The sequence below is a fragment of the Lethenteron reissneri genome, chromosome 42, assembly GCF_015708825.2.
Source record: "Lethenteron reissneri isolate LAM-NWPU_2019-01 chromosome 42, ASM1570882v1, whole genome shotgun sequence".
Lineage (NCBI taxonomy): Eukaryota > Metazoa > Chordata > Hyperoartia > Petromyzontiformes > Petromyzontidae > Lethenteron > Lethenteron reissneri.
This window is the reverse complement of record NC_083820.1, coordinates 12281769-12403664: the sequence shown is the minus strand read 5'-3', so window position 1 is coordinate 12403664 and position 121896 is coordinate 12281769. Positions and strand designations below refer to the sequence as shown.

The following is a 121896-nucleotide window of genomic DNA, read 5'->3' as shown; positions in this document are numbered from 1 at the left end:
GTCGCGAGAGCGCTGGTTTTTGTGTTCAGGTTTTGGGTCCCCTTTTCGTCAATTCTGCCAGTTTCTTTTTTGTTAACCATCTGATCTACCCCTTGACAACAAGTTTTCTTTTGCAAGTCAAAGTGTGGAATATTTTCCGGTGCTTGGCCCCAGACGACTCCAATTTAAATGAAGGCAAGCGTTAAGCCTTGTTCATACACTCACAATATAGTAAATGCACTATTACGTACGTTTTTTTCTATAACCGTACACTATATAAATGATAGATGTTTAGGTATCTTTATATAGGCGTCATTCCTTGTGTGTGGCAATGTCACTTCATACCCTTGTAAACGATATTTCCCATCTCAAGGGATTATCCAGGTGTAATGTTTAATAACAAAAATAGAATATTACATAACATGTATCACCCTCTGAGTGCATCTTCCCACCCGTCTCCCAGTCCCCTAGAGCGCAGTATCCAGATAAACAACACCACCACCACCACTCGATGTCCGACGTGCAGTAGGAATTACAACTCACGCGTGCTCGTCCCGCCCGTTACACACTAACGGGCGGTGCATCGTGGCTCTGGATTTCACAGATGGCATAGGCAGCAGTAGAAGCAGCAGCAGCAGCAACAGCAGCAGCAACACATCCACCCACCCCTCCCATATCCACACAGCACCGCAGATCGGCGAGAGCCAATGGCACGCGTGGGGGATAGGCAGGAGGAGGGGGGCTGGAGGGAGGAGGAGGAGGAAGCTTGCGCCGCCTCGATGTGCCCCCGAGAGATGCAAGCTCCTGTGCAATTGGAGCCGCCGAGAGAAGAGAAGAGGGCGCGGGAGCGCAGAGGAGCGAGGCAGGAATATCACCAGTGACACACATCATCACAACACGCGTAGCCGCCGAGCGTACGAGGGAGGAGGGTTGCGATTAGACGCGCCGTGTCAGTGGCGGCAGTAGTCGGACGTGCAAGAGACGACGCGACGTAGAACAGAGGTCGTCACGTCGGTTCGCTGCTGCCGCTGAGAGGGACGCGGCGCGCCGCTCGTTGCTTCTGCGCTAGCGGCAGGAGCAGCACGCAGCTGCACGGACGACGGCGCAGCACGGGCTGAGCGAGGTGAGCGCGTGTGGAGTCACGTCGATGGTGGTGGTGGTAGAGGTGGTGGTGGTGATGGTTGTTTTTTAGAGGGAGCAGCGAGGCGAGCGTGTTTCACGCGTCGCCAAACCTGATGACCACGGCAGCCTTCGTCGAGCGCTCACTGCGGCGGCTGTGGCTTCACACGCCCGTGATGCTGCAGCGGCTGCTGCTGCGGCTGATGATGCCGATGATTTTCGTGGTGGAGGGCTTATGCATGGACAGGTGATGGTTGGTGGTGGTGGTGCCGCCTATAGCTAAAAGTAGAAGCTCTGTGAATGGCGGTGATGCTGCATAGCTGGGGGGAAAGGGAGGATGTTGCCGCGTGTGTGTGTGTATTCAAATAAGTTCGTGTGTGTGTGTGCTGGGTGTAATGCGAAAATTGTGTTCAATGTGCGCGTGTGTGTGGTATATGTCTACATGCGTATGTTGAACGTATGTGTTCATGAATATGCGCGTTCGTGTTGATTGTATACGCATCGATGAGCGTGCGTATACGTGTTCAGGCTTATGCATCTATGACGGGTGTATGTACGGTGTGTGTGTGTTGAGTGAACACACAATGTGTGTGCATTCCTGTGTGTGTGTTGACAACCCATTCACCTTGGCGCCGTGTGGCTCGGCTCACTCTCGTAACGATCATCGCTGTAATTATTGATGCTTTCCGACAACGCCTTACACACGGCGTGCGGTACGGCACACGCTCACACTGACACGTTGCGTAATCACCAGACCGCCTACCCGCATCTCTGACGGTATTCCTTGTGCACGTTAGCTTGGCAGCCTTCCTGACGCCCTACGCTTGCCATCATTTAAATTTAATATAATCGCATGCTCATACCAAACATGAGCAAAAGGTGCAGCCCTGCAATTGCTCGTTCACGCCACTGCTGGTGCAAGGGGCCTCCACTAGAGGGAGCCCTCTAGAGCAGCCGCTCGTCTCTGTGGAGGGGCGGGGTGACCCACGCGGTCGCCTGGGACGAATTCACCCGCAAGGCGCCTCCTCTCGGGAGAAGAAGGTTCCTCGATTCTCGCAAACCAAGCAGGCGTTGCGCCTGGATCGTGCTTGGATTGGCGACCACTGTGCAGCAGCATACGACAGGCGCTATAGGCCGCTGGGAAGGGGTTGTGGTCGGCAGAGGGCTTTGCAGCAAAATCAATTGTTGTACTGTACTACTGTGTGCGCCCCATGCCTATTATGCTCCCCGCCTCCACAAACCCACACTGACCAGCCTGGTGAAGTATAGTCAAATAACCCCCGCGCATCCGCACAGCATGGTGAGGCCCTCATCTAGCAATGGATTGACAAGGAGTTGTACTTGTGCGTGTGTATACCACGTGTCTAAGACGTTGCTTATCGTGTCTAAGACGTGGCTTATCGATCCAGCGCTGGTCAAATGTTGGGTGTTTTTTAGCAGAGGAGAAGGAAGCGACGTTTTAGTCGACTGGCCTGATTCCGGGTAGATTTTTTTGAAAAAAATTGTTGATGGAATACAATGACCTGCGTTTCACTTCCTCCTCAACCATGGCCGGGAATGTAACTCATGTGTCTGGAATGAAACACGTTTTGATGCTGCTACTGCTGCTGTGTTAGCAGTGGTGCACAAGCGCTATTAATAATAACACCCTGACCTTAAAAGAAAATATATAAAAGGAGACATTTCAGCCCCTTTATTCGGCGCACATTCATAACAAATTGCCCGAAACCTCGCCTATTATATATATTTTATTTAAAAGGCAGTGTAATTGACGAAGATGCAAAATGTTCATGTCTCCGGATTCATGGTGCAGCTCCATGTATAAGCTCTGTTTATGCGTAATGATATTACTTCATGTATGTAAGAGCAATAATAATTATAATGCCCTTTATTTAGCCAGGAAAGCCTCACTGAGTCTCAAGGATTTTTTTCTTCAGGACGGTGCTGCTGTTGCATTGGGATGTTAGTCTAATTCCACCAATGAGAGTTTGGCTCCATATGGGAGGAAACTGTATAGCCCCGAGAAACCCAACACGTCTGCAAAGCAATAACGCGTAGCGTAGCACAGATAGACACAATAAGCCAGTTATGTACTAAAACATTCCTAGCCACCTCACATGAGATCTCGTGTGTTCTGTACTTTATGTATACCTGTGTGTGTATTTGCGGTAGTGCATTCGTAAGCGCACTTCGCTATGAACCCAGCTACCCGAGTTGGATTCCCGCTCGCGACCAATCACAGTAACAGTTCAAGTTTGAACTGCTCCTGGGTCTCCTCTTGGTCGACTCAGCCTTAAAACGAGTGAATGAGTGTAAACATTAGAATTGGGGAGACAAAGGCGGCCGAACATAGTTCCAGCCACTCATCACCTCGTGTGACGTTTCGGCGTTCATCGGTGCACGCAAAAAGATCTTTCCCCAACGGTCTGTTGGGGCTCTACAGGGGTCTTTCTGTATGCATTTGTGTACACCAGTCAATGTGAGAAGCGCTAGTAACAGTCGTTGGCGTATTATGCCCTCAATCTGTACCTGGGTGCAGTATGTAAACATCGCACTGGAGAGACAAAGGCGGAAGGGTGTGATGCACGGCACACCACATCCACATGCGCCGTGTCTACCTTAACAGGTGCTCGCTAACAGCACTTGCCTCACTCAACAGCCGCTGTACGCTGGAAGGGGGATCCTTGGTCGCGTCTAAATCTCTGTGGGAAACGGGGTCTTCATGGGGGACTTAATCCGTGACATTTCACGGGAATGTTTAGCTCTGCTAGAACATGTTTTCATGCACACTGCGGTACAGCCGTCGTTCATCTGACACCGCGTGCACTGCGCTGAGCAAAGCACATCAATCGCACTCGATAAGAGGACCGTACATGTTTAGCATATTGCACATGCTTTGCTAGGCAACACCTGTCATCATCATCAATTTCATCAGCCATGATTAATCTACTGCTGGATGAAGGCCAAAGCCATTGCCATGTCATGTTCCTGCGATGTAATAATCCACCTGGCTAGCGCCGGCGCACGAGTTGACTTAATCGCTCCGTCTCCGTGGTCTACGTCCCTCCCTGGGCTGCCACTCCGTTATTCCAGCATTGCTGACGCTGAGCCATCGCGCCTGCCAGCGACGTGTCCCCTCCACGCACCACCCCCCCCACGCACCACTCCCTCCCCACGCACCCCCCCCCACGCACCACTCCCTCCCCACGCACCACTCCCCCCCACGCACCACCCCCCCCCCCACGCACCGCTCCCCCCCCACGCACCACTCCCCCCCCCACGCACCACTCCCCCCCACGCACCACTCCCCCCCCACGCACCACTCCCCCCACGCACCACTCTCCCCCACGCACCACCCCCCCCCACGCACCACTCCCCCCCCCACGCACCACTCCCCCCCCCACGCACCACTCCCCCCCCCACGCACCACTCCCCCCCACGCACCACTCCCCCCCACGCACCACTCCCCCCCCCACGCACCACTCCCCCCCCACGCACCACTCCCCCCCCACGCACCACTCCCCCCCCACGCACCACTCCCCCCCACGCACCACTCCCCCCCACGCACCACTCCCCCCCACGCACCACTCCCCCCCCACGCACCACTCCCCCCACGCACCACTCCCCCCCACGCAACACCCCCCCCCCTACGCACCACTCCCCCCCACGCACCACTCCCCCCCACGCACCACTCCCCCCCACGCACCACTCCCCCCCCACGCACCACTCCCCCCACGCACCACCCCCCCACGCACCACTCCCCCCCCACGCACCACTCCCCCCCCCACGCACCACTCCCGCCCCCCACGCACCACTCCCCCCACGCACCACTCCCCCCCACGCACCACCCCCCCCACGCACCACTCCCCCCCCACGCACCACTCCCCCCACGCACCACTCCCCCCCACGCACCACTCCCCCCCCCACGCACCACTCCCCCCCCACGCACCACTCCCCCCACGCACCACTCCCCCCCCACGCACCACTCCCCCCCACGCACCACTCCCCCCACGCACCACTCCCCCCACGCACCACTCCCCCCCACGCACCACTCCCCCCCACGCACCACTCCCCCCCCCACGCACCACTCCCCCCCCCACGCACCACCCCCCCCACGCACCACTCCCCCCCCACGCACCACTCTCCCCCCACGCACCACTCCCCCCCCCCACGCACCACTCCCCCCACGCACCACTCCCCCCACGCACCACTCCCCCCCACGCACCACTCCCCCCCCACGCACCACTCCCCCCCACGCACCACTCCCCCCACGCACCACTCCCCCCTACGCACCACTCCCCCCACGCACCACTCCCCCCCACGCACCACTCCCCCCACGCACCACTCTCCCCCCCCCACGCACCACTCCCCCCCCACGCACCACTCCCCCCACGCACCACTCCCCCCCCACGCACCACTCCCCCCCATGCACCACTCCCCCCCCACGCACCACTCCCCCCACGCACCACTCCCCCCCCACGCACCACTCCCCCCCCACGCACCACTCCCCCCACGCACCACTCCCCCCCCCACGCACCACTCCCCCCCCACGCACCACTCCCCCCCCACGCACCACCCCCCCCCACGCACCACTCCCCCCACGCACCACTCCCCCCCACGCACCACTCCCCCCCACGCACCACTCCCCCCATGCACCACTCCCCCCCCACGCACCACTCCCCCCCCACGCACCACTCCCCCCCCACGCACCACTCCCGCCCCCCACGCACCACTCCCCCCCCACGCACCACTCCCGCCCCCCACGCACCACTCCCCCCCCCACGCACCACTCCCCCCCCACGCACCACTCCCCCCCACGCACCACTCCCCCCCCACGCACCACTCCCCCCCCACGCACCACTCCCGCCCCCCCACGCACCACTCCCCCCCCACGCACCACTCCCGCCCCCCACGCACCACTCCCCCCCACGCACCACTCCCCCTCCACGCACCACTCCCCCCACGCACCACTCCCCCCCACGCACCACTCCCCCCACGCACCACTCCCCCCCACGCACCACTCCCCCCACGCACCACTCCCCCCCCCACGCACCACTCCCCCCCATGCACCACTCCCCCCACGCACCACTCCCCCCCCCCACGCACCACTCCCCCCCCCACGCACCACTCCCCCCCACGCACCACTCCCCCCACGCACCACTCCCCCCACGCACCACTCCCCCCCATGCACCACTCCCCCCCCCACGCACCACTCCCCCCCCACGCACCACTCCCCCCCCACGCACCACTCCCCCCCCACGCACCACTCCCCCCCCACGCACCACTCCCCCCCCCCCCACGCACCACTCCCCCCCACGCACCACTCCCTCCCCACGCACCACTCCCTCCCCACGCACCACTCCCCCCCCCACGCACCACTCCCCCCCCACGCACCACTCCCCCCCCACGCACCACTCCCCCCCCACGCACCACTCCCCCCCACGCACCACTCCCTCCCCACGCACCACTCCCCCCCCCACGCACCACTCCCCCCCACGCACCACTCCCCCCCCCACGCACCACTCCCCCCCACGCACCACTCCCCCCCACGCACCACTCCCTCCCCACGCACCACTCCCCCCCCACGCACCACTCCCCCCCACGCACCACTCCCTCCCCACGCACCACTCCCCCCCACGCACCACTCCCCCCCCACGCACCACTCCCCCCCCACGCACCACTCCCCCCCCACGCACCACTCCCTCCCCACGCACCACTCCCCCCCCACGCACCACTCCCCCCCCCTCTCCTATAACCGTCTGAATGTTATTAATCTGCGTACGTTCTCTAATCTACACGTGCATGTTCCTGTATCTCACTTGTCTACTCATCTTACATTTATTCGCTTTATCTGCTCTATGTGGTATATGGAAGCAAGGCGAATTCTCGGTGTGTGAATTGGCATTGGACTCATTTAATCGTGACTTGTATATGAACATGCTGTTATCAGTAAAGGCAAGTATACATCTGCACATTTGCAAGTTTCTTGTGTTTTTATGGGGAATGACCTTTGCATGGCATTGCAGTGTTTGCTACAGCAGTGGTGATTGGAAACCTTGCAGACTATTTAGACACGTGGGGGGGGGGGGGAGTGTTTGCAAAGGTAAATGATTAACCTGCTTACCTGTTCAGTGCTTACCTGTTCAGCACCTCCCTGTCTCGCGTTCACCTGGTTAGCATCTGCATATTTAATGAGCATTTATACCTGTTTGTGATGCTGGCCAACGCAAGCTCACCCACCTTTGCCTCCACAGTGCAATTTGTTTACTCGTTGCACCAGCTGCTCATTTAAGGCTGAGCCAACCTAGGGGAAGCCAAGTATTGGTTCATATATGACTCACCTCTGATGTTAGCCATGGCCAGTATTTTAATCCACGTTGTTGGGTTCGTAAGTGCAGTGTGCCACCCCTGATGTGTTTGAGAATCTACCTACTGAGTGTGTGCCATATCCCTTGCTCGGTGTTCCCCAGTAAAGTGTCTGTGTCTGGTGCCCAATGGCGCAGCCTTTGAGTGTGCAGGTGGGGCAACTGCACTGGGGCCCACAGGCCAAATGGTCCCAGACGAAGAACGAAATTGGACATGGGGGGTGGCGGTGGGGAGGCAATGTCATTCCTTGCACGAGGCCTCATGCCGGCCGTGCTACGCCACTGCCCAGCGACTGCCAGTCGAGTGCACGCTGGTCCAGTTCATACTCTCCTCGTGCGTCTGTGTCTGGTCTCCACGTGCCTACCTGTCCTCTGTCTAGCACTTAACAAATGATGCCTGCCACATTATAGTGTCTACCTGTCGAGTGTGCACTGATGGCACATGACAGTAGTGGCTATGCTCTACACTAATTGAGAACAATTGCTCACACTGTGACAGTGTCCACCAGTCTCAAACCATGAACCACAGAGCAATGCCACTGCCCACTTCTGCCCACTTCAGTCATTCGCTGGCAGCGTTTCAGCTATTCACGAGGCTACCTCTGAAGCCATCCACTGGCTCGCTCACCAACCTCCAAACTAACATATAAAACTTTGCTCATCTCCACGCTCTACAAAATAGTGTTGATATGAGTCTTTGAGCCTCTTTTGAGTCTACGAGTGTGTATGTGAGTCTTTGGGTGTCTGCATGAGTATTTGGGTCTTTGTGGAAGGCTATTAACCTCAGCGTGAATCTATATCTCAAATCACATACTAAACAGTAACGCCACTGCCAACTTCAACCATTCGTTGGCAGCGTTCCAGACGGTCACCATGAGGATACCACTGAAGCTGTTCACTGTCTTGCTCACGAACCTCGACATGATCGTTAAGATGCTGCTGATCAACTCCCGTCCCCTTTTAGGATTATAGGAGAGCAGACCACATGGAGGAGATTATTACAGGGAGGGTCGCTCACCAAATAAAATTCAGCAGGCATGAAATATGCATTGCTTCCCTCGGCAGAACATGGCCAAAATGAAACGTGTAGTTTACACTCTGAGACATTCATTAATAAGGGAGATTGCCATTTATCCACGTTTTTTTGGTTGCAGCTGACACACTCATCCTGCGGCAGGCTCTTCCGCATTTTTCACAGAATGAGTGGCGTCTTATATTTTGCGCGTTTTGGCCAGTTCCCAACGGGGATGTGTGGGGCACGGAGATAACGCACGCACATCGCAGCCTTGAAGGCCGGGCGGCGGACGGCGGTCGAAAGTTTTTTTTGAGCGGTGAGACATCGCGCTGCGGCATGACGCTGCGGCACTTGCCCTGTGGCTGATGACAGCGAGACCATCCCACGGTGCTCAGAAACTCAGGTGCATGCGTGACAAGGCCCGGATATGGGAACACTTTTAAAACATGACGGTTAGGCTGTTGTGCACAAACAGGCTGCCGGGCACTAATAAAGCGACCACTGCCTTAAATATGGGAAGTGCGTGGCTGTGCTTTAGAGTCGGGCAGAACGTGTGAGTGGGATTACGGATACATGGCTGTGTGTGAAATAGGATGGATTTGTGGACATCTTAGATAAATGACGGCTGAAACGTGCACAGATACTGCAATAGATGTGGGCGGTTAATTGGTCAGGACGGATGTGAAGGTCGGATCTACGGCGTACTGTAATTATATAATAGTGCAATGCGAATACACAAAAATTCGGCTTGAAAACAATGGCCTCATTGTTTATGGGTTTTTGTTGTAATGCTGTATCTACGTTACTGTAATTCTAAAAATACTCCCGCTATTCAGAGTTTATGGAATTCCTCCGCGTCTTGCTCCCAAAGTGAACCTATGTTATCTTTACATATTCACTGTTCTAGGCGAGCAAAGGTGGCCGTGATTTATTTCTGCGTATGAGTGTAAGCATCCGGCCTCGTGGTGCTGTGGTTAGTGCACGTTACTCATAAGCTTAAGGTCGCAAGTTCAAATCCTGGTCATGGTACAAGTCAACCCATCTTGCCACCAGGTCATTCAAAGTATTACCGTTCTGTGGGACATCCGCAGTAGGCACCGTATGGACATACGACTAGTCCTGGATGTGTGTGTGCGCGCGCATGCACAGCCCTTTTGCTAATCCACTGCTGGATGAGGGCCTCCGCACACTACACAGTGTGGGTCATTGGAATTGTTTGACCATACATCGCCACGTAGGTAAGTGCCGGTCGGTTAAGGTGGGAAACAGATGTTAAGCAATGAAGAGCAGTACAACAATGAGTCCGAGTCCTCAACATTGGGAGGAGGCATTTAATTGGTGAATGTCATGGGAACAGTAACCATGGTAACAGCAATAGAAGAGTGAGAAGGATTCGACTGACCGCCAGTGAGCAAGGCACTCGAGTGACTCGGTGAGTGCTGGACCATCAATTAACCCGAAATCACGACAATGCTGTTAAGTAAGCATGCTCGCCACTCGGCCACGTTTGTATCGAGTGTGTGGCGACTCCAGCAGCTTCCTGATCATTTTGGCAGGCAACTACCAACGTCTGCTCCGTGTTGCGATGTGGATGTTACAGATGCTATTGCACTGTTTACAGGAGTAGCCGATTGTGTGACGGTGTCTTGCCCCGATGCCACATTTGAAAATCACACGTTCAAGCAAGGATACACATTGGTAATTAGCTCCTGCTATCACAGACCAAACTTTGCATGTGCAGGTGCTCGGCAAGCACAACGCAACCCCCGTGGACTCTGTGCCGTGGCCTAGATTTGACAACGCACTTCTCCTAAAATTGCCGGCAGTTTATAAATTGCTGGCCATTTACGAACAGTAAGAAGCCCCTCTTATTATCCGAGTGAGAAAATGCCAGAGACAAATAATCCGCATTCGCAGGAATTAACTGTGAAGCGGGAGACAAGTGTGCGATTCCAATTCATGCCAAGCGGTTCCAACAAGATCGGAGCACTGCACAGCCCCGCGTAATGCAGCCACCGCCGTTTCACACAATGTCAGCGCGTGCCCTCCGCCGGCTCCTTTGCTGTACGCCGCTCCACTGCTGCCGTGAATCGGAGGCCATCGCTGCTGCGTCGAAGGCGGCGACGGCAGCGGCCCCGTCGCGCCGCGTCTGCCCCGTGCAGCTGTGCACACTCACGGCCCCCCCCCCCTCCGGCCTGTGTACACTCTGACTGCAGCAGCAGCAGCGTGGCAGCAGGGCAGCTTTCCCCACTTGTTTTCCCTGCAAACATTATTTTTACTGCGACGCTTTCAAGCAACGGATATCGGTTTCCAGTTTCTGGCCGTTGAAGGTTGTAGCCACGGGCGTGGTTTTTTTTCCTCACGTTTTTGTTGTTTTTTTGCCACAGGCAGCAACAGCAATGGGCAGGAAGCTGAAACAAGGAAATCTCAAAACCCCTCGCGGTTGATGCAGTGCCTGTCACCTCGGTGACATTCCCGTGATCGATTTGTGGCCCTGGACTGCGCCGTGGAACTGTGGGCACATCCTAGTCCCCTGCTCTCTGTCACCGCCATACACTTCACACGTGGCCAAGAGTGGGCTCGATCACTCACTCACTCATTCACTCACTCACTTATTCACTCACTCACTCATTCACTCATTCGTTGCCTCTCCTGCTTGTCAAATTGATGCCTCATGCGGTTGGTGATCCATTCGCTTCGTAAGGCACAGGACACTAGGAACAATCGCACAGCTCGGCTTTTGAGGTTTGAGTCTATTTTGAATTAGTCCCTTTCATTTATTTTTATCCTTTTCTACAGTTTCAGTCATCACGCCACGAGACGACGAATCCGTTCGGATCTCTCACAGTGCAGTGCGACCCTTAATGTTAGAGGACGGCTCGCAGAAGTGGATGTCACAGAGCTATCCCTTCAGGTGACCTCTGGCCAATAGAGTGGAGGGCTGCACTCTCCCACCGCTCTGCTACTGAGAGTAACCCGATATATTTAATTATCTGAGCCCGTATTTACCCAAATTAAGTGCAGACACTAATTTCATGCCATGGTTTTTGTGTGCAGTCCTTCGTGACCGAGCTGAGACCCTCAACTCGCTACACTTGGTAACCCGGTTTAATCTCAGGCAACCGAAACACATTCAAGCCCAGGATCTCAGTCTTGCCAGCTCAGCGCACTGACCTCTGATCCACACAGCCACCTCTCAGCTTTTAAGGCCATTAGCTCTTCATACTCGCGCCGCCTTTCTTCATTGGTCGGGCAAGGTCTCCATCACCCTTGGCACTGAAGATCAGAAGGAATGCAAGAGGAAGGCAAATAAATAATCGGCACGCCTGTCGGCACGTCCGCCGGCCTGGGCTTTCACGGACACGAGGGATGAGTGCGGGGGGCGTTGACGATGATGGAGGTGTGTTGGGGGGGGGGGGCGCTCCTCGCTGTCGGATTTTGTGGAGGATCACGAGAGTGTGGCGCTGACCGACGGCCAGGTGACTGAGCCACTCCTCGGCCGTTGTGGCGACGGGGGCCCTGCGGTCCACTGCACTTGTTGCAGAGCGATAGCGCTGCTGCTGCTGCTGCTGTGGCGGCGGTGGCCTTCCCCCTCTCGGGCATGACGCTGCAGATTATTCCTCGAGCGCCTGCGACGGCACGCCGTAATTGTCATGCGTAAATGGTGCGTCGCCGTCGCGAAGCGCAGCAAATACAAAAAAAGATGGAACCGTTCCATCTAGGGGCCGTCTGTCGGCGGAAAAATTTGACGTGTTTCTCTTAGAGGCCGCGCGCGTTCCATCTCGCGCTCCAGCGACAGGGCCTGAATGGCGAGGGTCTTTCCTGCCCCTTCCTCGCTCGATGCAGTGGGAGGGATCGGGCGCTTTCATGCCGTCCTTGAAAAGAAAGGTCCGACTGTGACGGGGCACTTTTGAACCCGGCGGCAGTCATTTATGCGCTGCCCGTGGTCATAACGCTTTATAATTTTTCTCACCCAGACGCCGCGGCTGAGTCGTGATGCAGAAATAAACATTGCCCGCACACCCTCAGGTGGAGAGGCTGAACAAAGCAACGAAAGTCAAATTGGAACGGAATCCGTGGACACAACCAGAGCTGCCATAGAGGTTTGTGGTGACTCTGGTGGAATTGCACGTTGCACGTGAGGGGCGGGGCGGGGGGGGGGGCTGACTCACGAGTGACAAAAGCCAGGCCTGTTCTTGGGTCCTATTTATATGAGGAGAGGGGACAATTCCTCCTTTTGCCCTCCCCCACCACCTCTACCTCTGGGCATCCCTGCACATCCGTCATTATGCAGCCTTTCAAGTAGGAGGGTTCCACGTCGCCTGCGTATCGCTGCGTTGTCGCGGGGGGCGGAGGAGCGCCCACGAGCTCCCGCGGACTCGCCGCGGGAGGGCCGCACTGAGGCGGGCGTGCTCTGAGACGCAGGAGTCTAAATGCAGAGACACGGATGGGGGTGCGAACCCGTATGCGATTCGTCTGCGGACTTCCGTAGCAAATTAATGGGGATGGCGCGAGACGCGTAACGGCCTCGTGTTTTATTTACGCGGAGAAGACGGCGACATCGCTCCGCTAATAGTTTCCTCCGGTATTCCCTCGTTTGCCAATTAAAAGCCAAGATTAATGGCTAATTAGTTGAGGCATTTTCCAACTGTCATCAAATGCTATTTCAGCTTCTCCTGAACCCCTCTGCACATCTCGTCTCTTGTGCCACTCGGCGAGGTGATATGGCCAGCTGAGTTAGGCTTACGATAGCTCTCCTTCTGCTGGAGGCATCATCATCATCATAATTTAGCAGCCTTGCTGAATGAAGTCCTGTCCTTGTGTATGGTACTATATTTGAAAAGTTATTTGTTTGTGAATACATGATTTAAATCATTCTTAGTATGTACTTGTGTATAATATATATACATATCTGTCCATTATGTATACATATATTACTATACATTGAATAGTACATTCCAGACCATCTAAGTCCACTGCTGGATGAAGGCATCTCCATGCTGTGTTGGTCATGGGGTTTGTTTAACCATACTTCACCACGCTGGTCGGGGCCAGTTGGTGAAGCAGGCAGAGGTGGTGGGTGCAGGCCTAGTTGAGGCTGACTCACCGCTCATGTTGGCTATGGTTGGGAATGGAACTCAGGTCGCTGGGTTCAGACTACAATGTACGAACCGCCGCTCCACTGTTTCATTACGGATAATTATTTCATTATTTAAACAATGAAGAGGCTCTCAGCCAAACAGCCAAGGCTGTTCCTAGGCCCACGTTGCCAACATCACCAAGGGGGGACCTGTAGGTCGGCAGAGCAATGCCATTGCTCCGTTTGCATCGGGCATCTACATTGTGGGGTGGAGCAGTAGTTGCCGCACTTCGCCATTTACCCGGCGACCCGAGTTGGATTCCCTGCCACGTCTGACATCAGTGGCAAATGATGTCAGAACTGGTCCTGCCATCCACCCCAACGACCCGCACTGACCAATGTGGTGAAGTATGGTAAAGAAAACCACACCATGACCAACATGGCATGGGGGGGGGGGGGTATTGAGAATGGCTGTAAATGCGTTTGTGTTGTAGCGGTACTGCTCGTGATGGTTTTGGCAGATGTGGTAAACCTCGCGGGTGAAATCCGCCATACCACAGAGAGTCATCCTCGTCGCGTGATGGCCAAACCAATGTTTAATTCTCTGAGCTGGAGTTTAGCCAAATTGAGTCCATGACCAAACTTAATGTGACAGCTTTTTTTTTCCTGGGCTGTCGATTCGTGACCGGGGCTGTGACTACCAACTCTCTACACTTGAAAAACTTTGTTTAATCATGGGTGGTGGCTGAATCACAGAGTGGAACCTGGGATCTCAGCGGTGGCAGCTCAGGGTCCCTGACCTCTGGGCCGTCCGGGGCCACCTCCGCGTCAAACCACCGGTTGTGGAAATCCCTGCGATGGATGGCGAGCGGCCGCCCGACGATCGAAAGCGTCGAAGCGTGGCCACCGACACGGCGACACGGGAATTGAGGAGCGGGCCCGCGGCGCTCTCGCGACGATTACCGCCCCGCAAGTGGAATGAGGAAGTGCGGGCCGGTGGGGGGCGGCCGTGCCCTTTTGCCGCATCGCTGCGCTCGTGTGCGAGAGAGAGGAGGGGGGGTGTGTGCCGATGACTGGGTGTGCCGCCCCTCCACCGCCCGCCGCATGCCTCGGCAGCTGCACGTGGCCCGCCGACGGCCAACTTTGCAAACGAGCCGTAGAGACGCAGCCTCGCCCAGCCCCGCTTCCCATGTCGCTCCGACCTCGTCATTGTCGCGGTCAGCGGGGATGCTTCCGTGTGAAATTAGCAGAACGTTACATTGCATGCTCGGCAACTCTTGTGGGCTGTCACAATTTACCATCGGTAGGCGTGTGCCAATATTAAAATCCTCTGACCACGTGCGGATTTTCAAACCTTAATTATTGTGCACCGCTTTGTACAATGAAGAGAAAATGATTTGACTTGCTCTTTTACTTGGAAAATCGGTACACGGTAATTGTTTGAAGATAGGCAGCTGACTGCTTTAGTCAGCAGGGTTCGCAAGGGCGACGTTTGGCCATGTGGACTTTCTTCCTTTCTTTTGTTCATATCACTACTTGTTGTTGTGCATACGCACTGATTTAATGGACATTGTTATCTTGCAGAATAGTGGAGTGCATTGTAACTGTATAGCGTGAGAGAAGGATTGCGAGAGTGCGTCTTTAGTGTGCCCCGTGGCACTTATTTTGGCACAGCGTGATGTTCCTGACACCCAGTGGTGCTGCGATGCAGTTCACACCGAGGTGCAAGAGGTGGGGAGGGGGGACTTTGCTTCTCCGTAACGAGAACACGTGGCCACGGCACTCGGAAGGTCCTCGTGCTTATTAAAAACTCCCACAAGCCGCGTGTCTCGAGCCATTGACAAGGAGCATCGACTGAACTCTGAGCAACGCGTCACGGCCTTGCGTCTAATCCACGTCGTTGGCAGTTACAAACACGCTGTGTCTGAGCAGCAACATAAAACACGAGACTGATCAATGCCCAACTGCCGTCCGATCCCATCGTAAACTTCCACCGAAGAGGCACTTTCCAGACCACAGAGCACCCGCAGGTGGGCACTCGTGCGCACAGGCAACAACCACGGAGGCCGGTTCGCACCCCTACTTATCGGAACATGCGTGGTGCGAAAACAAAAGCAAAGGTTGCTCTCTCCGTGCGCGATTGCAATTAGAGCTCCCACCGGCAGCTGAGGCTCGTCACTAAAGCATCCCGGCGCCACCACGCCGGGATTTGTCTCTCCCTGCTTACGCAAAACGTTTCCGCGAATTGGACTGCGGGGACGGAGCGAGAACACCGTTCGTCTCCGCCGACGCTGTTGGGCCCTATAAAGACGCAGCGTGTCACGTGACGCACCGCGCTCTCCTCGCCATTACCCACGAGGTGGCCGAGGCGCGAAGCCGGCACCGCTGAGGTCCTGGGTTCGAACCCAGGTTTCGGCTGCCTGTGAGTGTAAACCAGGTGTAGCAAGTGGATGGTCACTGCCTGGTCATCAATAATAAAACACATTATTATACAGTATTTAATTAGGTTCTGAATTTACTCTGACTGACTGCCAGCGCTGAGAATGAAAAGTATCGGCTTGACTGTCATGTTCTGAGTGGCAGTGGGAGTGGGACAGTGCTACCCCCTGATGTGTGGCCACGGTCACTGGAAGAGATCTCGGAGGTTGGCCGTCGCAACGCTTCGCGTTGCGAGCATCGCCTCTTCTGGATCACATGGCTCCTGAGTCATTGCAAACGATCCCCATTTCCAGTGAGGGTCGTGTGCTATTTCTATAATAATAAAAAATGGCTCCTACGTGGAGACGCGAAGAGAGGCAAACCGCAGCGCTTGCACGTCTCGCTCGATACGGCTCGCTCTTTAGCCACAACCATTTCTCTTTCGTTCGACAAAGCGTCCCCGCGTCGTCTTAACCTGCGCGGTGCAGCGCGGTCAAATTGCCGCCGGGATCCACGCAGCGCGGGGAGGTCCTCATCCAGCAGTGGATTTGGCAGCGGGGCCACGTGCACGCGGCCATGTGCACGTGCCTGCGTGCACGTTTCGGCGTCGCGGCCCAACGCTAGTAAAGCAGCGGCGGCGGCGAGCGTTTCGTGTCGAAGCTCTGAGGAATTGGACGGAGGGAGGTGTTGGTCCATTAGAGGCCTCGGTAGGTCATACGCACACACACAAACATGCCAGTTAGACCACTTGAGTGGCCGTGAGCCGCCCAGCCATTTGTATTAGCAGATGTCGGCGTGCGCATTGCTTTAGGGAAATGGCAAGAGAGTCAACAGTGTGCGTGGTTGCTAGGCTACATGACTACATCGCCATACAGCCGCAGCGTAATAATGTCACAGCGTACAGCCTCTGCTCACTGTATGCACGGGGGAAGGGGGCCAGGACCCAGCGCTTGTGGAACACCGCCACTGCGGTGTGTGAAGCCTGCAGCGCGGTGTGTGAAGCCTGCAGCGCGGTGTGTGATGCCCGCGGTGTGTGATGCCTGCACGCTCAAGGGCGTGCAGACGCTGGGACTTGACCTCTAACGCCACGATTGGAGGTGTTTCTCGCAGCCTACACAATACCTCTTCTGAGATGTCTAGCCGGCGTGAAAGAGTCGGCCCAATATACCGTGTGGGGGTGCTCTCGAGCTCCCTCCCAGTGGAGGCATTTTCAGCGTGAGCGACCTGTTAGAGGGCTGTACGTCGATTGATTCCTACAATCTTATCAGAAAGGCTTGTAAGTGTGCAAACGTGCTGGACAGCATCGGGCACTAAATCACGTGTCCTGGGTTGGTGCGAAGGGCAGAACCTGCGTATGAAATGTGTCTGTATTGCCAAAGTTAAATATATAGCACGGTCCTTAAACATCTTGCTGCGTGCCAATTACTGATGTCAGTTATTTATTCAGAAGACTTTGTCAGGAGGGTCCTGGATCGGGACATTCGGCCAATTCCATGAATGAACGGAGGGAAGTGGAGGACCCGGAGAAAACCCACCCGCACGGGGCGGATAGCATACGGACATCGGGACTCCACAGACAGGCTCTATGCATTGAGTGGACCGAATCTATCTGTAGACCGCATCCTTGGCCGTGCTGCCCATTGACTGGGAGCTCGCAGCCCTGGCCAGCTTGTGATGCCACTGCGTGGGGTTTCACGGTTGTGCTGTGTAGCTTTTCGGTGTGTTGAATAAGCCACCAGCATGTGGAGCGAAACGTCGGGCATCGTGCCAGACAAGACGCGGTGCGGCCCGCTACCGCTTTGCAGAGCTGTCATTATATTACGCAATTAAACTTCTCCGCTCTCAAGCAATTTGCACTTCCAGAGGGGACTGGAATATTTAATTGAAAATCCATATTTTAATTCCATTTCAGGTGAAATAAAAATTATTATACTGTACAGCTTGGACCACTGTGGCGTGTAATCCCAGAGTACCATCACAGTACCATTATCATAGTACCCTCCATGAGCGGAAGCTTGAGAGGACCCTCTAGAGGGTGTTTTGGCATACTCCTCCACTCTAGAATACCCACACTTTACCCCACCATGCGCGACCTGATGATATACCTAACTGCAGTGAACCCATTTGTTTCACTGCTGCTGGGTGGACAGAGGGGATGGGGGGGGGGGGTTTGAGAAACCTGCACCATTGCTTCAACTGCCGTGCTGGGAGATGGAATCAAACCGACGACCTCTGGATTGCAAGTCCAGTGTAGCAAACGTTACACCACAGGAGCATCCCTTGATTGATGATCGGAGGGTTTTGCGACTACACTCCGTCATCCGCCGATACAGAAACAGCCGCAGTTCCATTCCGGCTCCACATGCTCCTGGCACGTCGAGCGAAACGTTGGACAAACAGCACATAGCGGAGCAACTCTGAGCACATCGAGAGCTGTGTACGGCTCAAACCGCCAAAATCCCGCACAATAGAAATGTCAGCAGTTTAGCATTTGTCACGGGGCATTTTACAGGTCCCCTCAAAGACCCCGCAGCCCGCTGATGATGAGAGGGCCCTTTGTCCGGGTCCCATTCTCGGGTGCCGCTCGCCAGACCGGTACCGGCACGCACGGAGTGCACGGAGCATCGCGTCCCCTTTATTCGAGCAGCCTCTCGCAGCGGGGTGAGCGGACCGTGTCCGGGCCTGGGCGTGCGCCACGCGCTCCGGGTTCATTGCTGCCGACATCAAACGCTGGCTGCAGCAGCAGCAACGATGACAGCAGAAGAGCATCAGCGATGGCAGCAGCAGCAGCATCAGCGATGGCAGCAGCTGTGTGAAGCTGGGCACCGGCGTCTCGGTTCCTTCCCCTGGGCGCCCGGAGAGGCGACGTGGAGGATGAGGGATCCGGCAACTCCTCACGTCCATGCTTCCTTCTTCCCCAAGGTCAACACTGCACAGCCAGGAGAAGTTGTTTCTATTCTGTTCATGCGAATGGTAAGAAATGCTGCGTTAAACAAAACGGTGAGATGCAGCGATGAGATTGGCTCGTGTGCCGATGCCAAGTGGATCGTTACATCACAGCACCCGGAGAGATGGCAGCGGCTTGGGTAGACCTCCACGCAGCAGTCGATTGGTCACAGCTGATTTTGATGATGATGAATACTTGCAAATACATATGTGACGTACAATTGCACTACAATTAGAAATACTTTTTAACAAATCCTTGTCAATCCACCTGCTGTATGAAGGCCTTCCCACTCCTGTCGTCCAATGGGGGTTGTTTGACCATACTTCGCCATACCAGTCAATGCGTGTTGGTGAAGGGGGGCATGGCCGGGGCTGCTTCACAGGCGATGCGCTGCTGTTCGACCCCACAAATTGCACAACTCCCTCTGCTACTGGGAGTGAGCATGCAGAGTGAATAATGTAGACGACAATGCAATTTTGCGTGCGGTTTGATATTAGTGTCTGGGGCTTAGCGTGGGGCTGGGGAAAACGTGCGTTTTGTTGTGTTGAACGTTTTTTTTACGCATCAAAGCGTTGCACGCTCAAAGAATTCGACGGGGCCCGATAGAACTGATCCACGCGCCCTGCGCCATGATGTCGGTGCGAGGCGCCGATGGCTTTGGAGGTCGCGGAGCGGAGCTAGGGGAGCGTGGGGATGAGGTCGCGACCCTTCGTCCCGCGCCGTAGCGGAGGAGCCGTCAATGCTAGAGGCCCGGTTATTTCGCCTAGAGGGCGTTCCGTAGCGGATAATTTAGTCGGCGTCGGCGCGACCCGCGGCGTTCGCCGGAGACTGCCGGGAGCTGCGGGGCGGAGCGCCGTGGCCGTGACGGTCAGAGCGTCGCCGTGGCTCTGAATTTTATGAAATCGTCTTCTGCCGTACTTCTGTTGCGCTGGAGTGGATCGGTGACGTTTATCCGTTCGTCGAGGCTGCTGAGCGAGCCGGCGGACGGCTTCAAGGTGGAGCCGCACGGTGAATTTCTGGAGATGTGAAACGACATTGTCAGGAAACGTTGGGTGCTAAAGCGTGCTGATTATGATTGATAAGCGTAGGATGACAGGCCAGTGATGCAGTGTCCTAGACGTAACGTAATTTAAAAATAATCAAACCTTTACTTCGAGATAATACGTGAATATGTACATTGACAGTCCCTTCCTTGAACGGCCTTCGCGCGCGGGAGAGATTGTATCTGTTTGTGTCCGTACAAGGTTAAGTAAATGTCGTTGCGTGCAGCTGATTCGGGGGGCTACGATGGTGACTCTCATTGCTCACTGTTAATAAAACAGGTGGCGTGCGTGTGATTTATTTGGTACGTGTCAGCTCCTCGCTCTCAACGATAATTACGGAGGCAAATTCTTTGCTGCTGACGATTCTTATGAGCGCGGGGTCGACCGTCTCAGCGGCGTCCACGAGCCCAGACGAGGGAGAGAGACCAAAGTGGTTGGGACTGGATGCATCGCGCAGTCGGAGGTGAACCGTCGGGAGCTGCGGGAGCTGATCTCTGCGGTCAAGTGCGGCTGCTATCGCAGTAACGTTGCCCATGTACATTGAACTTCTTTCGCACTGTACATACATAATCGACTAGCATACAGTAGCTACCGAGCGTGCAGGCAGTGCAACTGCGCCCATTGCTCGTGGGCCGAGCCGCCCAGCGAGCGCCACCCGGAGCGGCGGGATCCGGACGGAAGGCCCCCGCGACCCTCCGCTGGGTCGCCCGTGGAGCCAGCGGCACCGCCAACTGTGACCCCAACCCGGCAAGCTGCCCAACCGCGGCGAGTGGAAACTGTTGACTGTGGTGGTGGTTGTGGTGGCGTTTCGCTGCACATGCTGATTAGCACGGTCGGCTACGTACGGTGCGAAGGAAGTTGAACATCCGTACATTTGATACAGTAAACGAAATGGGCCGCCCCGTCCAATAGACCCCGTCTACGTAGCCCGGCGCCTCGGCCACTCCAGCACATGGGCCCCCGTGCAGTCGCACCCCCTGTACACTTCACACCTGTGCCGCTGTGTGGTTGGACGCATTGATAAACTCCCGCTGTAAGCTGCGGGAATTTGCCTGATGGTCCTGCACGGCGTGCTATCTCTGTTTGCAGTTTCTCTTTTGGGGTAGTAAGTTGATTTTATCGTTTACATCTGCACGTAATGGCTCCTCGCTAAGGCATCGGTGTGAATGAAATTAAAAATAAAATTAGGAATGAAATTATAAATTGGCTATGTCGAACCGCCCTGCGGATGTGTCGGTGGCAGCGTGGCACGGCACCCGCCTTATGTGCACCGCGCACGAGTGCCGCTTTCCATTTTTGTTCCGCGCGGCGTCGAAGGAGAGAATGAGTCGCCGCGTGCGCCGCTCCTCCGTGCCGCTGCTGGAGAGAGAGGCGGAAGCGGCTCCTCGCAGACTGCGCTGGAAGTGGGCGCTCGGAGATGCGACGAGACCAAAGGGGCACCACGGTGGCTAGGAGATGTTAACTCCCTCGCCTGGTACGCAGGAGGTCGTGGGTTCGATCCCGACCCTGATGCTGCTGTATATTTGGAGTTTGTGGTGTCTCTCTCTCATCATCATCACGGTGGCTATGAGATGTTAACTCCCTCGCCTGGTACGCAGGAGGTCGTGGGTTCGATCCCGACCCTGATGCTGCTGTATATTTGGAGTTTGTGGTGTCTCTCTCTCATCATCATCACGGTGGCTATGAGATGTTAACTCCCTCGCCTGGTACGCAGGAGGTCGTGGGTTCGATCTCGACCCCGACGCCGATTTATATATTTTGAGTTTGCGTGTCTCTCTGCCCGTGGCCACGTGGATTTTCCGCCAGGTCCTGCGGTTTTTCCCTCCACATTTAGAATCAACGTTCGTTTGTAGTATTTGGCTACTATAAATTTCCACATGATGATAAGCCACTTCGTTGAGCTATCATTTGTGGCCAGGTCACTTCTGAAAATAACTACATAGCTCAATGGGCCCTACCTGCTAAAATAAAAATAGTTTAGTCTCAAAGTTGCGACTCAATACGGCCGTCCTCCACGTTGAATAAAACTGCGTGTGCGCCTGTGAGCTCTGGTGCCAGTGAGGTTTATCCGCCTGCCGTGGCCCCGCATGCATTGTGGACACTGACCCGAAGGTTGTTTTGAAATTACAAAATTACCCTGAGCACGCCCGGTCTCGTGAGATGTCTGCCACTGAGTCGGGTTGAGCCTGGTTAGTACTGTCTGGCAGTGCCACGCGTTGTAGGTGTGCGCTGTGCAGTAGCCGAGATGTGGATTCTTTGTGAATCCCTGGGGCTTTGAGCACTATCCCTTCACGGTTTCTCTGGATGCTCCGGTTTCCTCCCACATTCCAAACGATGATTAATGGAATTGTGCAAACATCTCAACGTAGTGCTGATAATCAGCGAGGCGTTTGTTTCTGGATAAACCAAATAATAATAATGATTCTTGCAAGTCTAACAATGATTTAAACACTTACTTGCTATTAATTCATGTTTCTTTTTGACCATTTGCATACGAACTTGCGGTGTTTTGTTGTAAAAAATGTCAGCTGTGCACGAAATGGAAACCCTGCGAGACGCGTCCACTCATCAGACCTGCACGTGTCTTCACAGCCTCCCGAGTGCCGTGCGGGGGAGCGAGCGATTGGCGCGGGGCGAAGAAGGCGTGGAGACGGTGGAAACGTGCGTGGAACGTGGCCACGGGTAACCGCGTCGCATCGCTTGGGTCGCTCCGTATGTCGTGCGGAGATGCGCGCCAAGTTTCCTCCTCTGCTTCGGATTCGTCGGGAGTTGTGACATCGCACTCTGCAAGGAGGAGGAGGGGGTCCTCTTTTGTGATTCCGATAAGGTTTTCCTTCCCTTGGAAACAGCTCCGTTGTTGGGGACGTCCGGAATGAACTGCGTCCACCTAGGGACCCAAGTCGAGTCCCTGGTACAGGTCCCGTAGCGTGGGTCCTGCTGCAAGCGATGAAACGGGGCCCAAAACGTCCAATTCCCATCCGGCCCGTGTGCCCCGGTGCAGCTACACCGCCTGCACACTCGCTGGCTACAGAACCGGTAGCACAATGGTAGATGATTCGGCCATTCCAATAAAGCTTCTCATAGACTAAACGCGGTACTAATTGCACGTTTTATAAACTTGCACCATTAACGATTAGGGCCGGGTATTAGCAAGCTAAGCCGCAGCGGCTTGCCGCTGGATTATTTAATAGCGGCTCTGTCTGAGTCATCGCACAAGAGGCCGCTTGATGCATTCCTGTCCCATCGGCGCGCTTTAATGCATAATGAAGGCATCGCGCTCGCTGCGCACACACAACGCGGAGTGTTTGCAGCCTCGTGGGGAGGAGAGCGCGGGGGCGGTGCGGGGAAGCCAAAGCGACTGCCGCCCTCCCTGCTGCCGGCATCTTCCGTAGACGGTGGGACAGTCGCGTGCCACGCGGCGCACGGGGAACCTTCCTCACTGACATCTTGCAGGAGAATACAACATACAGAAACAAAACGATGGGACTAATAAAATGGTTTAGGCGAGTCGCCTTTGGGAAGGTCTAAATCCAGCAGTGTGTTGCTCAGGGCTGTTAATTAAATGGAGGTGGTTAGGGTTGCCACCACGACGGTGGAATATCGCTACAATGCGGGAAGAGGAACACACCGCCGCTCAGACGTCATGTTATTTGCACTCGGGCAAGACCGAATTAAAATAAAAAAAAATTACGTGATTAATTCTGGCATTAAAGATTCCTCTGCTTAGTAGGAGAGGGTTAAATCAGGCGGTGCAATTATAACTGTGATGTTAAATATCGTTCATGTTTAATTTGGTCGCTCGTTCACTTGTTGGAGGTCTTCCAAAAAAATTACGAGATGTGAAATGTGTTTTACACAATGTGCATTGTGTGCGTGAACATACATCACTTGCTCGTTGCGTTATTCTGTTGAGCTAAAAGTGCACTGCAAACGCTTTTAGCGGCAACGAGAGATGAAAAAATGGCAAAACATTTTACGTGGAGCCACTGCGATTGGCAACATCATTTTAAGCGCTGTAGGCAAGCAACATGTTGACGATTGTGTTCGAGGTTCCGCTGGAGACGGCACCCAGCCGCCCGGCACTCGCGAGCGCTGCGCTTGAGATTTAAACATTCCTCCTCTGGTTCGCTGAAAAACCAAATCAATCGCCATGTTTTACCCACGCGACAATTGTATTTGATTGGCGCTGTTGGGCGTCAGAGGGCAGAGATGAAGACCGGCATGAGACCTGCGCGGCGATCCATGCAAAGGGATCGTGAAATGTGAATCATGACTTTGGTCGTGAAAGCCTCTGCGTCAGCTTGAGAATTGGCGACTGCCTGTTCATGCAAACGACGTGCCCACACTACGTTGAGGCTCGTGGAGCGAAATAGATTTGACAAACGAGGCAGGCAACAATACAGAGGAGAAACTGTAGAAATTACTAAAAATTTATTGAATTGCAACCTCGCATCGTTGCAAATCTTTGGATCTCTAAGAGGTCAAATCGTTGAATGTTAATTGCTAGCAAGCGCATACCATTCTCTGTGCCATTAATGAGTCGGGCGGCAACAATACCGTCACACGAAGCCTGCGCAGCGCCACGCGTTCCGCCCCGTGGTTTAATTCCCTCCCGTCGTCTCTCTTCCCAGGTTCTTATCTTAGCCTTGCTCGATTCCACAAATATGTCACGCTCTTGCCTCTGACAATTCTCATAATACTGTTTAGAAACATGCGTTTAAGAGTATTAATCCTGCTGTACATTCCCACGTGATAAGCCACTTCGTTGAGCTATCATTTGGGGCCAGATCACTTCCAAAAAAGAGCTATATAGCTCAGTGGGCCTTACCTGTTTTTTAATGTTTGAATATTTTATAGTTTAATTAACTTGCCATTGCTGATCCTCAAGTGGAATGCCCGCTCGTCTCCACGATCCATCGCGAGCGAGTCGCCACTGTCCCCGTGTTATTTTTGTTTGCTGGGAAGTCGGGGCTCACGGAGCTGCACGACGCAGGAAACACCGCGGCTTGGATCTCCGCCTCAATAATTAATTAGGGACATTATCGGCCGTGATTTTCCCATGCTCATTAGGAGAGAGCTGGCGCCATCGTCACGCACGGTCATCGCCGTGAGACGGCTGTCCTGTCGAGGTGTTCACAACACTTGGTACCGAGACAGAGATAGCCCCCGTTTAGCGTTAGAGAAAGCGCTGTTAGGGAGCACTGGCTCGTTCCTGCTACAGGAATGTGGAATTCCCCAGCACTTGCTCAGGACGGTAACCGTGAGATGGCCACCGCCTCCATGGTCATAGAGCAGGAGATCGCTGTCTGGCTGTTGACTTTGACGATTCAAAACGTGCGCCGTTCGAGGCGATGAGCGGCTATCGCGTGGCGGAGGCATTGAATGCCACGCTGCAATCGGTATTGCGGTGCCCGGCTCGGTGGCGGATGGGGCCTCTGGGCCCCCGTGTCCCCTTGCTCTGCACGAGCGCGAGCAGCTGTCGCACGTTGACAGACCGGTGCGGCGCTCCCGTGGCCGACAAGCGGAGTAACCGTACACTGCGCGCTGCCACAGCGGTGTCGTGGTTAGCACGTCTGTGCTCGCGTCTGTGCTCGATTCGATCTCCCGGCGCGGCAGTTGTAACGAAGGTGCGAGCTTCTCAAATGTCCGCCTCCGTCTACCCGGCGGTATTGATCGATGCACCGCGGTTATCGCCAGGTCGCGTGCGGTGGGGTGTTTCAACCTCTTCCAAAACGCGGGGAAGAATCGGGGAAGAGATGCTCTTTAGAGGTCGCCCTGATGAATGCCCTTCTGCCAGCAGTGGCGTGAGAAAAGAATTGCAGGACTGGACCTTTGACGTGAGCTATCCTGGGGGGCGTGCGCACGTGACGGGGGCTGAGTGGTGCGTGGGAGGCCGGTAGCTGCAGCGGCGTCAGTTGTCTTTATAGTTCCCCTGCGCCTATCATCTCGCCGCACTACAAGTGAGTTACTTCATAAAATACTTTTATATATATATAAAGCATACATCATGGAGTGTGGTTTTTAATTGCGTGCTTACATTAGGGCCCACAAGCGAAATGACTGAGGCCATCTCATGGCTATGTTTTGGTAATGAAAGAACCTCCGTGAAGCTGCATGTGGTTATTGAGATTGTAAAAGGAAACGTCGTGAACATTTCTCAATTCCACCGCTGTGTGCTGCAATGTGCTGCAATGTGCGGCGGTGGGGGCGATTCTCGCCGCGCCCCGAATGCGCTTCCTCCCCGCCCCGCGTTGACATTTGCTCAAAAGACGCTAAACGCCGTGGCTCGTTTGAGCGACGAAGCGTGCGTGATGTGCGCCGACGCGGTTCATCTGGCGGCCCACCCCACGCGCTTCGGTGTTTCTGAAACCCCTCGGCGTCGTCTGTTGAGCGTAAACCTCCTCCTGTGAGCGGATGATCGAAATCGAGATGTGATCGTGGGGACCGCACCTCGCCAAGGCCTTCCACCCTCTGCGCAGTCGACACGCGCTCAGTCCCCCGCCGTTCACCCCGCGGTCTTCCCGCTGGGTCTCCGCACTCGTCAAGACGGATCTGATGCCCGTCCCACCAACCGGCCTTCCGCCATCCCCCGTACGCTCCGCCCAGCGCAACCGTCTCTTGCCCGATCCTGTCTGCACCGCTTTGTGGGGAAGTCGACGATGGTTGCCCTTTGGAGGGACTTGCCCCTGGTATAGGAATGTGGAATTTACACCACTGGCTCAGAACTGTAAACAGGAGATGAGCATCGCCTCAAGGCTCATTGGTGCCGGAGATCAGTTTGACTTTTATGTTTACAACACTTACCTGCCACATTCTCCCCCGGCCTTGCGCTTTGCTGAGTGGACGAGCGAGCCCGGGCCAAGTTTCGGGGACCCGGCCGTAGGGATGAGGGGGTGGGGGGAGGGGGCTAATTGCCTCTGCCCCGCAGCTTTGTGTCGACATGAATCGCTTTCCTATTCCGAGACCCTCCCAATCCCTCTGTCCTCGCCTGTTCCTCAAGCAGCCCCACGGATGTCTTGCAACAGCTGATTTGTAAGAATTGCTGATTACTCTCTTAGGAAGTTCCATATTGTTCTTATTGTTATCCCTTGTTTATCCATAAAAGCCTCACCGAGTTTTCACAGTAGGGGGCGATGTTGCAGTGCGTGATCCCAATTGAGTAAGTTTCAGGTAAAGTTTTAGCATTGGGATTTATGGCCAATACCCGTGACATTTTAGTGTCTTTTCGCTAAAGGAGGAAAACAGAGAAGCAGGAGGAAATCCATGGAGAACATTGGGAGTGATAGAACATACAAAGGCACCTGCATTGCGAATCAAACTCAGGCGATTCTAGCTGTGAGGCCACGAGTGTTACCACTGCGCCTGCTTGCCACCACCCAGACTTGGGACCGCTAGGAGGTTCTAAACGAGGTCTCTGTTCGTCTGAGGCAGGGCGTCGTGGCTTTGCTTCCTCTTTGTGTGCTCATGCCACGAGTGGGTGGCACGGACAGCGCTCCCATGATGCACGGCAGTTGCATCAAAATGTCCCCCGGTAATGATGCTGAGCCGGGTAAAAAATTTTCTGCGAGATATGGTAAAATAAAAATATGCTCAAACCTAGTTAAACAAAAGTGTTTTATTAATTATGATTCAATTATAATTGCTACATAAGTCACGTAAGTAAAAATAAAACGTTGAAAATTCACATGAGGCATTGACCTAAATCCAAATTTTTAATTAAAAAGGATAATTGCATGGGCAAGCCTTTACCTAGGAGTGGATGGACCATGGAGTACGATGTTGGAGATGATGGTGGTGGTGGTGGATAAAGCATGCCACATTGTGACACGAGCTTTGGTACAAATCCGGCACGAGACTCGGTCTGTGCCCGGCGCTAATCTGCCGGTAATGCTGTTGCCGCGATGAGGGGGATTTCCGGGCGCTGCGCAGGACAGATTTTTTGGTCTCCCCTTCACTCCGGCTCTGGCCACGGCCGGCCACGTGTCACCACCTACTCGGGTCTCCCAGCCACCCGGAAAATATTTGGTGAGAAATTGAGCCTCGGGTGAGGGCGCGTGAACGTCACCGTTCCCTTCCTCGGTGCCCCGGGCTCACTCGCCACTTCCACTGCCGTCTCGTGGGGGCGGGGGGGGCGTGGTGACGCAGGGGGAAGATGAAGCCACAGGACCGCCCCCCGCAATCAATAGGCAGCACGTAACGATGCGGGCGCGGTGGATGGAGCACCGACCTCTGAACCCGGCGACCTCGGTTTGACTCCCGGCCGTAGCTAACGTCGGCAGCGAGCGATGTCTGAACGGGTTCTGGAATATCCCCGCGTTCACCAACCCGCATTGGCCAGCATGGCGCGGTATGGTCAAGCAATCCACGTGGCCGGCATGGTGTGCGGAGGGGCAGTCTCCATGCAGCGGTGGGGTGATGGAGAGCTGCGACGTATCCATCTGATGTAGCAATGCATCGATTCCATGAGCGACATCGATCCTTATGCCCTTGATGCATGCGTCGGATTTGATGGTTAAGAGTCGATCATTCGCCGTCGCTGAACTTCGATACGAAAATTATTTCGCTGATGTTACATTTTGGCTAAATGGGTCAAACAAAGACTGAAAATGAGACATTTGATTCTTGAATCTCGAATCGAATGGCGACCTTGGATCGTGAGAATTAAATCACTGTGGGGTGGGGGTGCGTTGGGGGGGGGTGACATGCCTAATGAATAGCTTCCACGGGAAGTTACTAATTAGGGCTGCTTCTTGCCCTTCGAGCTTCAAACCTATTGCCATGAATATTAATGTAAGTATTTATGTGTGTGTGGATGTGTGATTATGTGTGTGTACAGTATGTGTGATTATGTGTGTGTGTATGTGGGGAGCGGTGGTGTAGCGGTTAGCGCGCTGCCCGACGTACCTGGCCACCTGGGTTCGATTCCTACTCACGGCCAACACCTGTGACGATTATTTGAATCGGTCCTGGGCCTCCCCTAGGTCGACTCGGCCTCAAATGAGTACCTGGTGCGATGTGTAAACATCGCCACTTGGGAGACAAAGGCCGCCGGCGTGGTGTTGGCCACCCACCCCCTCGTGAGCTGTGCCGGCCTTCATAGGTGCCGGCTAACAGCACTTGCCCCAACAGTCTGTTTAGGCTATACGGGGGTTCTTTGTCTTTTTTGCGTATTTATGTGTGACTGTCATGTGTGAGTGTGTGGGGAGCGGTTAGCACGCTGCCCTGTGAACCCTATGACCCGAATTTGATTCCCGCTCACGACCAACACCAGTGAAATTTGTTTGAACCGGTACTGGGCCTTCCCTACGTCGACTCAGCCTCAAATGAGTACCTGATGCGGTGTGGAAACATCATCACCAACCCCCTCGTTTCATGTGCCGGCCTTCATAGGTGCTCGTTAACAGCACTTACCCCAACAGTCTGTTAAGGCCATACGGGGGATCTTTGTTGTTGTGCACTGCATGGGAGTGTGTGTGTGTTAATGTCTGAATGTAGGTATGTATACGAGTGCGTGTGTGGTGTGTGTATTGATTTTGCATCATTGCATTGACCTTTAGCGAGAGCTGTGGTGCTGGGCACGCAGTCTGCACTGCACCCGGGCCTAGCGTGGGAGATGAAAGGTGCAAGTTCTGCACACTCTGCTATCTGCGAGTCTCCGCGGAGGGCAGTCGATCGCCGCCGGCTGAGCGGGACTGTGGCCCTTCCGTGTGAGCCGCGGGGGTGGAGGGTGGCTTTGCAAGCTCCTTTCATGAAGCCCCAAGTCGTGCTCACCGTTGTCTCGAACAAATCCATCCGGATTTCCGGAACGATTCACATTCCTGCACGCGGGAGCAGAGAACGCGAACCGAGTGATCTCCTGCGCAAATGAGCATTCAGGCCACCGGCGCTCATCTCCTGTGCCCAGCCAGCTCCTGAGGCCACGGTGGAAATTTCACGTGGCGTGGAAATTAAAGTTTATCCAAAGGACAACCGCTGTTGATTTTACCGCAAATAGGCGGCGCTACCTTAGTCGACCCCGGACGGATGATGAGCCGAGTAAAATCCCCCCCCCCCAACCGGGGTATGAACTGGCGACCTTCCGATGGCGAGCTCTACGGCCAAGCCACCTGGCCGGTAGCCGCCCTCTCATGAACGCACGCAGCCTCCCGACTCTTGAGCGAGGCAGCGCCGCCTGGCCCGGAGGTCTCCATGGCTCGGGTTGCGTTGAGGCCGGCGAGCGGCGGCGATCGCTGTCGGACTTCGCGGGGGCACGCGGTGCCGGTCGTGTGCTCGGCGAGAGACGAGGAAGCACGTGCTCCCTTCACAAACCCGCGCCCGCACCGACCAGCGCGGTGACGTACTGCGGTGGTGTCGGTGATGTTTACCGACTAGCGTGTAGCCCTTGACGAAGAGAGGGTTCTCTTAACGGCAGCGAATGCAGCAAGCGCTGCTCGGTGTTCGTTGAAAAAATCCTATCGGGCGTCACGCGCACATGCGCACATCGGCACATGCGCTCGCATGCGCGACCGCAAGCGGCGCGACGGGTGTTCAGGAAATCGAGCAATCTCGCGGCTTCCATGTCAGCTCGTGGACTTGGCGCCCATGTGACCCTGCCGACCGCCTGCGTGTGCCCTCGTCTCAGACGACAAGTGCTGCTTGCTGGGTGTGGCAGCCGTCGCCTTGCCAGCGGTCAGTCGCCTCCCTATCACTCTTCTATGGCTGCACTGCCGTGGTTACTCTTCGCGTGAACAGCGCTGATTGGTTCATCCACCCGTGTTGAGGACTCGGTCTACCGACCAGGCAGGGCGCTTCGTCTCATCTGCACTGTTCAGCCACCGCACTGCAGGTCACACCAACGCACGCACTCATTCACTCGCCCGCTCATTCAAACACCCACTCACCCACACTGCTGGTCACAGGCTTCTCTCTCCACTTCTTATCTCGCACGGCTCCACTCTGTAATTCCCTCCCATCGTCTCTTTCATAGCTCTCGTAATAACATTTGGTCAATTGAAGAAACACGTTGACTCCTTATCTGTTACATCTCTGATAACGCTGTTTATTGCTGACCGCTTGATGTGTTTGGCCTTTGGGCCCTGTGCTCTGCCACTGTGATTAATAAAAGAAAGAGAGATGACATCTAACGTCGCTCTGGTTGGTCTCAGGGTCGTCACTCTCCGCCTTGCGTGAGATCTCAGTTTTACGTGCAAGACCCCGTGACAGGTGCACGTCCACGGCACCTCGGAGGTGAGGTCACGAGGTCGGAGAGCGGTCGGCGCCCGGAATCATTTCAGCGGTGACGGTGTGGTGAAGCGCCTGACCTGCTGGGTGTCGCGGTTGTTTTTGGGGATTTTTGCCGGGATTTGTGTTGATAGGAGGCTTCGGTTGGGCCTGAAATCGGTCACGCAGAGCGCCGCCGGTGCAACGTGCGAAGGAGTGAAGCTCTCTCGGTGAGCTGTGGAGGAATGTGAGCTGGGCGGGAGCGAGCAAACGTGGTTAAGATGCAAACATTCCTTGAAATCTTATCTGTCTGTGAAGGTGTTCCGAAACGGAACAAACGTTTAGGTACGTGAAGTTGTACAGAACGCACGAACAATGTTTTTCTTTTGACAGGGCTCCATCACTGATATGGAGTGCACGTGTCAATAGCATTTGCTAAATAAGCCTGACCTGGTCCAGAGCGTGATTTGCGTAAACGGACACCGCTGGGCAAAAATTGTCTGTAAAGAGTCAATAGGTTGATGGATGTGAATGTGGCCCCGTATAATGTAGATCTGCTGGTATACGCCACGATGTGGCATGCGCTTAGTTTGAAATAACAAAACCACACCTGCCCATTTTTTGTTTAAATGAAGCTGAGCATCTAAAAGTATGTTGTTGTCAACGGCTACGTTTCTGCAATACTTCCGAACTGGACACACATTTTTTTTATTCCCGCCATTTCGTGTGGAGGGCCGGCCCTGAACGGCAACTTGGGAAATGTTGCTGCCCTAATCTTGGTCGATCGAGAGGGCTGTATCATGAGGAAGCAGACAGCCGCACACACAAACATGTGCGCTGCGGTTAGACTTTCCTCTTAACGTCAATTACAGCCACTCTCAATACACCATTGGATGAAGGCCTCCCCACACCATGCAAGTAATGGGGATTTTTTTTTACCATACTTCACCACGCTGGTCAGTGTGAGGTTGGTGAAGGGGGTTAGAGGGCTTGGGACTGGTTCTGATATCACTCTGTACCCTTCGTATGCGTGCTGCCTGTCATAAACAAACATTTTATGTTTTAGTCAAATTTATTTGGAATTCTATTTGATCTCGTGTGACAAGATGACATGCCGGTCACAATGAACCACTGGAAGTGGGATGAGTAGGGATGTGCTGATCCACTCCAGGCAAGACAGGTTTAGCAGACGCAGAATCTACAGCGCCAAGAGTCCGGATAATTTGTTGTGATTTGAATAATTTATTGTAACTTCTGCATGTTCAGCCAAGACAGGAAACGTGTAGGAGAGAGTACGGCCGTAGTGGAGATGGATCGATGAAACCGTGCAGGGTTGCCGTTGCATTCTCGGCAGACGGCCGCAGCACACCCGGCGTGTTGCGGCGCGCGTTGGAATGCGCTCCGTCCACTTCGGGGTGCTGCGAGCGGCCCGCACCCACAGTCCCCTCTCACTGTGTGTGCATTCACGTGTGAGTGCGTGCGTGTGTATTGCGAGGAGTGGTCTTTTGCGCGCTGCGCCATGAAACTGGCGACCCCAGTTCCATTCCCGCTCATGGCCAACAACAATTCCCGCTCATGGCACCTCTGATTAGCACGATTGGCTACGTGTACGGTGTGAAATAAGTTCAACATACATACTTCTGAACCGGGTCTGGGCCTCCCCTAGGTCGACTCGGCCTCAAATAAGTAGCTGGTGCAGTGTGTAAACATTGCTACTCGGGAGAGAAAGGCGGCCGGGCGTGATGCTGGCAATCCATGCTCTCGTGTGCCGTGCCGGCCTTTATAAGGTGCCTGTTAACAGCACTTGCCCCCAAAAGTCGATCAAGGATATAGTAAAAGGGATCTTTATCTTTTGTGGGGAGTAGTGGAGCGGTTCGTGTGCTGCACTCACTCCGAGCCCGGCGACCCGAGTTCAGTTCCCAGTGACGAATATCTGAACCGGTCCTGGGCCTCCTCTAGGTAGACCTCTTCACTAGGGATACAAAGGCGGCAAGGCGTGGCGTTTGCCACACTCCGCCCACTTGTAAGGCCTTTCTAGGCTTGATTGATGCTCGCTAACAGCAGATGCCCTGCAGCAGCGCTGTGTGTGTATGTGTTGAAGGATGTATGTATGTTGAACTTCTTTTGCAGTGTGATTGTTCCCCACCACCACCACGGCGCATTTGAATGTGGCAGTGTCTGCGTGCGCTCGTGAATGCGCGTGCCGCGGGGTGTGGGCGTGAGCGTGTGCCCGTCGTCCTTCATACCTGGCCCCTCCACCACACTCCTGTAATTAAAGCCGCCTTTATTCTGCATTATTCACAGGTGTTTTCTTGCCTGCCTTTGTTTGTCATTGTGCCGGTTGCACCAGCCATTTAGCCTGCGGCGATGTGGGACTTGGGCATTGTCATCAGCGCCTCAAGCCGAACGCCTGTGCCCATGCTAAACCAGTTTTGTCGCTACATTGCGGCATGGCACTTGGATGAAATTGTTCTCACCACGCTGGGTTATAATGTCAGTGCGAGACATTTCACTCTTTTGTGTCTGCCCCCTTCATTCCAGGGGCAGCGATCCTAACTGGACAACCGGCGTAGCTTGTCCACAGCTGCTTTTCTTAATCAACTCCCCATACTTCACCGAGCTGGTCACTGAAACCTTTGTCGGAGGTCACCGTGGATCTCGGTGCGGCTTCGCTCTCGCGTGCGCTCCCCCCCCCGATGCCCTCTCCACGCCGTTCCGCTCGCCCCGTGGCCTGCCCTCACCTCCACCCCCCACGTCGCATCTCCCGGTCCGCGGTCACGATCCCGCCAGGGTTGTCGCGTCGCCCGCAAGCGTTGGTATCGACCCGGCGAGGGACGTCCGTTGTTTCCCAACCGCTTATCGTGCGCTGCCTCCGTCGTGTTGTAACTCTCCGCGCCACGGGGCGGTGAGTTTACACTCCGCGCGTCCACACGGCACGCGGGGTGCCCGGCCAGCGAGCTCGCCGACGGTTTGGGCATTACGCGCGTGTGGTCGGCTTGGCGATGAGTCGGTCTTTGATGATGTTACGAAATGGAGGCATTGCCAACGTAGAGCGTGATGCCAGCGAGCGGCTTAAGGTTCCTCTTTTGATTGTTATTCACCCCTACCCTCCGCCCCCCACGTGCCGCCGGCCTCACGTCGCGAGATGAAGCGTGCGCGCGGTAAACCTCGCTGAGTGGCGTAACCGTTCACGTCGGAAAACGGCCTGTGGAAGTGGATCTTGCAGAGCTACCTCTGAGACCGCTGCCAGTGGTGCGCACACCGTGGAGGGCATCGCTGTCCCACCCGCCCTGCGCATGAGAGTGATGTTCGACGCACGGCAGCCAAGCCGGCTTCTTAATTCTCAGAGCAGGAATTTAGCCAAATCTAATGCAGAAGCAATGTAAATACAATGTTTTGATCACCAACCCCACGTCACGAGATACCCCAGAATCACGTCACGTGACAGCGAGAGTGCACAATTGATAGAACCGGCGGGGAGAGGCCAGGAGCAATGGAAGTCTGCGCTGTCGTGCCGCAGCGCCGGCGTTGACGAGAATCGTGGTGGGGGGCGGGGGGGCGGGGGGGGGGTAGGCGGGCGTTCGCTTCTCCGCTGTGGCGCGGCACCAGCAAGGTGGCTTTGAAGTGGCGGTGCGCGATGTCGCGACGTCCCCGAGCTGTGCTAAATCAACGCGCATCATTATCCCGCGTTAATATTTTAACGGCCGCCGCGAGACCTGCTGTCCCTGAGATTGATGGGGACTGCGGGGGCGGCCCACTCAAGGTTTTACGGGGGGCACCTCTGCCGCCTGCTAGCGAGACCTCGCGTGCTTTTCAATTGGCGGCGCTCTCCTCACCCCCCCCCCCCCAGAGGTTTCTCTCTCTCGCGGAGCGCAAAGCGTACATGGGGTGGTGGGCGCTGCCCCACGAGGTCGCCACGGGCCCGCCTGCCGCCCCCTGCGTCGCCTCCTCCGTGGAGCCTACGCCATCTGGTGGAGTTACTGATATCCTGTGGAGTTGTCCACATCTGGTGGAGTTGCCCACATCTGGCGGAGTTGCCCACATCTGGTGGAGTTGCCCACATCTGGTGGAGTTGCCCACCTCTGGTGGAGTTGCCCACATCTGGCGGAGTTGCCCACATCTGGTGGAATTGCCCACATCTGGTGGAGTTGCCCACCTCTGGTGGAGTTGCCCACATCTGACGGAGTTGCCCACATCTGACGGAGTTGCCCACATCTGGTGGAATTGCCCACATCTGGTGGAGTTGCCCACCTCTGGTGGAGTTGCCCACATCTGGTGGAGTTGCCCACATCTGACGGAGTTGCCCACATCTGGTGGAATTGCCCACATCTGGTGGAGTTGCCCACATCTGACGGAGTTGCCCACATCTGACGGAGTTGCCCACATCTGGTGGAATTGCCCACATCTGGTGGAGTTGCCCACCTCTGGTGGAGTTGCCCACATCTGGTGGAGTTGCCCACATCTGACGGAGTTGCCCACATCTGACGGAGTTGCCCACATCTGGTGGAATTGCCCACATCTGGTGGAGTTGCCCACATCTGACGGAGTTGCCCACATCTGGTGGAGTTGCCCACATCTGGTGGAGTTGCCCACATCTGGTGGAGTTGCCCACATCTGGTGGAGTTGCCCACATCTGGTGGAATTGCCCACATCTGGTGGAGTTGCCCACATCTGGTGGAATTGCCCACATCTGGTGGAGTTGCCCACATCTGACGGAGTTGCCCACATCTGGTGGAGTTGCCCACATCTGGTGGAATTGCCCACATCTGGTGGAGTTGCCCACATCTGACGGAGTTGCCCACATCTGGTGGAGTTGCCCACATCTGACGGAGTTGTCCAGAGGGCGGTCGCAAGGAACACGATCGGCGTCAGAGGTGTCTCCATTTAACCGACCCCCGTACTGAGTACAAAAAAACGAGGACATATCATGGAAAGAAGAATATCTCACAGCACCAGCAGAGGAGAGAGCTGCATTCTCTAGTGGAAGTGCATTATTAGACAACGTACAAAAAACTGGGACTTTTAATGCCCTGGGAAGACTTACAGATTTCCCTTGACAGAGGTTAACACCACCAGGAGGTTGTCGTGGGAAATCTCTCCCGAGCGGCAAACCTTGCATCACGGCGTTCAGGCTGGACACAGGTGGAACCGCCACTCTGCATGAGCAGAACCCCATTCTGTGTCTGCACGTGAACACAAATATCTTAGTCATTCTGCCAATTGTCTTTTTGAACCAATATTGTCCAGCAGCATTTGTTTAATTGAGCAAACTTTGACCCAGTTTCGGCCTTCTGTGTCTTGGCTTCAGAATAAAGCAAATGCTGCGGGGTTAATTATAAAGATTTGTCTTTGATCAAGCGCCCCCCGCTACACTGGGGCGTATCGGATCACTTTACGTCGCATCTCATCTCAACACATTTGAAAGGGCACCCCCAGTGGCAGCTGTCCCAGTGGGCGCATGGTTTGTTATTTGCACCGATGCTCCATCTACACAAAGGGGCCCATTTCACCGCAACATCGCAGGCGGTCTACATTACTGCTGTGCAGGATTTTGCGGTTGTGCCGTACAGCTCTCCGACGCGTGTCCAGGTTCTACTGTAGCTGTTCGGCGCGACGTTCGACGTTTCGCTCAAGCGGCTCCCGGCACGTGGAGCGAAATATTGGACGTCGTGTCGGAAAACGCGTCGTGCGACTGGAGTTTGTTCGAGGGAAAGAACGCACGCCAGAGACCCCCACTCCGCCGCCATCACGGGGGCCGCGCCGCCGAGCATGGCCAGGAATGACACGGACACGCCACGCGGGAGGAGACTCGCGCCCATCGGTGTGTCGGCGCGTTACAAAGCGGAGGTGCACGGTCACGCACTCTTACGGCATCGCGTGCACCGGAGTTTATTCCGTGGCTTCGGGAATTAAACTGCGCCGGCTTAATCCGAGTCCCGCAAAACAGAAGGTCAGCGTTACCACAGAAAGGTCCCACGCGGGCAGTGCCGATGACGAGGGCTCGCTCCGGGTTGTCGCTGCCTGATGGCGCGCCGCGTGTATTGTGTCCGGTGCGCAGGAGTGGCGAGCGCGTGTGGAGGCAGTGCCACGCTGTCACGCCGCACGCCCCGCTAGTGCTGCCCGCACACCCCGGGGTGACCCTCCGCTTCCCTCCGTTCACCTCCGCCCTTTCCGCCGCTTGCGATTCGCCGCTCGCGACTCCTCTTTCAAATCTACAAAACGAGCGCTTATCGCATCGCCTTCTCTTGCTGAAGAACGACCGTTTTCTAAGACGTTATTTTTCTTAAAAAAAAACACCCCTAAGTGCAGTTTATAGAAGTGCGCTCGCGATCCCGTGCCTGGTGACGCTGCACGTCCACAATGCGCTCTGTGGGTGCCTCTGGGTGACGTTAAGTAACGGACGAACTCGGCTGGCGGGCCTTTGGGAAGGGCGGGCGGGCAGGCGGCGGTGACCCCACCGAGGTCACGCGGCTTCACCGCTCACCCTCTCCCATGTAATTTTACGGTGAATAATATTGGTCGTGAAAGCTCACATGTTAAACTGCAGCAGACTTGTCACCAGTGTCATCTTGCAGTCGCGCTACTGTGCGGCTCTCCGTGGCGTTCTCGGGTCACGCCGCGTGTCGTTCGGCGCGATGTCCGACGCTTCGCTTCTCGAAGCCCCCAAACACGTGGAGAAAACGTTGGACTTTGTGCGGAACGACTCGTGACAAAAACCCGCGAACGCGTCCGAAGGCCTATCGCCTCATGTTGGCTGTCGTGCGGTTGACCCCGTTATAATTAAATTTCGCTTACTTTACCATAAATGGACAAGCGGTCGAAGCTGCGCCACAAACCGTGAATGGAAAGTGCCGACTGGGAGAGCGTTTGTTGTAGCCCAGCGTGCGAAGACGTGCCCGGGTCGCTGTGCTCACGGCGCACAGGGGAAGGGAACAGCCCCGAGTGCGAGCGGCCAGTTTCAACCGGCTGCCAGGGATGGAACCAAAACACGCTAAGAGCTGGGAATGAGCACGCGAGGGTTTTTGTCGACTTGATTTCCCCCCTCTTGCCACTGCGCGTTTGTCCTCCTCGTGGGAGTTTAATTAGCGACGGTAGCGGCAGCGCTCGTGCCGGGCGCGCAGGAAGCTGCACGGCGCTCGAATAACGGCGGATCTGCCGGAGAGGGCGCGGGAATCTCTTTGATCAACGTGGCCGGTTATCTCTCGAGCGAGTCCCTGGAGTTGTGATCATCCTGATGAGGGTTATCGTGCCTCCCCCTGACAAACAGAGTTCTTGCATCCACGCTTTCAACCTTAGTTGGAAGGCGTTTACATATTTTTTTTATATGTTTTAATTTGTTTCCTTCCCGCCTCCTGCATGTTTGACATTGCAAGTGCAGTATGAAGGATCAGGATTTGCATGGCGTTATTCAGCATTTGGACAACGTGGCGCCTCGGGGTGCCGTGCGCGTTGCCCCATCCATTCCGAGCGCAGGCTTCTGACCGGTGCGCTTATAACAGCTTGGCGCTGGGTTCAATGCATTTGGCGGTCAGGCGGCAGTAAAGGTCGGAGTGGCAAACTCGCAATCACAATGTTGCGAGTTTAAGGTCAACTTGGGCCAGAGTTTCTGTAGAGTAGATAACATCCATACTGCTTAGTGGAAAGCGAATATCGGTCGTTCCACATAAGCAGCTTTAAATGAAGGATTTTAAGCAGTAGCTGCGCATCACCACAGAGAAAGCATTCCTCAACGCTTGGGCACGCGGACTGGTTGACGTTGACCAGTACAGAGGTGCGTTTGCTTACTGAGGATTTACAAACGCCTTTGGCTAGACCACACGCTGTTAACACGCTCGCCCCACAGCCTCTTGTGTTCACTGCAGTGGCAGAGGTGGCGACGCTCAAGTTAGAAACACGCGGTGGCTGTCAAGTCGAACTTATTCCCCTCTAGCACCCTATCAGTGCGCCTTTGACGCTCGCGGTGACCGATACGGACTGGTCGTCGCGCGGACCGTGGAGACGCGGCAGACGTCGTCTGACCACGCGCCCTGCGAAACGAAGCCACGGGCTTGGCGCTACCCACGGGCCGGGGGATGCCCACGCCTGGCTCGGTGGTAACCGAGTCGCGGGCAGCGCGTGCGACGGTGCTTCGTGGCTTCCCCGGCTGCGGTGGTTTGTAGCGGGGAGCGCTGTGCGACGCAGCGCGGGAAGCGGCACGGCCGCTCCGCTCCACACGCGCGCGCCATGCCGTACGCCGCTTGATTCTTACGTGAAAAGCATTTTCTGATTTGAAAGGGAACAAGACGGGGCGAGCGCGGTCGTCTTGTGCCGTTTGCGTCGCGCTGCCTCGGTTGAACGACGCGCGATGTTGTGTTGAATGACGCACCGTGACTTGCTCTAACCCCCCGCCGAATTGCGCTAATCGGTGAATGTTTTCTTTTGCATAGGTTGTTGTGGAATGGGTAATCTGCTAAAGGTCCTATCCAAGGATATTGAAAATATTCCACGCTTTTTCTTGGATTTTGAAAGTAAGTTTTTTTTTGCGCCCGGAAACGAGAGAACGATCGCGCGGGGGGGGGGGGGGGGGATTGTGCGTCGCGTGCGCAGAGGACGGTGCCGGTCGAGTAAAGAGGGGGCCCATGCCAGGGCCCGATGTGCACGACGCGAGACCACCGGGGTGTCGGCAAATTTACAGATTGAGCAGAACCACTGAAATTTACGAGCGCTTGAGAGTCATTCACTGGCACGGTAAAACCACACGCAGGGCAAACCACACGCAGGTCAAACCACACGCCAAACCAAGGCAGGTCTCTTGCACTGCATCAATTCTACTGCGTGCCGGTCGTGCGGCCGATGAATTAGCGACGAGTGGACGGTGGAGAGACGGCACTTGCGGGCCCCCGTGCGTTGTTTTAGCGGCACTGCCTAACTTAATGACGAGCGGCCGCATTGGTCTGCGTTCCTCCAGCGCCCGATATCATGGCGTAACGCTCGCGTCGCCAAGAGGTTCAGGTGCAGGCCTGCGCTTGTTTGCTGACGGCACTGCAGGTGGAAGGGCCCCCCCCCCTACTCAGGGGATCTCTGGAAGGTGCGCCCCCCCCCCTCTTATACAACACAAAATAAAATTAATGGCAGCCACTCTCGATGTCAGTCATGGATGTTTTTCCCCACTCTCCTTCACCACGCTGGGCAGTGCGGGCTGGTGAAGGGGGGGGGGAGGGCAGGATCAGTTTTGAATATCACGTGCCACTGATATTAACCGCGGCCCGGAATCAAACTCGGGTCGCTAGTTTGACAGCGCAGCGCTCTAACAGCCCGTGGCCGCACACGGTGCGTCCAACACCGCATTCACAGGGACCGTAGATTTTGCGACGGGGCATCCGGCTAACGATCACGCAATCAGGTTTTGCTCTCTCTGGGATTAGCAGCACCTTGAGCGGTGCAGGCCTCGGCGCCTGCAGTGGGTCCCGGGCTCGGGGTTGTGCGATCGGCAACGAGCCGATCGGCCAGAGCGGCCGAGCCGTCCTCTCCGCCGCGCGTCACGCCTGCGCCGGTTTGCACAGCGGCCACGCGGATTGCGCCTCCTGCAGCAGCGGCCTCCGCCGACGGCGCGCCCTTGATGTCAATCGCTCGCATTTAAAAAATTCAGCTAGCGTCCCTGATTCGGAAGCGGCCGCGCGTGCGCTTTCGCCGCGCGGTTAAAAACGCTTTCAGGAATTCGGCGCGCGACGCAGCAGATAAATGGTAAAGGTGCAGCCCTGCACTTTCCCGTTCACGCCACTGCTGGCAGAAGCGCCTCCGCTAGGGGGAGCTCTAGAGGTCCCCTCTAGGGTGGTATTTGGCCTACTCTTCTGCACACAATGCAGCAGATGTCCTTATAAACGACAAAATAAGCTGCTGCTTTGGACGTCATCCAGTTGCCTTTGTGCCGTACGTAGCAATGTCCGGCGTCGCGAGCTCGCGGCCCTTGTGGCCCCCTCCTTGGCACCGCTTCCGTCGTCTGCCGGGGGTGGGCGGAGATTGTCAACATGGACCCCGTGAACCGCGGCGTTTCCCCAACAATCCCCAGAGAGCATGCGAGCGAGATCGCCACAGTTGAGTGGCTTGGCTGGCATCTCCCCCCATGCCCCCCGTGCCCCCCACGCCCCCTCGCCGCCGTTCCTCGGGCCCAAGGTTGAGAATCAACGCTGCCGTGTCTCGCTTTGCCGGACTGCACTAAACGCGCCGCTGTGTCTGCTCTCTGCGCCCCTCTCTGTCCCCCCCCTCTCTTCCTCTTCTCCCTCTCCTGGTTTCTCTCTCTCGCCCTCTCGCTATCTGTGCTGGTCTCCCTCCTCCTCCTCTCTCTCTGTGCCTACAGGTGCCTGATATGGGGAACCTGTTAAAAGTGCTCACTTGCACAGACCTTGAACAGGGGCCAAACTTTTTCCTTGACTTTGAAAGTGAGAGCCGTCGTCGTCGGTGTGACGCGTTTGCTTGTTCTGTCCGCTCCATGATGTCCTCCACTCGGTTTCTCTGTGCTTGCCGTGCGACGTTGTCCATAGGCCTGGCGCCATCCAGCAGTGCTCGGAAAGGAAACGTGCACTGCATCCCTTTGTTATCGTCCTGACAAATGCATTTTGCCAAAATAAACCAATTGTATAAGACTGCAAATATAAAATCGGAGCCAGCCTATGTACAATGTTACTTCTGCAGTGTTGTCGAATGCCGTCGTGCGTGTCGCTGTTCCGAGTTTTACTTTTGTTTTTGGTCGTCCGGTTGTCACGCATGCCGATCATCGCACACACACGCAGAAGCGCATGCACTCACGCACGAGAACCGCCTGCACGTTCATCCATTTGTGGATCAAAGTGAGATTCCCCGAAGGTGGGGGCTGCTCGCAGCACGGCGGAGCATCGCATGGCGCTCTGCAAAGATCCGTTGTCATCATCGTCGTCATAATCGTCATCGTCGTCATCGTCGTCATCATCGTCATCATCGGCATCATCATCACCGTTATCGTTGTCATCATCGTCATTTTCATCATCAACATTGTCGTCGTCGTCATAAGTCAGTTACGTTAAATTGTTTTATAAATTTCAGACTGAGGCTGTGTTTGCGTGCAGTGTCGCCCGAGGTCAGCATTCCTCATTCGCTAAACGCCACGAGGAAACATGCATGGGAGCCGTGCACGGCAGCGTCCATCTCCACAACAACACATTTATCAAGCGCATTTCCTTTCCTGTGGCATGGCTGTGGTGGCTGGTGGTGGCTGGTGGTGTCTGGTGGTGGTGGTTGATGATCGTGGCGGTGGTTGTCGGGCCGGTGCCGGTCGATGGTAATTGGCGTTGGTGGTTTCGGCGCGTACCCCAAGATGCGCAGCCCACCGAGGCGGAGCGGGACTCGTGGCAGCAGGTGAACGGCGTGCTGCAGCAGAGCGAGGGCATCCTCACCGAGCTGCAGGCCTACCGCGGGGCCGGCCAGGAGATCCGAGAGGTACGCTCACCGCTCACCGCTCGCCACTCACCACTCACCGCTCACCACTCACCGCTCACCACTCACCACTCACCACTCACCGCTCACTACTCACCACTCGCCGCTCGCCACTCACCACTCACCACTCACCGCTCACTACTCACCACTCACCGCTCGCCACTCACCACTCACCGCTCACCACTCACCGCTCACCACTCACCACTCACCACTCACCACTCACCGCTCACTACTCACCACTCACCACTCGCCGCTCGCCGCTCACCGCTCACCACTCACCGCTCACCACTCACCACTCACCACTCACCACTCACCGCTCACCGCTCACTACTCACCACTCGCCGCTCGCCACTCACCACTCACCGCTCGCCGCTCGCCACTCGCCGCTCGCCGCTTGCCGCCCGGCCCACGGCGGCAGCGGAGGCCTGGCCGGCCGTGTTGAGCCTGCAGGGCTCCTCGCACGGGGGGCACGGGGACACGTGGGGGGCACGGGGCGGGTGGAGGGGGGAGCACGTGGGATGGGGGGGGCACGGGGGTCACATGGAGCCACACGCGGGGGGGGGGGGTTCGGGGGACACGGTGTCACACGGGAGCAGCGGGGGGCATCAGGGATGCGGGGGACACGTTCTCGTCTGTCTGTCTATGCGCGGTCGATCTCTGCCTTCTCCACTCTGAGGAACCGTCGCCCAAATGCTGTTGCATGTTTTTCATTACAGTCAGCGTCAGAGCAAACCTGACGAGTTTGTAATGACCGTTGGTGCATGCACGCATGCGCACGCACGTGCGCACGCACGTGCGCATGCACACGCAAACATGCGCGCACACACATGCACACGCGCACACACGCACGCAAGCTGCACTCCCAGGACCGGCCTAGAGTGGGGGAGATGCACGGGATAATCGGCACTCGCGGTTGCAGTCATGCGCATAGCACGCGACATACACAGCGTTCCCACACACACACACAGGTGTGTGCGCGATTCGAATGGCAGGTGGCAGCAGTCACTCCGCGGTGCAACCGGGCACGTTTTTTACGGCGTTTATGCCACGCGACGTGGTGGTTCAGTGGAGCCGACAACGCTCGTGACATCTAAAACAATTTCTTTTTTGTTGTGCGTGGTGGTTGTGGTGGCGGCGGTGATGCCGGGCCGCAGGCGATCTCCAACTCCAACGACGTCGAGCTGCAGGAGAAGGCGTGGAAGGCCGTGTGTCCACTCGTGGCCAAGCTCAAGCGCTATTATGAGTTCTCCCTCTGCCTGGGTAAGAGGCCAGCCTCCGACTCTCCCAGCGGTGACATTTATACCTCGCAGCAGCAGCAAGGACCTGATGATGATGATGAAGATGATGTTGATGGTGACGATGGTGATGACGATGATATTGATGACGATGGTGACGATGATGATGGTGACGATGATATTGATAACGATGGTGACGATGGTAGCGTTGGTGATGGTGGTGACGATGATGGTGGTGATGACGATGGTGACGATGACGGTGGCGGTGATGGTGGTGACGGTGACGATGGTGATGGTGACGATGACGGTGGCGGTGGCGGTGACGGTGGCGGTGACGGTGGCGGTGACGGTGGCGGTGACGGTGGCGGTGACGGTGACGGTGGCTGTGGTGGTGGTGGTGGTGGTGGTGACGGTGACGGTGGCTGTGGTGGTGGTGGTGATGGTGGTGGTGATGGTGGTGGTGACTGTGGCTGTGATGGTGGCGGTGGCGGTGACGATGGTGGTGACGGTGACGGTGGTGGTGACGGTGGTGGTGACGGTGGCGGTGACAGTGACGGTGGCTGTGGTGGTGGCGGTGACGGTGGTGGTGACGGTGGTGGTGATGGTGGCGGTGACTGTGGCTGTGACGGTGGCGGTGGCGGTGACGGTGGTGGTGATGGTGGCAGTGACGGTGGTGGTGACGGTGGCTGTGGTGGTGGTGGTGACGGTGGTGGTGACGGTGGTGGTGACGGTGGTGGTGACGGTGGTGGTGACGGTGGTGGTGACGGTGACAGTGGTGGTGACAGTGGCGGTGACAGTGACGGTGGCTGTGGCGGTGGTGGTGACGGTGGTGGTGACGGTGTGTGCGGGGCCCGTGCAGCGGAGGCGCTGCGCAGCCTGCTCACGGCGCTCACGTGCCCGCCCTGCACGCCCACGCAGCACCTGGAGCGAGAGCAGGCGCTCGCCAAGCAGTTCGCCGAGATCCTCCACTTCACGCTGCGCTTCGACGAGCTCAAGGTGCCCGCCGCCGGGACACGGGGGGCGGGGGGAGGGGGGCGGGGGGCGGGGGGAGGGGGGCGTGACGACGACTCCAGCGATGAATCGCACGCGAGGAACGGTCCTCGACGATCGCCCGCTGAGCGTCTATGGGACCCTCCACGCACTCTCCTGCCTCTCTCCTCTCATTTCACTCTACTCCCCTCCACGCACTCTCCTACCTCTCCCCTCTCATCTCACTCTACTCCCCTCCACGTTCTCTCCTACCTCTCCCCTCTCATCTCACTCCACTCCCCTCCACGCACTCTTCTGCCTCTCCCCTCTCATCTCACTCCACTCCCCTCCATGCACTCTCCTACCTCTCCCCTCTCATCTCACTCTACTCCCCTCCACGCACTCCCCTACCTCTCCCCTCTCATCTCACTCCACTCCCCTCCATGCACTCCCCATCCTCTCCCCTCTCATCTCATTCGACTCCCCTCCACGCACTCTCCCGCCTCTCCCCTCTCATTTCACTCTACTCCCCTCCACGCACTCTCCTACCTCTCCCCTCTCATCTCACTCCACTCCCCTCCACGCACTCCCCTACCTCTCCCCTCCCATCTCACTCCACTCCCCTCCACGCACTCTCCTACCTCCCCCCTCTCATCTCACTCCACTCCCCTCCACGCACGAGGGGGCGATGTTGCTTGGCGATGTTGCTTTGTGTTTCCCAATGAAGTAATTTGCAGGAAACTTTTAAAATTAGGTAAAATTGGATCGTGACACCAGCTCGCAATAGCCTACTGTTTTCTAATGTCCGCTATGAAACAGACAGTGCGTATTGTTCATAATCAACGTTTTTGGTTAACAAGGGCAACCTGCCGGATTCTAACTGCAAGCCTCTGCAACAAGCCAATCACACACACACCATCTGATATCATCATCATCACCGTCGGTGTGCATTATCAGCAATATGATATCTCTGCTTTTATATGTGGTTCATCGTCGTCGTCGTCATCGTACGTAACCTGCACGCCATGCGACAGTCCTGGTCCACGGTGGTTCGTGAATGTCGTGAAATCGTGCCGAGTGTGTCGTACGCCGCCACGCGCGCTCGCTCCAGCAGACGAGTTTCTGTCTCTCTCCATCTCCCACCCGAGAGCGTTTGCCTGATGACGCCATTGCTGCTGCCGCTCTGTGTGCAGATGACGAACCCAGCGATTCAGAACGACTTCAGCTACTACAGACGCACGCTCAGCCGCAACAGGATAAACAACACCTACGTGCGTGTCACACACACGGCCCCCCCCCCGCCCCCTCCCCATCAGCACGACCCGAATCGCAAACACGCGCGGCTCGTTAGGTACGGCGATCGCGGGACGCCTCCGCCGTTTATAGTTCGCGAGGTGGAAAAATCGCCCCGCGTTGATAACCCTCGAGTAAACGGCAAGAGCGTGCTGCGGCAAGAGCGTGCTGCGGCAAGAGCGTGCTGCGGCAAGAGCATGCTGCGGCAAGCGGTTTGGGGTTCGCACGGAGTCGCGACCCCTCTGCGCTGATGCCGCGGATGTGCGTGGCTCGAGCTTTCTGAGGAGCGTAATAATCTCGCCAAGCCGTAAAAAAAAACTTTTCATTTTGAAAGACAACTTTTAATCTCGCCACACACACGAGACGAGCGTCTTTACTCGAGGCCATTCAATTGGGGGGCTCTACTGCGGCTGGCTCTTGGCGAGCCACGTTGTATTATTGTACCTGCTCTTGCATCTCATTTCCTCTGACCTTTGGGGACAATGTGACCGGCGCGTGCTGCGTCTCGTAAACACACTCCCGAGTTACGGCTTCGCCGCGAGAGCGGGCGGTAATGCACGCACGTAAAGAGACGCGCGTGGCGACGCGTCTCGCTCCGCGCGTGTTTGTGTGAATGCGCCGGTGTCGTGGCGGGCAGCGTGCTGCACTGGCAGCCCAGAGGTCGCCGGTTCGATTTGGTCTCTTGGAGGGCACGGCAGTGGACGCAACGCGGAAGGTTTCCCCGCCTTTGTCCACCCGGCAGCGTGATTGGATTTCCCGCAGTTAGCCAATCGACAGGTCCCCCCGTGGTGGGGTAAAGTGTGGGTACTCGACCTTGTAAAAAGAGGCGATGTCCACGTGCCACGAAGGGTCTGCATTCATCTGCTGGTTAAATAAAGAGACACTCTTCCCAGACGCTTCGCCAGCGTGGACGAGTTGGTTACAACGCCGTCCGTATGCCCCTCTAGGGAGCCCCTTCCTCGAATAGTGGCACGAGCAAGCAATTGCAGGGCTGCGCCTTTAACCTTTACTGGACGATCCACAGCAAATCGCGGAGAACGAAGTCAACAACGAGATGGCGAACCGGATGTCCTTGTTCTACGCCGAGGCCACCCCGATGCTCAAGACCCTCAGCGACGTCACCACGAAGTTCGTCTCTGAAGTAGGTCGCCACACCCCCCCACCTCCCGCCCCGAGAATGGCAGCCGGCAGAGTGAGCGTGGCCCTGGTGCCGTGACGCGGTGCTACTACCGCGCCACGGTCGCAAACGTCGGCCGAGGTCACCGTAATTAGTGCGAGTTTTGCCCGCCGCAATTAATCGTTCGGCGAAGCGCCGCTGACCTTCGGCGTGCCGCTAGACCCGCTCGCGGCGGAGCGCCGATGGGACGGACGGCGGGTGATGGCTCTCGGGCTTCCCTCCCGACGGCGCCGTTACTGGCCGCCGAGCGACGTTCATGCGACGTGCCGCGTTGCCGTTCAACGGGAGTGACGGCGGAGAGAGAATTGCGCCGTTCCGTCGCCTTGGAAGCCGCTCGGTAATGGCACCTGGGTTCACCTCGCGCCTTGTGTTACTTTTACACGATGCCATTCCGGCACCGATCGGCACTCGTTGCCGTCGTGGCGACGTGAAGACGTCACGCGGCAGCGCGTGGCGGGCGCGAGCGCGCTCGTGGCTTGCGTGCCTGCTTGGGCAGAACACGCATCTGAGACATGGCACTGACGATTAGGAGACACGGGCCTGGGAAGGAAGTGCCGCTCGACTGGACGACGACAGACGGGACTCACGGGCGCTGGCGTCTCGGCGAAGACTGCGCGACGTGAAGGAGCCAGACTTGTCCTCTCAACGCGTGCTTCCGCGCTGTGTGTGTCTCCTTGTGCAGAACAAGACGCTCCCCATCGAGAACACCACCGACTGCCTCAGCACCATGGCCAGTGTCTGCAAGGTCATGCTGGAGACTCCGTGAGTGGCCCCTTCTCTCTCTCTGCTGCCACGCACCGCCTGTGGAGCAAAGCTGCCATGCCTGTCGACATCAGGCATTGAGACTATTAATCCAGATTCGTTGCCTTATCCCGTAGTCTGATTGGATGTTACCTGCACTGTAACGGCTGCAATTTTTAAAGCCGGCTTTTGTCGTAATTCTTAATTCTATCTCGATTGGGAATGTCGTCATTGTTGTTGTTGTGGTTATCGGCTTTTACTGGATTTCGATTGGACTGATCTATACTTTTGAAGTGTAGCTTTTTTGACAGTAATGCACTTTGAGATATTTCGATATGAAAGGTCCGTGATGAAATAAAGTGCATTATTATGTATCATGAATAGCAGTGGTTCTAATTGCTTCTGTTGCGTATCGATGTTAGAATATTTTCCGGTTCGTTGGCCGAGTTGGTGGCACGTGACGAGCGGCGTGTGCGTGGCATTCGTGGCCACGCGGCGCCGGCGGCGATGGTGGAGAGGCTCGGTGTTTGCGCGGCGCTAACGGCGGCACTGGTGGTGGCGGTGTGCGCAGGGAGTACCGGAGTCGGTTCACCAACGAGGAGACGGTGTCCTTCTGCCTGCGGGTCATGGTGGGCGTCATCATCCTTTACGACCACGTGCACCCGGTGGGCGCGTTCGCTCGCAGCTCCAAGATCGACGTGAGCTCGCCACCGACATTCGGACACCCACGCCCTCGACGGGACATCGCCATGCCGCCCGGTGGCCGCGCATCAACGCCGTCGGTCGTTTATCCCCAAATCGAATCCCGAGTGTGCGATTAAGAATCGTCAGATGAAGAATCCGCTCCGATATATGGTGCAGCCATCTTAGAGATCGGCCCACGGAAGTGGATATCGCAGAGCTACCTCTGAGATCGCTACACGTGACCTCCGTACCACACGGTAGGGAGCAGCGTTTTTACTCTCCAACTATGTTAGCCACTAAATTTCGATTTAAAGCTTTCGTGACTGCAGGGATTCATCTTCTTGGTTCTTTCGGTAAAGTCGCGACAGCTGTCGCCTCGACAGACCTGGTTTTCACCTGAAGACGGCTGCTTGCGTTGTGGCCGAAACGTCGTGAGAATTATTTTATTATGTTTTATTTTTATTATTTTATTACTTCCCTTCTACGTGACTTTATCGAAAGAACCAAGAAAATGTTAGCCACGGTCAGAATTGAATTTCGGTGTCGCGGTTGGTAGCGCGCTGCGCTAACGGCTTCAACGCCGCTGCCCTCCGGAGTCTGCTCAGGGAACTGAAACTGAGAGGTAACCAGACTTTGTTCATCCTCTGAGTTGGAAGGCTCTGTGCACCGGGTTTGAATGCAGCATTCGCGAGCGTGGATTAACCCGTGATGTCACGATCACCGCGCGGATCTGTGTGGGTTTCTTGCAGATGAAAGGTTGTATAAAGGTGCTCAAAGAACAGCCTCCGAACAGCGTGGAAGGTCTGCTAAACGCACTCAGGTACAGAGGACGCACGCCACATGGACACTTATATTGACCGGGAGGGAAATGCAATTGTGTGATTGCTCCAAGGTATTGTCATGATTAATTACAAGTCATCATCAGCGATGATAAATCCCCTGGTGGATTAAGGCCTCCCCAATCCACCGCCATCGTGAACATATTTCAGCGCTCCATCTCTGCATGGATGCGTCCCATCCCTTGGCTGCCACTCCACCATTGTCATTGCCAGCTATGTTCCCTGGTGGGCTGAGTACTCGACCAAAAAGCGGTACGCGAACTGAATACTTCTTGAGCTGTGAACTCGGTGACCTGAGTTCGATTCCTGGCCACGGCTAACATCAGCGGCAAGAGCAATCGGAACCAGTCCCGATGTATCCCCCTTCACCAACATGCAACCGACCAGTGGTCAAGTACGGTAAATAAATCCCCATGAACAAAATGGTACGGGGAAGCCTTCATCTATTGGTCGCTTGAGAATGGCTGGGATTTTTTAAAGCAATTGAATCCTTCCCTCGCATCGCTCCGTGAGGACCACTCATAACAACATCGCCCCCTCCCCAAAAAGGTTCCTGCGACGTGGAAAGCCTCTCCCGGGCGAGCGAGCGTGAGTCGTCAATCGTGAACCCCTCCCTCCTCGCACCGCAGGTACACGACGCGACACCTGAACGACGAGAACACGTCCAAGCAGGTGAAGAGCATGCTCCAGTAGGGGGGCAGGGGGGGGCGGGGGGGCGTGCACGGACGAACGCCGCTCCGCCCGGACGGCGCGACCATCGGTGGCGGTGAGGGCGGCGCGTCGTCCACGTCGTCCGCGTCATACCGTCCCTGCAGAGGCCTCACCGGACCGGGCGGCCCGGTCGTGGTGCCGCACGTACAACGCTGCCACCACCGCCGCCTCCGAGATGCTGAGCCCCGTTGCATGGCCGCGTAAATATTCATGTTTCCCCGTGACAGCCTCCGCCCCCTTGTACGAGTAACGGAACACGATCGGATGGCGGAGGGAAGGCAGTTTTAATTGGTCGGTGTAAATATTGGCGTGGAGGGCCCAATTAGTGAATGCACTATCTCGCTCCGTCGCTCTGTCGCTGGGTGCACGCGTGCCCCATTAATTGTCGCTCATCCCTCCGAACCAGCGCTCCCCAGAAGTAGAGGATTCGGCAGTTTCCCCTGGGCCGAGCGACCAGGACGCAGCGTAACCCTCCAGTCGTGCCAACGGGGCCGGATTTAGGAAACCATTCGGGGACATTTTTTTCAGGGTCCAAAACTCCAGGGGACCCCATCGGAGGGGAGGGGGGGTAATATTTGTTTGAATCGAGCAAAGTCAGACTGTTCTGATACGAGAATGATATTAGTCAATAAACCTGCCCTTGCTAAGAGCTTTCCAGTTCGGTTTTGATGTCATCAGTGTCCCCAAACCTGCCGTGTCACGCGCAGCCCCCTCTCCCCCCATAGTGGGGGTTGTGGATTTTGTCCCTGTGTGTGTGTCTATGTCTATGTGTGTGTATGTGTCTTTGCCTCTGTATGTGTGTCTTTGAGTGTGTGTGTCTTTGTGTATGTATGTGTGTGTCTTTGTGTGTTTGTATGTCTCTGTGTGCATGTATGTGTCTTTGTCTTTTTGTCTGTGTGTGTGTCTTTATCTACGTGTATATGTGTGTGTTTTTGTAGGAGTGTGCGTGCCTTTCTCTGTGTGTGTTTGTCTATGTGTGTATGTATGTGTGTATAGGTGTCTTTGCATGTGTGTGTGTGCATGTGTCTGTATGTGTGCGTCTAGGTGTGATTGTCGTACATGAGTGTGTGGAGAGCGGTAGTGTAGCGGTTAGCTCTACGCTGCGCTATGAACCCGGCGACCCGAGTTCAATTCCTGCTCATGGCCAACACCAGTGATAATTATCTGAACCGGTCCTGGGTCTCCCCTAGGTCGACTCGGCCTCAAATCAGTGTCTGTTGTGTGTGTAAACTATAGAGGCAAAGGCGGCTTGCTAACAGCTCGCTCACAGAACCTGCCCCAAAAGCCTGCGAAGGCGATGAGGTGGATCTTTGCTGTGCAGTATTCCCTCGTTATTCGCGAGGGATACATGCTCATGGGTAGTGACATGGGCCTGGTAAAACCTACCATTTTATTGAATTACCTTAAATAAATACATACATACGCTATTGAATGTGTAAATTATAATAATATATCTCGTCATTTTCTTTCTCTCTCTCTCGATGTAGTCGTGTAGAGTTCCAAATACGATTCTTAGCCAAAATCATGAATAACAAGTTTATGAATAATGACGGAATGCTGTATGTACATGTTTAGATGTGTGTGTGCATGTGTATGTGCATATCTATGTATGTGCGTATGTGTGTGCATGTTTACGTATGTGTGTATGTGTGTGTGTATGTATGTGTGTGTCAGTGACGTGCGGTGAGGTCAATGGCTGGGGAGGCACTGGCTCGTGTCAGAGCCAGATTCACACACTGAGGGAGGCGTGGCCTCACGGAGGGGGGCGTGTTAGACGCGTCACCCTCGGTGAGGCAGATGTGATGCTGCCTCCCTTGGTGCTTTTTCATTGCAGTTTCATGACGAAACCAGCGAGCCTAAATATATTTATACACATACGTGAAATGAGTTACCTGGAGTATGGAAGGCGAGGACATGAAACGAAGGGGTCTACAAACATCACATTGGTGACACAGAGATAGTAACAGGCACGCGCTTATTTCCCGCGCTCCATCCAGTTACTGAGGGGTTGCGCAATCAGAGGGGAGGCTGAGCTCGTCGCTGCCTCACCTCTCGTCTCTTCCTGTATTTGCAGCGGAGCTCTGCAAATTTGGCGATTTTGACTTTAAAAATTATTGGAATCGTACAGAAATTACATTTATATCACAGATCAGTGGAAAAATCTTAATATTTCTTTCATTTTATTATTTATTTTTTTTACTTTTCGTAACAGCTATTTTCATTAGAGCATGACAGGTGAGGCTCTGCCTCCCCTGCCTCCCCTGACCGTACGTCCCTGGTGTGTGTGTGTATATGTGTGTGTGTCTATGTGTGTGTGTCTATGTGTGTGTGTCTATGTTTTTTATGCCCAGCCACCGCATGCCTAAACAGCTTTTGTTCGGCCGGATCGAGGGGGCTAGACGGGCGCGGCACGGGCTGGAGAAGAGATGGAGTGATGTGGTACAGGAGGACGTGGAGCTGAGTGGACTTGCCGATGACTGGTACCAGCGGTGTCAAGATCGGCCTCAGTGGAGGAGGCTCGTGAAGGACGCTACTGGGCAGTTGGAGGCAGTCGCCCTCCAACAACAACGGAGGGCGGAGGAGCGACGCTCACAACAACGAGCGGAGCGCCGGGTGGCTAAAGCACAGCAAGTTGGCACAGTAGGGGGCACAGGTGGTGCATCAGCCAGTCATCTCGGTCATCTCGGTCAGTCGACCAGTGGCACCTGGGTCTGCCCCGTGACCTCCTGCCAGCGGGCTTTCGACACTTCACGTGGCCTCAAGGTGCACTTGGCCTGGCACAAGCATCGTGGTGACGTCACCGCCACTTAGTGGCGAATGGCGGTTGTTGTTGTTGTTGTTGTGTCTATGTGTGTGTGTGTCTATGTGTGTGTGTGTCTATGTGTGTGTGTGTCTATGTGTGTGTGTGTATGTGTGTGTGTCTATGTGTGTGTGTCTATGTGTGTGTGTCTATGTGAGGAGGGGGGGTGCTCTTTTTTGCTCGTGTCCTGGGGGGCACAGGTCCCTAAACCCGGCCCTGCCTAAGAAGGCATCGTTGAATCTAAACATTAAAATTGATGCATTTCCGACACAACAAACAGTCCTGCATCATTAATATTACAGTAGTTTATTTACAAAAAAAATCTAATCGAGACAATACCTTGGCTTTTACTTGTGCATTCATTAATTTGTACCTTTTATTAATTCTGCCCCCTGCGATCTTCGGGGAGGGCGTCGCGAGCGGTGTGATTGCACGCGAGCCCTCTGCTTGTTCCACCGCTGCTGCTGCTGTTGCTGGCTGAATGTCTCTGGGCTAGATCGGAGTGTGCGTGCGATGTATCCCGAATTGCACCGACGACTTGCTTGGGATTACGGTCGGCAGAGATTGGGGGGGGGGGGTGTTTGAGGAGGGTGTTCACAACGCAAGCCGGCCGCTGCGTCCCAGCGGACGTGTCGCGCTGCCACCGGCAGGCGTGCCGCGGATGTGCGGCGCCCGTCTCCGGAAAGTCCGGCCGCCACAATTAATTGAGCCGAGCCGCGGCAGTATTTGTAGTGAAACGTGCGGCAGCCCCGAGAGAGACCAAACACACGAGAGCGGGAGCCCCGGCGGTGTCCGAGTGCGTCCTGCGAGTGTCTTCGTGCGTGGGACACACGAAGACACTCGTGGCTCACGTGACCCACGTGAGTCACGTGGCTCACGTGACCCACGTGAGTCACGTGGGTCACGTGGGTCACGTGAGTCACGAATGTCACGTGGGACACACGAAGACACTCGTGGCCCACGTGACTCACGGCCACCAACGGTGGGGGAAGCCAAGCGCTGTGCACGTTGAGGCTGCGTGCGGCGCTGCCCTCACCGTGGCGGGTCGGCACGTGGTGCCCGCCGGCTCGATCGCCGGATCCGTCGGCGAACGATTTGCGGTTTCCTACATCGGTCGATTGTGGTTGATGATGGTGGTGGTGGTGGTGGCGGTGGTCGTGTGGTTCGTCGTGATTATCGGGCAGTGAACGTTTGCATGTTGTGTCGACGCGCTTCAGTATTTTGTGTTCAGAGTGTTGTGAGCTCCGGTCCCAGTGGCAGGGGAGGGTGGTGGATGTGAAACTTGACTGTGTTTGTTTTCGCGGCTGTGGCTGTGCATCTCCCCGATGCGTTTTTGGTCGTGCCGTGTGCCATTTGGCGCGACGTCCGACGTTTCGCTCCACATGCTTGAAACTTCTCCAGGAACTGAAGCGAGCAGCTCACGTTCTCGCTGGTTTATATTCCGCTGCCGGCCGCTGCTGGGGCGTGTGGGCCCGGTCGACGTTGTTCACCGAGCCCTCCAAGTTTGGTGCGCGTGGTGCCGCCCGACGCCGCCGCCACGCGCGAGAGGAGAGAGACGTGATCATGGGAGTGTGAAACGTCGCCGTCGCGCCAACCGCGCAGCGCCACGGCCGCTGAATTTTCTGGGCTCACCGACTCTCGGCGGCGGGTGTCCCCACTCCCCCTGAGGCTCCCCACTCCCCCTGAGGTTCCCCACTCCCCCTGGTTGTGCTTGTGATGGACGTCTTCTCCTCGGGCTTGTCGACCCCGTGCTGGCGCACCAGCCGACTCATTGGCGGTAAAAGAGGTCAAGTTCAACTGCCCTATTGTCGTGGGGCGCAATGGTAACCACATCGAACTGGTAACCCAGAGGCCACCGGTTCGATTCGATCTCCGGGCGTGGCAGTTGAAACAGTGGTGCAAGTTTCTCGAATCACTTTTCCCCTCTGCCCCCCGGCCCACCACTGCCTCTGTCTACAACGCAGTCGATTGGCGGACCCTTGTGGTGGGACAAAGTGTCGGTACTCCGACCTCACCCAAGACACCTAGCCAAGTTAACCTCTGGAGGGGAGTCTCCAGAGCTCACCTCGAGCGGAGGCTCTGTGCCAGCAGTGGCGTTGAGCGAGGAAATTGCAGCGCTGCCCCTTGACCTCTCATTGATCCGGCCCCGGCTTCGCCTGCTGCCTCCGGGCGGTGTGGGGGCCGCCGCTCGCACCCTGCACCTGGTCCGCAAGTCCAGAGAGGTGACGCGGCTCATCCGGACGTTTGCCGTGAGAGTTGAATCCCAGCACAGGGTGCTACTGAGGTTACTGAAGTAGCAGCAAGCATGTCCTCTGAATGTATTCTCGAGTCAACCCCACAGTGTACCAGTTGCTGAGGTCAAAGTGTTTTGACCTCTTGAGACCCATAGGGCCGCTGTGGGGGCTTGTGACTGTTGGTCACTACTGACCCACCTTGCCCCAGTTTTCAATTGTCACCAAGAGTTTGGTGACCGCATTTGTCGGCAACGCACCTTGCCAAGGTTTTGTGGCGGGGGCCTGATATCTCAAGTGTTCGGCGTTCGGCCGCACCTGATGGAAGGCCTCAGAGTAGATGGTGGTGGGAGGCCGTCAGGGCGAGTCGCTGCGTGTCGGCTGCAGCAGCAGCAGCAGCAGCAGCAGCGGCGGCGGGATTCTGGCGGAGGGGAGACCGCGTTGGCGTGGTGCGGTGGCGTCGACGGCTTTGGCCACGGTGGCCTCTCGAGTGATGAACTTTTGGTCTCTGCGGCGTGCTTAGCAGAGGCATCTAAAACAACGGCGAGTCCAGCGTCCCCCTCGTGCCGCGATCGCGGGGTGGGGGAGCGACGTTGGCACCGCGCTCGCCCTCGACCCTGCCGACTCGCGGCTCTGGCGAGAGGCGCCGCGTGCCGGCTGCTCTCGCGCTTGGCGCTTGGCCACCCCTCGTCGAATCGTCGTCGTCGTCACCGCCGCCGTCACCGCGCTCCGTCCTTGTACTTCTCGTCGTGTCCATCGCCGAGGTGTATATTTTTTTTTTATCAACCAGCAAAAAAAAACAAAGTGGTAGTTTCATTCCCTGTTTTGTACTCTTTAAATTGTGTGGCGGCATGCGGCCCCTCGAGTCGATGTGCAGTGGAGTCGCCGTGACCGCAAAACAAGTTTTGTTACGGTGAGCAAACAATTTAAACTTTACATAATCCCTTTTTAAACGAATAAAAAAAATACCGTGAATGTGCATATTACCTTTTTTTTGTAAATGTGTGTTGTAAAGCTGCATCAAACTAACTTCTTCTGGAAGCACAAAATAACTGGATGTACCCGTGCGTACGTGTTGGTTGTGAATATTTCAAGCGGCGTGTGCTGTGTGCTCCGTGCACGGAGATTAGTTTCCGTTTTAAAGCCCCTGAATGTGCCAGTGACGGAGGGTTTTCTTGTTTCTTTTTGTAAATCTGATTAACCATTTTCTTTCTACCAACAAATAAATCCTTAGTCCTTGATAATGACACGGGCTACTTTTTTTTTTAAACCCCACCCTGCAATGTGAACCGTGGAAGTGTGCTGAACGTATTATTGACCTTTCTAAAATAAATGTTGGCCGTTGTAACCCACATTTTAACCTCTGTCGGATGCCACTCTTTTTGCAAATGCTCTGTCCCTGCGAGGCCCAATTGCGGCGTGCCGTGTCGGTGGGGTCGCGCCGAGCACCACACCGCCCCGGCGATGGAGGTCGCTGTGGTCTCTTGCATCGCCCGGCGCGGCACTTGAAACAGTGGTGGACGCGGCAAATCGGGGCGACCACCCTGGGCCCAGCGCTTTGGGGGGCCCAATGAGCTGTTTCGGCTTTTAATTCGATGAGCACCTCCGATTAGCACATTTGGCTTATTTATGTATTGAGCGAAAGAAGTTCAACATATCTACACACATTTCGTGGGCGTGCTGGGACGGTACAACAGATGCTAGTTTTTGACTGGTCGGTGTGGAAGAGTAGGCCAAAGCACCATCTAGAGGGGCGCTCTCTGGTGGAGACCTTTCCGCCAGCAGTGACGTGAGCCGGATATTGCACGACTGCACCCTGTGGGACGGGTGATGTGAGTACTCCTCCCACCACCAAGGACACACTGACCAGCGTGGTGAAGTATGGCCAATATATCCCTCGCGGTCCACACGGCCTCGGAGGCCCTCATCCAGCAGGGGGTTATGAACACACGCGGGCGGGCGGGCGGTGTGCGCGGTGGCTTCTCCGTTGTTTCGATCGGCAAGTCGTCAGGCTGCAATCGCTTCACCCGCTCGTCGCCACGCGGGGGCGCTGCTGCCATTGCGAGGACTCGTGCGACACGGAGAGGCGTTACCCCTCCCGGCAACAATTACAGGAGGTGTTAAGATGTACAAACACCAAATAGACACATATTGCAAGGCGTCAAGCGGACGTTAACTACACATGCTTTGCGGCAAAAACATGCAAATAAATATGCTTTGGTACTGTTCGCATTGCCTTTGAAACGGATTCGCCTAAACCAGAGACAACCTTGTCTCACCACCAGTGTCTCACCACCACCACCAGTGTCTCACCACCACCAGTGTCTCACCACCACCAGTGTCTCACTACCACCAGTGTCTCACTACCACCAGTGTCTCACCACCACCAGTGTCTCACTACCACCACTGTCTCACCACCACCAGTGTCTCACTACCACCAGTGTCTCACTACCACCACTGTCTCACCACCACCAGTGTCTCACTACCACCAGTGTCTCACTACCACCACTGTCTCACCACCACCAGTATCTCACTACCACCAGTGTCTCACTACCACCAGTGTCTCACTACCACCAATGTCTCACCACCAGTGTCTCACCACCACCAGTGTCTCACCACCACCAGTGTCTCACTACCACCAGTGTCTCACCACCACCAGTGTCTCACTACAACCAGTGTCTCACTACCACCAGTGTCTCACTACCACCAGTGTCTCACTACCACCAGTGTCTCACCACCACCAGTGTCTCACTACCACCAGTGTCTCACTACCACCAGTGTCTCACTACCACCAGTGTCTCACCACCACCAGTGTCTCACTACCAGTGTCTCACCACCACCAGTGTCTCACCACCACCAGTGTCTCACTACCACCAGTGTCTCACCACCACCAGTGTCTCACTACCACCAGTGTCTCACCACCACCAGTGTCTCACCACCACCAGTGTCTCACTACCACCAGTGTCACACTACCACCAGTGTCTCACTACCACCAGTGTCTCACCACCACGAGTGTCTCACCACCACCAGTGTCTCACTACCACCAGTGTCTCACTACCACCACCAGTGTCTCACTACCACCACCAGTGTCTCACCACCACCAGTGTCTCACTACCACCAGTGTCTCACCACCACCACTGTCTCACCACCACCAGTGTCTCACCACCAGTGTCTCACCACCACCAGTGTCTCACTACCACCACCAGTGTCTCACCACCACCAGTGTCTCACTACCACCAGTGTCTCACTACCACCAGTGTCTCACCACCACCAGTGTCTCACCACCACCAGTGTCTCACTACCATCAGTGTCTCACTACCACCAGTGTCTCACCACCACCAGTGTCTCACTACCATCAGTGTCTCACCACCACCAGTGTCTCACCACCACCAGTGTCTCACTACCATCAGTGTCTCACTACCACCAGTGTCTCACTACCACCACCAGTGTCTCACTACCACCACCAGTGTCTCACCACCACCAGTGTCTCACCACCACCAGTGTCTCACTACCACCAGTGTCTCACCACCACCAGTGTCTCACCACCACCAGTGTCTCACCACCACCAGTGTCTCACCACCACCAGTGTCTCACTACCACCAGTGTCTCACCACCACCAGTGTCTCACTACCACCAGTGTCTCACCACCACCAGTGTCTCACCACCACCAGTGTCTCACCACCACCAGTGTCTCACTACCACCACCAGTGTCTCACCACCACCAGTGTCTCACCACCACCACTGTCTCACCACCACCAGTGTCTCACTACCACCAGTGTCTCACCACCACCAGTGTCTCACTACCATCAGTGTCTCACTACCACCAGTGTCTCACTACCACCACCAGTGTCTCACTACCACCACCAGTGTCTCACCACCACCAGTGTCTCACCACCACCAGTGTCTCACTACCACCAGTGTCTCACCACCACCAGTGTCTCACTACCATCAGTGTCTCACTACCACCACCAGTGTCTCACTACCATCAGTGTCTCACTACCACCACCAGTGTCTCACCACCACCAGTGTCTCACCACCACCAGTGTCTCACTACCACCAGTGTCTCACCACCACCAGTGTCTCACTACCATCAGTGTCTCACTACCACCAGTGTCTCACTACCACCACCAGTGTCTCACCACCACCAGTGTCTCACCACCACCAGTGTCTCACCACCACCACTGTCTCACCACCACCAGTGTCTCACCACCACCAGTGTCTCACTACCATCAGTGTCTCACCACCACCAGTGTCTCACCACCACCAGTGTCTCACTACCATCAGTGTCTCACCACCACCAGTGTCTCACTACCACCACCAGTGTCTCACTACCACCAGTGTCTCACCACCACCAGTGTCTCACCACCACCAGTGTCTCACTACCACCAGTGTCTCACCACCACCACTGTCTCACCACCACCAGTGTCTCACCACCACCAGTGTCTCACTACCATCAGTGTCTCACCACCACCAGTGTCTCACTACCAGTGTCTCACTACCACCAGTGTCTCACCACCACCAGTGTCTCACCACCACCAGTGTCTCACCACCACCAGTGTCTCACTACCAGTGTCTCACTACCACCAGTGTCTCACCACCACCAGTGTCTCACTACCACCAGTGTCTCATCACCACCAGTGTCTCACCACCACCAGTGTCTCACTACCAGTGTCTCACTACTACCAGTGTCTCATCACCACCAGTGTCTCACCACCACCAGTGTCTCACCACCACCAGTGTCTCACCACCACCAGTGTCTCACCACCACCAGTGTCTCACTACCACCAGTGTCTCATCACCACCAGTGTCTCACCACCACCAGTGTCTCACTACCACCACTAGTGTCTCACCACCACCAGTGTCTCATCACCACCAGTGTCTCACTACCACCAGTGTCTCACCACCACCAGTGTCTCACCACCACCAGTGTCTCACTACCACCAGTGTCTCATCACCACCAGTGTCTCACCACCACCAGTGTCTCACCACCACCAGTGTCTCACTACCACCAGTGTCTCACCACCACCAGTGTCTCACTACCACCACTGTCTCACCACCACCAGTGTCTCACTACCACCAGTGTCTCACTACCACCACTGTCTCACCACCACCAGTGTCTCACTACCACCAGTGTCTCACTACCACCACTGTCTCACCACCACCAGTATCTCACTACCACCAGTGTCTCACTACCACCAGTGTCTCACCACCACCAGTGTCTCACTACCAGTGTCTCACCACCACCAGTGTCTCACCACCACCAGTGTCTCACCACCACCAGTGTCTCACCACCACCAGTGTCTCACCACCACCAGTGTCTCACCACCACCAGTGTCTCACCACCACCAGTGTCTCACTACCACTAGTGTCTCACCACCACCAGTGTCTCACCACCACCAGTGTCTCACCACCACCAGTGTCTCACCACCAGTGTCTCACTACCACCAGTGTCTCACCACCAGTGTCTCACTACCACCAGTGTCTCACCACCAGTGTCTCACTACCACCAGTGTCTCACCACCAGTGTCTCACTACCACCAGTGTCTCACCACCAGTGTCTCACCACCACCAGTGTCTCACCACCACCAGTGTCTCACCACCACCAGTGTCTCACCACCACCAGTGTCTCACTACCACCAGTGTCTCACCACCACCAGTGTCTCACCACCACCAGTGTCTCACTACCACCAGTGTCTCACTACCACCAGTGTCTCACTACCACCAGTGTCTCACCACCACCAGTGTCTCACCACCACCAGTGTCTCACTACCACCAGTGTCTCACCACCACCAGTGTCTCACTACCACCAGTGTCTCACCACCACCAGTGTCTCACTACCAGTGTCTCACCACTAGAGCAGTGTATTGCAGAGTTGCGTTTTAGATTGTCTGTGCTGTACGCGATGAACTCAGTAGTTGAAAAATTGAGTGAACGGGGACAAGTGTGCTTTGCTGATGAAGGCCCGTCACCTGAAACGTCACCTGTAGAGCATATCGCCGAGGTTGGTTAGGCAGCATATTTACTCGAAGATGAACTGTGCGCGTGATTCGTCGTTCATGAGACGGTGGTTGGTGGATGGCGTAGCGATGTATCCATCGCTACGAGAGTGCAGCGTGTGGGCCCGTGAGCCCCTCCGTGCACGCCCTGGAGCACACCACTGCCAGTGGGGTAGACTTGGCACACAATACAATGTGGAGGGGCTCTCTGGAAATCCCTTCGCAGAGGCCCTTCTATCAGCAGTGGCGTCAATGAGCAATTGCAGGGCTGCACTTTTGCATTTTTATGACTGGACAATTGATATCAGCCTTTGACGAGGCCTCGTGAATCCCGATGAGGCTGTTGAAGGGGGCTGAGGCGCAGATTGCGCTCCCTAAGACGGCGGCGTCACCCCTGCGTCGTGTCCACAGTTTACAGGAGTTCACTCTGCGTGGTTGCGCACATCCCCGCTGCGTGTACACGCGAGCATTGCATCCGCGCGACAAGACAAGAGTGGAAAGCACATTGGGTACGTAATCACCTGCCAGCAGCAATCCACTGCTGGATGAAGGGCTCCCCAAGGCCAGTATCAGCCGAGAGATAACAATAATAACCTCTCCTTTCATATTGAAGTATCTCAAAGCGCTGTAACATTCAGGATTGTATTTCCGCGTTTTGTTTGCCCTTTGCACTATTTTTATTGCGTATATTTGACTGAAAGAGAGTTTACGGTAGGGCCACTGTGTAGGGATATACGAATATTTACATGTCCTACACATGGCGCAATTGACGGGCAGGCGACGTGGCCGCATCAGAGACGCAGACCGCCGCTCCGACGTGCCCGTGGCTCGAGCAGCCGTCGTGACGAGCCGCACGTGACCCCGCCCGTCAGCGGTGCGGGTCGCTGCACGGGCTCACGGCTCCTTCTCCGCGTCGTCTCGAGCTCGTCACCGCGTCGCCATCCACCAACGACAAGCCGCCTCCTCCTACAGCAGCAGCAGCAGCGGCAGCATGACTCGCTTCGTCGGTGTCAACGTCGCCAGCACTTTTATTTTCATCGCTTGAGTCAAAGCCTTAATGTGGTTGACCTGCGGAGGTTTATTCGAGTCCGAGTCTGTGGATTGTCAAGCAGTTATTCTCTTCGTCTCGTCCACCAATGCAGTGCACATTATAGAGGAGTTGACTTTATAGACATTGTAGTCCACGCCTTTGTTAAAATTGCGTGTGAGTGGCACGCGAAATTTTGTACCACACCCATCCAATAAAATATGTTCGGCCCGTTAGCTCAGGGAATCTCTTCATAGAAATGTGCACGTCCAGCCAATTCTCAGGTCCAGCCAATTCTCAGGTCCGGTCTCCCTGGGTGCACTGCGGTCTCGAATGACGCGACTCGAGTTTGGCGGTGCGCGTCTTCGTTCAGACTCGGTCACCTCGTCACGGTCACCTCGTCGTCACGGCCACCTCGTCACGGCCACCTCGTCACGGCCACCTCGTCACGGTCACCTCGTCACGGCCACCTCGTCACGGTCACCTCGTCACGGTCACCTCGTCACGGTCACGCTGCTCGGCTCTCTGTAGCCATCGTCGTCGATCCATACCCAAACAAATTAAAAGGCTTCGTGATTCGTCACGAATTTGGATAACAAACGTAACAATCACCGCGGCTTTTACCTCAAACAGCCGCATTTCATTGAAAGTTAATGCATTTGTTTCTACTTGCAGTTTAACAAATGCGTGCACTTTGTCCAAGGCCCTCAAATTGAGCACGCATCTCATTTTATTATGCAAAGGGAAGCGTGTTTACATGTGTGTGGGGAGGGGGTGGAGGTGGTGGTGGCGCCCCGCGGGCTCGAGAGGAGCGGCATTGTCCAAGGGCCACGGCTCTTTTCCCTGACAAACGGCGTGGCTCGTGAATATCGTCGCGAACGGCTGAGACGCAGCAGCAGCAGCACTGGGAGCTGCGTTGGCGTTGGTGCGGCACAAGCTCGGCAATGATACAAATAACTCGACACGTTCGTTCGTTGCACTGGGGTCTTCAAAGAGCAATACATATATAGACACAAATTCTATATTTTATAACGAATATTATACATCCTATATTTGTTTAGATTTATTTCATTTTCGGCCGCAATGTTACTCACAGATGTGTTGGGTTTTTGTTTAATAGTCGATTGCGAACACGTTGGGCTGCTCATTGTTAACCTGCGCTCCGCATTTTAATTTCAAATTAAATCCCTCAATAAAGTGGCAACCACGGCGCAGACATCAAAGCCAGTGGGGCAATTATACCGAGGGTAGCCACCACCAGGCACAGCTCGTGTCGAGCACGCGGATTAGGAAGCGTTCTGAGTAAACGGCGACTATGTAACACGATCTTTGTTCCTGGGTAGTAAGTGTTATTTACTAATTGCTTATGCCCAAAACGAATAGAAAATGGTTATTATTATTCCCCACAAACGTTTCTTTTGTGACCAGGACTTTATGTGAAGGAAAGACACATGCACACCACGTTTTCTCATTGAAAATAGTTACATTCAAAATGTCTCTGTCCTGATCACAAAAGCAAAGTTTGTGGGGAATAACAATAAACATTTCAGTACTTCTGAGACATAAGCAATTAGAAAATAACATTTACTACACAGTGTAACAAAAACATGTTTTTGTTACACTGTAATAGATCCATGATAATACACTAAATTAAAAAACCTGTATTATGGATGATATTGGTCGCGAAAGCCTCCGACGTGCTACACTTCGTGAACCTCCTTACAGCGGCGCGTGTTCATCGGAGGCGCGGCATCATCGTGATGTGACGTCAGGTTTAAAAGGCGCGTGGTGCGCCGCCTGCTGCTGCTGCTGCTGCGCTGGCAGGGTGCATACGCATGATTAACAAAGACAACCTCCACACATTATGCAATCACACTGCCGAAAGAGATGTATAAAAAAACGAACTACACGTGCTATAAAGAAGGGCCCTTGTCCGAAACGTCTCCAATTATATACATGTAAAGGCAATGGTATTGATGAATGTGTTGATATATGTTTTCACATTTAACTTGGTAAGGTCATACAAGGTGGTCCAAAAGTCAGGAGACACAGCGGATTATTATATTTATATATTTGTAATGTTATATATTCATGTTATTTATGTTAACGTATCGCACAACGGGGTGTTCCATTTGTTTTCACAAATGTCCAAACTCTGGCTTCCATTGGCAGCAAAGCGTGAGTCATGAATTCTCTATTGAAATGAATTTTGGACTTTTTTAAGATTAAGATCAACTTTGTTTCGTCTCAAATCATTACATTTTCTTTACATTTTAAAATGTCATCTGAAAAGGAAGAAGAAAATATATGAATCATTGATACAACATTTAGTTAAAGAGTAAACAATTCAAATTATTTAATTCCAGTATTAAAATAAACAACATTCTACACTTTTCTGAACCATAGTTTCTGACTGCGTTGGAAGCTACGCAGATTGAGCCTAGATAATTGTCGACTGGGTGAGCACTGCTGCTGGTGGAGCAGGAGGCCGTCCAACAAAGCCCATTGTCTCCCTGTACTCCCCAGGCTTCACTGACCAGCGTGGTGAAGTATGGTCAGATAAAACCCCCACGGCCTGCACGGCTTGTGTGTGTGCAAGGAAGTCACTCGTCTCAGCCAGCAGTACACTGACCAGGCTGTGTGCAACATACTGATAATTATCGGCATCTGCACAATGATTAGTACTGTATGTCCATACATCATCATCAGCCATGAGCAACCCACTGCTCGATGAAGTCATTCACGAGCTGTCTCCATCTCTCACGGTTGCCAATCGCCATGCGCGCAAACGCAACTACAGACACAGGAGACGCATTTCGTTTTGGGCCAAGGCCTGTTAATCTCAGCTAAGTTCACTTCTGGCCGACCAAACTCATTAACACACGTATTCTTTTCTCAAGGCTGATAGGCAGGCTTGGAGTATGAATTATCAGCGAAAAGGCACTACCACTACGAGTACTCGGTACGCCTATCCATAGTAATCCTATATTATTATACCCTAATATTCATGTAATCATATGCGCAATATTCATGCAATCCTATGGAGAGATGAAGATTGGATGTGGCGTGCCATAATAATTCCCGGAACATTGTACTGGACTTTTCCCGGTTGAAATCAAGGGGCTGTTTATGGAGAAAGAAATATGGTTATCAGACGGCCTGCACGATGCATGGCATGCGTAAAATAACGAGCATTCACGGGTGAGACATTTCTGTACAGCGGAATTCCCGGCTTCCGGTTCACAAAACGTCCCTCTTCTTGGTTCTTTCGGTAAAGTCCAAGAAGATGAATCCCTGCAGTCACGAAAGCTTTAAATCGAAAACGTCCCTCGTAAACACGTGGAATTTCCTAACCGTGTCCATCAACTGCAAGCGCGGTCACCGCTCGGCGTAGGGAAACGGGGACCCGGGGTTTGTGAGTCATCGATTGGATTCCGAGTTCGTGGGACGCGCGCGTTGCTCCACTCGCTCGCCCACCCATCCCACCACCGGCACCGCGAGGGTGAAAGCACCCCCCAAACCCAAACCAACTGCGGCGTGTGTTTTGTGTTTTAGGTTTTTTTTTGCATCGGGAAGTCAGCTCCGAAGTGGTCAGTTCCGCACAGTGCTGCTGCTCACAACGCCGCCCTTGAGTCATCGCCGCATGCTGCACCCCCCCCCATGCCCTCAGCTGCTCGTCGGCAGTTCATCTGAACTACATACACGGGGGGCATGGTGGGGAAGAGGAGCCCCCCCCCCCCCGCGTTGTGAATATGTATTTTGTTAATCTACTGCCGAACAAAGGCCCTCTCGCCACGCGTATGTTTGTTTGTTGTCCTTCCTTCGCACCGTAAGTAGCCAACCGTGCTAATCAGAGGTGCGGGTGAAGGGTAACAACACTAAGCACAAAAACACGTTCTAAATAAATTAGTTGGTGGAGGTGGAAAGGTACCGACTAGATATAGTTGGTCTCACCTCCACGCACAGCATTGTCACTGGAACCAAACTTCTCGATCTCTCTCCTATTGCGGAGTAACCCCTGGGGATACTCACAAGCCCCCGGCTGGGTGCTGTTCAGCTGGAGATTGTCCCAGTGGATGAGAGGGTCGCCTCAATGAGACTTCGCGTCTCAGGAGGGGAAGCTCTGACTGTTGTCTGTGCTTATGCACCAATCAGCAGTTCAGAGTATTCGGCCTTCTTGGAGACAGTGGGCGCAGTGCTTGGCAGATTGACGACGACCGACTCCACAGTCTGACTGGGCGACTTCAATGCTCACGTGGGAATCGATGGAGATACCTGGAGAGGCTCGATTAAGAGGAATGCCCCCCCCCCCCCAATCTGAACCCAAATGGTGAGATGTTATTAGAATTCTGCGCATGTTTCTAAGTGTGGAAGGAAACATCGGGGGACCCGGAGAAAGATCCACGCGATCACGGGGAGAGAGACACCACAAACTCCAATTATACAGCAGCAGCAGGCGTCAGGGTCGCGATCGAACCTCGGACCTCCTGCATACCAGGCGAGGGAGTTAATTGCAGGACTGCACCTTTACCTTTGCCTAACGAGCCACGCCCACACCTCCACGAGGATTGTTCACTTGTAACAGGTTTTTACAGTTTTAAACTTGGAATAAAAAAAAAACGAATGCATCGCCATACTTATGCGTCTACATGGTTGCACATTGCTGTACTCGTTGGTAGACGTAGTGACACATTTGGCAACTTTGGAAGGTCAACCGAGCGCGACATCTAGCGACTCGTTTGCGTGCGTGGCGACTCCCCAACTTGGCACGCGAGCCCAGCAGCAGCAGCAGCGCGGCTGCTGCTGCTGCTGCGCCAGGCGGCTGCTGCTGCGCCAGGCGGCGGCGTGATGCCAGAATCTGGCGGAGCGATCCAATCTCCATGGCTTCGGGAAAGCAAAAAAACCCGAGCGGAACCGGGCGCGGACCATATTTGGGCATGGCCAATGAAACCTCCACAGATATTGCTCGTTTTGCTTTCGAGTAAGAGAAGGAGACTTGAATTTCCAGGACTGGGAAATTTGGTGGGTTGACCCCGCCTCCTCCCAAACCACCCCCTTACCCCCCCCCCATTGTGCCCCCACCGCGGCGGTATAGCCTGAACGATACTGATGCCCCCACCCGCGTGGTAAAGCCTGAACGAGACTGACGCCCTCACCGTGCTGGTTTAGCCTGAACGGGACTGACGCCCCCACCCGCGGCGCACATGCAATGGAAATCGGCGTATGTGCATGCGAATTGCTCGCAGCGCCCTCTACGCAAGGTGTGTTGAGATGCTAACGCGGCGAGAGAGCAGCAGCAGCAGCAGCGAGCCCCGTTCCGTGACGTCGCCGCGCAGGATGGAAATCAGCCGTGGGGGTGGGGGGTGTCGTTTAAATACATAATTACATTTAAACGCTTATTTAAATGAATAGGCTGCGTTGGCAGTCGTGCACAAGTGCACACGTTAAATTTTATTCTTTGGGTCTATCGGTAAATTCACGTAGATAAGTTCAAAGACAATAACAAAAAATAACAAATTTAAAATGTATTTAATACAACGTAACTAATTTTCACTATCTGCACGTGTGTTGAACTTCTTTCGCACTGGACCAAATTATCCACTTTAGGAGATAAACAGACAACATGATTCAGTGATTGTCCTCATTCTGTTGTTGCTGCGCACGGACCTCCCGCGTGTGAAGTCGCCGTGGAACTGACTAAACAGGATCACCCATCTAACCCATCTAATAAATTAAAACACAACTCAAGCATCAGTAAGCCATAGTTAATTCCTAACTGGGTGAAAGCATTTCCCAAAATCGATATACAGTATATATATAACATGTTATTATTTTAATCCAATTGGCAACAAGGGAGATTAACTTAAATCCCACTTACAATAACATGAATAATACAATTCCCGGCCACAATCGCTGCGCTGCTTTCTGCCCCAACCCCGCCCCTCCCTCCCTCCTCCTGCACCACGCGCGCGTGCGGGCGCTGATGAATATTTACGAGCGAAGGGGGGGGGGAGGGGCGCGCCTCCACACCCTGGTTAAATCCCGCACGCCGGACGCACGCGTCGCGCATTCACGCTCGACCACCACCAGCACCACTGTAGTCGACTCTGCATGCCCTCTGCATCTTTCTGTGATCTTGGCCTCAGCGCGACCCCGTGGAATCGGATCTGATCGCATTGGATCGGGCCAGCATTCTTCGAAAACCAAACTCGGAGCATCGTCAGCTTGCCGTGGGAGATTCTTTTTGGAGAATCCGTGGCTCGCTGCTGCTGCACTCGCCGGTAAGTGATGTCGCGGGCGACTCTATCGAGGGTTTGGCGTCTCCTTCTGAGCCGAGTGATTGTTAAACATACTTGACGCGCTGGCCACATGTCTGCAGTGGAAGCGGCAGGCTGTGTCCACGGTGAGAGTGGAAGCCCCGCAGTTTAAACGTTGGCCTCGCCTGCTGCCGGTGCGTCGGGGGACGGGGACCTCCCCCCCCCCCCCTCCCAGTCGCTCGCTGCCTCGTCGCGTCTCGTAACGCGTCCCGGACAGGAGTTGACGATGTGTGTCGGTCTGCGGGGTGGAGTGGTGGCGCAGTGGTTAGCGCATCGCGCTATGAGCTCGGACAGATGATCGATTCCCGGCCACGGTTAACATCACTGGCGAGCGATCGGTCCAAGGCCCCCCACCGCACCCACGGGCCTTCAACTACGCACTGACCAGCGTGGTGAAGTATGGTCAAAATATTAAATATTTAACATTTTTTACTTTATTACCAGATAAAGCTCACTCGGCGAAATCGCTCTTTTTCAGCAGCGACATGGCCACATGATAGCTCAACGATGTGGCTTGTCATGTGGAAATGTAGCAGCCACATACTCTAAAGCATGCTCATTCTAAATGTGGAGAGAAAAAAGCGGAGGATCCGGAGAGAAAAAATCCACGCGACCACGGGCAGAGAGATATTTGTCTTTTGTAAATGTGACGCACTTTTACTGTTTGGCCGTGTCGGGTGGTGGAGGGTTACGGCACATTTATAGAAAACGCGATCTAACCCAAAAACCTTTTATTATTAATAATATTGTTCGCGAAAGCCTACTAAGTGTTTAAACAGGCGAGGTAGTTGACATTTCGCCTCCGTAACGCCCGAGAGTGGCCAACACGGGGTGGGAAAGACTTAACTATTCATCCAGCAGTGGATTGATGAAGGCTGCAAATTATTAGTGGGTGGTTGCTGCTATTACGGCGCGTTTGAAAATAACGTGTTGTCAAACTGTAAATACACGGAACGCGTCCTAGAGTACGTCCTCTAAGGAGATGGAGCAATGATATTGGATCTCGTGTAGGTGCTGGGTGGGTTATCGCAGGGCCGTGAGAGGTGGCTGTTTGCACGCATGCTGTATAGTTACGTAACATCAACCGTGAGTTATCAACGTGTGGCTCGAGGCATGCTGCGGAATGTTGCACGTCCTATATATCTCGCGGCCTCGCAAGGCAACGATCCATCTTGCTCCTGCGCACGCGCGGATTTCGTCGCTCCATCTCCGCGGTCGCCGAGCGGTTGGCTCCGTTCGCTGCCACCCCGCGCTTGGTCTTGACCACGGGGTGGGGGGGGGGGCATCTTGCCCCAAACACGCTCCACTTGTTCTCACAATACGACGCCTCGAACTTGCAGAATATGACACCAAACCATATAGGAAAATTACATTCCAGTGCATTACTTTGTGTAATTCTAGATGTATACATCGAAGCGTACCCTCGTCGTGACGAATGAGAGCAATCTCTGCCAAAGCCGCCGGCATGCGTTATTCGGTGGCAACGCGTGGCGATGTTGTCCACCAAGCGCCCACTTTTCTCGGCGTGCAAGTACATTGGGAGTAGAAACACCGGCTAGCGGGTGACACTTTAAATCCGGCGACCAGGAGGGATCTTGTGCAATTTAAAGTCTCCGGTGAACTCGAATCTACCACCGCCCAGGGGCGCTGGGCGCGATGGAGCAGGCACTGATTGCGTGACGAGCCCCGAATGCGGCGGCGGGGCCTCGGTCACCCTTTGCGCTACTTGGCCCTGCGCCCAGAGGCCTCCAGCGCCACCTCCTGGAGCGTCTCTCCTCCACTCGCTTCTACAGAACTGGGCAGCGCTCCCTTCACGGACCGTTCGCTTCATTAAATATCAGTCGGGATGAGAGGTTTGAGACATTTTTGAGTTGATAATAGTTGGAGACTGCACCAATCTACTACGGGTGCCTGATACAAGTTGTAGGCATTTATTTAAGAGCTTTTGTTTCACTCTTGTAAAACGTAAACATTTCTTGTATGCATTATTAATTCACGAGTCATCTGGGTGGTCAAAATCTTGTTTAAATTAAGGGTGTGGGATTTAAAAATGAAAAGTAATTCGCTTAAAAAAAGTCGAGAGAAATTTCGTCTGTATGCTGTCTATGGAATATCCCCTTTATTCAATGCTTCAAAGATGCACTTTCACTTGGCTCTCAAGTTCCGCATTGCGTTCATCCCTAACGTACCTGTCGTTTCTTTCACGACCGTCGTTGCAGCTCCGCATCTGTCGCCACCCCCGGGCCCTGAATCCTCGCCCCGCACGGATTTTCTGCCGCCATGGGCTCGGAGCACGTCAGCGCTCTGGACCGTGCGCTGGAGGTCCAGAAGCTCCTCAACTGCGACGGCGTGGAGCAGGAGGACTGCAGCCTGTATCCCTTCATGGAGCCCAACGACACCATCGACACGTGGAAGCGGTTCGAGCTGCTGCCCACGCCGCCGCTCTCGCCGGGCTGCACCGACTTTGAGCACGAGCTCGGCTTCCTGTCCACGGACGGCTGGGACCCGGGCTCCGACCTGCTGCCCGGCTCCGACACGCTGGAGCTCGTCTCCGAGTTCCTGAGGGAGCAGGAGGAGCAGGAGAGCGCCGAGGACTTCATCAACGACCTGCTCGCGGAAGGGTCCACCGTGGTGCCGGGCCTGCGGCAGGACTGCATGTGGAGCGCGTTCGACGCCAGGGAGCAGGTGGAGAGGGCGGCGGCCGCGGCCGTCGAACAGCGGCGGCGGTCGGAGGCGACGCGGCCTCCCGGCCCGATGCGCGAGGAGCCCGCCGTCCCGCCGCCCGACGCCGGCCTGGCCGCGCCGGCGACTCCGGCCACGCCGACGACGCCGAGCGGCTCCGAGCCGTGCTTCCCCGAGCCGCTGAGCCCCCGCGTGATAGAGCCGTCGACGCCGTCGAGGTTCAGCCCCTGCCCAAGCCAGACGGAGACGGAACCTCCCACGGACTCGGGTGAGCGTCGACGGGGTGCGCGCGCGGGTTGCCTGAACGATGCGGTGGCGGCGCCAAAGTTGGTGGCTGCGTAGAGTACACGGAGTCTGCGGTAACGCAGAAATGTTTAAAAGATAACAAGTTCCAGCCATTCCCAATCTAGCGATAATTAAGGTGGTGTCGGTCGTAATGTTACTTTCACCCCACGGTGGCCAGTGTGGGTTGCTAAAGCGGGGGGAGGATGGGTAAGGCAGGGACAGATCGGGTATCACTCATCACCGATGTTAGTGCAGTGGATTAACCGCTCAAATTAACGTGGATGTTGTTGTGGTAGAAGCGGCAATGCTCTGCGGTCAGAGACTTTGCCCAACAGTTTTGTTATTAACTGGCTCCCGTTATCCACTCGACTATTATCTCGGCAATACCAAACCGGCTGAAATAATTCCTTTGAAGTTGGCTTTGGAGGTTTGCCGTCCCTTGAGCCCCCCCCCCCCCCCCCCCCCCGGCGCGGTGAAAACGTAAACTGCTGCCGTCGTTAATTCTGCCGCCGCGGTGGAGGACAAAAGCGCGCAGCAGCCCTTTTACCTAGGGTCGCCGCCACGCGTTGAGGTCACGCGCAGTGCAGCGCTTTATGCCAGCCCTGCGGCAGATTAAATGTGGTGCGCGTTCGAGACTGGATGGCAGCCAGAGGGCCCGGCGGGGAGCGGGGTGCGCCGAGGGTTCAGCGGCTTGCTCGCCGTCCTCTCGCGGACGTCACGGACTCGGCAATTCTTAGAAAGCAAGGCCTGGCACGGCTTGGTGGGGCAAACAAGGGCATTGGTTTTGGATGTGCCGAGTGGATCTCCTGGCTGCTGTTGAATCTCGAATAAACACTAAAGATGAATGTTGGAAAATAATATTTCCATGAGATATTTAGAGATTCTAACTAGTGTGAGGTGCCTGGGGTAATCTGCCAGCATTGGAGTCTTTTTAAAAGTTGGGCCAAATACCGTGCAACATTGTTTACAGCTAAAATTGTACCGTTAGAAATCACAATTCTCAGCTTGCGAATGGTGTAAAAAAATTCCATTAAATTAACGTAGATTTTTCCATTCTGGATTATAAATGTTGCCGCTGCACTTGCCAGACGCGAGCTGGGGCGCCAGCTACACGAACGCTTGCGTCACGAGGCTCTATAACCGTTTTGGCGGCGACCTTTTTACACGCGCAGGACAGGCCGCTTTACCGCCACGCATGATCGCGCGCCGGCCTCAACCTCCCTCTCTCCGTGGCGCAGAGGAAGAGATCGACGTGGTGACGGTCGACAAGAAGCAGCCCGCGCCGTCGAGACGGCGCGCGCCGTGCGGCGTCGCCGTCAACACCAACACGGCCGGCACGCGGCCGCCCCGCCGCGAGCCGTGGGGCGCCGTGCGGCACGGCTGCCACATCCCCATCCACCAGCAGCACAACTACGCCGCGCCCAGCCCGCCGAGCCCTCCGCCGGTCAAGCGACCCCGCTGGGGGGCCTCGGCGACGGCCGCCGCGTCGCGGTTCGTGGCGAAGCCCCGGCCGTCGGCGGAGCGGTGGGGCAGCCGAGGGCCGAGCAGCGCCAGCAGCAGCAGCAGCAGCGGCGGCTCCGACACGGAGGAGAGCGAGCGGCGGCGCACGCACAACATCCTGGAGCGGCAGCGGCGCGACGGCCTGCGCTCGAGCTTCGTCACGCTGCGGGACTCCGTGCCCGAGCTGCGCGCCAACGAGCGCGCCGCCAAGGTGCTCATCCTGCGCAAGGCGGCCGAGCTGGCGCGCTCGCTCGGCACGGACGAGCGGCGGCTGGAGGTGGAGAAGTGCCGGCAGGAGGCGAGGCGGAGGCACCTGCTCTCTACGCTCGACAAGTTGAAGAAGCTCTCCTCGTGATCGTGGCGCACGGACGGTCGGACAGATGAATGGGATGAACTCTGCAAAAAAATCCTCAATTCTGCGACGCCTTGAGGCGCGCGTGCATTTTAATTTACTTGACCTAAGGTGACTATTTGCAGGGTGTGTGTACCGCTGTGAGTTTCAATGAGGCCGAGTTTATTTTTTTATAATGTATCCTGCACTTTCTGTTGGAAGCTGCTGCTGCACACTGATTTCATGCAGGATACATTTTCGTCGGCAGCCGTCGAGGTTGCCTGACATTACATTTTTCACCGGTCAAGAGAAGAGGGCGCCCACCCAGTCGGGCATGCGCACACTGCTACGGCGCCGTCGTAACCCCGGCAGGCTGCCCTGCGCACGCTGAGCGCCGTGCCCTCACCTCCGGCAAACCAAATCCGGTACAGATGCCCTGCTCGCCGTTGTTTTTTTACCTCTGCACAACTGTCACTTTACACTTATTTTTTTAAAATAAACGACAATCATCGGTTTCCTCCTCACTACCCCGCGGCGCAGCCAGCGCAGTGGACCATCAGGGACTGTTACTGCCTCGACCCGGCCGGGCCGCCAACCCCGGACGGGAAAATCAACCCACAATTTTACATTTCCGGTTGCTTTTTTTTCACACATTGTTAGGGGTATTTAAAAATGCTTTGTATATTTAAAACAATGTACCAAATGTTGTATGCTCCCTGTATACTTCATTTGTTTTTATATATAAGAAAAACCTGAGAAATGTACCATTTTTATAGTTCACAAGTTAAGAAAGATTTTTTTTCTTTAGAAAACAGCTTTTTTTTTTAAATGACGGGCTGCAGTTTTTGATGAATGAACCCCACCCCCCCCCCCCCCCCCCCGAAGTGAGGTATGTGGCGTCGCATTGGGCCTGTCTCGTGTGTGCCATGTACACAGCGTATCAATCGCCACTGCCACACGGACACTGCCATGTACATTTTACAGTGGAACACAACAATAATACATTTGCTCAAATCCAAAGGCAACCCGAGAGGAGACGAGCGATGCTCAAATCCACTAAACACCACCGTGCTGCTTTGACCCCCCCCCCCCCCCCCATGACCCCCGAGAGGCTGGGCTAAATAGGGGCAATCGGCCCCGAAGCCTCGCGCACAAGGGGGCCTCGCAACGCGGTGTCCTACCCCAGGTTTATGGGAACCCCTGGGCGGCCTTGCTTCGATCGCCAGCTGCTGTGGCAACCGCACATTGCTTTCTCATGAGATCAGCTGCTGCTCCTCCCTTTGAGGTGGCCTGTGCACGCCGTGGTGGAACGAGAGGGCGCAGAGAGAGAGAGAGCCGAGGGAGCTCGTTGATGGCTTGTTGGCACCTTGACCCAACTGCAGGGGAACACTAACTGCTTGTGTGAAGGTCACTCGTCCGCAAAACAAAAGTGAGCTGAATAATCGGCGGGCGCGTTGTTAAGACGCGTGGCTTCGTGCGAATACTCAGGGCCAATACTATAGATGCAAGGGCTTATTTTAAGAACATATTATTTTATTAAGAACGTATTATGTTTGCAGTTTTATTTGAATAAACATTCAAATCGTCGTTAGATGAATTTGAGCAAACGCACAGTTTTAGCTGTCTGTTCATTCACAATTTGCTTCAATAATAAAAGTATTTTTTCTTGTGGCGTGATGACCGTGCCCCGTGTCGGTTTGCAGTTTGAGAGCGAAACGCGGAAACTGCACGGTCATTTCCGTTTACACGCAGCCACGTCCTTCCCGCCTCATTCCCTTTTTAAGTTCAGCGTTGAAAGGATCCGCATACTCGTCGCACACTACAGTATTTGTGCCCAAGTCGTACAACGCGGAGATCGCGTGGCACGCAAGGCTTGACGGGAGTCCTGCTGCGTGAGCAGCACGGCTTCGTGAGCCGTGACGTCGACGGCTCCAGGTCGGGCCACGTTTCGGTTGGTTTTTATTTTTTCAATAATTCATGCACAATGAGCCCCTTGTTGAGATAAGAATCACAGTTCTTATTTCGTGTGGTCCATAAGAGGAACCACTAAAGATTCAGATGTCGGTGATGTCCACTCCATCACAGGCTTGACAGGCGCTAATCGAAGCGTGCATGTGTTTGGAAAAGACTGTCCCATGCGCCACCTTTATCATTCCTCCCCCGGCAGCACGTGTGGTGTTGCGAGACCGAGGAATCCTCTGGGTAGAGAGGGCTGGTGTGGACCCCATGGCCAGAACACCACATCCAGTCGACCTCTCAATACGGCTGTGGCTACTCATTGTATGACACTCAAGTCGAGAAGCGACCCGGGAAATATCCAGTGAGCGCTTTAGCACCGGAGGGCGTACACGGCGACACTTGTTACCACCACTGCTTCTTCACGGAGCCGGCTGATCGCGAGTCCTATGTGGACCGGTCCTTTACGTCGACTTGGCCTTGAATGATTACCTGGTGCAGTCTGCAAAACCATGAGCACCACTGAGACGAAAGTGACGGTCGCTGTTAACACCACCCCCTCTTGCGCTCGCCCCCAACGTTCAATCAAATGAATGCCACACGAGGGGGGGGGGGTGTCTCTTGGCGGCCACACAGACTTTTAAACAACTTTTATTGCCGCCAGCAGCAACAGCACTGGAGGCGATTTCGATATAAAATACACAGCCACCAGCAAACAAACAAACAAACGCTATAAATCCACGCGCTATGGCGCTAAATGCACCGCGCACAACACGAAATAAAAGTCACGTGGTGGTGGTTATCGCGCATGCCACGGTGACGAGCGAGCGCTTCAGAAGGTGAACACGAGGGTGCCGTGCACGCTGGTACAGAGGGCGCCCACACAGAGGGAGGGAGACGACGCGAGTTCTCATTATTCAAGTGGTTAACGAGTGGTGCCACATGCCTGGGATGCACTTCCGTTGTCAAACCGTGCCACCCACCGTTTTCTGATAACAGGTGGGGCTCTTTTTTTTATTCTCCTCCTGTGGTGTGCGCCTGCTGAAGCTTGCACCGCTGTGAGCGTCAGCCCGAGGTGGCCTCCAATGGGAGAGACCAAACACACCGGCAGCGGCACCGCAGTGAAGGCGTCGTGCATTCTTTTTGTTATTTCTTACACACCCGTTCACTCGTGTGCCATGTGTGCTGTGCCAAGACGTGGGGGGGGGGGGGGGGATGGCTCATGACTGAGGAGGAGCGTTGTGCCCCAATGGTTCGTGTTCTGCTTCCCTTGTTTGCTGTTTCACATCGGTCATTACTGAAAGTTAAATAACTGCACTCCCTCCCACATTGCGAAACTGCACGTCTACCGTGCACACCAAACGTTGCCGTTTGTCTACATTCAGCGAATTATTGGTCTTATTATTTTACGACATTACTTTTGGACATCCCGTGCACTTTGTCTGCAACAGCGCAGAAAATTTGATCCTTCTGGATGAGCGACAGCCACAAAGCCCTCCCAGCGGCCCGCTGCTGCCACTGCCGCCCCCCTCGCTCCCGCACACACACAAAGCGAATCGTCGCTCCATCTCCGCGGTCGCCGAACGCCCGGACGCTTTCCGCCTCCACGTGTCGTCCACGAGGTCACTGATTCTTCACCTTTACTGTAGCCTGCACCCCCTTTGGTTCCCAATCGTAAAAAAAAGTATAATATTAATTTGTATTTTCCATTATTTACTTTCTAAAGAAATTTGGCATGTCTCGCACCCCGCAAAAGGACATCTCGCAGGCGTGCCCGCATCCCAGGTGAAGAACAAGCACAGCACTTGAGACATCGTCCCCAAGCCCATTTCCTTTTCACGAAGCGATGTACTAATTTCAACGATTGCCGCGATCGTCACTCCAACATTGAACTCCAAACGTGAACCACTGCGCCCGCCCGAACCGCGCGCGGCATAGCCGAGTTTTGGGAAAGATCTGCATTGCGTAATCGTTCAAAACGGGAACTGCGCGAGCAAGCTTGAACAGAGACTTGCCTTTATTAAAACAACCCAAACAATCATCGCCGTATTTCCCGCCCGAACGCTGCGGTTTCTTGAGCTGCGTGGCGGCGCCTTGGCCGAGGGTGTCGTCCACGCGTGGGACGCCGCGCGTCGCTCGGCAGGGACGCGCGGCCCCTTGAGCCGTCGGCTCCCAAAGTTCCCTCTCGGGGTACCCGCCCCACGGTGGCGAGGCGGCCCGGCGCTGTGGAGGCCACGGCTCTGGTGGATCGCCGCACCGACGCTGCGTGGACTTTCGGGACGCTTGCCAGCAGAAGGCGGTACAGCAAACGTCAAGTCCGTCTGGTCCATCTCAATGAGCGAGTGTTGCCCCATTGGCACGTGTGGCTATTCTCCGGGCGCTCCGTTTCCACCCGCATGTAAAGACTCATTAATCGGCCAAGAACAGCTTTATATGTCGAGGACCGCAGAGCTTTGGCGGGAAATTGGTGCTCGCTCACAACATGGCCGCTTCCTTTCCCACTTTGCAGTTGTCCCTCTGCGAGAGCGAGCGAACACTGCGCGCCACGGTACACGTTCACATGATGGCTCACAATTATTTTCTTGAAACGTTATTTCTCTAGATGACAAACGGTGGTCACCGTCGTCGCCTTTTCTGAGAAAATGCGAGTTAAAAAGGGTACCGCAGCACTGCGCACTTGGGAGAGAGAAACATCGGTTTCGAAATTTTTTATGTGAAATTAAACATCTCCAGCACATGCCAAGAAAGAGGAAGCGCGCCTATAATACAGCGAATATTTCTGCCCATGGTGAACACTACTCATGGTGAACACTGCTCATGGTGAACACTGTCCGTGGTGAACACTGTGAACACTACCCATGGTGAACCCTGTCCGTGGTGAACACTGCCCGTGGTCGGCATCTCACTGCTCACTGTGAAAGCTGCGGGAGGAGTTGTCTTCATTTCTTGACAAGTCACCGACAGCACAAATGTCGCACAGTTCGAGGAGAAAAACAAACAAAACGACGATTCTGTGAATGTAACCTGCAGCACAGACACACGTGGGAAACCCCACACCTCATCATGTGCAGAGTTGACCTTTGCTTTAATTTCCATGTACGTATTTGAAATCTGTAATCCATGTATATTTAACGACACGTCTTTATAAGCACACATACATGTGTTTTTATCTTCACGCGTGCAAACATTTTTAATCACATTCATATCTAACGGAAAAAAAATGTATTTATTCACAGACTAAAACCTCGCATTTTACACTGACTTCCAATAAATGTTTATTTTTTGTACCATTCGTGCAAAAGAAAATATGAATAGCCAGTGAGCATAACACTGCCCGCTGGATTCGTGTGGCAATACAGAAGGCCAGGCAACCTACCCTCTGATACTCAATTGGCCTGACCAAGAGGAGGATTATTATTTTATTCAGGGATCGTAAACATTAGGTGTTTACCTGTGGGGTGGCTACAGAGTATACAAGCAGTGCACCTGCAACACTACTGCGGATCAATGAATCTCTTGAGTAAATGAAGCAGCCAGCAGAGGTGGTCACGAGGTGAGAGCATTGAGCCAGCACCACTGAGATCACGGGTATTGTGTGGACGTACGTTGAACCTCTTTCGCACCATTCGTAGCCAACCTTGCAAATCTGGGCAACCACCCCTGACGGAAGCGGGTGGCATTTCAGCCCAGTCACCGACGACTAACGGAAACAATCACATTACATTTGGTTTGGCACTTTATTTGGCTAATTTCCAGCTGATATAACAATACAAATATATATATGTGTCGGTTTGACTGCCATGTGACAAGCAATTTCACAGCAGAGTGTGTGGGAAAGTGCCGCCCTGCGCGTGTGGAGGATAACAAGTCCCATTGAAGCATTGTTCACAAGTGCTGCGAACATTCTCTTCCATAGCCTCTGAACCGCTCTGTGAGATTTCCAAATATAGATTGTGCGTCTCATGACATGACACAGATAAGGCAAATTGGAATACATCGGCGAAAAGAAGAGACCCAGGAAGTCAGGCGGACAGCCCTGCAACTCGGGTGGCTATCGCGTGTGAAGGGCTCTGAGACACTGCGGTGTGAAGGGCGCCCAATCAGAAAACAAATCATCACGATTCTTAGATTATTCTCTCGCATTCCTCACCAACACCTCGAAAACGATTCCTATCGTTAGGGTACACATTGACCGGCATTTTATAATTCAATACAAACACTGCATTTTCATTGCTGGGTTTTCGCACACGTCGATATCGCAATGAATGAAAACCTGTCGCGTCATTTGGCGTGGGCAGTTTTAAAATAAAATAAAACGGCGACGCGGTGGCATTTAAAGCGCTGGTGCCAGGGGACACCCCCCACCTCCAGGTCGCCGATTAAAGCGCCGCGCGTTTTGTCACCGCGACCTGCACCAGCGGCACAAGCGGCAGCGCGCCTTGTGAGTCCGTGCTCTATTGACGCGCTCGGCCGGTGCTTCCTGTTGTTACCACCGTGTTCCTGCTTGTTCATGCTCGTGTTGTTGCCACCGATAGGCGAATGTGCGCATTCAGAGCAACGGCTGATTAGTCGCTGCGTCGTAATCTGAGGTCTGCGGTCCCAGTCACTCTCCATGTGGCCGTGTACAATGATGATGCGGGCGATGTGGCTATAATCGGCGAGACTCAAAAACAACGCGGTGATCGATAGCGAGATGGGTGCTTTTAGTTCACGTGTAGCGCACGCTGGACGCAGCGGGGAAAACATTGGGGATGTCGGCAGACAGACGCTCTGTGCGCAAGGTTAAAGGTTTCCAGATTAGATGTTTTTATTCACTGGTCCGTTAGCAAATGAAATGCGTGAACATTCATCATCCAGTCCAGAAGAATTCCCTCAGCAAAACACTACACCATAGGGCCCATTGCATCTCCGACCAGCACCACCTATCCAGTGAACTGGAGCACGTACACCAAGCCCTCAAGATGAATGGATGTTTTGACCGCACAATCCGCAAAGCTGTATCATCAACCATGGGTAGAGAACCATCTGAGGACCCAATCAAAACCATCACCTTGCCATACATAGCAGGGGTAACCAAAAAATATTTCCAAAATCTTGAACAAACACAAGATTCAGGTTCGATTCAACACAGTGCACAAAATCCGTGACCTGATCCCATCTGTGAAGGATGTGATCCCTGACATGCAATACCCTGGTGTCTACAAACTAAGTTGTGTTTGCGGCAACAGTTACATTGGGGAAACGAAACGACATGTCTCGGACCGTGTTCGCGAACACAAGGCAGATTTGAAACACGGCAGAACCAATACCTCTGCCGTGGCTGATCACTGGTTGAACGCGGTGGGCTCACACGACATTGTTTTTTCCGAGACCAAGGTACTCTGCAAACCTTCGGGCTACCATCAAAGATTCGTTCATGAAGCCATCCAGATATATAAACACAGACACAATTTCAACCGAGAAGATGGGTACAAACTGAGCAATCATTGGCAGGACGTTAGCAACCAGTTTAGGTCATAACTGGCTGTGATGTTCCCTTCCTACCTGCCTATGTTAGTAGTTATTTGCGACTCTCTGAGTTACATTCACGAACACAGCGACCGTCGTGTGCTTGCTCCGATGTGGCTGTGGTTCTTTCCGAGCTCATTGCGAACGAACATTTACATGCAGTCCTCGCTGCGAGCTTACATTGACATGCTAATCACATTTGAACTGGACATTTACATGCACATTTCTCACTTTAACATCACTAGCCCCCCCCCCCCCCACTTTGTTTATGAATCTGGGGCTGCGTACATCTCTAACCTTTATAAGCAGCCTGCATCAGCAGCTTCCCTCCTCTCTCTTCCGCCTGATGACGATTGCTTGAGTTGAGATCGAAACGTCGTGAACTATAGTTTGTTCTACCTACGTGACTTTACCGAAAGATAATCAACGTTTTTGGGTTTAGATCGCGTTATTTATAAATGTGTCGTAACCCTCCGCCAACCGACACGGCCAATCAGTAAAAATGTGTCACGTTGACAAAGACAAATAGTTCACTGCTTTAGCCCACCGGTGTGTTGAAGCCACAACATTTACAATTTGAGTACGACGTTTCGCTGGTAATTGCAACCAGCATCATCGGGCAATTCGCCAGAATGGACATGGCGGGCATTGTCACCAGCATCATCGGGCGAATTGCCCGATGATGCTGGTTGCAATTACCAGCGAAACGTCGTACTCAAATTGTAAATGTTGTGGCTTCAACACACCGGTGGGCTAAAGCAGTGAACTATTTGTCTTTGTCAACGTGACACATTTTTACTGATTGGCCGTGTCGGGTGGTGGAGGGTTACGACACATTTATAAATAACGCGATCTAAACCCAAAAACGTTGATTATGAATAACATTGGTCGCGAAAGCCTACGTGTTAAACTTTACCGAAAGAACCAAAGAGTGTGGATCCCTACAGTCACGAAAGCTTCAAATAAAGATCCATCGAAGGATTCGCCTGATGGTCGCGTCGTTAATTAACGTGGCTCTGCCAGAAGAGGCAGATTGACGTAACTTGCTGCGCTCGTCAGACGGAGGAGCAGCTGTCTGGCCCTTTGTGTATTTAATACAAATACAGTCACCCGCGCTGAGTGTCCAGCACCCGGTTGCCTTCACGTCCCACGTCTCACTCCCTTTAAACAAAACAAACAAACTTAATTGGCAAGTGAGTGGACGTGGGCCGAGGCTCTTGTCCCAGCAGTGGTGTGGCAGCGAGGGGCTTCTCCTCCTTCTCATCCAGCGCGTTTCGTGGCTGCCGTTCCCATTTGCGACGTGAGCTCGGCAAGCCGCAACTGCTGGCTTGCCCTGATGAAGCCGCTCGCCAGCTGCGCACCGCAAGAGTTATAATCTGTGTCTCGCACTCAGCGATGGGGGAGTCTGGTGGAGTTGTCGCTTCAGGCATCGCTAGTGCACGGCCAAGCCGGCTGGCGTTGTTTTCCTGCGGTGTGCTACAGACCCGCGGCCAGCGGCCCAGAACTCATTGAACCCTCGCTGCGGAGAGAAGTGGCCCTGTGAAGTGTACTGGAGTTGTTTGTTTCTGTTTTGTTGAAGCTCGCAGCAGCGTGCACGCATTGCTACGGCTCCTGCAGAGATGTTGAGGCCGAGTAATTTGATATGAACTTTATGCATTCTCTCGAATTAAATTAGGTGCCAAGACGCCGTATAAAACGGAATCTTCTCTCGAGCATGCTGGGTGCGTTAACCGCCGACATGGCGGGCATTGTCACTGCCGTTTGAAGGGCACCTGAAGGCGTTCTTGTATCTCGAGGATATATACACGCGCACTTTATTGTGCGCTGTATCGTAAATACGAGGTTTGTGTTCTTGGTTATGCAGAGCCCGAAGACCGACCGTTTCGAATCCTGACGTGGACATGTTTCCAATTGTTGCATTGCCTCTCGCATTTTCAGAAATATTTTGGTAGATTGTCAGGATTTCTTGGCAAGTACCCTGTGCATTAAGAGATTACAATGCTAAACCTTCGCACACCTCTATAAGAACAGCTCGTGGTCTATGTAACATCTCCAAAGCCACGATTTTGCACTTGGTAGTTACTGGACAGTGAATGTCTCCTGCAGCATAATCGCACTTTCGATACTCATGAAGCACTCAGATTTGTAGATGTAGATAACTTATTGCTACGATTGTTATTTATGACGTTCTATGATCGTCATGCACTGCATGAGTGTTCATTTGTCGGTTCCCTATCCTATGACTTGTGCCGTTTGTAATGCAACAAACATTATATGTTGATGTATGCTGAACTTAGTTTGCAGCATACGTAGCCAAACGCAGATGAATACAAATGACGGTGTTACCACTCTTATCGAGGATTGTGATGATGAACTCAAGGAATGGAGAATGATGATGAAGATTATGCAGTGTCGTCAAACTCAGCGGTAAAAGTGGAGTGTTGCCACGTTTCGTTTTAACCCTCGGTACCGCAAGCGAATATTCAAAGTTCGTTATTGGACTTGAGACATTTTGTTGGAGCAAAAGATAGGATCGTAAACACATTTTTTGTTAAAGTTTAGCCGTTATATATATGCGTGTTTTAATCAACAGCCTTCCGCTTTAATCGGTAGCGTTGGCAGGTACGATGACAAGGATGATGATGGTGATGATAATGACGTGTTAAGGGATCGTTTTACTATCAGGGAAATAACCCCTCACTGCCCCCACCTCCTCGGCATGTTGATGGATTGTTGCTATTGAGAGCTGCGTTTTGTCTTAAGATTGATTTCACTTCTTGTGTTCTGTTATTGAACATAGATTCTCACGCCAGCCGACGCGCGTGTCGCGAGCTGAAATAACATTCATGAATGTATGTCCTGTACCGTGAAACACCCCCTGTGGATGATGCATGCTACACCCTAGCACAATTGGAAAGCAATGCGATAAATGTTAATTCGTGTCGTATTAAAGGGGCATTCGGGGTGGGGGGATGGCAGGGCCATCAGGGACGGCGCTTGAGCCATCAGCCGAGCACGGCTCCCTCCTGCAGAAGACGCCCCCTCTGGAGCGGATGGCTATTCCCACTATTTCATTGTTTCACTTGACCAGGTTAGGCCCCACTGAGCTATGCGGCTCTTTTCCAGAAGCGACCTGGCCACCAATGAGAAATCAACCAAGTGACTTATCACGTGGCAATGTATAGCAGCCGAATACTCTAAACGCGTGTTGACTCCAAATGTGGAGGGGACATCAGTAGGGCCCGGAGAAAAATGCACGTTACCACGAGGAGAACATGCAAACTGCAAATATACGGGCGTCAGGGTTGGGATTGAACCTGCGACCGCCTGTATACCAGGCGAGGTAGTTAACATCTCCTATCCACCGTGGATGAGCGATGAGGCAGCGTCCGCTGCTCACCGTAGACACAGCTCTCGTCATCTGGCGTGGCCGGGATGGCTCCACTTGCATCAGCCGACACTGCCGTCTGGAGGCGGCTCACGCCTGGCCTGCAGATCGCCCGTGGTTCTCCTGACCCCGAGGGAAGAGTCTCCGCTCTTCGAGCTCTCAGCAGTCACTGATGCCGCTCGCAGTCGTGCGTTGCACAGTTGGAGCCGTGCTCCCAGGAGATGAGCTGAAAGGTTCCCTGGTGGTGAAACTCTCCAGGCCGTAGGTACATAGAGGGCTGGGACCTGTGGTCTGGCACGAGCGCCACCATTCATCTGATGTCCCGTGGTGCGATGCCAGCCAAGGGGTAGAGGCTGTCGTCATTGGTGGGGTCGAGACGGCCAGGAATGCCCCTGCAGCATTCGTTTATCACCGCTGGGTCGATCTCTCGCGCACGCATGGATCTCTCCCACGCAGGGCAACGCACATCCCTTGTGCCCTGCGTGGGAGACTTCAGTGTAGCCCAGGACCAGTGCGGTTATCGCTCGCCACTGATGTTAGCCGTGGCCGGGGAGTTGAACTCTTGTCGCCGGATGATTATCTCGGTGCGCTCAACTACAAAGCCACCGCTGCCCACGCGGTAGGCCAGGCACACCAACACAGCGATCCCACAGCCAGTGGCAGAGATGCAGTGGAGGTGAGGGGGGGGGGTCTGTCTGCGAGCAGGAACCTTGGGCGGTGAGCAGCACTCTGAGCACGCGGGGGGGGGGGGGCAATAAATAACGGACTGCCGCCTTTGTTTCTCCGGTTCAGTTTTTAAACACTGCACCAGATAATAATATTTGGCTAAGTCAATCTACGAGCGACCCAGGCCAGATGTTTATAAACCAGGATTTGTCACTGCTGTGAATCCACACACAAGATGTGTATACGTGGCTGGTATGTGGTACTGTATTTATACAGGCCTTGTAAACACTGCCATCTGTGATATGCGCAGCGTGGATTACACTCCGAAGTGTTTTACATGAAACCAAGCGATTGTGTAAACTTTATAGGGTACAGTACATACTTGGGTGTAACATTAGATAAAACAAGCCATGTTCGTCTGTGACCTCAGACCTTGCCACTGTGGTAAAGGGAGTGTGGTCCTTGTAAGTCTGACTGTATCGTGAGACGCGCACACACGCGCACAGCGGCAACGCTGTCTGCAGAGGCCCACGGTGACGTTACCCCTGGGGGGTCAGGGGAGTTAGTGGACGACGCGCATCTGTGAAACCCACAACCTCGCCGGGATGTGAAGTGGCCGGGAGAGGACACTTTAGAAAGTGGATTCTTGATTCCATCCGTGTGGAGATCCCCATGAATGGAATTGGTCAAACATTCAAATGCTGAGCAAGTCCTTGATGATAATTAATCATTAGTTATTATTATCATCATCAGATGTGATGAATCCACTGCTGAGTGTGTATGCCTCACAGAAGCCGCGTGTCTGATGTCAAAGGTGCCAACGGATTTCAATGTCGGTTGCAGAGCAAACAGAGAGAACACGCGACGTCGGCGTGGGTGGCGGTTCGCTGGACGCAACCATTTTGCCCTCCTCCCCTTGCCGCGCGGGAGCAGGTGTCGCGTGGATGATGGATCGCTCGCGTCGACAACAAAACAATCCTCTTGTCATGCCGACTTGTCGCGAGTGGCGCATCGACGCGCACAAAGCTGCCAAGGATCGTTGGCGAGATTTCACATCCATCCCTTTCCTGGGTGAGACTGCGCTGTGCCCCCCCGCCCTGCCCCGCTTCTTAAACGTTTTCACTTTTGGGTGCTTGGCCAACGCAGAGTCGCGCTGCCAATGTGTTGTGCAGATGTTGGGCTCGGGAGGGGATCGGGTGTCTCGGTGGCACTGTGCACAATCGGAAGTGTGTGCCCCGAGGTTCGAGGCTTTTCTTCTGGGACTTATTTTCCTCTTTTTCTTCACTGGAAGATTAAAGCTCCCCGCGGTGCACGCATTCTAACATTTTAATTTCGGCGTGACCACTTGCTCAACTGATGATGGCGATGACGATGAAAATCCCAAACCCAGCTGCAGGTCCCGTTGTGGGATTTCTGCTTTTCAAGCCGTGCTGTTTGTGTTGATCGCCAAGGCAATTGGTTAGAAAGCAGACAGCTGTTTGGAGATATATTTACGCACAGATGGAAATATATGACCGCAGAAAGTTTTTTCTTGACTATGTTTACTCTGCGGGGTAATTTCAGTGTATATATAGAAATGTAGTGTTTCATAAGTGGGAGGTTATGAGTAGAGCTGAGATATATCATTATTTAAGTACTTAATTACTTTCACAATTATCAGTTCGAGTACTCAACGAATCGGATAACACGGAAACCGTTTGAAAAGAGTCTCACTACAATTCTCACGTGTGTCGCTGGACGGGAGGTGATGGGCGGGGCTTGGCGACATCATCGGCTTCATTGGCCATGTCACTCTGGGCGTGGCCTGTAGGGGGTTTCCTGCCTTCACGAGGCGCCATGTAAGCTTGGCCACCGTATTGAAATGGCCAAGAGTAATGTACCCTAAAAAGTAGATTATGTTTTGTCGATTAATCAAATTGTTTAGATTGTCCCAGCTAGAGTTATTGATTTGAATCTTGAGCGAGACGTCACGCTGGGGCTTGATGCATCCACGTTGAGCTGGTCGACGTGACGAGAGAAGCAAAAGTTATCTGAGACTTGGCACTGCAAGCAATACCGCACTGTACTTTGCCATATTATTTCACACGTGACCTGCATGTTGGTTTTATTTTATTGGAAATCGGCCCCGAGTGAAACCCTATCTGCAGCAGCAGTGGCGGTTTGACTTTGCGTGCCAATCGCTGCCCCCTCGCCTTCCCGCCACCTCCGATTGCACAACGGTCGACGGGAGAGCAGCAAGTAAGCACGCGTGACGGGCGAGACGCCACCGTTGCTCTGGCCTGAATGGGCCTTTGAGGCGGCGCGGAACGGCGTTGACAGACGCCGGCAGGAACCGCAGCCGCTGAGATCTCGCTTTGGCGGGGAGAGGAGAGGGGGGGCATCAAAAAATTGATGGCACTCTTTGCACGACGAAGACTTCACGAATTAAACGTTTTTGATTTATGGAAGCTGGCATCTTTAAACGGCCATTTAGAGTTTATGTGAGCCCAGTGGCAAGTGCAAAAAAAGCAGAAACAGGATAATCATCTTGGAAAATTAGTTTCCGGTGGTCTGTTCTGCGAAGGGCTGCGAACATTCTACGAAATGCGCCGCGTGTGAAGCCGAACGTGGGTGGAACGAGCTTTGCGGAAGTTGTACTGTTCATGGGCTTCTGGGGAGAAGGGGCAGTGAAGGGAGGTGCAGCTAAAGGCTGGGGGGGGGGGGTCATGGTTCGTGGTGGGGCCTACACTGCCCCCCCCCCAACGCATGCACGCCGGGCTGAGCTCACCTGTGATGTAGCGGTGCTTGTGGTAAGAGAGGCACATTGCCACGACACCTGACTCGACTTCCCCTGCTCTTTAAAGGGCAGCGGCTTCCAGGTGCCAGCTGAGAACAATTTTCCAATCGCTTTAGGAATTCTATTCGTACGCTAAATTGCCAATGCACGGTTTCAGATTGTGTCAGATTGAAGTGCGCGTAATAATGCATTGAATATGTTTTTGTTGTCGTGATGAATGGTAAAGGTGCAGCCCTGCAATTTCTTACTCACGTCACTGCGGGCAGTAGGGCCTCCACTAGAGGGGAGCTCTGGAAAGCCCAGGTATTGTGGCCTCCTTTTTCACGCTGGCCAGACGTCTTAGGAGAGGTAGGAGCATCCGCATTTTGCTCCCATCGCACGCGACCTGTCGATTGATTGACTGTGGCGGAACCATCTACCCCGCTGGGTGGACAGAGGTGGGAGAATTTGATCAAGAAATGTGGTGCCTTCGTCTCAACTGTCGTGATGGGAAAACAAACGGGTGGCCTCTGAGTCCATGGCGATAACCATCACACCAAGGCAGCATCGAATAGTTATTCTTATGATACATTTTACAGCCGGGTAAAAATGTTTCAATGATAATATATCTTCTTATTTTGCTTATGGCAGCGGTCGTTGTTGTTGGCAAAAACAAAACAGTATTGGTTGCAATACGAACATTTGTTTATTGTTTTCCCATTACAAGAGAAATGCTAAAAGAGTGAGAGCCAATTGTTACATAACCCTGCTATCACGTGCGAAAATGGCGAAATGATTTTGTTTTGCATATTGCCATTGTGCACATGCATGCTGTTTTCCAAGATTTCATATAGAGCCGTATTTGTTTTACCCGAGCACAAAGGGCCCTTGGCATGTGCGGGCAGTCGCCAATGTTTATTGAAAGCACATGATGAGAATTCTAATGGCATAATGCTAATAATGCGGTGCTACAATTGGTGCTTTGGCGCAGCAAGACAGTGAACCCCGCGATGATCCTGCTGTCAGGCGCGTGCCCAGTGTCACCGAGGCGCGTGCTTGTTCAGCTACTCAGGGCGCACACTGCTCACGGCGATACTAAACATAGCGGCAGAGCACAATGAGGCACAAACACATTGCACAATTAATAGAGGATGCGCGTTGGCATGTTATGAAAATGAACAATCGTTTATTTGTTTGCCAGAGTGAGCCTCTGCCTTGTGACACTGGGATGTTTGAGTTTATTTGAGTATTTCACGGTTGCTGAGTTCAGGTCCGAAATGCTAGGCGACCAGCATCAAAGAGACCCCATTACGGTGTCACAGATGAGCTTCAATGCGTTGCTTGAGTTGAGCGAGGTTATTTTAAGAGCTTTGGAAGAAGAGGTGATGAGAGGGAATTCCAAAGTGGAGCAGTGCGAGTGACGAAACAGAAAGAGAAGTGTGGTGACCTGCAGCGTGGCGAGTGGGTTGGTGAGTGTGTGGAGGAGGTTTGTGAAGTAGGCCCCTGGGCAGTTGGAGACAGTCGCCCTCAAGCAACGACGGAGGGCGGAGAGAGATGCTCAAAATAACGAGTGGAGTGCTGGGCAGCTAAACGCAGCAGGTTGGGAGCACAGGTAGTGCTGGTAACCTCGGTAAGTCAACCCATAACACCTGGGTTTGTCCCGTGACCTCCTACAAATGAGCCTTTAAAACTTCACATGACTTCAAAGTGCACCTAGCCTGGTACAAGCGTTGTGGCGACGTAACCACCACTTAGTTATGGATGACGGCTTGTCGTTGTTCCGACCTGCAGTGCGGTGGCAGTTGCACACAGGCGGTGGGAGTGAGACAAAACAGCGAGTCCTGCGACAAAGTCTTGCAGACCAATGCCAAAGACCGAGTCCTCCTAAAGTCTACCTCGAGTCCTCCTTGTGTCTAACTCGACATAAAATGGCCCAAATTGTTTTGTAAACTGTTACAATCAGCACCATGGTGTTTACAAATGTGTAAAACCCTTGTCGTCGGGCTGTGGAGGCAGAATTCATTGCTTAGGGTCAAGGGTGGCCTCCTGCGGTCTGTGTGTGCGAAACAAATATTCAACAGGCATAAAAAGCGTTTGCTGAAAAGCAAGGGCAATCATCTGGAAAAGCTGCAGGCAAACTTTAAAAACTTTAACTTTTTCCACCAGATTTGACTTTTACTCAAGCATGATGTTGCATTGCGGGGAGGGTTGTCTGAATGCGACACTCGTAGGCACTACTGTGTGTTGTCTGGAAGGCTTGCTATCTGACTTTGCTGAAAGCGCGATTTCACAGCGTGCATCACCTTAAAACCTCAAACGACTTGCAAAGGAGGTTAAAGACACAAAAATGTGGGTGAAAATGTAATCCTCTGTTGACTCGATCTTGCGTAAGCAGATGTGCCAATATTTGAGAGGAGCTGTCTTGGGGAAGGACACGTCTTGGTTATGCCAAAGCAAATGCACTTTCAGCAAATGATATCCCCTGGAGGGAAGAGGGATGGGCTGTAAATCCTGGTGCCGGTTACATCTTGTTGCCGCTCAGTTCATATGCGTTTATATTTAATGTCCTCAACCGCATTCAGTGATTAAAGGGTGGAGAGAAAAACAGCGCATGAGATGTACATAATGTTACATATGATTTAATATGTGAATTTGTATAATTAGTGCGTTGCTAGATTGTTTTGTTATGTTCACTACAGCTGCATTATAATAATTATTGCATGCAGTCCTTTGTCGATTATTTACTGGGTGAAGGGCTTCCCTCGCCCTGTCAGTTGTGGTGGTTATTGATGCGACAGCCGCACGGTCGCTGCTGGCTGCAGGAGGTGGAGGCTCAGGGCCGGTTTTCAGGTCACTCGCCACTCACGAATTGAACTCGGGTTGCCGGATCCACAATAGAGTGCGCTAACTACTGAACCGCTTTCAAATTGGTTTCTGAAACCCCTTCATTTTATAACTCGTGTCGTCGTCGTTATCATCATCATCATCAGCAGCAGCAGCCTTGGTCAATGCACTGCCAGATGAAGGCTTTTCGCCACTGCTGCTGCCATCTTAATTCGCGATCCTGCGATGCGGTTGGCTTGGGCCAGGTTGGTTGGGCGTGTGACTGACATTGGGTTGGTCGCTTGACACGAGAGCGAGCAGCGGTGGCTGGAGGTAGCGCACGGGACCGCAGATGGATGCGTCATTGATGCATAATTACACCTCAAAATTAAGAAACTGACGCGCCTTAAACATGCCCAGACCCGGGCGGCTCCGGTTTGCCGTCGCTTGCAAAACCCTGTCATTAAAACAGCCTCTTCGGCTCAATTAGCAGCAGCTGACTGCGTTCGTACAACTGGAACACGTGCGTTTACTGTAGCAATTGTGCTCCATCTACTGAGACTTGAAACGGAGTAAGGCGACATGATTGCAGCTGTCATTCGCCCTTTTAAAAGCTTGTAATGATCTTTCGTTTCAAATCCGTTACGCACAAGGGCTTGCGCGTGACATGTGAAATATACATAATAAACACAGGTATCAACTGTGTGGAGGAAAGAGTATGTGTGGGAAACATTTACAAATTTAAATAAAAAATGCAACATCGTTACATTGTCTTTAATTTAGTTGGGAGGTTGTATTCGTCTATGGCGAAGGCAGTTCAACAAGTGGACGAATCACCATCTTCTTCCATTTGTACAGAGATGGAGTATTGGCCCCTTGCACGTGTGGGGTTTTCTCCTCGTGCCCCGGTTTCCTCCTACGCAGATAATAAACACAAATCATCATTCATCTCTTAAAATTAAAAAAAGGTAAGTATCCTCCTGAAAAAGCCCTACGACTCGTGGATAAATACGTTTAAATGTCTTCATTATAAATTGTGATTACAGTGTCTGAAAACGGGAAGCTGTCTCGGTGTTATGCATGGAGGTATTTTCCCCAAACTGTGCGATCATTAAAATCCCAGGGGAAGTCCGTTGGCTGCGCGTGTGGCCCCGCTGGGCCCTCCTCCTCCACCCCGGTGCAGGTGCCCGCTTGGGGCCTCGTGGTGCGGAGGCGCAGGGGCGGGTAAGAGGGCGGAGGGAGGGGGGGGGGCTTTTGAGGGACGTTCGCTGGGGACCCAGGTGGCCTCGCGGTCGCCAACTCGCCACGCGCCGTGGAGGTCACCGCGCGATCCGTGCAGCTGCGCCGTGAATGCGCGCGGCGTTGCGGAATTCCCGCAACTTTCATATAAATTTTCTTATGGTTGTTATTGTTTGACTTGCATCCCACTGGGGTTTTTTCACACTGCGTTGATATACGGTGCTTTTTTCTGGAATACTTTGCTGTTTTTTCCTGGATTTTTCTGTTGCGTGTCGTCACTTTAAGATATTCTTTGTTCATGTTTTTGTTTGTTGCGGTTGCACCCGAGTCAAGAGCTGCGTGGCTCACAGGGCTACACCTCGTAAATGAAACTGAAACTGACGTACTACATTTAAAATCATATCGTTATCATTATAGTCGCGTGGTTGGCAAGGGCCCTGGTTGCACGGCACTGACCCCTCCTATCCCTGTCCAGTTTCTACCCCCCGCTTTGAAGCGCGGCGCCTGAGCCCCTTTAGCCCATGAGACACGGTGCAGTTGAACCGCCTGCACACTCGATACACCACGCCACTGTCGTGAATATGCAACCCCGGTTTCTCTTGCAGAACGAGACGACGAATCACAAGGAACCACAAGGACAGTTCACGCCGAGACGACTGCTGGGAGCAGATCGTGGAGGCCACTGCTGGTCAGGCGCGGCGGAGGGTGGAGAGCGTTGGTAGCGATGAGTCGCAGCGGCGGCGGTGGCGGCGGTGGCATTGGTGTGGCATCAACGGCTTTGTTCGCGTTGACGTTTCGATGTCGATGGTGGTGGTGGCATCAACGGCTTTGTCCGCGTTGACGTCTCGATGTCGATGGTGGTGGTGGTGGCATCAACGGCTTTGTTCGCGTTAACGTTTCGATGTCGATGGTGGTGGTGGTGGTGGCATCAACGGCTTTGTCCGCGTTGACGTCTCGATGTCGATGGTGGTGGTGGCATCAACGGCTTTGTCCGCGTTGACGTCTCGATGTCGATTCGCGTCGATGACGCGACTCCTTAGGGAGCCATCGACGATGGCCTCGCGCTGCGCAGCTGTGTGCGTTGGTGCTTACGAGCGTGCCGCTGCATCTTACATAAGGCTTCGCGAATCAAAACAACGGAGATGTGTCTCCAGTGGGCGTACAGTAGGCACGGTATGTTTTGCCATGTGGCAGCGTATAGCCGCGCTGCGGGTAACGTCGGCACATGCCAGGGGCTCTGCATCTTCTCGCGAGTCGGTATCGCGAGTCAACACTGCAGGAATGACGACCGCATGATGGAGAAAGCCGCTGACATCACACGGGGGAACGTTTCTGGCCAGGTGCCCCGAGGCGTCTTTCTCCCCGCTGTGTCTTTGGGTCGTGCCGCTCGTTGTTCGGCGGGAATGTCCGACGTTTCGCTCCACGTGCTCGGAGCTTCTTCTTTAAGTCGGTTGCTGAAGAAGCTCCCTAGCACGTGGGGCGAAACTTCGGACATTCCCGCCGAACAACACGTGACACAACACGTGACACAGCATGCAAGCGCACCTGAGCGCTGCGAAACAGCACAATCACGGACGGCCCTTCTCGACTTACAGGTGGCACCGCTGGGCAGGCGCAGGCTCTGGCATCAATACCGTGCAGGAGAAACGTTGCAATGTACGAGGCGGCGAAGCGCCCCAATACACAACATGAAACACAAGCGTGGGGTGGGCGGAGGGGGTTGGCAAGGGCTGGGGTCGTGGGGACCAGCTGTCTTGATTGGTGGAGGGGGGGCCGTGTCATAAAGGTTGAGGAGGACCACTGCCTTGAGGTGTCGTGGCACACGAGTGGATTGAACTCGCCCGTCTGGATGCAGCTGGCTGGCTCAAGGCATGAATGAGGCCACCTGCCTGCCGCCGCCCCCGCTCCACCACGCCGTCGCGCCCTGGAGGCGAGGAGGCGGCCACCGCTGTGATCGCTCACACCTGCTGCGACTCTCACCTCTGCTGCGACTCTCACCTGCTGTGCGCGTCGGCGCCGCGAGGTCCGGCACGTGGGCGGACGCGACGAGCGTCGCGGTGGTCGCGAGGGTGGCACGGAGGCCATCGATGCCGGCACGGCGGCGTGGGGCGCTGCCGATCGACCCTCTCGTTTTAGAAGTTGCGCCACGAACAAAAATGTAAACTGGACAAAAACCTCGCGCTCTTCCTCATTAGCCCGACCGCATTATAACTGAACGGATTTCACATCCAGTCGGGTCGTGGTTTGGGAGCGGTGGCGGAGTGGTTTGCACGCCGATTTGTGAACTCTGCGACCTGAGGCCACGGCTAACATGCAGAGGTGAGCGAAATCTGAACCTGTTCTGAGCCCTCCCCCCACTTCGCCAACGAGCGCGGCCAAGGATGGCCAAACAACTTCCACGACTGACACAGCGTTCATCCAGAAGTGCATTGACAAATGCCTGTAAATGATCATGCACGTAGTTACACACTTAATTATATGTACAATGTGGTGCTGTAAAATGCTGGAAAATGTGTAGTCGAGTGGGCACATTAGCAGTTTACTGTTGTCAAATATTGAACAGCAAACAACCCTCCTAGAGCCTTTGCCACATGGATTATTTGCATTTAGTTTTGCTGTGAGAAGGCACTGTTAATCACGTGGGAGGTGGGCTTGGTCAGGCCGTGCGTGTGTACCACCACCAACGCCGTCCCTTAAACCTCAACTGCTAAACAGATCTTTACCATTCTTAGAGGATTTTTTAAAATTAATTTGGCAAAAGTTGTCCGTGACGGCGGCACACGTGTCCTGCTCGCGATTGTACAGATCTAGCGGAACATCGTACGGGCCTGCTGCTGTCCCCGAGGAGACGACGCTAGAGCCTCGCTAAGTTCGTCTAAGTCCCCTCCTCCCCCTCGCGATTGAACAACGCCGCAGTCCGTACGACGCCCAAGGCGTTAACCGGGTCCGCCGCTGGGCACGAACCGCAAACGCGCTGCCGCCCGGCTGCGTATCGAGCGGTCTCAGATGCCGCGATCGTCTTGGCAGCCGCAGTGACGGCGGCAGTGGCTACCCCCCCCCCCCCTCGGGCGTGCGCTACGAGTGAGGAGCGTCGTTGACAGCTCGCGTCAGCTGTATGCAAAACGACGGCAGGAGTAGCAGCAGCAGCAGCAGCACGCGGCACAGCACACACACGCGCGCTGCTGCGCCGCGTCGAGGAATCTCTCACAATGGGACGCTTGTTCCATTTGCCGGGGCCTTGCACCGCCCCCACCCTCCCACTCTCTCCCCACCCTCCCTCGCTCTCACTCCCCACGATGGCTTCTAAGGAAGAGAAAGGGGACGCCGCTGGGGCTTGGTGTTCCTCCCCGCGTGACGAGGTGGGGGGGGGGGGCAGGAGGCGGCCCCACGCTGGTGTGCGATGTTCTGTCGGGCCTGCTGTCGGGACTTGCCCCCGACATCGGAGGATTAAAAAGTGAGGCGGATGTGAGAGGTTCAAGTTTGTGTCGGCTCGAAATGAAAAGCCGTGGAAAGAAGTGTTTTAGGGGTGCGTCGAAGAGACAGGTCAATGCATAACGAAAGAGGGACCCGAGCAGGGGTCACCGCCGATGGCGTCATTAAACGTAAAACGAGTCAAGCGGCCGTGGGGAGGACGCGTCGTGAGAACAGCGGAGTGGAGACCGGAAGAGAAAGGTAGAGACGCAAAGGAAGAGACGGGGAGATGAAATGAACGATTTCGGAGACCGCTGCTGGACAAGGAGCAACCGGGGAAACGAAGGAATGTTGGGAACTGTGGGAGGCCGTTTCCCCAGGAGTTGTAAGTTGCAGACAACGGGAACAACACATTCGAACTCTGTCCACATGGCGCTGCTACAAACGACCAACGTGGATCCGGCTATTGAGGGCCGGCCGCTAACGCGACGTGGTGGCAGCGCACGACAACGGCCTCTTTTTTGCTCACCACGCATCCTCACGAAACTCCGCAGCTTCTCCTTGGAGCGTTGTCAGAGTTCACCGATCAATTCTCTTTTTGACACGTGCCGAGCCACATTCAGTTGTCACCGCAAAATGTTCTTGCCCTCGTGCTCTGTAGTTCTCCGACATGGTTATTTGGGCCGTGGAGCTCCCAGCACGTGGAGAGAAACGTCGGACATCGTGCCGAACAACACGTGGCCCACGACCCCGAGAGACGCCGAACGTTTGTTTGAACTGTTGCTTCTGCTTGATGCGGAATGCCAAGTAGACAGAGGTGCCTGCAGGCAATCGAAATCATCAATCTCTCTCGCTTGCACAAACGTTCAAGCAGTGTCACCGCCAGCACGGAGCCGGTCGAGTCGGTTCCTTTATCAAGAGCGCCAGTTGAGATGCGTCCCGTTCCGTTTGTTCCGGGGAAGTTTTCGCCTTGTAGGGAGTTCACGAACGGTCTCAATTCTGCCCAGTGATCACCCCGCAGGCGAAGGGCGACCTGGATGGAGGTCGTGTGCGAGTGATCCGGACTACGCGGTGCAACGGACCTCAGTTTTTGTTGTAATCGGACTGATGTTACCCTCGGCGGTCGGTTAATCGGGGCCGCGTTTCATCCGGGTTCGTCCTGGATCGGTCGGCAAGCCGGAAAAAAATATTTCTACTGTGCGACCCGCATAATATTTGGTCATAAATCGCGCCGTGCCGTAAATCAGCGGAGGCCCGTGGGCGGGCACACGGCGCTCGCTGCCTGGGGTTGCGCCTGGCCAGGGTCGGGCGAATTGCCGGAGGGGGGCGACAGAAATGCCAGGAACGCGAACGTGGATCAGCTGATTGTGTCCACGCTCGCAGCGCAGAGCTACCTGTGGCAGGGTTACCTGTGGCGGGGCTACCTGTGGCAGAGTTACCTGTGGCAGAGTTACCTGTGGCAGAGCTACCTGTGGCAGGGTTACCTGTGGCAGGGCTACCTGTGGCAGGGTTACCTGTGGCAGAGTTACATGTGGCAGAGCTACCTGTGGCAGAGCTATCTGTGGCAGAGCTACCTGTGGCAGAGCTATCTGTGGCAGAGCTACCTGTGGCAGAGTTACCTGTGGCAGAGTTACCTGTGGCAGGGCTACTTATGGCAGCGATACCTGTGGCAGAGTTACCTGTGGCAGAGTTACCTGTGGCAGGGTTACCTGTGGCAGGGCTACCTGTGGCAGAGCTATCTGTGGCAGAGCTACCTGTGGCAGGGTTACCTGTGGCAGAGTTACCTGTGGCAGGGTTACCTGTGGCAGAGTTACCTGTGGCAGAGTTACCTGTGGCAGGGCTACTTGTGGCAAAGATACCTGTGGCAGAGTTACCTGTGGCAGGGCTACCTGTGGCAGAGTTACCTGTGGCAGGGCTACCTGTGGCAGGGCTACCTGTGGCAGAGCTACCTGTGGCAGGGCTACCTGTGGCAGAGCTACCTGTGGCAGAGCTACCTGTGGCAGGGTTACCTGTGGCAGAGTTACCTGTGGCAGGATTGTTATTTTTATAAAAACTAAATAAAAATGCAGTTGTGTGTGTGTGTCTTATCTGAACCAGTCCAGGGTCTCCCCTAGGTCGACTCAGCCCTAAATGAGTACCCGGTGTGATGTGTAAACATCGCTACTCGGAAGATAAAGGCGGCCGGGTGTGGTGCTGGCCATCCACCCCTCGCGTGTTTTGCCGGCCTTCGCAGGTGCTCGCTAACAGCACTTGCCCCAACAGTCAGCTGAGGCTATACGGGGGGGGGATCTTTGCCTTTGCGGCCGCAGAGCCTCTGCCAGGTGACGCGGTGCCGCGGCGGGAGCGGCCCCGCCAGGCCCGCACATTGCCGCCGCACATCCCCGCGTCGCCGCGGGCGTCTTTGGAAAGCGCGAATCGAACGTGGCCATCGCTAATCGCCGGGGCCGACGGGGGGTGACTCATTGTGGTGCCCCGGCTCGTTGCGATGAAAGTGGTTTTTGGCCTCTCCTCGATACGGTCTGCGTCGATAGCGTGCAGGACTTGAAGGGCGGCACGGTGATTCTGTGTGCGGTTTGTGATTCGATTTCGCAGCTTGTGTGGGACGGTGGATTGCGCCGCAGTGTTGTTTTAATCGTCATGTTTAAACGTTTGGCGACAGAGTTTGAAGGCGTCCACGCTTCAGCTCTGTCCGTCTCCGTAGCACGGAGGGCACGCGAACTCTGGTAGTTATGTTCCAATCATAATCACGAGCCGTGGCCAATCCAATTCTGGATGAAGGTTTCCCCCAGCTGCCACCACCTCTCACAATCCTGAGATTTCATAATTCACCTTTCGCTTGTACATCAAACGCTTTGCTCCCTCTATCTCCTCGCATGCAATATGAACGCAATTTTCATGTAAAGTTGTGTTGCCATTGTAAACGTACCCTTTTGGAGAACCATCCGAATTAATCAAAGATCTTCCTCAAATCTGGAGAGAAAGAGTCAGTGGTAAAAGGTCCTGCGCCTGGGCACGTCGGCCCTGATGGCCCAGCGGGGCCCTGCATCTACCAGCAGGGCCACGCTGGCCCAGCGGGGCCCAGCATCTACCAGCAGGGCCATGCTGGCCCAGCGGGGCCCTGCATCTACCAGCAGGGCCATGCTGGCCCAGCGGGGCCCTGCATATACCAGCAGGGCCATGCTGGCCCAGCGGGGCCCTGCATCTACCAGCAGGGCCATGCTGGCCCAGCGGGGCCCAGCATCTACCAGCAGGGCCATGCTGGTCGAGGGGCCCTGCATCTACCAGCAGGGCCATGCTGACCCAGCGGGGCCCTGCATCTACCAGCAGGGCCATGCTGGTCGAGGGGCCCTGCATCTACCAGCAGGGCCATGCTGGCCCAGCGGGGCCCTGCATCTACCAGCAGGGCCATGCTGGCCCAGCGGGGCCCTGCATCTACCAGCAGGGCCATGCTGGCCCAGCCGGGCCCTGCATCTACCAGCAGGGCCATGCTGACCCAGCGGGGCCCTGCATCTACCAGCAGGGCCATGCTGGCCCAGCGGGGCCCTGCATCTACCAGCAGGGCCCTGATGGCCCAGCCTGGCCCTGCATCTACCAGCAGGGCCATGCTGGTCGAGGGGCCTTGATGGCCCGGCAGGGCCCTGCATCTACCAGCAGGGCCATGCTGGTCGAGGGGCCCTGATGGCCCAGCTGGCCCAGCTGGGACCTCCCGGGTACGGCCGTCCTGCCCCCATGGTCTCGTCGCAGCCTTGCAGCTTTCCGTGCGCCCTGCGCGAGCGCTCGCTTTCAAGTCGCGAATTAAACACGCAGTGGATGAACACGCATGTTGTATGTACGTACTATGTGTATGTACGTACTATGTTGAATGTAGTACTATGTTGTATGTACGTACTATGTTGTATGTATGTACTATGTTGAACTTATTTCGCGCCGTACGTAGCCAACCGTGCTAATGGGAGTTGCGGAGGAAGGACAACAAACTAAACACAAACAGCTAAACACAATGTTAGAAAGCGTCACATAATGCGCGTGCGTGAGATTTCTTGTTAGAAATTGGGTAGAAAGATAGACGTTTCATTGTCTACACGTTGTACGTGAGTTTTCACGGCCCACGTGTGTGCATGTGTCTCTCTCTTTCATTGGCCCCAGGCCCGAGGTGAAAATTCCACATTCTTTTGGGCAGGAGATTTAAATATTTACAATACATCTGAAAATTGTCATTTCACATCCCGTGTGTTTCAGAAATATGCACCATGTCCTGCATGATATAGAATCTCAGAGCAGTAATGTATACGTTAGTAAGAAATAATGCATATATTGTCGATCACAAATAGAATTAGCCAAACAATTAAAGGCATTCATAAAGAGAACCTGGCCGTGTGCCATTGCCAGAATCGTGACTTATTTCCATTGTGACAGAGCACAACTTGAGCGGAACCAACGACCAGGCTGAGGAATGTGAAAGTACAACAAAGCACGATCCGAATTGCATCCTTCGACAGGCACACTCGGAGGTCACAACACGGAATGTGCTGTGAAGCGTCGACGTGCTGTGGCTTGTAGAAATAGCTGTGCCCATGTCATCCCCATTACCTTCACCGTGCAAATCCTGCGCCAAGTCAAATACCCGCGGGGCTCTCTGGCTTTGGGCCACGATTGCAAAGCCCGGCACGGGTTATTTTGGTTTAATGCGGAAAGCGTTAGTCGGGGCGAGACGTTACTGGCCGTTGGATTTGTGAATGAGTGTTGCGCTATCCCATCATCTCCATCTGCGCATCCGGCCTGTCTGATCGGATGTGATAAGCGCCGGGGGAGGTGCGCGTAACCGCAGCGGGCTGTTCCCCTCTTCCCCATTCACGAGCCGTCTGAGCCACGGGCGCTGCACATTTCCGGCTCTCGCTTCACCCCGGGTTCCGACGCCGAGCGTGCGGCATCACCTTTGACGTTTGACCGAAGTGCACCGATCCGCGTGGCGCTGCGTGATGGCACCGTGCGAGGTCGCGTCTCCTGTCGTCCACAAATATGACCCCATCACTCTCGCGTCGCTACTTCCACCATGGCTACTGTTGTACACTTCACTCATTGATTCCGCGTGTCCTGGGCTGTGCTGTCGTTTACATTCTGAGTTCAACCACCGAATTGCACATCACGACATCTCTCGCTTTGCTTCTTCCTCTTGCGTCCGCTCCACTTTGGATTCCCTTCCTAGCCCCTCTTGCCCCCAGTTCCTACAACATTGTTCAACTAGAAACACGTGGACTTGTGTTTATTATACATGCAAAAGTGCTGATTGTTGCTGGCCGCTCGGTATTCTGGGCCTGTGCTCAGCAACTGTAATTACATAAAACAATTTGTGAGATGTGTTTTTTCTACGCAACGGCTGCTACTGACTCGGTACGTAGCCTGACACTGATCCTGAGCTACTGTGTATTTAAATATTATGTCCATCGGCATAATCAGCATTTATGTTGCCTTGTTGAAGGAAAAATAAAGGAGACTTCAAAATGTTGTGGGCGTCTCCCAGCCTCATCTCTCCTGTGAAGAACGGCAATTGCCCTAAACGTTGCCCATATTTTATATATATTATTCATTTTAGGGCCAGAGTGTTATTGACGAAAGTGTTGGGTTTTTTATTACTTGTGCGCCACTTAAAATGTTGTGGGTGTCTCCGATGAGCACGGCTTGTCTACGTACGGTGCGAAATAAATTCTAAATACTCTACGTATATAATACATACTGTACATACGATGAAAAATGCCGTGGGGGGGGGGCGGGGAGGGGGGGTGTCCGCACCCCCACGACTCGCGCCGTGGGTGCGCCACCCTCACGCACGGCGCGCACTCGGCACGCGAATCCGCCCACAGTGTGGGAAGGGCTCCGTGATAAAGCCGACGACTGTGCAACAAAGCCCCCAAGTTGCTTTAGCTGGCAACCCCCAAACTCAAACAGGCAAACACCACCATCGCTGCGCGGGCCCACAGTCAGCGAGACTCTGTGCGTCTGTGCGTCGCCCCGCGTCTCGCGACAAAGTTGGCTCCCTGTGCGTCTCGTCTCCTGAGCGCCCGGCTTCCCATTCGGCTGGCGTTTGTGCACCGCCGGTTTCCTGGGCGTGAGTTTTTGTGTTTTGACTCAACGAGCTCAGAAGAATGAAGCACGACAACAAGCTAATTATTTAAACTAACGAATTAAACTAATTATTAAAACTAATGATTTAAACTATAACATCCAAAGAAGCAATGGGAGTGGGAGTATGAAGGACAGAAGCATCGAGTCACAATCTAACTTGTACACTGACAAATCAACATTCCAGTGTTACTATTATTATAGTGCGAGTCTGTTAAAAATAAGCCCTGACGATCACAATTATTGGGGCATTTGATCTGCGCGGGATATTTGAGTGTGGTTCGTGTGCTGGAGGGGGATTTTTCGTGTGTGTGTCACCACCTCCATTCCTCCCCACCCCCTCCCCTCTCTCCTCATTTTTATTTGAGCGCCAGCGCCGCGAGCCTCTTCTCTACCCGGCGAGCCCGACTCGACATCTGTGAACCTGATGGACATCTGCGACAAAAGAGCTTCATTGCTCATCGGAACTCCCCCCCACCTCTCCCACCCCCCACCCGAGTGTGGGACTCACTCAGAGCTGCGTGCGGACTTTTCTAACGCTTCGGCCCGACCCTGCTCCACGGCTGCCCGCGCTCCTGTGCAGCCCAGCAGTGGCAGAGCATGACACGACAGCGAGCAGCTCGGCCCTGGGCAGTGCTCAGCAAGCTCCCCCGGTGGCTCCTGGCGATGCCCCATGTGTGGGGGCGGGGGGGGGGGCATTGGGGGAAGGGGCGGGTGGCATGGTGGCCGCTTGCGGCAGATGGTGCATGCGTAATTAAGGGTAGGGGAATACGCATGAAAATGAGTAATTGGGTTTAATGAAGTGATTAAGCGATTTGAAAATTATTTTTTCGTAATTACTTGACTGCCGGGTATGATCAAATCACTCTTTTTTCCCAGCAGCTGATTGATTATGGCTGCTTAGTATGATGAATAATATTATGGATGTGTGTGCGCGCGTGTGTACACGTTTATTACACGCATGCCACCACTAAATATTAAATGCGAGGCAAGAGTTTTGGAGAGAAAATAACCCCGTTACAACATTTCTCACAACTTGGTTCAACTTAGAACCGTATTGCACTGGCACTTAGCGGTTAGGAAGTAAGTGTGGCAAGAGAAAGCGGTGAGCAGAGAAGATCGGGAGAACTGGGGAGGTGAAACTGAGATCAGTCTCACAAATAACTCCCAGACCACGAGCACGCGTGGACATATCTCACTCGATTTCCTTCCCGGCACGAACGTTAAAGACACCTGGCCCGCTGGGTCAGCGGTCGAGCACGCGGCTCGCAATCAGAAGCTTTACGAGTTGAAATCCTGGTTGGGGAAATGCTTCGGCACATCATCTTACTGGGGCCGATATAATTAGTACAATTTTGTGGAGAAGTCAACAGTGGTTGTTCTATGGAGCGGCTCACTACTGCCATAGGAACGTGACATGCCCCCCACTGGCCATTAATAGGGGATGAGCACCAACCTCAATGTTCATTGGAGCAGGAAGTCGCTTTGCCCGAGTATTGTTAAAAGGCGAATGTTGAAGAGGATGTGAGACCTGCCGCATGCTGTCCACGTGTCGGGGCACGTGCACGTAGGAGGTTAAACTGTCGCGCAAAAGGACGCAGTTGTCTGTCGGCAGAGCCATCTGTGAGGCGCCACGGGTGCGCCGCTCTTTGGGTTAACGATTTAGCTCCGAGAGAAGGTCCCCTGTGCCACTCTACCCTTGTTGTTGTGTCATCAAATCTCGTCGCCGCACCTCATTGATTCCTTCCCGTTAATCACGAGCTCTGCACACGCGCGCGCACCCTGTCGAGTGCTAATTGGACCCTGCCCCGTGGGGACTTGTTTCAGAGCCGTCGTCTAAGATGGGCGTCAGCAAAACGATCACTTCTCTTTGTCTCCCCCCCCCTCCTCCCATTCAAATTCGACGCCGCGTCATGACACGCGCGGTCCCATTCTGATCTTTCGCAGAAGAGCCTTCAAAGTGACTCTGGTCCATGCACTGTATGGGACAGCAGTTTCCCAGCCGTGCTGCGCAGAGAGTAGTATTTGTTGCATGATGATAATAAAAGTGACATTCCTAATTATCATTGCATAACCCAATGTAATGTGACAACATTTGTTTGCAGAGTCATTTTGGATGTTTGAATCACGAGCTGTAATTACGGGTCTCGGTGTGAGTCCCCGATGGCCGCATCCGCTCCCTGCAGGCGGCTAAAACCGGGATTTGAATTCTGGGTCAGCGGTGCCAGGTCGGCGCTCTGACCTCCGTGCCATCAGGGGTGCTCAGGCAAAAACAAACATCTGTCCCAGTGCGAATGGCAATCCACTCGCGGGAGCTACCCTGAGCCCGTGTGCTCACATCGGGACTCCGGCGAGCGCTCATTTCCCACCTGACTTCAAAACCACAGCGGAGTTCGTTCGGCCTTCGCCTCGCCCTCCGAGCGAAGGCGCTGCGCTTCACAGGCCAGCCTCGACTTCCAGCAGGGGCGCGATGTTGCCTTGTGGTTCTACCAAACTAAATACGTTTCCGGCACACAATGGCCAAAGAGGACTTATTTTATCTTGACTGAAAGTTTTCGTGACTGTAGGAATTCATAATTCTCTTCGGTAAAGTCACGTAGATAGGTTCAAATTAATAAAGAATATAAAAACTATAAAAAACTACGAGGTTTCGATCACAACACAAGCGATTGTCATCAGGAGGAAAAAAAGATGGGGAAAGCTGCTGAAGGCAGACTGTTAAAGGTTTAAAATGGAAAAGTGGGTGTAGTCCAAGGGTCATAAACGATGTGGGCGGGGCGAGAATGTGACTTCTTTTACGTTTCCAAATGTCCCTCTCTTTACTGTCTCGAAGCCATTGTAGGAGGAGGATATGTTTGTTTTTACGCTTTCTCTTTTTCAGTAAGTCATCGTTCTTTAACTTGATACGATGTCCCAGAGATCTTCTTCGGATCGCCTTCTGCTAAGTACTAATTTCATGCCGGAATGATGGGCTTTTGCCCGTGCAGATCCCTAGTTTTGGAACACCTTGCCTTTGCTTATAAGATAAATAATCGGAATTGTTGGTTATAATTAGGTCTGTCGTGAAAACTCACCTCTTTGAACTGTATTTTACCCCCTAGTTCTGGCTGTTTATCCCGGATCTTTGGATAAAATGTGCTTTACAAACCGTTAATTATGATGATGATGATGATTATTAAGGTGGGTTAAATAGGAATGTTTATCTAGCCATGCGGTTGGTAAAGATAAGTCGGCGCAATTTGGTGGAGCGAACGTGAATCGTGTTCGCTGCGGCCTCGGGGGAGGGTGGAGGGGGTGGAGGGGGGAGGGGGTGGAGGGGGGAGGGGGTGGAGGGGGGAGGGGGTGGAGGGGGGAGGATTGGCGCCTGGGAACGAGAGCCGGGGGTGGAGGGGGGGGGCGATCGTTCGGTGGCCTCGGTGCGAAGTGGGGCGGGGGCGGTGGGGGGTGTTTCCTGTGCGCCGCTGTGTGCGGTGGGCGCGCGTGATTGCCACCGCCACTTCACTTGGCATGGCGCAACGGTGTCGCGCGGTAATTCGAGAAGTTCAGTAAAATAATAAGAATGAAAATCCCTCAATTGGGTGCGCAATTATCTCTGCGACGTGCGAAACGGTCGCAAAGAACGCATCCGCCACCGCAAACGTCGACGACGCGTAATGAAACTCTGCCAGTCCCACCCACGTGCTTTTTCATTGAAGCCTGCCGCTCCAATTCTGCTGTCGTGAGACCCGGCAAGCCCTGCAGCCTGACTCTTTTTTCTTCTTTTATTTCACCGCTCTTGCTGAGCACAGTCCCAGATGCCTAAAACTCCAAGCGGGACAGAAATAGACAGCACTACTTTATCCAAGTTATCATAGATTGTACGTTTCTTAAATTGAGCAAGCTTATACGAACCTTCAAAAAGAGACTGTGATGGCAGGAGATTCCAAAGTGGAGCAGTGCGAGGAAAGAAACAGAAAATCAAGCACTGCATTGTGACCTGCAGTGTGGTGATGAAACAGTGTGGATGAGATGGAACAGACGAAAAATGACTGCTCCACACATGTTGTGAAGATCGCTCACATCTGATGCTCGGCGGTCTCTAGATTGTAGGACGCTCCGGAAAGTATGACACGAGATGAACTCAAGCCGGCGTCAGGTTCCACAAGGCTCGTGACACAGCCAACACCCCCCCCCCCACCGCTAGCGGTTCGAAAGAAGAGCCCCCACGCACCCCCAATCCCTCCCCCATAAACGTTTTCAAACGCTTGTGACCACTACAGCATCGCATTCAGGAGGGGGGGGGGGGGCTGAGCTTTCAACAGGGGTGGCAGGGGACCTCTCTACCCCCCTCCGACCCCTGCGGGGCTGTGGCATTCCGCAAAATCTGGCAGGGAGCTGGGAGCGGCGCTGCGGCGAGCGGCTTCCCACGCCGTGGCGGCGTGCGCCGACTTGAGCCGCCCTCGCTGAGCCGCGTGTCGGATCCGACGAGCGCGGCCGCTCCCTGAGCCGCGGCGCGAGACGAACGGCGCAGCAGCCGGACCTGCGATGCCGAGGGCGCCGGGCTCAATCCGACCACCCCGGCGTGACGGTCGAAACGTCTGTCGGTCAATCCTCGCTGCTCTCTTGCTCGTTGTGTCACGGGGTTGCCGTTCAGTGCATTCGCCTATCACGTGCAGCGCGTGTGTGTTAACTGCGAGGCCAATGCTAACGGTGTGGTGCCGTTGCGTAATGGTTGGGCAATACTCGTTAAGACGATGGGTGGGGGGAGGGGCATTGCTAAGATCTCCCCCAGCCGCCTCTGCCCACCGAGCCGTCCACATCGGGTTCACCGCAGTGAGCCAATGGGCAGGTGGCGTGTGGTGGGGTCAAGTGTGGGTACGCCCGCCTCTTCCAAATGTTTGGCTGGCGTGAAAGAGTCACGCAAGGGACAAATCGTCACTGATGTCATGATCGATGTGACAGACCGCCACTCATTATCACTACCATTGTTGTTGAATGGCTGTGTTTTTTTAAACCAAGACTGCTCATAGTCTTGGTGCAGCAGAAGCCGAGCAGAGCCCTTGGCAGCAGTCTCTGCTGTGTTATTTTCTGAAGTAGTCGCGTGCTTCGATGAGATCTGTCATTTGCTTTCTCCACCAGTGCCATCGAGCACGTGTTGCTTATACCAGAACTGTGCTTTTACAAGGTGTGATCATTCTCGCTTCCACTGTTTTAGGAAAAATCGGTGGACGTTACAAGCCGCTGCTTTTAATCGCGATGGCTGCTATTCAGTGAAGGCTGCACGCTGGGCTTGAATTACGCAACAAAGGGCCATTAGATTTGCTTTTTTTTCAATTCACTTTCATTTCCACTGATGTTGACTAAAACTTTGGACTTGACGGAGCAGAGCGCTTGGCAGTGCAAGTGGACTCGCCACACAAGCACAAAGTTCCACACCGCGACGCCAACTGCTGAATTCAACCTTGGCACGGCACCCCGACATACCGGGCGTGCCGGGTGGCCGATCTCTGCACTCGCAGGCCTGTTGCCATTTTTTTTGTTTTTCGATCCACACGGAGGAACGAATTTCCGTGAAACGGGGAGCGATGCCGCGAAGGTGTCGAGATTACGCGAGTCGTTACCGGGGCATCGTAGCGGCTAATCGACGCCTCGCTCCGTCGCTCGTTACCGGAGTTTTGCGGGATGCGAGACCCGAGGCCGCCCTGGTTAATGCTGCGTACGGACGCGTCAACCGTCAGCTACTACGAGCCGACATGTTCACGGCGGACGTTACAGCTCTCGTTTACCACATCGATTCGAAAGAGTAGACCACGCGTGCTGGCATCACGGTTACAGTTGTCAACATTTTTATATTGATAGCAAATTATATCATTAAGTAAAACCCACGTAGCAACATCGACCTCGTGCTGGAAGTCTATACTCGTCTGTGAGGCCCATCGCCCTCCTTGTCATCGTTAAGGCAGGCGAGTCCCGGTGCGAGCACGACTGCGCACGCGAATAGAATCACTCTTGCGCAGTGAACTATTACTGCTGGAATTTGACACCTTCGCATGTACGGACAATAGCACTGAGTGACTCACATTCTGCTCAAAATGCTGGTGTGGTGGTGGGGTGGGTAGGTTCAGGTGGGGCCGCTCAGCGTGTGTGGGCGGCTTCGAACGAAGGACGCTCATTCAGGGAATGCATCAATTCGGTTGCCCCATCTTCATCATCATGAAGGCCTCCGCAAATCACCACCTTTCACGATCCTGCGCTGTAGCACAGTTCTCCACTCGCACCTGCACACGAGCTACTTTTACCACTCGCGGCTATCTTTTAGCAGAAGACACACGCGGTCGTGCCCTGGCTGTCTCTAACCGGGGCGGGGGGGGGGGGGGCTTGAATGCACAAGTAGATGACAAGGTGCAGAAACACCGCTTCGTGGTCACCTTCACCGGCAGTCGCCCACACGTCGATCGTGTCTGAAATCGACGTCCCAAATCGTGGAACTGCCCAGTGGGAAAATTCAGTTTCCTTCGGGCCGATGTGGCGACGATGTAGATGGAGCGGCCAGCTGGGGGGGTCTGCATTTCCATGTCATGAACACGCAACCTGTCCCTCGACACGGCTCGAGTGGGACTGCCCCTGTCGAACAGAGTGGGGGGGGGCATATTTCGGAGAAGATATACAAATTCAAAGATGTACCCGTCGCAGAATTCTGCAGCCATTGTACACGGTGGTTAATTCATTCAAATCAGAGGATAAACTCATTCCTATCCGGGCCACACGCGCAGCAGCTTGGTGCGCGGCACCGTAAACAAGAGAGCACTTGGCCGAGAGCGGCCGCGAAAATCTGCGTCGCGCGTCCGCACGTGCGATCGCGCCGCTGAAACTTGGCTGCGATCCGGCAGCAGGTGTGCACCCTGGCGACCCACGTCTTTGCGGTGCGCCGATATATTCGCAGCTGCTCCCGTAATCGACGCAAACATTCATCGGTGAACAAAGAGTTGTTGTGGTTTTTTTTTGTCGCACGCGCCCGGTAGTGACGCTTGCGGTCGCCGCAGCAGCGCGCATCGGCATCAGCTGCTGAACGCGGCGTCGTTGACGCCGTCGCGCTGAAGAGGCGACGGGTGAGTTGGGACCTCACGCTCAGGTGACGCCAACGCGTGAGCCGCGCCACGGCGTGCCTACGCGTCTGCGCATTTACGCGAGCGCGCACTTTGCAGCCGGGCGTCGGTGGCTCTGTACGTGTGGCCTCTAATCCAACACGATGCAGGCAGCGAGGCCTGATGACGATGGTGATGGTGATTAGGGTGTTCCAATGGCGAGGACATTTGCAAATGCAATTCCTGATATTTTTTTATGAAAATCGACCCCCCCCCCAACCACCTCAACTCTAACCTGTGGAATCGTGAAGTGAGATTGCGTAGGAGGTGATGAGTCCCTGGAGCTCTCATCTTACATGCATTGCGAAAGGCTGGTCCTGGCCTCCTGCCATTAGCAACATTCTCTGACATCATCGATGGCTCCGGATACCCAGAGACACGGGCTGTATATTTAAGATTGGCACCGAAGCTCAGCCAAGCAGGTGGTGGCGGTTGTTTTGTTTTGCGTGGGATGAATGAAGAAGAAAGCGTGTCGTCACACGTCCGGCTCGCTGGCGATTGGCGAGGAACATCCACTGAAAGTGACTTTCCGATTTCAACTTCAATGTGTGCACTGAACGGTACGCGGTGATAGAACGGGACTGGTGATATGTCACGTGGCCCTCATGGCCCAGGGGCTGATTCATTAAATTGTCAACATTGAGGAACAATAATAGGGATTAATATAAGCGATAAAATACAGACGCTGCTACGAATAGGCAGCAGCATCAACACATCTGATGAGTGTGGCCTCATCACGTCGACACCGTCCTCCACAATATGTTGGCTGTTTAATTTGCAGAAGGCATCCAATTTGGAAACAATATTGGACTGGGATGAGACGTGACTCGGGCCTGTGATCGATGTATCCCACTCTGAACCACGCGCACTTCATGCCTTCACAGAGGAGCCGAGAACACTTGCTGTGCGTGAGGGTCTGGAGCATCCCGACATTGTCCGCCCGTTTCAAGAGACTCACATCCTGGTGATTTAAAAAAACGTGATCTGATGATACTTTCTGGACAAATTATTTCCACGTGTGGAAGTAGAAAATACCCAATGGCTGAGACCTTGGCTTCTGATGGCGCTGATGTGGTCATCCAATTCCGGAAATTCGCCATTCAAAAGCGTCATCTCGTTGTTGAGGGGGTTGGTCACCGTGGTACATAGAACAGCGTGGGCTCCACATCGTGTGGTTGGGTGTTGGGGCTTGAGGGGTAATTCCTCTCTCGCTGCACCTGACAGAGGCCACGAGGGCCACGTGACATCTCACCTGTCCTGCTCTATCGCCCGGCACCGTCCACGTGGTGCACGTTTGACTAGAAATCGAAGCGTCATACTCCGTGAATGTTCTTTGGGAGACGTAGGCGGATATGTGAAATGGTCGGATATGTGAACAAGAAATACGTAAAATGGCAGTTTTGCCATCATGCACAAATGCTGCACTGGGTGTGAAAGGTTAATTGGTCGGGGCAGATATGCGACGGGCCGATATGTGACATTGTTCTGTGTACTGTGTTCAGGGCCGTCCATAGGGGGGTGGGGGCCCGGATAATATCACGCCGCGTGGGCCCCCCGACACCTTCAAACGACACCGCAAGTTTTACATCGGACACCGTGACGTCTAAGCGCGGGGCCCCCCAAAGCGCGGAGCCCGGGGCAATCGCCCCGGTTCACCGTGCCCTAGGGACGTGTGTGACTGTGCTTGGGATAGGATTGCCATGGCACATTTTGCATATTTATTTTGTTTAAATAAAAAAAAGTGGAACTCGGTTCCCCTGCTGATGATTTACTTTTGGAATGCGCGGGGCGTTGTACTGCGTGAGAGGTGGGAAGTTATGCCGCAGCCTTTGTCCGTTGAGTTTTTCTCATGTGAGGCCATAATAATCACTCGCGCTTTCTCTGTGAGCAATCACGGCCACTGTAGCCACTGAATAACAAGGGCATTCTACATTGCTGCCTTTGTAAAGGACACAGCTTTCATATGGAGGAATGTCCCGTTCCCTATTCAGTCGTGGACATTGTCACGACACAGTGTTAGGCGAGTGTTGCAAAGCAGCTGGGAGCTTTGCAATTTTCATTTCACTGGACGAACGGAAAGAAAGGTCAGCGTGCCACTCGATTCCGATGGGACTGGAGCAGTGATCACCTCCGAGTAGTGGTGGTGCAGATCACGTGGAGGACATTCCACATTCCTGTGGCGGGGACAATGTAACGCTCGCACCATGTCTGGACGCCTCCACCTCGTGCTGATGTTTACAAACACCATCAGGTACTCATTTAAGGCTGAGTCTACCTAAGGGGAGGGGGTGGCCAGGACCAGTTAATGTATTCACCGTTCAATGAGCTTCCTTATAGCCCCTGCGGCTGAACACTCGCACACGTTCCGAACTCGTTTCAACTGCCGCTGTGCATTAATGTGATGTCCCAGTCTCTTATTGCTCATCACAGCTGGTTTGTGGTGGCCATATGAAGAGGGCTGGCTCCCTGCCCTGCGCGAGCAATTCTGGACCGACCACAACCTGCTGTGTGAATATGGCGAGGCTCATGAGGAATTGCCAAACAGGTCCCCGAAAGCCAACCCGTTGCTGCTGCTCGCGCTCTTCTGCGGGTGGACACGAGCAACGAGCCTCCAACTGCCCGCGTCAATAAACGGAAAAAGGCAAAGGCGCAGCCCTGCAATTGCTCACTCGCGCCACTCCATGTGGAACTGGAGAGAGCTCTAGATCCCTTCCAGAGGGTATTGGCCTACTCTTCCATGCTGGCCAGTCGTTTTGGAAGAGGCGTTAATACCCACACTCTACCCCACCACACACGACCTGCACCCATTTATACAACTGGGGGTGGACGGAGGCGATGGTGGGGGGGGGGGGGGACAACCTGCACCGTCGTTAAAACTGAGGTGCTGGAGATGGAATTGAACCGGTGACCTCTGGATTCAAAGTCCAGCGTGCTGACCATCACACACCACCGGGGCAGCATCTCTCCGCCATCGCATCGGACAGTTATTTCCCCCCTGTGTTCAAAACGTTGGAACATTTGCTTCACCCGGAGGCCTGTGTTTGACGAAGCGCGTGACTCGGAGCGCGCCACGCAGCCTTGATAAGAGCTGCGCGCCTCTCGCGCCTGCTGCTGCTGCTGCGGCTGCTGCTGCTGCGGCTGCTGCTGCTGCGGCGGCTGCTGCTGCTGCTGCGGCTGCTGCTGCTGCTGCGGCTGCTGCTGCGGCTGCTGCTGCTGCTGCTGCGGCTGCTGCTGCTGCGGCTGCTGCTGCTGCTGCTGCGGCTGCTGCTGCGGCTGCTGCTGCTGCGGCTGCTGCGGTTGCTGCTGCTGCGGCTGCGGCTGCTGCTGCTGCGGCTGCTGCTGCTGCGGCTGCTGCTGCTGGGTGCGCAGTGGCAGCACCGGCAGCCACGCTCCGTGTGCTGCGCGCACGCGCTCAGCTGCAGGCGCATTGCGGCTCCGCACTATCGGGGGAGTGACGGCCAGGGAGAGTAGAATTATTATGTCGTCAGTCACTACCGCCACCCCCCCCTCCTCCTCCTGCAACCACGCAGTGTCGTGTAGAGGGTTGAAAACAGCAGGTGCTGCTCCTCGTGTTTGTTTTGTGTTTGCCGCTCTCTCTCTCTCTGCGTCCCTCCCCGGCGGCGAGAGGACACGCTGCTACGCCGTGACGGCGCGGGTCACCAATTAGAGGACACGTGTTGAGGCAAATGGACAGCGTGCTGGGAGGCCTGGGGTGGGTGTTAAGTGCATTTGCCAGATTGGGCAAGGGAGAGACAGAGATAGATTTGAACATGTATGATTCGTTTCTGATTTTAAACAATACAGAGATTAACAAAACAGTATGGAACGGTTATCATAATGACCCAAGCACTGTTAGAACTGCAGCGTGTTCACCAGAGGTGATGTAGGAAGATGAGAAAAGAGAGGAAGAACAAGACGTGACGAGTAAGGAGTGTGATCATCTACGAATATAAAAGGTGCGACCAAGCCTTCCCATCTACCACTAGAGCAAGAGCGATAGGACGCAGAGGAGGTAATGGGACTGTAAAACCCATAATATAGAGCATAAATAAGAATACCTGCAAGCGGGGTGTTCATATTGTTATTGAAATCAGCTTCGAAAACTGTTCATGAACACAGCGTTTTTATTTGAGCCCACAATGACTGAGAGGATGACAATCCTCGCGGGTGACGATGGCTGCCCTTGCTACTCCAGAGAGCCGAGCGTGGCCGTGACGAGGCCACGGAGTCTGAACGAAGACGCGTCATTAGAGACCGCAGTGCAGCGTGGGAGACCGGACATGGGAATTGGTTCGACGTGCAAATGTTGTGAAGAGTCACTGAGTCCATTCACTGGCTGGGCCGATCATATTTTTTTGGGTTGGCAGGGGTGCAAAATTGCGTGCCACTCACACGAACATTTAACAAAGGAGTGGACTACAATGTCTATGGAGTCCACGGTCCACTGCTCTATAATGTCCGCTGCTCACGTAGAGAATGGCTTTGTGGAATTCACAGGCTCGGACTCGATGCAGATTCCACGGGTTGCAGTGGAGCTCACTAAGATTACGATTAAACTTAAACATCCTCTTAGTCGTGAGTACTGCTGATAAAGAAGACGATTAGTTGTGTTTTTCTAGAGTCGGAAACATATCCATTGCGAAATGTCACAATTCCGCGTGCGCTGTAGCGTGTAACTGCATCCATGGCAAGACACTGCCTTGCGTTCACACGCCGGCTCCCTCCCAGCGCTCCCTCTCTGCACTGCCGGGCGACATCACGATCCACGCGAGGTACCGTGGATTAGCGGTGCCCTTTGCTTAGATTAGAGGGGGCCCTTTGCGTCGCTGTTGCTGCTGCAGTTCCCTACAAACAGAGATACATTCTCTTTTGATTCTTGTTTTTTTTCGGTGGCCTCACTAAAGAAAATGTTTCCGTTTCAACAACAGCGGCGTTGCTGTAGTATCTGCAGCGGGCTTCTATTGTAGCCCTCACAGTGTGTCGCCCCGTCACGCGCACTTCTCGGTGGCCGTGCCACACGTGGGCCTGCGAAGCGGATGTGCGATGCGTGCCACGGCCAATAAAAGTGGCAACAACAACAAAAAAATGTTCCCGCGATTGTGCAACTCATCTCTCGCGCTGCACGAAAGCCTCGTGCCCAACCCAGCTCGATGATTAACATCTTTCTGTTTGCTCTGCGAGTCTTACCTGTGAGCTGTGCGCACATTCCGCACTCTCGCCTCTGGAGGAATGTAGCCCGATAGGTCGGAAATGTTATGCAAATTAAAGCGAATGGAAATTAGAACATAGCAAGACAGTGTATATATATTCCTCATTATCATCATCAGTCGTGATCAATGAACGGCGTCACCACCGCTCGCAGGCTGCATGGTGGATGTAGTCTCGGGCGCCGTGTGCTGCACAGGCGCACTGTGCTTGTCTTGAGAGCCGACGGGATGTGCCTCACTTGCGTTTGTTCTCTAATGCACGAGAGGCATATGGAGCGGAAACACAATGGTTGACAGAGCACATGGAACGACATCTGAAGAGTGCACAAGATGCACGAAGAGGTGCATGCTGGGACTGCACACATAGAGTAGATTTGTTAACGGCTAAGCAAACAACCAAGGCTGTTAGGAGCTTTGGTATTTTCTGACCCTCTTTCAAAAGCTCCACTGCTTGTTCATAATTGCAGAACTATTATTTTGATTGTTCTTGTTCATCCCTTTGTCAACTGTTTGACTGGTTGCATCTGATTGCGGTCGGTTTTAAATAAATAAGTTGCCTCCGTGAACGCATTCGGACAACGCGCTGGATTCACGATCGGTGCATCCGCACCAACTGCAGGTTGACGATTACACGGGGGGAGGGGGGGCAGCCTTGAACGTTGATCAAGATGACAGCTCTCATCATCATCATCAGCAGCAGCAGGCGACATCGTGGGCGAAGCTCTGCTGGGTCGACGGCTTCCGTCTCTGCCACACCGCGAGCCCGGCGCTGGCAAGTGGCCGCGCATCGATTCGGAGGCACCGTGCGGGTTTAGCGCCGATTGGCTCTTCAACGTTCTCCGTTTCAATTCATGATGGATTGTAATCCCCAGCGAGAGGGCAGATTACTTCTCTGTTGAGGGGTGGGGGTAGCTGTCACTGGGAGTCGGTACACGAGTTAATTACACCGCTGTGACCTTGCGGGGGGGGGGGGGGCAGGAATTGGATGGAGCCTGCGAAGGCGGCTCCGCACCGGAGAATAGAGGTTGCATGCGGCGATACGGTTGCATGCAACTGAATTATTTCTATGTTGACGTCTCTCCAACCAGTTGCGCAAGCGGTTGCGATCAGTCGAGAACGGACTGCTCTCAAGCATCGCGACGCGTTTCATCACCACGGGATGCACGTTTGAGAACTGTGATCGGGTTGCGCTGTTTAAATCCCGCTGTCGCGCAACTGCTCGCTCAGACTTGGACAAAGCAGCTGCGATCTAAGTGACGGGACTTTCGAGACCACTCGAGACGCCACACAGGCGCTTCCTTCCAATGGGGGAATGGAGATCGTATTCGCTCATTACCTTTACCAATCAATAACGAGTGAGGCTCTGGGTGTGCAATGCACGAGCCCTTTTGTGTCTCGTGCCGTTGCGCATTTACACACCGTGAGCTCATGCCAAGCGGGAGTCGCCCCGTCAGCGCCATCCCCTCCTTCCCCATGGGAACGGCACAATCTCATCGCTGCCTCGCTCATGCATTTTAACGCTCGCTCTTCCCAATCTCATCGCTGCCTCCCTCCACCCCCGCCTCTCCTAATCCACTGATCGGAGGCAAGCACTTGGTGACCCGTTACAGATTTGACGGAGTGTTGTCGTCAATAAGCAATCTTCGTTTGATTTATGCATTTGCTCTTAATGTTCTTGTAGTAATTAAAACTTGTATTATTTACAAGCAGCAGCAATTATATATAACAACAGTCATATGATTGTTTAGATCAATTACGTAACAATAAGTAGTATTTATAGAACTGTGTCCATCCACTGTTTGATGAAAGTTGGGTGCGCTAGTTATTATTTTTACCATTCACATACTTCACCACACCGATAAGCCGAGGTTTGTGAAGCGGGGGCGGCCAATTCAGATATCGCTCGCCCACTAATTGTTGTTCGCCGTGGCCGGGAATTGAACTCGTGTGACCGGGCTCATAGCGCAATCTGCTAACCACTTTGCCACCGTTCCACCCCTTGCAGTCTCAATGAAAAATCCTAAACCACACCGTTGGTAATAAATAATGAATGTTTATTAATTAGCCTTGCCGGCTGAAATAGCATTTCCTTGAATGCATTAACTGTAAAAAAAATAATGACTCAATGCCAGCCACCGGCGTTACACAAAGCCACCGGTGGGAACGATCCCGAGGAGCGTGTGACTGTGGAATTTCCCGCGGCGTGGCGGGCACGGCGCGGGCGTGGCGACGCAGGAGGCCGATTCGCCGTCGGCGTCCGCGTGGAGTGGGCGGGGGCCGGGGGGGGGGGGTGCCGCGGGCTGCGGCCGCCGCCTCCAGGAACGCTCTCGGGGTTTTCTCCCCCCCCCTCCTGTTGGTGCAGAGCGCCCGAGACGCATTGCTCGTAAATCTTAGTCAGGTTTGGCGTGGCTCAACAACCTGTCTCCGTTCCCATGCGAATCAATGAACGCGCTGGGGGAGGGGAGGGGGAGAGGGAGGGGGGATGGGTGGCCGAGTGAACGCTAATTTAGATGGAGTGCTCTTGCCAATAACATCTGGTAGCCCAGCAGCATTTGTTTGACAAGTCCGACTCTTGCTGATGAGACCCAGAAGGTCGAATCCGGTTCCGGCGTTTGCTCGTTTAACCAAATGCTGCTGGATAAGATTGGTCTGGGAAGGTAATCGCCCGACAATAGACTGAAGCCTGCTCATATTTACGTGGAGAGACAGAATTCAACGTGGGGTTTTTTCCCTTCTAATTTAATATCGTGCGGAATATGTTACCGTGCAACGATAACTCTTCTCATTAAATTATGCAGCAGTTTAATTGATTTTTATTTATTTATGGCTTACGAACATTACATTCTGCGACCGGCTGGAAATCGTATCGCAGTTTGTAATGCATGCAGCCGATTATGTAAGCTTGGCGGTGCTGTATTAGCCATTGAATGCAGCGGTCAATGTGGGCATGGCGAGAGTACAGTTGAGACGCTGGGGAGAGGTTGTGTGTCGGTGCGTTTGCTCTGCGTAGAGGGAGATATGTTTACTGATGAGTTGCGTGTCAATTTTAGTGTTGGAGGGAATGAGGTAGGTGAATCCTCTTTCATGATTCTAAGCGGCGTGAAGTGATGGGATGAATTTATTTTCTCTGATTACATAACCTTCATAAAAAGTCATCATGCCCTTAAGTGCTTGACTTATAGTTACTTGAGTGAGTAGATATTAATATATAAAGACAAAGATCCTCCCCATAGCCTCTTCAAGCTGCTGGGGAAAGTGATGTTATTGAGCACCTATGAAGGCCAGCACGGCGCACGCGGGGTGGTGTGGTTCTCGTCGGCAGTCAGGCAGGTGAAACTAATACCGCTGGTTTAGCTGATTTCATTGGCAAGAGCACTCCATTAAAACATGGGAACACATGAAACGCAAAAAAACTATACTCAAAACAACTCATTACGCATTGCCGTGGACATTATGGACGCACTCATATATGAGCAGGACTGCGGTGTTTCTACAAATAAATTATGTTTAGTCCATCAGCCGATTGCCTTCGCAGAGCGAAGTGATTATTTGTGCGCGTGGTGGAGTCGGCCGGGCTGCCCGCAGGTGCCTGCAGGCCCGAGGCGCGGAGTTCGTGAGCGACGGGAAGAGGCCATGCCCGTTGTGGGGCCTCTTGAGTGTGGGGTAACCTGTCACGTGTGGCTGTGTGAGGGCCGGGGTAACCTGTCACGTGACTGTATGAGGGCCGAGGTAACGTGCCCCATTTTTCCACCCAGCATGTCAGAGTTTCTCAGCAGGAGCGACGTGCGTGGCCTTCTGCCTTCCAATGGAAACATGAGTCACCAATTAGGCGAATCAGGCCCGTGAGCCACGGCAAATGAGTTGATTTATTTTGAAATGTTCTACCAGTCTGCCGTGAGAGAAGGACGCCGACTGTTTACTAGAAATGCTTTCACTGTCTCCACTAAAGCCGGCTCGCTGGCTTCGTTTATTCCAAGCTAAGCCCAAAGCTCCTTTAAGCCGTGAAAAAAAGCCTAAGAATAAATAAGGGCTGAATAATACTGGCTTGTGTTTTTATTGGTACTTTTAAATAGTCTATAAATTAAAGGAATTAGCCACGCACACAGCAAGCAGGGTCCTATAGATAAAGCGTATTTGGAGACGTGTAGGGTTTGCTTGCCAAGATAAAATGATGATCACTGCACTTGAATTATCACCATCATGAGATGAACTCGGTGGCAAGGTCGGTGGGGTGGGGGGGGGGCTTGCCCCTTGACGTGGCGACCACGGGGCTTTGGTTGCGCTCGTCTGCGACAGATCAGAGGGGTTAGCACACTCGGGATTAATCGATGTTTGCAATAAAATGTAAAAAAAAACACAAAGATACAAATATTGTTCGTAAAACTCGATAGGAGTGGTTAATGTATTGCACAACGGCCGATGATAGAGAGTTGTGTGGTCGTTTGTGACGGGGATGGAAGGGGGGGTCCAGCTTTGAGAGAAACGGGGTCCCCTCACCCCCCCGCGTGTCTCTCCCCCCCCCGTGTCTCTCCCCTCACCCCCCCCGTGTCTCTCCCCTCCCGTGTCTCTCCCCTCACCCCCCCCCGTGTCTCTCCCCTCACCCCTCCCCCGTGTCTCTCCCCTCCCGTGTCTCTCCCCTCACCCCCCCCCCGTGTCTCTCCCCTCACCCCCCCCCGTGTCTCTCCCCTCCCGTGTCTCTCCCCTCACCCCCCCCCCCCGTGTCTCTCCCCTCACCCCCCCGTGTCTCTCCCCTCACCCCCCCCGTGTCTCTCCCCTCACCCCCCCCCCGTGTCTCTCCCCTCACCCCCCCCCCCGTGTCTCTCCCCTCCCGTGTCTCTCCCCTCACCCCCCCGTGTCTCTCCCCTCACCCCCCCCGGTGTCTCTCCCCTCACCCCCCCCCGTGTCTCTCCCCTCCCGTGTCTCTCCCCTCACCCCCCCCCGCGTCTCTCCCCTCACCCCCCCGTGTCTCTCCCCTCACCCCCCCCGTGTCTCTCCCCTCACCCCCCCCGTGTCTCTCCCCTCACCCCCCCCCGTGTCTCTCGCCTCACCCCCCCCCGTGTCTCTCCCCTCACACCCCCCGTGTCTCTCCCCTCACCCCCCCCGTATCTCTCCCCTCACCCCCCCCCGTGTCTCTCCCCTCACCCCCCCCCGTGTCTCTCCCCTCACCCACCCCCGTGTCTCTCACCCCCCCCGTGTCTCTCCCCTCACCCCCCCCCGTGTCTCTCGCCTCACCCCCCCCCGTGTCTCTCCCCTCACCCCCCCCCCGTGTCTCTCCCCTCACCCCCCCCGTATCTCTCCCCTCACCCCCCCCCCGTGTCTCTCCCCTCACCCCCCCCCCCGTGTCTCTCCCCCTCACCCCCCCCCGTGTCTCTCACCCCCCCGTATCTCTCCCCTCACCCCCCCCCCCGTGTCTCTCCCCTCACCCCCCCCCCCCCGTGTCTCTCGCCTCACCCCTCCCCGTGTCTCTCCCCTCACCCCCCCCGTGTCTCTCCCCTCACCCCCCCCCCGTGTCTCTCCCCTCACCCCCCCGTGTCTCTCCCCTCACCCCCCCCCGTGTCTCTCCCCTCACCCCCCCCCGTGTCTCTCCCCTCACCCCCCCCCCGTGTCTCTCCCCTCACCCCCCCCGTGTCTCTCCCCTCACCCCCCCGTGTCTCTCCCCTCACCCCCCCGTGTCTTCTCGCCTCACCCCCCCCCGTGTCTCTCCCCTCACCCCCCCCGTGTCTCTCGCCTCACCCCCCCCGTGTCTCTGCCCTCACCCCCCCGTGTCCTCTCCCCTCACCCCCCCCCCCGTGTCTCTCGCCTCACCCCCCCCCCGTGTCTCTCCCCTCACCCCCCCCCGTGTCTCTCCCCTCACCCCCCCCCGTGTCTCTCCCCTCACCCCCCCCGTGTCTCTCCCCTCACCCCCCCGTGTCTCTCCCCTCACCCCCCCCCGTGTCTCTCGCCTCACCCCCCCCCCGTGTCTCTCCCTCACCCCCCCCCCGTGTCTCTCGCCTCACCCCCCCCGTGTCTCTGCCCTCACCTCCCCGTGTCTCTCCCCTCACCCCCCCCCGTGTCTCTCCCCTCACCTCCCCGTGTCTCTGCCCTCACCCCCCCGTGTCTCTGCCCTCAGACCCCCCCCCGTGTCTCTCCCCTCACCCCCCGTGTCTCTCCCCTCACCCCCCCGTGTCTCTCCCCTCACCCCCCCCGTGTCTCTCGCCTCACCCCCCCCCCCCCGTGTCTCTCGCCTCACCCCCCCTGTGTTTCTGCCCTCAACCCCCCCGTGTCTCTCCCCTCACCCCCCCCGCCGTGTCTCTCCCCTCACCCCCCCGTGTCTCTGCCCTCACCCCCCCGTGTCTCTGCCCTCAGACCCCCCCCCGTGTCTCTCCCCTCACCCCCCGTGTCTCTCCCCTCACCCCCCCGTGTCTCTGCCCTCACCCCCCCCGTGTCTCTCCCCTCACCCCCCCGTGTCTCTCCCCTCACCCCCCCCCCCGTGTCTCTCCCCTCACCCCCCGTGTCTCTCCTCTCACCCCCCCGTATCTCTCCCCTCACCCCCCCGTGTCTCTCCCCTCACCCCCCCGTGTCTCTCCCCTCACCCCCCGTGTCTCTCCCCTCACCCCCCCGTGTCTCTCGCCTCACCCCCCCCCCCGTGTCTCTCTCCCCTCACCCTCCCCGTGTCTCTCCCCTCACCCCCCCGTGTCTCTCCCCTCACCCCCGTGTCTCTCCCCTCACCCCCCCGTGTCTCTCCCCTCACCCCCCCCGTGTCTCTCGCCTCACCCCCCCCCCGTGTCTCTCCCCTTACCCCCCCCCGTGTCTCTCCCCTCACCCCCCCGTGTCTCTCCCCCCCCCGTGTCTCTCCCCCCCCCCCGTGTCTCTCCCCTCACCCCCCCCGTGTCTCTCCCCTCACCCCCCCCGTGTCTCTCCCCTCACCCCCCCGTGTCTCTCGCCTCACCCCCCCCCCGTGTCTCTCCCCTCACCCCCCCCCGTGTCTCCCCCCTCACCCCCCCGTGTCTCCCCTCTCACCCCCCCGTGTCTCTCCCCTCACCCCCCCGTGTCTCTCGCCTCACCCCCCCCTTGTCTCTCCCTTCACCCCCCCGTGTCTCTCCCCTCACCCCCCCGTGTCTCTCCCCTCACCCCCCCGTGTCTCTCCCCTCACCCCCGTGTCTCTCCCCTCACCCCCCCGTGTCTCTCCCCTCACCCCCCCGTGTCTCTCGCCTCACCCCCCCCCCCGTGTCTCTCCCCTCACCCCCTCGTGTCTCTCCCCTCACCCCCCCGTGTCTCTCCCCTCACCCCCCCCCCCGTGTCTCTCCCCTCACGCCCCCGTGTCTCTCCCCTCACCCCCGTGTCTCCTCCCCTCACCCCCCCGTGTCTCTCCCCTCACCCCCCGTGTCTCTCCCCTCACCCCCGTGTCTCTCCCCTCACCCCCCCGTGTCTCTCCCCTCACCCCCGTGTCTCTCCCCTCACCCCCGTGTCTCTCCCCTCACCCCCGTGTCTCTCCCCTCACCCCCGTGTCTCTCCCCTCACCCCCCCGTGTCTCTCTCCTCACCCCCCCCCCGTGTCTCTCCCCTCACCCCCCGTGTCTCTCCCCTCACCCCCCCCCCCCGTGGCTCTCCCCTCACCCCCCCCCCCCGTGTCTCTCCCCTCACCCCCCCGTGTCTCTCCCCTCACCCCCCCCCGTGTCTCTCCCCTCACCCCCCGTGTCTCTCGCCTCACCCCCCCGTGTCTCTCGCCTCACCCCCCGTGTCTCTCCCTTCACCCCCCCGTGTCTCTCCCCTCACCCCCCCCCCCGTGTCTCTCCCCTCACCCCCCCCGTGTCTCTCCCCTCACCCCCCGTGTCTCTCCCTTCACCCCCCCCCGTGTCTCTCCCCGCACCCCCCCGTGTCTCTCCCCTCACCCCCCGTGTCTCTCCCCTCACCCCCCCGTGTCTCTCCCCTCACCCCCCCATGTCTCTCGCCTCACCCCCCCCGTGTCTCTCCCCTCACCCCCCCGTGTCTCTCCCCTCACCCCCCGTGTCTCCCCCCTCACCCCCCCCCCCCCGTGTCTCTCCCCTCACCCCCCGTGTCTCCCCCCTCACCCCCCCCCCCCGTGTCTCTCGCCTCACCCCCCCCCCGTGTCTCTCCCCTCACCCTCCCCGTGTCTCTCCCCTCACCCCCCCGTGTCTCTCCCCTCACCCCCGTGTCTCTCCCCTCACCCCCCCGTGTCTCTCCCCTCACCCCCCCCGTGTCTCTCGCCTCACCCCCCCCCCGTGTCTCTCCCCTTACCCCCCCCCGTGTCTCTCCCCTCACCCCCCCG

At 54.8% G+C, this 121896-nt stretch overlaps 2 protein-coding genes across 8 annotated transcripts; both read left to right on the top strand.

The window, feature by feature from the left end:
• The first annotated feature begins 735 nt into the window (after positions 1-735).
• LOC133353038 (CYFIP-related Rac1 interactor A-like) lies at positions 736-56645 on the top strand. 6 transcript variants are annotated; one of them, XM_061569120.1, is made up of 12 exons: positions 736-1102; positions 22559-22627; positions 41502-41583; positions 42495-42616; positions 43768-43873; positions 44708-44844; positions 46011-46088; positions 47135-47251; positions 47970-48049; positions 48600-48726; positions 49462-49532; positions 50181-56645. In XM_061569120.1, exons 3-12 carry the CDS (start codon positions 41511-41513, stop codon positions 50242-50244), a joined length of 975 nt encoding a protein of 324 aa, XP_061425104.1. In that variant the 5' UTR covers positions 736-1102; positions 22559-22627; positions 41502-41510; the 3' UTR covers positions 50245-56645. The 6 variants fall into 6 exon arrangements, with proteins under 6 accessions (XP_061425104.1, XP_061425106.1, XP_061425103.1 ...); XM_061569122.1 differs by lacking the exon at positions 41502-41583 and adding an exon at positions 39592-39672; XM_061569119.1 differs by having other exon boundaries at positions 22559-22648.
• An 11723-nt stretch (positions 56646-68368) lies between these two features.
• Positions 68369-75108, top strand: LOC133352988 (N-myc proto-oncogene protein-like). Of its 2 annotated transcripts, none has more exons than XM_061569047.1 (3): positions 68369-68597; positions 70853-71583; positions 72839-75108. In XM_061569047.1, exons 2-3 carry the CDS (start codon positions 70914-70916, stop codon positions 73453-73455), a joined length of 1287 nt encoding a protein of 428 aa, XP_061425031.1. In that variant the 5' UTR covers positions 68369-68597; positions 70853-70913; the 3' UTR covers positions 73456-75108. The 2 variants fall into 2 exon arrangements, with proteins under 2 accessions (XP_061425031.1, XP_061425030.1); XM_061569046.1 differs by having other exon boundaries at positions 72773-75108.
• Positions 75109-121896: the final 46788 nt, after the last annotated feature.

Excerpts from the sequence above, each read along its gene's own strand:
- LOC133352988 (XM_061569046.1), top strand. The coding sequence starts at position 70,914 with ATGGGCTCGGAGCACGTCAGCGCTCTGGACCGTGCGCTGGAGGTCCAG. Across the intron at positions 71,584-72,772 it reads GGAACCTCCCACGGACTCGG|GACAGGCCGCTTTACCGCCA; the intron begins GTGAGCGTCGAC and ends TTACACGCGCAG.
- LOC133353038 (XM_061569120.1), top strand. The coding sequence starts at position 41,511 with ATGGGGAACCTGTTAAAAGTGCTCACTTGCACAGACCTTGAACAGGGG. Across the intron at positions 41,584-42,494 it reads CTTTTTCCTTGACTTTGAAA|ATGCGCAGCCCACCGAGGCG; the intron begins GTGAGAGCCGTC and ends GCGTACCCCAAG. Across the intron at positions 43,874-44,707 it reads TGAGTTCTCCCTCTGCCTGG|CGGAGGCGCTGCGCAGCCTG; the intron begins GTAAGAGGCCAG and ends GGGCCCGTGCAG.